Genomic DNA, 144179 nt, shown 5'->3' with positions numbered 1-144179 from the left:
ATCATCCCAGAACAAAAACTACAAAGCTAAAAACTTGCTGTCTAAGCATTCAGCAATGAATACCATCATGAAACATATTCACTTGAACACTTGTCAATAAGATGAATATATAGCGAAATCCACAAGTCTGAACGAAGAAGTGTTATCGAAGAAAGATAACCCAAAATCTCAAAATTGACCAGTACATGAGAAAACAATGTACTAGTCAATGTAATGGTTTTGAAATGGTTTTAAAAAAGGGTGAAAAACTTGGTTATCAGTTGTTACTTTTAATCATTAATATCGTCCCTTAGCAGTTGTAAAATAACAGAGCAGTTTTCCCACCACATTCAGGCCAGTACAGCATGACATACAGCTGAAGAATAGCTGAGATTATGAAATCAGGCCGGGTCAGGTAGACATAACATGCAGGCCTGTTTACATTCTTCCTGTGCAGGCAGGATGCTCTGGTGTCTCGGGGCCAATCTCGCCATCTATTCAGGGAGAGGAGGCAACAGAAACCTCCACCCGCCAAGGGAACCAGACAGGATGTGCCAAATACAGCCTGCATCACTTGGTTATTCAGCTGTCGCTAACAATAGGATCCTCGTTTAGGGATTTGATTCATAAAGAGAGAGTAGGGGATATTTTGGGCATTGTTCAAAGGCAGGGAATTCTGAATGCAGCCGGTCAATATTTCCTTCTCACCATAGCTATTATTGGGGTGGGCCTGGTAAACAACTTAGCATGAAGTTTCAAACTGACAGGGGGATGCAGACTCTATTCGACCATCATTTGACTGTTGTTGGGCAATCATCATCATTTCCAAAGACTTGATCGGAGCCCAGATGGATCGAAAGAGATTCCAGTTTGGGTTCACTTTGAGACACTTGAGGGAGCCTGCATGCTTGTATTGACTTGATTATTGAAGCTCACTTACAACATTTAATCTAAAATCAAAGGAAGGCGTACATTTGTTTTACTGAAGGGAGAAAATTAAAAGAATGAGTCTGTTCACTCCTCCTAAATATATTTATTTGGTCTCATTTATAAAGTATTAAACATTGTTCAGTTATTCGCGAGATCAGATTCATTGCACCGGCGTGACAGGTCGTGAAGACGAAAATTGTCGCGGGACGAACAGAGCGTTGGCCCACTCTCTCTGTCCACTGTGTGCGCGTCCGTGTGTGTGTCTGTGTGTGTGCTCACCTGTGTGCGCGTGTCCGTGTGTGTGCTCTGTGCGCGCCTGTGCTGGGGGCGGAACTCCGCTGCTTGCATACAGAGCAGAGTTTTAACATGACAATGGTCGGTTGATGATTTTTTTTGTTTTTGTTTTTTTGACGAATTTCTTTTTTTTACTTCTTTTTTTTTTAACACGTCTCGCGGGCGACCCACGTGGTCCCAGCCGGCGACAAGGTGCCCGTGGGCACCGTGTTGGCTACGTCTGGCGTAGAGTCTGTTGAATTTTTATTTTTAAAAAGAAGGTAGGGTTAGAGTTGAGTAAATATGAGTTTCATTTTTTAAATCTGGCTCACAACAATGGATATCGGAACTCAGAAAAAACATTTTCTTCTCTAATTGATGAACGCAAATGAGGAGAGAAATTCTGCACCTTTCAACTCACCCTCAGAAAAAAAGATTTTGGCCTTGCGTCCATACTAATGAGTACATGGCCTCCAAGGAAAGGAAACATCAAATGTGGACGAGACAATTTTGATGACGAACCTCACTCCCTTCTCTCACAGATATGTACTACCATATACATAACACACCTATGTGTGCTATTTCTGCCTTCTTATAGTTTCTTGTCTCACTGTCTGAAGGTTAACAATAGTGTGGCTAATGCTTGTGGTCCACGCTGCTACTCACCTGTTACAGTTTTGAACAACATGACGTCAGAATCAGAATCAGCTTTAATGGCCATGTAAATTTGCACATACATGGAATTTGACGCCGGTTTCACTTTGCTCTTCGTACTTTTATACAATAAGCAAGATGAATATAAAAAAGACATTAAAGAAAACAGAAAAACAGTAAACAGTAGTCCAGAAAGTGTAGATAGTGCAGATAGTCTAACTAACCCAGATCAACAGATTAGAGCTAATCTAGATTTAATAGTATACTTTTATTATGGATGATTCCATAACATGGTCAATAATTTACTATCTATTGACATTCAGAACATGAAGCAGTTGGTATAGACACAATAGATTGGAGATGGTGTCCTGTCATCTACAAACAGTCAACAATATTTTTCTCATCTTTGCTTTATTGTATTATCTATATTCTTAACCCCTGGACTTAAATAGCTTACATTGTTAACACTTCTGGAAAACAAAAACATTAGGCGTAACACCCACACACACCGCCCATTGCAGTGCACACAGAATGAGACGTGTCCTTTTACAATTTGATTTTTGGACTTGATGTCAAGGGCAAAATTCCAATTCTGAAAAGTGAAACCAATGCTTCAGTACCTTAATCCAGCATTCTCTTTAATGTCCACCAGGGTGCGACGCCTATGATTGTATAGACGTCTATGAGAAAAGGACTCTACTTCTCTCAGTATCGATTTATTCTCTCAGTAAACATTGTATACATGAGTTTATAGTCTCAATCTCTAATTTCAATTCTTCTTTAAAACAGCATGATGCTCATTTAGTAAATTATGGTCCATTACGAGTCAAACAGACCATAAAGCAGGGTACTCTTTAGGGCAAGGCTACCTTGTGATTGACAGGTCTTTAGAAAAGACTTGGACATCTAAAGGATTTTGGATAAGCCTTCATGGGCTTGTTTTACGATAATCAGACTATGCAAGGCTGCATATAAATTTAATTTAAGTAGAATATTCAGTTCACAGCTAAGTAGGAATGTTGTATTTTTCCGTAAAATAACAGAACATTCTGTGCATGTTGTTGTTAGTGTAGGTTGCTGCTTGTGGTTACGTTACTTACAGGCCTCTGCCTACAGACTCACTGATCTGAAATCAGTCGTCTTCTTTGTCCTGATACGCCTCTCACACAAATTGGTTCCCTCTGTGCTCATGAATCCGGCCACAGGACACAAATAACTAGATGTAGCTCCCCGTAATGATATATAGTGGACAAAAAAGGCTAGAATTATGGAGGGAGGACTGAAATCACTACTTTCATCTGGCCTGCTGGGGCTGTCATGCTCTTAAAAAGCTTCTGGTCGGGAATTTAAAAATGTCGCTATGCCTGTAGGAGTGGGAGTGGGGGGGGAGAAACTCACAAGTGCACAATAACATACATGCACATAGACATTAGGCCTCTTGTGCCCTGTAGGCATTCACAGGGGGTCGCTTTTCAAAGGCTGCAAAGGCTCGATGCCTTGCACCATTCCATGTCGCTAATGTTGGGTGACTCAAGGTCAGTCAATGAAGGGGAATGTTAAGTGAGATGCTGAACCCAGACCTCCTCCTCAAACCATCTGTGCTTCCTTTTATGTGTTATATGTGCTGCTTTGCACAGCAGGAGGACAATACTTTCAGCCTCAGAATCAGGTGATGGATCCTTGCGCTCGTTCAGTAATGAGGTGGAATTCATGTAAAATTACACACTTGAGTAAAGAGAGACTACTTTATTACTATGCAACCCTCTTAGTAACAGTTTTGCACGTGTGAGTTTATGTCATTACATGACTTTTCAAAATAAACCTATGTGTTTACACTTGGTAAGGTTTAGGGAGGAATCATGGTTTGGGTTAAAATGAGTCAGGTGTGATACGCAAGGGTTGTAAGTAAAGTTGCATAACATCACGTAAGCTAAATAAGTTGGTGATGACATTTGGATTTACATGGAACATGAATACTGGTCTCTTGAGTAAAAGTCATGTTTTTTTACTCATCTACTTAGATCTCCATCCTTACTTCTTTACCCTTAAGGAGGGCCATAGTTGGTATGATGGAGCTGGGTGAGTTTCCTACTAAAAGTACTCCGCCTTTTGACTAGGAGGTGGTTAGAAGGATGTGAGGTGTAGCCCCTGATGCAAAACAGGTTTGTAGAGCTTGCTCTTCTCTTTCACCACTTTTATGGCTCCAGGGCTCCAGAGCTGGCCTTTACGATCAATTTGTCTGTTTTGGTTACCGGCTGTCATGCCACTGACCCTGAACACTGCAAAAGAAGATTATTTTCAAAGTGACAGACAGGTTAATACTCCGTCCTTTGTCTGTAAACAGTCTCAGTGTTACAATCTAGTCACATTCTAGGTGGTTCTCTCTGCTTCACTCGGGAAACTGGAAAGACTCATTTGAGAAATTCTGAACTGTGCAACTGTGTACGACTGCTCTGTCTACCTGCAACCTGTGAATAATTAGTGTTCTGGGTCTTCTTTTCTAGGTAGTCATGTGTCTATCTGTTAAGAAAAAAAAACATGTTTTGTTGCTTTTTTGCTTATAAAAATCTGGAACGAGTAAAAATATGCTTGGTGGAATGATTGAAATAAGATGTATTACTTAATATAATTGACAGGATTGTACGTTTTTGCAGTGTGCTGCTTATATCTGGTTGAGAGAGGCAGTCTGACAATTATCCAGGTGTGGAGTTTTACGCTCCTCATTTTCTGGAAAAGATGTGGGCAGTAGGGGCATGCATGGCCCCAAAGCCAGGATGACTTTCCAGCAGAAACAGAGGCCCTCTCTGTCTCAGCTGCATCTGGACTGAAGCAGAACCAGCAAAACAAGGGCCTCCAGCTAGAGCAGGTAACATAGAGTTCAACAGGAAATGGAGTTTAGGAACGTGGAAGGGACTATTTGCTGTGTCTGTGGAGGTGTCCCACTTTTGGATCTGGATTTTATCGTGTTTAAAACCAGCTCATTTGTGTTTGAGCAGACAGTAATGTGCTGTGTTTGAACTGAGTAAGTATATCGTCATGTGAGTAGCTGTACTGTAGTCTGCAAAAAATAGTTCTTAAATAGAAGTAACACAAGCAAATAACTATAATAAATATTTTGTTTGACTAAATGACTAAAATGATGTATTTATTATTAAATTGCCAAATATACACCAGACATTATTCTGTATCTCTACAGTTATTAAATAGAATTGTATTGTATTGTAATATATTACATTATAATATGTCAATAAATTAGCTGATGAAAAGACTGTCAACATGGTACAGTATCTTTAAACTTTGAACTCATTACCCATAACACAACAGACCCACCCGGTTGTCTGATGTACTGACTTCAGATCAGTGTTCACAACCACAGCCTGCTGGCTTAATTTGGAAACCCTAAAGTTAAAGTACTAGATTCAGCCCCGCTGCTTTTAATCAGTCATGTGGAGGTGTGACTGTGGTAGAAAAACATGCCTCAGATCATGAATACATAAAACAAAATAAATAATAAAAGTAGCGAGAGGAATGTAACAGACTAAAAATCATGATTTTTGGAAAAAAATCTAAAGTAAAAAGTGACGAGTACAATTTACTCCAAAAAGTTATATACGTAACAGAGTAATTGCAACTATAAAGATGAACAGCAATCACCCTGTTACATTGTTACTCTGTTTGTAAGACATGTATGTGCAGTCCAGAGCTCATTGTTAAGTCCAGTCTGTAATATTTAAGCTGACGGAAAACATGCGAATGAAAATGCGAACAAAAAGCAGTAACCCTTATGCAGCAATAATAGCCCCACTCCCACAGTGGATTTATTAACTTGAACATCAATCTATCAGCCCCACTGTTTTCATCAAGAATCTATGAAAAGAACAGCTCATGTACACATTATCTCATCTTCCAGTCTCAACAGTAAGGTGCAGTGTTGGGAATATAGATTAAACAAAGGGGCCAGCGGCCTGGGAGGGAGACCGTATTTCCATCACCAACATCATCCGAGTGTGATGCCACTGTATTGTTCACAGCAGATCTGTTCACACTGACATGAGCGATAAAGGGATGCAGGGATGACATTGTCGTAAGCCAAGCAGGAAGTTAGCATCGCACTAGTTCCCTCCACAAAAAACGAATGGGATTCTTCAATTGACTTTTTGATTATTGCAGAAAGAAACTAAAATGTATGATACTTCTAATACTGCTAACCTTAACAAGTGACCACCGCTTTTATGACTTATGAAGTCTGAATGTAATTATGAAAAGTAAAAAGCTAACATTATGGCTATAAAGGAACTACACCAAAGTCACATTACTTCACGTCACCACCACTAAGCTAAAGGAGGACTAGTGTTATAGTGAAGACCTTTAGGTGTCTCATTTAGACTCTTCTTAGCAACCGACTTTTTGAGAACACAAAAACATTTTAGAATAGGGAAATTTAGGACTTAATCAGTTTTACTTGAAAAGTATATTCTGTGAAACAGACTTCAAAAGGACTCCATAACTAAGTGACCCTTTCCTGAAAGTCTAAGTGGCATTAGCATGATGCAGATTGTAAAATGTTTCTGTTTATCTCGGTGAAATCGTATTAAGTTTAAAGGTTAAGAATATAAATATTTCCAATGGCAAGTGCAAATATGGACAGCGATCCCGAGATGGGGATTCTAAATGCTTAAAGGCTACCTGACCTTTGTTTGGTGCCGCCATTAGGCCAGAGCTCTCACTTTACAGTTGTGAAATATCACACTCTAATGAGCAGACTACACAGAAAAGGTGTCTTTCTTTCAGTCATTTCTTAATTTCAGTTGCCTCTTGTCAGTCAAAGCCTCATATCTATGGAGGACAGAAAATGGCTTAAGTATAAATAAATAAATGCATGAATAAATACAGGAATAAATAAATAAATGCTGAAATAAATACAGGAATAAATAAATAAATGCTGAAATAAATGTATAAATAAATACAGGAATATAATATAATATATATATATATATATATATATATATATATATATATATATATATATATATATATATATATATATATATATACATATATGTGTTACCATATTACTAGGAGTTTGAATATGTGTATGGGCGGATCAGTATGTATGTATTATTCATAGTGAAAATAAATTGTGTGTGATTCTCTGTATTCTTCTTGTCATGAGTCCACCGTAATCATGTTCTATAATAATGATATGTATGGTGTACTTTCAACACATCCATAAGTTAGACACGAAATAAATGTTACGAGCAGCACGGCATGCATCGGCCTTCACAATGGTCTCTGCATCGCGGATACTGTATAAACATGTACCACTTGCAAAAAAACAAGCTGTGGTTCTGCGCTTTTCATGATGTCATGATGTAAGAACGAATCTTGGCGATCTGGAAAGAACTCTCTCCCTATAAAACTAATATAATTAATATCTCAATGAGGAAGGGAGCTGCTTTTTGTTCAGTGGGACAAAAAGCACTCAATCTGCTCGGTCGGCACCAGGTTATGGTGATTTTTCTAAACTTGCTTTGAAGAACCGAAAAACCTGATCTACGTCATTTTATTCTTTATTGTCCAGCTAACTCAGTAAACCAGGTACAAAAAACAGGAACCCGGTCTGCCAGTATCCGCAAAAATACAGAAATGTATAGAAATACATTTATTTAATGATGTCTTGTTTATGTACAAATTATATTGATTTATTCCTGTATTTATTTATACATTTATTTAAACATTTATTTATTTATTCCTGTATTTATTTCTACATTTATTTAAGCAATTATTTATGTATTACTGTATTTATTTATTTATTTCTGTATTTATTCATGCATTTATTTATACTTAAGTCAGTTTCTGTTCTCCATACGTAACAACATTTAACGGAGATGTCGAACAGTATTAACAAAAGACTTTAAACGTCCTGTGAACCCGCAGCTATGCTGAGTGTGCATCGCTCCCCTGTGGTGCAGTAGTGTGGAACTGTCAGCTCATGCATGACGCTATAACCTTTATCCTCCTCTCATCACCAATACTCATTCACTTTAATCTTCCTTGCCGAACACGCTGGGTCAGAATGCTCTATACCTGCGAGACCAGGTCTGGTTCCTTCCCAGGCAGCTGGGACAATATATAATATATAAAGAAAGTCCACTCCCAAGCATCCTCGTTCAGAGCTACATTATAAAGTTAATGAGAAAGGCAGGGGAGTACGGCACCTGCAATGCTCCATCCTCTCCACCCATGTCTTGACACAATCTGTGTCACAGCCTGAACTGATGCATCGCTTCGTTTTATGTTCCAGCGGAAAAAATGTGAGAAGTCCACTGAGTGTTGTTTTTGCCGGTGTCCAGATGCCGTTAATGAGGAGAGGTGTAGGGGCGAGACTGTCATAACATGCAGCGTCAGTTAGCAGTTTTGAAGGAACAGGTCGGAGACGGTAATGATGGGGTTCATGTATGTGTGTGTCTTCAGAGAGGACGGAGGGATTGGTGGCTGTATGGAGGTCCCAGTGGAGCTGATTATCCCCATTTTAACTTATGAGAGTGGGTGGGAGGAGGGCAGGAAGCAGGGGTGGAGGGATGCTGTGGCTGTGAACAGCAGGCTAATTAATTACACATTGGCTCGTGGGAATATTCTGCCTAAATGCCAGTCAGGTCCCTGTGAGGCGACACACTTAACGGCTCTAGTGCAGCACACACGTTTCGTTAATCACACATGCAGACAGTTAACAATTGGAGAAAAAAACTAACATTTTAATATAATTTGTGTTATGATTAAGTGTACATTCTGCCCTTTTGGAAATTATTTTTTTCAAGATATTAACCAATTGGATTTCATGAACATTTTCTTTTGCAAGCAGAGGACCACATTACATTTACTTGAAGCAAAATTCTCTGAGTGAATTTAAGTTATCACTGGGAAACATGTCTGTATGTCTGTATATGTCTAGGGCTTTTACTGTGAAAGGTAAAAATGACAAGGTGTGGATTTGGTATGCACAGCCTTTGTCAAGGTCGAAATGAGCAATACAGTTTGACATCTTGGTTCGGACTACAGCGCCTGCAATTTGTTGCACACAAAAAGTGCTCTGCCATCACTAAAATGTAAGTTATTTTTAAAACGACTTTAGCCTTGCTTGTCTGTTTCATTGTGGAATATTATATGTTCCGTTGAGGTATTATAAACAGCGGCTGTAATATGATTACCATTTCAGTTCCTAAGTATAGTAACGATTTTAAACAAGAAGGTAAAGAGATACTTATTCCAGATTATTCAACAGCCTTCTCAGATGATAGGTTTTGGTATAAGCCAAAACAGGGAAGAAGAAGGCTGCTTGCTTAACATGCATAATCAAGCATTTCACATGTTTGTTTGGCAGTTGCTGTGACTGACTGGGAGTCAACACTAAATGAAACGGTAAGGAGGAGGTGGGGTGCATTTTGCAGGTGAATATCTAAAACCTTTTTAGATATTGTTTTTTAGATAATGTAAATCAGTGGCTGCTGTCAGGGTCTGCTAAGTCTTCTCTGCTAACCGAAACACAATCACAAAGTTATAGCTATTATACACTGCCTGGCCAAAAAAAAAGTGTCCACCTGGATTTAACTACTACTGCCTAATGTACAAGCCTGTGGGGGCAGTGCTATGATCTGGGGTTGCTGCAGTTGTTCAGGTCTAGATTCAGCAACGACCAGGTTCAGAAATGACTAGATTATTCCATCAATGGATTTTTTCTTCCATGATGGCACGGGCATATTTCAAGATGACAATGCCAAGATTCATCAGGTTCAAATTGTGGAAGAGGGGTTCAGGGAGCAAACATGAAGTCCAGACCTTTACCCCATCGAGAATCGTTGGGATGTCCTGGAGAAGGCTTTGCACAGCGGTCAAACTCTACCATCATCATTACAAGATCTTGGTGAGAAATTAATGCACCACCAGATGGAAATAAATCTTGTGACATTGCAGAAGCTTATCGAAGCAATGCCACAGCGAATACGTGCTGTAATCAAAGCTAAAGGTGGTCCAACGAAATATTAGTGTGTGACCTTTTTTTTGATGGCAACTTTTTTTTGCCAGGCAGTGTATATAATTTCATTGTTTTTCGCAAATACACTTCATGTATTATAACGAGTGCTGTCATATTAGCGTGTTATTAGTTCATTAATAGTGCATTATTAGCACGTTATTAGCACATTGTTAGCGTGTTATTAGCACGTTATTAACAGCATTATTTTAGCTACATCCGGCAAAAAAAAAGTGTTAACGCTGTTAATGAAATTGACGGCGTTAACGCATTTTTAACTTTTTTTATTTTCGCGAGCAGGCCTGATGCAGCTCATCCGGATGTGGCTCAACCGAAAGCACAACAACAGGCACGCCGTTTGGGCTTGGAAGCTAGGCTAACATTACGGTTTGAAATAAATGAATGGTGTACGCGATACGGCAACATGAATGATAAGACGCTAATGAATGGAAAGTTGACTTTCAAAAAGTTGTCAGAGGGTTCCCTTGACAAGACCAAAGTGGTATGTGCCATTTGTCATTGTGAACTGAGCTATCATTGTCGCTATCGAGTCTGAAATTTATTGCAGCCATAGCTAACCAGGTGGCTACTGCGTGTAGGCCTGTTACCGTTGTGGAGGGCAAGGGTCTAGCTGATTTAATACGCATCGCATCCAGCGACTGCTATGTTCACCCCTCTTTCTCTCTCTCAATTCAATTAGCTTTATTGGCATTAACGTTGCAACAACAATATTGCCAGAGCATTGAAACACATCAGAAAAACATAGAAATTAGAGCTGCAACTAACGATTATTTTAATAATCGATTGTTCACATCAACGTGGGCTAGTTACGTAACAAAGTAACAGACTTTTGGTTGGGACACAAACAGTGGCCTCCTGAGTTAAAGTCCTGTGTTTGTTTGACATAACCATTCAATCCAGTCTTATTCTTGCTCTTTATACTTTGTCAGTTGCTTTGAGCATCTAATACTGATGAAGATGCGTTAATTGAAGGTCTGGTGTCTCTATTGCAAATGCAGAATGTATTCATTTTGGACAGAAACAAATTAATTAGAAATATAAAACTGTCCACAATTAGAATCCATTACTCTATGGAGCCGTGCAAGACACTATATTTTCCACATCACTGTCCTAAATAGGTAAATCAGGAGAGACTTCTAAAGACAATACAATAATTTATTACAATTCCATAACATTTGATAAGATAAGAGTAGTGCAAATAAGTCTTTGGCGATTGGACTCCTGAAGTAGGATAATCGAGTATAGTGACGCTAATGTCTGCTTAGGGAGAATCCCCCTCGAGTACAGACACTGGTGGTGGTAGTGAAAAAGGAAGTTGCAGTAATCCGATGATGAATGAGGAGCAGGACTGATGCTGACTGGAGGAGCCTGGGGTGGTGGAGGGTCAGCATCAGTTTGAGCTGAAATTACAACTGACAGCAGCAGAGAGGAGAACCTATTTAAAGGTCTGACAGCAACAATATGATTGGCTTTCAGAAACTTTGCAGACTCTGATTGGTTCATTTGAACTGCATACCCCCTAATCATGTGATGAAGTAATCGCTGGGAGACTTAGAGACTGAGATTATGAATGAACAGGAGTATAAAGAGTGTCTTCCTGACTGAACTTCCACTTGAGCTTCATTTCAAAATAAAAATCCTTGTGTTAAGAAATGAAGAGAATTTGTTCACAGAAAGAGCCTAGAGAGCTTCTATTTTGAAACAGAAACAGGAAGGGTTGAGTTGAAAATAAATATTATTTTTTATGTCTGACATGAAAAATAAACTGTAATGTTGCCAGTATAATTTCAATAAACTTTCACAAGATAATTTTCACTGTCTATTTATGTTGAGGAAGAGAGGGCACACCTCGAAAAATAGATGAGAACTTGTTTCTCAAGAAGAGATGCAGCACACAGCTGAGCTGCTCAGGCAGTGTGACTTCACTTGCCTGATGGCGGCGAAATAAAGGCATTAACAAAAACATTACCTTTTTTCAATTTGCTCATTGCTCCAATTTCTGCAGTTAGAAATTGCTCATGAAAACAGGCGGATGGAAATGTACACAATAAACCCAATTAACTCTTTGGAGCTATTGTATAGCATAGCAGTACTGCTATGTACATGTCAATCATTAATGATGAAATGGTTTGAGTTATTCCAGGAAGTTCCTTGTCTTGAGAGGACTCTCCCAAAAACTCCCCATCTAAGTTAAGTTAAGTTAAGTTAAGTTAAGTTAAGCAAGCATAATTCATTCAAGTGCTATGGGAGGCAAATGATTCAGATGTCAGTGTAGGAAAACCTCTCATCCTGCTCATGCTGTGAGGGGATTTTGGAAAGGATGTTGCTACTTAATCATTGTATGGAATTATGTATGAGGGCTGCGCTGTGAATTGCAGAGATATAATGCATGTCAGCTGCCTCACCGGTTGATACTGCCAGTGTTTCAAAGATCCATCCAGGAGCCAATGTAAATTTTGTTTTGATGAAATGAGTCATTTGCAATATGCAAAACTAATTATAACTATAGTTCTGGGATAAGTGTTGATTGCAACACCACACTTTTCTCTCCTCCGCCCACATCGAGGCCTACAACAAGCTGTCCTGCGGTATGAGACGTCCCATGTCTGTGGGCGTGCATTCTAAAGCCCACATGTCTGGAGGCTTTACATAAGTAGCCTCACCTCCTCCGGTGCCAGGTTCCCTTAGCATTAGCAGACTGATGACTGTTAGTTCAATACTGATGTCATTCATATTCTCCTACACCGCTCACGAAGAGGCCGCCTGCTGTGGTTCAGCACAGTGGGCTAAAGTGAATGGCTCTGTGTGTGCGCGTGTGTGTGTGTGTGTGTGTGTGTGTGTGTGTGTGTGTGTGTGTGTGTGTGTGTGTGTGTGTGTGTGTGTCTGTGTGTCTACACATGGTGAAAGACCAAGTATCTCTAGTGTGGTCGTATGTCTTGAGCAGCACATGGTAACTGTGTCCGTCTGTGTGTGTGTGTGTGTGTGTGTGTGTTTGCGCATATGTTGAACATTTCCTGTCTTGTGTGTGTGTGTGTGTGTGTGTGTGTGTGTGTGTGTGTGTGTGTGTGTGTGTGTCCTAATGCATACGGTCTGCTTCCCAGTCCACATCAGACAGAGGAAAAATTAGATGAAAGGGACAGCAGACTCAGCAAAATGACAGAGCTCCATAGAGAGAAGTCCGGAGTGGAACGCCACAGATTCTCCCCATATGCTACTTTGGCCCTCGTCTGGTTAGACTGTGGAGTACAGTCACATCCCCACATGGCTCCTAGCACGCCATTTTGTCATGCTACCTTCCCTCAATCCCATCATATTGTGCATTTGTGTGTGAGTGTGAATTAAAGATACTTTGTATGTATACATTTTCAGTTGGACGATCTGACAACATCCACTTTTTCTGCATTGAGGCCACACCTGAAAATTGTGAAAGGTAAAAAAGTCTTCCAAATATATACTTTAATCATTGGCATATTAATTGTAAATCTCTGTTCCAGACAAGAGGAAAGGCAGGAACAGTGATGGTTAACATGGTAATTTTTGCAGAGCTCTGTACAGATATGCTGAAACTTTAGGTGATGCCTTACAGCTTTAAGTGGAAAAAAATAACTTATAAGAATCTACCCTCTCAATCTATCTTCACCTTTCATTGGAAAAAGTGCTTCTTTTGCCAACAGTGTACCGTAGTATTCATCATCCACAGTGGCTGTGCCAAATAATGAAGGACTGAAGTAAGGTGAAGGTTCTTCATTTTCCATTTGATCTCTCTCTCTCTTCTATCTCCACCACAGAAGGTCTTTGATATCCTGCTAAAGGATGTCTCGGAGGAAGCCTTTTATGATAAGCCAAGTTGGGTCGACCCTGAGAGCGATGCATGTAACTCGTCGCTAAGCCGGCCAGCATTCTCATTTTCACGCCTCTTTTTCCAACTAGGCTGGGGTTTCCTTTTGTCTATCTGTGCTCAAGTCCGTCGGCCCCAGAGATCAGTGAGAACACTTTGTTCTCCGTGTAAAATAGGGCTCTGCGGTAGGAAATGTTCCTGCAGTTCAGGCCAAGAAATCCCAAGTCTTAAAAGTGTTCAGCTTGGTACAGAAACCTTTGCTGGAGCTTGTGTGTGTACTGTACAGGGGATTCATGGGAATTTTTCGGGTATCATGAAATCTAAAGTTAAATAAAGAAGAAAAAAAGGACATTATTTTCTGACAATTAGAGGGAAGCATTTGTTGCCAATGAAAATCTTAGATCATGCAAGGCACCAAATAATGTGGAAGTTAAAGTAAAGGGATGAAATACAACATTTAAAATATGACAATATCTAATTCTGGTAGACAGTTATAAAAAAACAAAAATAGACAAAATTCATCAAATTAATGTCAATGGTCCTGTACTTGTATAGCGCTTTCAGTCTTCTGACCACTCAAAGCGCTTTCACACTAACTGTCATCAGCCATTCACACATTGATGGGAGGGGCTAAGCACACGTTCATATTCATAGGCACAGCTACGGGAGCAATTTGGGGTTTAGTGTCTTGTACAAGGACACATCGACATGGCCAACCACTGATCCAATCTCTTACAGGGGTGTAAACAGGAATATAGCATACGCAAATATAAATACAAAGAGATGTAAGTAGTTTTTAAAGCACTAAACAAAACTGTATGACGGTAAGGTACCTGAGCGATGATCTGCATAGCTCAAGGGTTCAACAGTCATCCGGCCTGTGGGCTGAAGCTGTCCCTGAGCCTGGAAGCAGATGCCGCAGCAGGTAACAGCTGGCGAGTTAAAACGCCGCCTGTTGTTTATGTGTTGAAGTCCGAAAATTGCCCTTCCTTTCTTTTTTTACTCAGTAGTTCAGGCTGAATGAAACATAGAATAATAATGAACAATTTGCGAAAAATTGTCCCCGAAATTTTCCAACTCCATGGTTAGGGCCTTAATAACATCCAACATACCAATAACACACCTTTTTGCGAAGGGTAGAACCTAAGGAATCCAGATCCTTAAGAAAACACACTAAAAAACACAGCTTTGACATATTGGGAAGGTATTTTAGTAAAATAAAACGTATTGGTATGTTCAAAAATAGAAAAGTCACTTGTTTTATGGATTTTTGCATGCTACGGCTTTAAATCTTTCGGAGCATCTGCTGGTTCCCTATGACCCGAAAGCAGCATCACCTGCACGTCAGGGATGCCTCTGCCTCCAAAATAGTCCGCCGACGGAGAAAAAGAAGAAGTTGTGGCCGTTTTGTGACTTTACAGGTAGAAATAGGAGGTTTACAAAGACATCAATTGCTTTCTTAGATTCCCACAAGCCCTATGGTTACGTGGATATGTTTGTTATTGAAATCTGACTTTGTTAAGTGGTACTTATCACAAGTTTGGTGAAACGTTACGGTCGCTGCAGCAAGTTCATGGAGTTACGTAAGTATTTAAATTTACTTGAATTTTTTTAACCATGTATATTCTCGCAACAGTTACAGTATTGCAGCACTTTAACGGCTTTGAATCCTACTTAAAGGACCGACAATACATTGTGTCAGTAACTAATTACACATGAAAGCTGACTACGATGACATGTAGTGTTCCCCAATGTTCAATACTGTGGCCTCTTATGTTCAACATCTACATGCTTCCACTTGCTGAGATTATGGAAAAGAACAAAATGTGTTATCACAATTATGCAGACGACACACAAATCTACATTATTTTATTACTGTGGGACTATGATACTACATAAGGGCTGGCTAAATGCATAGAAGAAATTAACAAATGGATGTGCCAGAATTTTCTTCAACTAAATAAAGAAATTGTTTTTGGTTCCAAGGACGAACGATTTAAAGTGAGGGCTCAGCTTCAATTACTAATGTTAAAAACCACAAACTCAGACAGAAATCTAGCTGTAGTTATGGATTCAGACCTCAACCTAAACAACCATATCAAGACAATTTCCAAATCAGCCTAGTATCACCTGAAGAATATATCACCTGAAGAATATATCAAGGGTTAGAGGACTTATTTCTAACAGGATTTGGAAAAACTTGTCCACCCATTAATCTTCAGTGGACTTAACTACTGTAATGGTGTGTACAGGTCTCTGTAAAAAGTCAATCCGAAAGCTGCAGCTGATATAGAATGCTGCAGCCTGACTCCTTACGAGACCAGGAAAGTGGATCATGTTCTGAGGTCTTTGAACTGACTTCGTGTTCAACAAAAAAATGTACTCTAACATTCTGCTGCTGGTTTATAAAGCACTGAATGGTTTAGGGCCTAAATACGTTTGTGATCTGCTGCTACCTTATGAACCATTCCGACCCCTTACGTTATCTGAGACACGTCTACTTTATGTTCCAAGAGTCAAAACTAAGCATGAAGAAGCAACCTTCAACTTTTCTGCTGAAAGCTGCAGGTCTGCTAAGACCCACAGCTCCTTTAAATCCAGATTATATAGACTGTTTTGTTTGCTGCTACCTTTGATTGAACCAGATTCAAGGATATCAATTTCTGCATCTCACTACTGCGCTTTATTTCTTAAACTGCACTGCAACTTTAATTCAAATTTTTGCTTTTTGACTGTATTGTTTATGTTTTAAAATTAATGTTCTTAATTATTTTTAAATCCTGTTTTCTTCTGCATTATGTTTTGATGCTTTTAATGGTTTTATGTAAAGCACTTTGAATCACCTTGTTGTTTTAATATGCTATTCAAATAAACTTGCCTTGCCTATGCGTTCCTGCCTTGTGACTGACTGCATCTTTATATGAATTTTGTGGTGTAACAACACTTATATAACGTGTTTATTGTCCTTTTTATATCGGTACTCAGATGACATTTGATTTTAGTTCCTCAGTGTAAACTGTAAAAATAGCTAAATGTATTTCAACATTGTTGCAAAATACTATAGCGACTATTTGGGGGGCGAGTCCTTTCTCCCTGCTGCTGTCAGGCTGCACAATGAGCTGAGCCCCCAGTAGGCCACAAAACCACTCTGAGCACACTGAACATTTGTGAGCACAATGATCACTTAAATTCATGCACTGGTCACTTTAAGTATATTTAAGTGCTTTATACAAATTATGTATTGCATCTGTACATTTTTTTATTCCATCTGTATATTTTTATTCCATCTGTATATTTTATATATTTTATTTCATCTGTATATTTATTTTATTCCTTCTGTAAATGTAATATTGTTTGTTTTTTACTGCTATTTTTTTTCTTAAATCTTTAATCTGTTCATTACCGTTCTACTGTTTATTTGTATTACTTGTTTCTTTCATCTTATTACTTATTACTTTTGAGCAGTGCTTCTGTAATCCTGTAATTTCCCCATTGAGGGACTAATAAAAGCTTAGTCAGCAAGGTAATATGGCCAGCAAGCGCACCACTAACATGTTAGGTAACATGCAAGCTCTAGACCACCTCCTTAGCCAGTCAAAATAGCTGGCCTCCTTGCTGCTCAGTAGCAAGGTAGCTCGATTGTTTGTTGACAGCATCGGGCAATAACATGGTTAATTGAAGACATATTTGATCTTTCATGACTGAAAACCTTTCCTTGCCCAAGGAATGGCTTACACTTCCAACTTGAACATGGCTAATACGACAGCTTCCTCTACTTCTAATTCCTCCGAGTCTCCTTTCCTCTGAGGGTAAGCACCTTTAACTCAGTTTCTAAACAACAGCACAAAATCACGTAGGCACCAACCTATGTCTAAGTCTATGAGAATATGACTCTACTTCTCTATTGATTTATTCCCTCAGTAAACATTGTAAACATGACTGTATGGTCTCAATCTACAGTTTTAAGTCTTTTACAATACAGCATGATGTTCATTTAGTGCGGGCTTACTGTGATTGGCAAGTTGCTGCCACTACCAGAGTTGTATACGGCGTCACTATGTCACGCCTCCACATTCAAAATATAGTAACTTCTGTTCATCTGTTGCAAAAAAAAACATACCAATAGTCATAATCCAAGATTGCAACAGTAAAATCACTGAAGTGAATGCTTAAAAACAACAGCCTACAAACCAATGGGTGTAGTCACTATGACTGTGCCCACATACAGTTGAACTAAGAAAAGTTTCACCTTTTCTCTCTGTCAAAAACAAATTCACTAATTGCAGCAGATCCAGAGCAGAAAATATATTTGGTTATGATATTTTACTGTTTTAAAGGGGTTGTGAAAAAAATAACTTGACTCTTAAAACGTCCATAAATGTGTACTTTAACATAATGTGCAAATGGCTGTCGTTTGGCATGAATGGACCAAGACTGCTACAAACTGGCTTGTGTTATTTTGGTGTTGCCAGTTCTGGTTTTGATACTTCTTAGAGGAGTGTGACCCTGGGAGTGTATTTGTAAAGGGTACACACAGAGCGGCAGCAGTACAGCTCCATGTACAGACATGGGGACTGTGTGTATGTTGTGTGTGGTTTTGTTTCAGTGTTTGCAATCACCAGGATGCTATAAGAGCCTGTCTTTGTTTCATTTGTCTATGCAGTACGTAGGTGGAGCTTACCAGCAGAGACAGACTGGTGAATAAAACAAGAAAATGAGGGCAATGTGGCTCAGCCACGTTACCATCATGTTGATTCAATCTCCTTTTTAAGACCATGGAGATGTTCATGTTGTTGCCGCTCCTGTTTCTCAAACACCAACAGAAACACTGTAATTACATTTTGTTTTTGTCTTCTGTGGTGATGGCCCTTCAGAGATTTGTCTGCCTGCTAAAAGTTGATCCTCCTTGGATGAAACAATGGCGATACCTCAATGTGAAGTTGACTGAAAGGCGATGCATGACCATTTGTTTGAGACTTAAGAAAACAACATGTGAACACACCCGTAAGAAGATTTTCCAATAGCTGTACTGCACATTGTAAGCAGCGTAATAATGTTTCATCTCGTCCAGAGGATTCAAAGTGGCAGTTCACAAACCACTGGGTGACGTCACGACGATTACGTTCCACTGTTCATTTTCTCCCGGACCTGGACACTGTGTATGCTGGCCGCCTCCAGAAGAAAGCCAGCAACATATACAAAGACACCACACACCCTGGTCACTCTCTGTTTGTTCCACTGCCATTAAGAAGACGATTCAGGACCATTAAAACCTGGTCTAACAGGCTGAGGAACAGCTTTTTCCCAAGAGCGGTTTCCTTCATCACCTCCATCCCCACAACCTCACCCAGCTCACACCGGACAGTCACTTTTGCACTTTAACATTTGATGCCTGTGTTTTATGTCTTATCTATTTTTATTTTTTATTTTAAAAATGCCATTTTAAATTAGTTTATATGTCATACATGTTTGTATATGTTACTGCTGTCTTAACTTTCTGTTGCCAACGTAATTTCGTTGTATGTTTTTTTTTTACAATGATCAGTGGCGGGCTCTCAGCATGCCCTGAGAGCCCGCCACTGATCATAGTCTCTTTGTGTGTGTGTTTGCTGGATCCAGTTTTAGGTTTTGTTTTGTTTTATGACACTCTTTAAGATGTTTCTATATTTTAACCAGACAAAGGATTTTAGTCAATGGACAGCTGGATCATGATTAATCAGAGAAACAAGCTGAGCAAGTGTTAGTGGCATGGAGCTCAGCTTGCCTCCACTGCTACACTGAAATAGGTGAAATATTATGTGACCATCACATGACCATATGACGTCGCATCTTGTCGCTCCATGGATTCTGATGTTCGTCATTACCTTGCTTCGCCTGAAGTTCTGAAGTGAAAACCGCCAAGGCAACTCATTTAAACAAGGTAAGAATTTAATACTGCAATTCATGATGAATTCAGATAGTTACAAGTATTAGTATGTTCTGTGACCTCATCTAAAGTAAAGACTATCTGTGCTTTGCAAAGCATTTATAAATTACATAGATTATGCTAGCTATTGGGAGCTAGCTATAGCTAGCATAAACAATGCCATTAATAAATGCTTTTTAAAGCATAGATAACCTCACTTTCGATGAGGTCACAGAACATATTTAGCTAATACTTAACTAATGAGTAGCAACTACCTGAATTCATCATGAAGTGCAGTATTAAAACACGTTCATGTGCTTGAAGGAGCAAGTGAATGAAAACATTGCAGGACGAGTCCAGTGTGCCAAAGACACCTTTAAAGAAGGACGAGTCAGACGTCATGTGTACGACGTATGACATACGACCGCTAACTCAGGTCTTTACATGTGTGACGTGCTCACAAGTTATGGGACGAACTACGGGAAATGTTGGTTCAATGTCACTGGTACACTGAAAATGTAAAACATGTTAAATTCAGGACAATTCAGTATAGCACTGGTAATGTTTTTTTGTTAGTTGGTTATGCACAAACCCTCGTTCAAAGGGTTTAACCCTTGTTATGCAAATGATCAATTTATGACAATTCTGTATAGCACTGGTGATGTTTTTTTGTTTGGTTTTGCAAAAACCCTTGTTCAAATGGTTTAACCCTTGTTATGCAAATTATGAATTCACAACATTTCAGTGGTAATGTTTTTTTTTCCAAATTGCAAAACAAAGTTGTTTCAATGTAAAACAAACAAATATGGTTTATGTTCTTCTATAATTATTATGCTTGGTGTGAATGTAATTTTTGTCTTTTTCAAAAGTATCTTGATTTATATTTAATCAAATAGAGATTTTAATCACTTTACTGTAAAGTAAAATCTTTGCTTTTATGTAATAAAAATTATTAGGTTTTTCCAAATAAAAAGATTTACTGTAAGTTGTACCAATGTGAAAAAAAGGTATTTATAATAATTAATACTTTAACTTTGTATATATTTTTTTTCTTTTATGTTTAATGAAATGTTCTGGTTTCATTTAAATCAAAAATATAATTTGAGAAAAACTAATAAATTTACTTGTAACCAATTAGAGTGACTTTTTTAGGTTAGTCCATTTTTTTCAGTGTATTTTCAGTGTTTATGACGGTTTTAATCAGCGGGTCTGTTTAGAGGAGGTAAAAACCTCCTGAGCGATGAACACTGAAGGAAGTTTAACTGGGACAAGCTGACTGCAATGAAGACAACGACGCCCATGATCACCATTATTCACGACGTCGCCACATTCCGTCTTTCGTAATTATTTTCATTTAGAGACCCCTCGCGGAAAAAAAATACAAATTGTGCATTTAAAAAAAAAAACAACAACATTCAAACGTGAAAATGAGCATGTCATCGCCTGATTTCCTGCTGTCTGTACCAAAGTCGTGTCCATATCCAGTATTGACCGCCCTCCCCTGACTTTATATTCATTCACAGTGTCTGTCTCTCTTTGAACAAAGGGTTGGAAACAAACACAAATTCACTCCTCATCTAGTGCTAAAGTTTGGATCCAAGCCAAGCTATCCCCCCCCTCCCCTCTCCCTTTATCTATCTCTCATCACAGGCTCCTCGCCTGGAGGCTGGAAGCGCTCCAAGAAATAGCAGGAGGGGAGGGAGACAAGGGGTGGAAGACAGGGAAGGGGTGGACGCTGGTGAAAAAGAGGAGCAGAAGCTCTGAGCATTGCGGGGCAGAATGAATGACCCTCAGCCGCCCCAGAGCCTGAGGGACTGTTGGCTCACTGATGCCTCTGTTCATGTCGTCCAGACGCAGATGTTGCAATAGTTTGTAGGTAGAAGACACTGCTGCCAGGCCGGCCCCCAGTAAACCCCAGGGGAGGAGAGAGGATATGTGTAGGCCATCGCCTCACTGCAAGAAATGCAAATGACTTAACCTCTCTTCGAGATGTATTTACTTAGAGAATCCTGCAGCACTGGCAGATCATATTGTACATTTTTATAGATTTCTCTTGGTTTATGTTAGTGGTCCAATGGTGGGAAGCTGGTTAGGGATCACATCTGCACTAGAGACTTGGACGGATTGTAAATGTGTACAGTAGAGTGAGGTTGGAAATGATTAGTTGGTAACTGATGACTCAATCGCTAAAAAAGAGAACTGGCACTTTTTTCATTTTTTTACTTTTTTACATGAATCAGTAGATTGATAAAATAATCATGATCATGTCCTGTCAAAGCAAAGTGCTGTAATGTGTAAAGAAGCCACTGGTGATGAGCTGTGGCAGGAAAAAAAACAGCCGTACAAGTTGAAACTCCCTTCAACCTTAATTTTGCAACAGTTAGCACCACTTTGAAAACATTAAACATGCTAAAAGAAAATGAGTACTGATGCTCTTTCTTTCCTATGTTTTCAATACCTGCATGGGAGGTCACATGAATATTGTGGTCACAGCAAATTAGCTATGGTTAAGGTATGGTCAATGATAGGTAAATAAAAAAAGTTGGTTAAGTTAGAGAAATATACTGTATAATAATTAAAAAGAAACAAACAGCAATTGCAGGTCTGTGAAATGACACACGTGTGACATGTGCATCCAGCACTGGGTGCACTTTAAGTTGTAAGGTGTGGACCTACCAAGGTGTCTGTTCTCTCTATCACTGTTGTGTTTTAATTTGTTTTAAATTTGCCTAGTTTCTCTCATTAATTCAGCTTTTCTTTTTCCTGCCGATAACTGGTGGTAATTTAAGGCGGTGGTCAAAATCTTTAGTCATACCATCTGCAGTACGCAATCTCTAAAGCCAGTATTTAGTTTGTCCATTCTGGGCTGTAGAAAAATGGCAGTGCGATATGGTGAACTTAGTGAAGAGAGCCGCTCCCTATGATATAGGGGGTTATACGATCATGAAGACATAATAATGTATATTACAGTCCATTTCTGTAAAAAGACCCCCTTGAATCCCACACACCTGTCATGTAAATGAATCTGAGAACCAAATAAAATCACTTGCTAGGTTTGCAATCTTTTTGCAGCGGGTCCATCTGGCCCCACCGAGCACTGCATTGGAAGCTTACTACCGAGCTATCCGATGGAGCGGGGCTTTGCCCGGCGGGGCTTTGTGACAGAAGTGGCACAGTCCTGTTTTGTCTGACCCACAATTCACTGGGACGGCCTCAGAGATAGTGGATATCCCTGCCAGAGAGCATAAAAAAAACACCAAGCAAAAAAAAAACATAAAGAAGACACAGAACTGTATCAAAAGAAGAAACGGCCATGTAAGATAGACTGCGGTCCAAGAAAAAGCTGTTACCACACAAATGCATCTAGGAATAGATTTCTTGACATCAGAAACACTTTTACAGAAAAGGCACTAGTGACAACCTTAACTCACCCATCCTTAATACACTCCAAACTCTGCCACCTCTCATAGGAAATAACATGTTCATTCAGTTCATATCAATAATATGCAGGAAGATTGAGGCTTTGTTTGGCTGTGTGCCTGTTAGTAACCAAGATCCCCCAAAATCACATTGTCTTTTGGCTCATCAGTATTATACTGGTTCCAACCCTATGAATCACTGTACATTTCTCAGATTTTTCTTTTGTGTTGTGGCTACTAAAAGAGGTTTTGCCCAATTAGAAGAGAAGACGTGTCAATCAGAACTTTCTAGGCAGTATTAAGTATGGAGATATCATCTTCCTGTCCTGAAAACTGGAAACAAGAGACAGAAAATGTACACAAAAATGCCTAAAACCAAGAGTGTGAAGATCTTGTTCTCTACATTGTTGCCTTCTGGAAATAACAGTTCTTGAATTCAATCAACATATTTCTTCTATCGACATGCCGAATGTTAACTCTTACTAACAAATGCTACTTCCACATCTATGTTGATCTAAAATGGTAAACAGACTTTGTAGTTTTCTGACCACTCAAAGCGCTTTAAGACTGCATGTAATTCATATTATAAAATAAAAGTGGCAAGTGTATTTTAATAAGAAAAGAAAAGATGTGCAAGGGTGTTGAAGAAATTGCCCTGCGGATGTGAGATTCAGTCAGTGGGGGTCCCGGGCTTTGTTGATGAACCCGACTGCAGCTGAAGCTGTTCTTGTGGCGTAAGGTTTTGGTCCTGATGGATTACAGACTCCTGCCAGAGGGAAGGGACTGCAACAGTTTGTATCCAGGGTGAAAGCAGTCAGCTACAATCCTACTTGCCCGCACACAAATACAAATTTGCCTCGGAGGGCTTTACAATCTGTACACATAAGATATCCGTGTCCCGGGACCTCACATCGGATCAGAAAAAAAAGGGAAGAAACTTAAGAGAGAGCAATAGAGGAGTATCCCTCTCCCCAGATGGACAGGAGCATGGATTTTAGTCACATGACATATATGTCATGTGACTAAAATGAATAACGTAATAGAGTTACAGCACATTCAATAAATATGACAGAAATCATTCATATAATGAGGAGTAGGCACAGACCACTATCCAGATAACCACAGTCCATGTCAGCAAAAGGAGGTAGAAAGGACCGGCTCCAGTCAGTCGTGATCTATGACATGGGGCAGGACCGGCTCCAGACACAGCCACAGACCATCGCAGCAGGCAGGACCGGTTTCAGACAGCCACAATTCATGGAAACTTGAGGCAAGGAAGTACAGAGGCTCCTGGAAAGAAGTATAGTTAGAACTGTGCTTTAAAGAGACAATCATTTATCTAGAAGGAGAGAAAGAAGAGGCGAGAGGAGCTCAATGTAGTCTAGGCCTCGAGCAGCATATCTAGCGGCTGGACCAGGGCAAACCTGAGCCAGCCCTGGCTCTATCAAAGAGGAAAGTCTTAAGTCTACTCTTAAATGAGGTGGACGTGCCTGCCCACTGGACTGAAAATGAAAGCTTATTCCACAGAAGAGGAGCTTGATGAATGAAGGCTCTGTCCCCCATCCTACTTTTTATGACTCTGAGAACAACAAGTAACCTGCATTCAGTGAGCGCAGCTCTCTAGTAATATGACACTATAAGCTCTTTAAGATATGATGGTGCATCACCAACTAAAGCTTTGTAGGTAAGGAGAAAAAAATTTAATGTGATTCTTGATCTTACAGGAAGCCGGTAGAGAGCAGCTAATACAGGAGTGATGTGTCCTCTCTTCCTAGTCCTCGTTAGTACACAAGCTGCAGCATTCTGGATCAACTGAAGAAACCCAAGGGCCTTACCGAAGCAGCCTGATAATAAGGAGTCCTGGTTTCAGTCTAGTCCAGTCTAGAAGTAACAAATGCGTGGATCAATGTTTCTGCATCTTTTTGACATGATGTGCCGGATTTTTTTTAATTTTCCAAATAGGTGAAAAAAGGCAGTCCTTGAGATTTAGTTTGACATAGGATCCAAAGGACATTGTCCGATTTCGGCATGCTGGGTACTGAAATGTTCAGCAGCTTCCATGTGTGCTGAATGATGCGGTTTTAGAAATGTGGGCAGACCAGGAAGGCTTCAGGACACAGAAATGTGCAACGGAGAAGAAGAAAAAAAGTGACTGTACATGTACTAATACAGGCTTTATCATGATTTAAATTGCTTTTTTAGACTCACGCAAGCTTGTACGGTTATGGATATGTGTTTGTTAAAAAAATAGTATGAGGGGTACTTATTAAGGATTTAGTAAAAGGTGACAGAGTTTAACTCTGTTTAAGTGTTATGTACTTAAACTTAACGGTTACTTTATTTTTTTTTAAACGATAGGTCTCTTCTCACAATGGTTATGATAGTGTAGCAATTCAAATAAAGTTAAACAACTGTGTGGTTGCGGAGATATAAGGAAACATGTAAAAGAACTGTTTTGTTTTGGTCCAAGAATAGCTGCAGGGGGTTTGGTTTCCAAAAGGTCCAGCTGCTCTGGGCTCACGATGAGGAGCCACCATGGCTCATGGACAAGTCTACACACACATCCTATCGCAAACCCTTATACACACACACCAGGTATTGGAAAATGCCTGTCACTACGCGTCACTTGCTCACCATATTTGTTATTCTAGTATTTATTGAAAATATGTAAGTAAACAGCTCTTTTAACATAAAAACTGAACTAAATATCTATAAAGTGTTCTTGCAGACCATGTGATGGTCTCATGTTGGAAGGGTCAGGGTTCATTAGTTAATTAAAATGGAAATGCATTTAACCAGTATTTTGGTCGGTCAAATACTTGTCCAGCACTGCAGTTATGTTTGTATGACAATCAGCTTGTTTTAGAAAATAACTGAGATTTCTTTGTCTATTCTTATAAACAACAAGTACATATGAAACAATGATCTCACATGATGGAAGCAGCTAATACTGAGCTTGCATGTTTTATGTTCGTCACTGACGTTGAAACCAGTTGTTTGTTGTCTGAGTGTACAGATAAATCGCAACATTTCATCAACCCAGGCTGAAATAACAACTATGGCTGCTTTGTACATAGAGATACAATAATGGTATCGGAACATCTCTGTGCACCCCCAGTCAGTGGAATCCTACAGATGCACGTATCGAAAGGCTTTACCCTTTCTGTTTAAGTCTTCAATCCAAATCTGTCATGATTACTTTCTGTCAAACTCTACTGTTGGCCCTCAGTGCTGTCATATTTCAGTTCAGTATGCTGTGTTTCACATCCAGAGGCTGGAAACATTGGAGTCAGTCACCTCTGCATAAAGCCTCCCCTCCGAGGGAAGTCATAGCAAAGTCACATCAATTAGACAGCATCGGTTGTTAATTAGGCGGTTAATGTGTCAGAGCGAGGTGTGTAGGAGAGAACGTGGAAGAAACACATTCCCACTGGTTCGTGCTCTCCCTCTTGTTCATCTGAATGTGCTGTGGCTGGCTAGGGTTTTGGTTTGAACAGAAATTATTTTTAATTTCAGAGATTCCCAAATGGTAGACCAAAGAAAAGAGAGCAAGAGAGCCGAGATGGAAGCTAAGTGTTACGCAGCGGTTCCCTGTCCCCACTGCCGTCTCGCAGCTATTCCCTGTCCCCGCTGCCGTCTTGCAGCGGTTTCCTGTCCCCGCTGCCATCTCGCAGCCGTTCCCTGTCCCCGCTGCCATCTCGCAGCCGTTCTCTGTCCCCGCTGCCATCTCGCAGCCGTTCTCTGTCCCCGCTGCCATCTCGCAGCCGTTCCCTGTCCCCGCTGCCGTCTCGCAGCCGTTCCCTGTCCCCGCTGCCGTCTCGCAGCCGTTCCGTCCCCGCTGCTGTTCCCGGATTTTGGTGGGACGAGAGAAGGTGGATTCGGTTTACATCAATGATGCTTTGTGCTCAAACACAGTGAGAGTTAATGGACAATGTGTCCATGATGTCCAGGTTTAATGTTAATATACTATATTTAATATACTTTAGGATATTTAATTGTTGATGTTCAACCACTACAGGGGAAAGGTTGATTCTTTGCATGCCTTTGTAGAGATGCAATGGGGACCAAGTATGGAGATGTAGACTCCACTTACTCACATACTCTTGAGTCTTCAGCTGCACCTCTTGGTCTTTATTTAGGAGTTTAAGATTGTTTTTTTCTGCCTCCCACCAACCTGATACAAAATCTATATATTGGCAGATAATGGATGAAACACCTTTCAATCCACTATGTAGAAAAAGGAGAAGAAAACAAAATTGATAGAGAGAAGAGTTCAGTGTGTTATATTTTCTTTCAATGAGGAAATAGCTACAATTCTGATAGAGTTGATGCTATTGCAGCATTTATGCTAACCTCTTCAGGAGCCTGTCTGTGTCGTCACACATACATAAGCCACACCAGTAGCTCCTCACAGGGCTCTGATTGGTCCATGTCACAAACCAGTCACAAACGGATTGATGTCTGACAAGATAAATTATTCTGGAAGAGGTGATCCTGGGATTCTCAAGAGATCTTGAGACATCGGAACAACAAAGACAAATTAAGCAATAATGGCACTGGCAATACCAGTTGCAATGCAACTAACAACAACAGCAGTAGGTGGTCCAGCTACAGTCGGGTAGGCTCCAGATATAACCACGATCCATGGAAACCTGAGAGGCGAGAAAGCACAAATACCAGAATTGTGCATTGATGGGACATACATTCCTCCAGAAGATGCTTGAGAAAAGGAGAGAGGAACTCAGTGTATCCTAAAATGTCCCCCATTCAGTGAGCACAGCTCTCTAGTAGGGTAGTATGGTACTATAAACTCCTTTCAATTATATTTACAGAGCACTTCCTCGTTGGATGGACACTTACTTGTATTACTACTTATATTTATTACAAGCGAACGCTTCACTTGAAAAAGACTTGCAGGGATCATATGCTTTATTCAGTTTCTCTGGCTGTTACTGTTGCCTTACTTTGTCTAGGTGCAGCTAAAATTATATTTTTTTCATGTGCAGCCTGTTGTAGTTATCAAAGCGGAATCCTGGGTCACAACCCTTACAGAACTTTGCCTGTGTCTAGAGGCAGATCTATAATTCAGTGCTAACTCAACTACTAAAGGTTCATTGGTCTCCAGAGTTGCCCTAATGTGTGTCCTATTGGGAATTTGTGAAATTTCAGACACTCTAATATCGTCTGGTTTCCCTTTATTTATGTTACTTTCGCTCTAGATTACATGGAAAATGTCCTTTTCTCTATGAAGCACATTTCTCTAATTAGCCCATCTTTTCTGGCCTTGAGCTCTCTTCTCTCTTCTTCTTCTTCTTGTTCTGCTCCATACTTTCCCTATCAACCCTGTCTCAAGAGACTGTCAAACTCCATCTGTGGCTCAACCCAAATCCGTTGAGAAATGTCTTCGCTCAAAAAGAAAAAAAAACTGAGCTTATCCTCTAAAATTAGACCCGGGAATGATTACACCACCGTGGTTTGCGGGTTAACTGTTTTTGTTTTTGTAGTCTTTTTCATCAAAGAGAACAGCCGTAGTTGTTGTTAATGTGTCCAGACCTAAAGAAGCAATGTGTTTACATTAAACAGCCAAATCCATAATGATGATGTGAATATTTGACTAAGAGGAAATCTTTTCTTGCTGCAATAATCTAACTGCACAATTGGCTCCATATCACAGCGTCTTTCATTGCCAAAGGTAGGTTCGGCAGCACAAACAATACATGTCTGTGCTGCTGCCCAGTATCTGACAGCTGTGCAAACTCACGTGCATGAATACACAAACGCATGCCAGCATGCCAAACTCCACACACACACACACACACACACACACACACATGCAGGCAAATGCACGCAGATGTACACACACTATATTTTTTTCTCCCATACACACACACAATCTTTTTTACATCACAAAAGCATTTCATCCATGAGAACCTTCTATAAACAATTTCACTGCGCTTTTGTCAGGGCATGACTGCTGGTTTCTAAATATGCACAATGAGACATGCTCACTGCGCTGTTCTTTATCTGATGCAAACAATGATAGTGAGATGGTTTCCCAATTTAGTCCTCTAATGTCTCTGCCAATTGTCTTAGTTTAAGTTGAGGCAATGAAAGCTTGAGCACGTTAACTCGGAAGCTTGACCTAATTCATTATTTCTATTTCATTGTTAATTTTATTGGCACAAAAAGGAAGCAGTTATTTTATATTTGTAGTGTACAAGTGTTGTGCCCTATTGTTTTTATTAACAATATTAGACAGCAGAGAAGGCCTATGTAGATAATGCACGCCCCACCACTGAGTTTATTCTTTATATAGAGAACCAAGAGAGTTAGGTACAGGTTGTGCAAGAGAATAAGTTGTTTTTAACTTGTGAAGACTTGGAAGGAACACATGTTTGTGCCTCTTCCAAAATGGTAAAAAAGTTGGTCATCGTTAAGACAGACGAGATGTAATAATTGATTAACAGTCTCTTCTGGAAGGCCTAACTTACTTTGTTACCTCTGTACATATGGCAAATCACAGCATGAAGAGGGAGGGGGGGGGGGCTGTCTGGGTTTCTGGAGTTACAAATATTTTCTGACACACATTGGACATGTGTGGGAGGGGCTTTCTAAGGTGTTCGTCCAACAATCCCTTTTCATAAAGCATATGAGCTGTGTGAGTGTTGATTTTGCCATTGCAACAGTTAGCTTGTTGGAACTTTAAGGTTACACCTAGAATGGATTTTGATTGAGGAGGTTTGGTGGTGCAGCCCCGCAGGTTGCCACCATGAAGTGAATAAAGAGCTGCATTCTGCTGGCACAGCCTCAGTGGGTCAAAGGCAGGCAGCAACCTCCCGTTCTGCAGAGTGAAGCCACAGCAGGAAGGGTCTTAAAACTTACATTGTCTCTATTGACCATCAGTGAGCGACTTCTCTGTTTGCAAAAACAATTCTGATTGTGTAGAGAAAATTCTCTCTTGATTTTTTCCCTCAGTGTAAATCTCTAGTTTCAAGTATTCTTCAATACAAAATGATGTTCATTTACTAAATTATGCTCTATTTAGAGTCAAATAGACCATAAAGCAGAATATGCTTTAGGGCGGGCTTACTTTGATTGACAGGTCGCTGCCACTCTCAAAGCCGTATACGGCACCTCTATAATCCAAGATGGTGACGACAAAATTGTTGAACTCAAGGCTTCAAATTGGCAGTACACAAACCAAAGGGTGACGCCAAAATGACTGCATCCACTTCTTATATACAGTCTGGTTTACGGTCCGGACACCACCTGCGAGACCTTCTGGTCGGCGGAGCAGCTGATGTCTGGGAGGAGAAAGGATAATGTGTGTGGTGTTGTTCTCAGGTTATCCACATATGACAGCCACACTTTAATGCCATCTTTGGCTATTCAGATCCCTGCTGACTCCCCACTCAACACTCCTGTGGGCATTTGAAATGTTTTAAAGTCCCTCTTTTTATGTCTTCCTATCTTTAGAGTCCTTTTTTCTTTTCTTACATCAACCGTGACCTCCCAGCCCCCCACTCTCCATTTATGTTAGAGCCTGATAGATGCTCTCCAATATGCAGCACAGGTACATAAATCTTGCCACATGTTGGCCTCAAATATCTCAACTATGTTGATTTAAAAGAGACTGTCTCGAAGAGAGGCCGCCGTGCTGCTTGTAGGCTGCACGGAGATGGGATTAATGTCTTAATAGATAATAAAATAAGAAGCTTCACTTGGTTCTAGTAAAGAGATAGAGAGAAAGAGAGAGAGAAAGAGAGAGAGAGAGAGAGATAATTGAGTGTGTGACTGAGCAGCACTGAAGAGACTCACCTGTAAAAAAGGTCATTGAGGCAGTAAACTGGGAAATGGGATTGGGACGGGAGATTAGCAGGCTGTCAGATATGTGAACCACACACAACGTCAAGAATACTATCGCCTTCATTTTGATGCACCATGCAAAAATGGAGACTGAAAATTATTTTTATGCCTTGTGCTATTTCACCATGTCCAGAAGCCAACTTTTTTTTTTTTTTTAACTCCTGTCTTTAGACCAAACTGCTTAGGTTTAGGCAAAAAAATGTAGCTGGGTTTTGGAAAACGTTGTTGTTTGGGTTAAAATAACTGTAAAAGTGTTTTACTTAAAAAGATACGTAGCAAATCAATGAACGTTGACTTCTCGTGTCACAGGGGAACAAACTACCGTCTCCTGGGTAAAATACCTGTTTTGTTTGACATGTCGACCTCACCACAGTGAGGACCCCACCTGGACTCCCCACAGACTGCAACACAAAGACAGCAGGCGAGGAGGTTCAACATTGACTTCAGGATACTCTGTAACTTCTACAGGTGCACCATTGAGAGTATCCTGTATCCTCCTATTATTGGAGAACCCACACCCAGTGGTGCAGTTAGAAGGCCAACAGGATTATAAGAGACCCCCTTCACCCTAGCCACAAGCTGTTACCTGTTGCAGCATCTGCTCGCAAACCTTTAGGCTCAGGGACAGCTTTAGCCCACAGGTCGGATGACTGTTGAACCCTCAGAACTCAGTTACTTTACCGTAATACAGTTTTGTTTACTGCTTTAACTGCTTACATCTCTGTGTATTTATATTTCCATATACACTTACTATATATTCCCGTGTACACCCTCGTGAGGGACTGGCTCACTGGTTTTACTGAAACGATTTTACTGAAGTTTGATATTTCCCGGCATGACCTAACAGTCGGGGTTAGTTGTTTATTATGGGATTTTTCACGTGTAATATTTTTTGATTATATTTGGTTATCCAATATGGCGTTGTTTTGTCTTTTTGCCTGTAAATTTATTTATTCCATTTCATAATTTAAATTAGTTTGTCAACAAAAAAAATTAAGTTTAAAATATCCTACTGTGTTTTTTATTTATTATTATTATTTATAATTTCATAAAGAATTTTTGCGATCGGTGCCCTTTTTTTTGGTTTAGCACCTGCCCCCCAAAATGTCTGTGCACGTGCCTGGGATTACTTATCAGGCTGCGACGGTAAGGCCTTTGGGTATCTCCAGTTTATCCAAAATGCTGCTGTATTAGTTAGGACAAGGAAGAGAGATTATATTACAGATCACATTACTCCTATATTAGCTGCTCTCCACTAGCTTCCTGTAATTATGGAATTATATTTAAAATCCTTCTCCTCACCTACAAAGCCTTAACTGGTGATGCACCATCATATCTTATGAAGCTTATAGTGCCATATACCCTACTAGAGAGCTGAATGCGGGTTACTTGTGGTTCCTTAAGTTCCTTGGAGTCTTAAAAAGTAGGTTGGGGGCTAGAGCCTTTAGTTATCAAGCTTCTCTTCTGTGGAATAAGCTTCCACTTTCAGTCCGGGGGGCAGACAAAGTCACCTCATTTAAGAATAGACTTAAGACTTTCCTCTTTGATAGAGCATATAGTTGGAGCTGGCTCAGGTTTACCTTGGTTCAGCCCCGAGATATGCTGCTTTAGGCCTAGACTGCTGAGGGACATACACTGAGCTCTTCTCTCTCCTCTTCTTCTTTCTCTTCTCTCCTCTTCTCCTGTTCTTTCTGTCCTCCCGGATAAATTATTGTCTCTTTAAAGCACATTACTACCTCTACTTCTTTCCAGGAGTATCTGTGCTTTCTCGCCTCTAGTTTCCATGGATTGTGGCTGTCTGAAACCGTTCCTGCCTACTCCGATGGAGCTGGTCCTGCGCCATGTCATGGGCTGTGTCTATTCCCGGACATTTGAGCACTTTGAGCACTGACTTTCAGTGCTTAGGGCTGACAAAACCAGCAGAATTCAGTGCACTGAAAGTACCCGGATGGCACACTGCAAACAGTCAAAAAATGCAGTATAAAACGATAGACTCTACTTGCACTAAACGGGTGCCATCTTGGCTATGTAGCGGAAGAGGAGGAACCCTTTTTCCAGCTTTTCATTTATTTATATGCTCCTGCCACGATTGTTAAGGTGTCGCAATTTCCACATGAGGTGGAGAAAGGGGTAAACAAGGGACAAAAAGAGGGCAAGAAGTGTGTTCATTTTGTCAGTTTTAGTTTCGCGGGTATCATGAGCAGATTTGCGTACGTCACTTTCGGCTTAATTTCGCGGGTGCCGCGAACAGATTTGCGTCCGTCACTTTCGCCAATTGGTTAACGTAAGTGTTCTATTTGATACAGCGCTTATCAGCGATGAAGTGCACTACAGATGTTAGTACACTGATTTGCAGTGTACTGTACTGCAGTGTACTTCGTAAAGTGTTCGGTAATAGACACAGTCAAGGATCATGGCTGTCTGGAACCAGTCCTGCCCCCTGCCATGGCCCTGCAGTTGCTTGTCCTCTCTACTTCCTTCTGCTGACATAGATTGTGGTTATTTGGAGCATGGTCCATGCCTACTAATCATTTATGTCATATTCATTGAATGTGCTGTAACTCAGTTATGTTATTGATTCTGGTCACATGATTGCTATTACATATTGCTTCTGTCCATCCAGGGAGAGGGATCCTCGTCTGTTGTTCTCCCTCAGGTTTCTTCCTTTTTTTTCTATATTTGGGGGAGTTTTTCCTCATCCGACGTGAGGTCCCGGGACAGTGATGTTATGTGTACAGATTGCGAAGCCCTCTGAGGCAAATTTTGTATTTCTGATTTTGGGCTATATGAAAAATGAAAAAAATATGACTAAGGCTGGACCTGTGACAGCTCATGATGAGGTAGAAAAAGAAAAAATACAGACTGTAACCTGCATAAATGTTATTGTCCTGTTGTTGGTGATATATCAGCCAGAGGTTAGTCCTGCAGAATATTATTATTATATTTACTCTTTTGGCTCTCCCCAATATTATTCAGAGCATCCATTTCTCTTGACGGAGCAAGATGGGTGTCCTTCATATATACTGTGACGTCTCAGTGTGTCCTCACTTTTAGCTCCTCCTTTATGAACACACATACAGATAATAGGAGGGGCTTTCGACACAAAAGTTCTTATTCAAATGATTTGTAGAGCATGGTCAAAAGTGCATGGCGAATGTGTAAAAGGATGTGTACAACTCCACTTTTGTAGTAAACAGCGCACAATCGGTGTGAAATGGAGTTGTTAATACAAATTAAATCAGTGTGTTATCTCCCGTTCGCTTTAAAAGCCGGTGGCACACTGCTGTTTAAATAAGGTGACCAGATGTCCTCTTTTTCCCAGACATGTCCTCTTTTTGAAACCTAAAAAATGCGTCCGGCAGGGATTCCAAAAACATCCGTGATTTTGCCTTGTTGGATATTTGTGTCTGTCTGGGTCTTTCCCAAACTAGTTATTACGCCTTAACAAGTTTTGGAAACGGTATCTTACGTTTCACCTTCTTGCGCGAGCTCTGACTGTAGAGAAAACTGTCATTGGTCGACCGATATCAGGGTTGCCAGATGAACGATAATTATCCTCCAAATACGACCATTTTGATTCTGTTTAGGCCAGTAAAGAAGGCTTAGCTGGCCCTGGCGGCCCACAACTGGATAAACTCTATCCTGCCCTGGCATCGTACACTGATCCTGAATGTAAAACGTGGAGTGCAGCACAACTGAACTCTTTGTGGGACGGATAACACTTACTCATATTCCTTATTGCACGCTACTCCTCGTACAAATGAAGCCAGAAGACAGAAGTGTTTAAAAGCCAGTGACAGGCCATGAGCGTTACGCACCCATTTGCATGTAGCATACTGAGAAGCGGATACGGAAGCTGCAAACGTGGCATATATTGTAATTTTTAGATTTTTTGTTTGATTTAGTTTGGATTTGATTGTTGACTTATGTGTTTGCAGCATGGACATTGATTAAATTGATTACTTTGTATTTTAGCTCAGGCTTTGCTGTTTAACCTTCCTCATGAAGCCCTAGCGTAAGTTCAGACAGAAAGACAACCCTCAACCTCATCATCAGCACAGAGTCACGCCCTCCTTGTCAGCCTGCGGCCGTCTCCTATTAATATGCTGTCTTTCCGCTTCTAGCGTCTTGCTGCCCCGCCGCCTCCCCAGCACCTCATCAGATTCACCACTCCATCTGCGCCTCCAGCAACTCCAGCAGAACCTTCAGCCACCACCAGTGTCTGGACTCCTCGAGGGGGGGGGATCTATAGAATGTTGCCGCTCAGGGTAACACAGCGCGATCTCAATCTCCTCGTGGAGTTCAAGCGGCAAATAATTTCTGTGGAACCCATGACGCATCATCTGGCATAATAAACATTACCTACTAATCACTCACTTTCTCTCTGGATTAAACTGTGTTAGGGTCAGCACCGACCCGTTTTAGGTTTTTAATGCATAAAAGAACAACATACAATGTGTTTATTGCATTAAGGCCTTTTGACTTTATAATTTAATTGTTTTTCACAAATACACTATATGTATTATAATTATTTTTCCCTATTAGCTTATTTTCTCATTGCACAGACCCTTTCTTCCACTGTCGAGACTCAGGCCAACTTCCAAATGGCCATCATTCATGGTGGAATGGTGCAGGACAACAAAGAACAACAACAACAAAGCTGGACAAAAAAAGTTAGGGTACAGACGGACTCTTATGTACTCAAATATGTGGAAGAACATATTTTAGAAACCAGAGGATCACGCACGATTTTCAGGATGTGACGCTGAGCCAGTTAACCTGGAACAGATCTGTGGCAGAGAGCAAGACACAGAGACAGCCGCCGAGAAAAAGGAATAAATGAGAAATTGTCAGTGGTGGCTGGTGTAAGAGATGAACACAGAATGAAAGCAACAGAGAACAAATGGGACGATCGGTGAAAGATAAGGAGAGGTTGACAGGCAGAGAGAGGAGCTGTGGGAAAGAAAGAGGTGGAGTTGACAAGGAGGTCAAACTGCTTTTGAACCGTTCAAGGTCAATTCCTTTTATCTCGGCATGAAGCTGCAGCAGTCGGTCTGCACCGGGTTCCGATCTCTCAGGGGGCCGAGTCCCAGTTTTAGGAAGTGGGTCTGTGGATGCCTCTTGGCGTAGAGTCTCCTTCACCACCGCTTCTAGCAGACAAGGGCCCCACATTAATCATGTGCAATGTGACAGTGTCCCCAAGTAGACTATGGCCCCCAACAGACTGTGACAGGGGGACCTATCTCTGCAGTGGCTCAGCACACATGTGCTGCTATGGGTGGAGAGAAGGAGCTCAGATTTACTGTTTATGGTAAAATGCAAAAGATCGGAGCAAAGATGACGCTGACCAGCCAGTGTATAGTCCGCTAGTTATCTTAGCTGACCTTCCGAGTTCAAAACCGTCATTAAACCCTAACACTAACTAGCCCTTCCAAGATCATGAATGAACAAGGAAAAAGCATGTGTCATTCATGCACATGGCGCCTAACCCCTCCTGTTTGTGTTTCTTATCTGAGAATTAGAAGTCAATTTCTATCAATAAAAATAAAAAAGTTAGAATTAGATATTTTATATTTAATTGTATTTCTTAACTCCTTTGAAAAACTTCTGAAATTCTCCTTCTGCTTCTCCATGAACGACAGCGATGGTGACCGCTACTGCTTTAATTTTAAAGACAGGTTTTTGTGCTACTGAATGGAGCTTGAACGCATTATAACGCAACTCCAGTAAAAGTTAGCTGCTCGCCCTGTTATTTTGCCAAGCAAGACTCTGCTGCCCACTGGTTGCTAACAACAAACGACTAATGTTAACTAGCTCTCCTGCGGTTTTTAACACAGATTTGTTGTTTACAATGTTTCATTATAAGAGGAATAGACAAAATGTGCACACTTTTGCAGTGTAGCGATTTGGCAGGATGTGAGTAATATGTGTGACATATGTCATAGAGCAGCAGGGGTGTCCAAACTACGGCCCAACTGCAGCTCGCAGCCCTTTTTTTATTGGCACCGCAGCAAGTTACAAAAATATAATGGAGAGGAAGTCAAGCCAATGGCAGCAAGCCTGCAAGCTCAACGATCATATTTTTGCTGTCTGAACAAAACACAAGAAAATGCCACTTTGCAGCTACAAGGTCGCTCAACTCATAGTGCGAGAAACCTTCTCAGGGCGCAACTTCATAACGCAGTGCCTCATTAAAGTCGCAGGAATAATGTGCCTGGAAAAGATGCCGGAATTCAACATTGTGAGAAATTCCACAAACATGAAGATTAGGTGTCAGATCAAGCTTGTGCTTTTGATTTTTGATCGATTATGTGTAAGGAAAGCACAGACGCCGCTCAGCTGTTAATGCTTTGGCGGAAAATTGACGATAACTTTTGTATTACGGAGGAGCTGCTGGAACTCAGAATTCTCAAGGGCAGAACAACGTGGAAGGTTTGAAGCTTTGTCAGATCCACCACAGAAAAGTTTAAGCTTTCTAGTCTGATGTTAAAGCTAAATACGGGGACCTAGTTTCTCATTCCGAGTTGTACTGGCTCACTTTGTGCTACAGCGTTTTTATTTCCTGAGGTCAGAAATTTACCAGTTTTCGAAAGAGCACCGACCTCTTCATGAGCTGAGTGATCTTCTATGGTTGGCATGTCTGGCCTTTAGTTTATCTTATTTATCATCTCAACACACTGAACAAGAGCCTGCAAGGCAAAGACCAAGTTTAAACACATGAAAGCAGCTCCGTGAGACACAAAAACGCAACTTCACTGTTGCACCTTTCCCAACGCTGTCTGAATTCAGAACAGCTTTTCCAGAGCACTTCCAAAATGATCGGCAGCCATGTCTGTGATATCTTTCAATCTCAACCACCAAACTGACCCTAACCCTAACCTTTATTTTATCTTATTTGCCAGCATCTTTCAGTCCAAAATGCAGCATCACTGCTCCCACTTGGTGTAGTGCTGATCCCATTATAGGTGAGTTATAAATATGTTACACAGTATTCCTGTGTTAATAAGCCCAATTACGTAATAAATGTAATCAATTCAAGTTGATAACATTTTACAACAAATGTTAGTTGATTTGTTAACAACTGAAGAGATACAGAACTTTAACCATGTTCCATCACGAGGCCAAGAGTGCACAAGTTTAGACTGGAAAAGTTCATGCTTCTGCAAACTCATACTTCTGCAAACTGCTAATGCGCTGCGCTCAAGTGTTCGACACAGACATTTAAAGATAATGCATATTCCAGGAACTTAAGATGTAGACGTACCCGGTCATGCAGACGTGCTGGGTGAGATGTTTCCTGTTTTTGCTAAGACATGTCTTGCAATGAGAAGACTCGTATGTAAAGAGTCACAGCTCATTATTTAGTACCCCGGTCACGGAGTACACATTACCTTTTTAGGACATACCCACTGATGAAAATGCCTATGGACCCTTCACCCAAGAATGTGTATTAGAGAAGAGATGTCTGCACAAGAGAGGAAGTAGAAAGGGGCATTGAAGTCAGATAAATATGCCCGGCCCTCGACTATATGGGCACCATGCTGACTGAGAAGCAATCTCAGACTGCCGTTTTAAGAATGAGTTGGCAAATCGTTTTTGTAACAAAATGTTTGTATTAAGGTAGTTCATGGAAAGTTGTGATGTTGGATGTTTTTTTCTTCAAGCATTATAGGGCTGGGCAAAAACAGGTACCAAAAGAAGCATCTGTATTTTATCATCAGGGAACAACATAAACATAGGGTCCCTGTTAAGGGAAAGCCACTCCTTCTTTTGTCCATGTTCAGTCTTTTGCTTACCCTAAAGATTATGTTAAAGACCAGCAATTAACTTTATACAAAAGCAGTGAGTGCTTTTGATGTTTTCCAGTTCAGTTCAGTTTTTCTTACTCAGTGAGAAAAATCCAGCCTGTGTTGGCTTAAATAAGTGCACTGAACATTTCTGAGCATGCCTCCTCATGTGAGGAAAGTTCTCCTCTTTGAGAAAAGAGTAAAGATCCAGAAGTGATACTGAATTAAAGTGCTTTGTTAAAGTGTATCCGGAACTTTGCGCATGTGCGATTAATTTGCCTGTCAGCGCTTTGTAAGGCGGAGCAGCTCATGGCAGCTGCTCATTGAAAACAGAAACTACATAACAATTTGTGCTTTCACGTCAGGCTCAAGTCGGCAAGTCGTCAACACTGCCTGTCGGTGAGGCTACGGAAGCGCACGCTCACATACAGAAATCGCCTTTAAAGTAAAAGCAGTGTCGTTGCATTGCATTTACGGCGTGGATCTTATTTATTTATTTATATATATATATATATATATATATATATATATATATATATATATATATATATATATATATATATATATATATATATATAATTGACCTCATTCGATTCATTTTGCGATATACCTCACCTGAGTGACCCAGGCTTTTGTATATTTTACGGTTTTGCGGCCCTCAGATAGTAACACATGAGCTGATCCAGTATTATATATATATAATATTTAGACTGTATTAGAGACATTCACAATATAAGCTGCCTCCACGTGTTGTTGTTCCAACTTTTCTTTTGACTTCTGCCGAATCACTGGACATTATTGTCAAAGATACACTCACCTTAACTCATGCAGTGATACACCGATGGAGAGGGAAACGAGCCTGTGCGCTTGTGCTTCTCCGCCAACGTGGATTTTGCCAACCACTGCAGGGCATATTTCTTTCCAAGGTGTACGCACTGTGGACTGGACAAACTTCAGCTACTGCAGGGGAGAAACAGTGACTTTTCTTCATCCTTCGTTTTGTGCTTCACTGAGACCTGGCTCTGTGGAATGATCCAGCTGGCAGGCTTCCAGCTGTTCAGAGCGAATCATGAGGATCTGTTTTTACTCCAACAAAGGCTGCTGTAACAATGTGACATATATATTCTGCTGCACTGTTCTCCTGATCTGGAATCATAAACTGTAAACCTTTTTACTCCCCACATGAGTTTGCTTCATTCATACTCGTCGTTGTTTACATTCCTCCGCAGGCCAACATGCAGGAGGTGCACCATGGACTCACCGACCAGATAATGTGTGTCTTAGTTTTTTTCCTTTGTGACTTTACCAAAGGTAACCTCAGCCATGAATTCCCTAAATACAGACATTGTATTAAATGCTAAACAGAGAGAACTTTAGATCACTCTTTTACCACGATAAGCGGGGCCTATCATGCCACCCCCTCGTGCTGCATTGGGACACTCTGACCATGTCATGGTCCATCTGATTCATGCATACAGGCAGAAATTAAAGCTTTTGTAGCATGTTGTCAGGAAATCAAAGCAGTGGACCAATGAAGCCATGGAGGACCTTCGAGGCGTGCTTGGACTATACAGACTTGGATGTTTTCAGGACTCCTACCTACAGTCTGGATGAGTATACAAAGACTGTGATGTCATTTATCAGCTTCTGTGAAGACAGCTGTATACCATCATGCTCCAGGGTGAGATATAACGGCAAACCCTGTTCAACAGCTAAACTCAGACATTTAAGGTTGATACAGGAGTTGTTGTTTAGGAGTGGCACAGGTTTAGCAAGGTGGTGAGAGATGCTTAACAACTGTACTCTGAGAAACTGCAACACCAGCTCTCAGCAAGTGACTCTGCTTCTGTCTGGAGAGGTCTCAAACAGATCACCAACTACAAGCATAAAGGGGTCTTTATTCTCGGGTTTTAAGCAAAAACGCAAGCACGCAAGACCCACAAGGGCCACTTGCGTGCTTTCGTGCATCGCCCAAAATTTCTGACTATCCGACAAAGCTGTGCAAGCCATTCGCAGCCCGCAAGACTGTGATTGGTCTGCTAACCACATCCTTTCTGAGTCTCGCATTTCCGGTTTCATAGCAAAATACCATAGCAGAAACACAAACGATGGATCCCGTTGAAGAACGTTTGGCCGCAAATATGAGCATTTATATAACCCATCTTTGACGGAGTATGATGACACGCAGATGGCAGTAAATTCCTGGAGGAAGATATCAGTGAACGTTGCATGGGATAGTCAACTCCAAACGGTCATAGCGCCACGTACTGTCACGGGAACCATAAACCAAAACGAGTCTGTCGATGCAACTGCGTGGCCAGCCGCAGTTGTAGTTGTAAGAGTGTATATTGTCCTCCATGAACGACCTTTGCCTGGCAAACCAGATGAACAAGTTTTACTGTCGCTTTAAACAACAATGGGACAGTTCTGACCCCATCCCCCATAACCCCATCCATCAACTTCAGACCACCAACTTCCCCTCCCCAAGCTCAGCAGCGGGCCATGCCTCACATCCCCCACTACAATGGGGACTCTATTCTGGAGAGAGACGTCCACAGGCTTTTTAAAAAACAGAACCCCCGGAAAGCAGCTGGCCCAGACTCTGTCTCTCCCTCTACCATGATGCATTATGCTGACTGTCTCCTGTGTTAAAAGACATCTTCAACACCTCCCTGGAGACATGCCACGTTTCATACGGCTTTAAGGCCGTATGAAACGTTCCCCATCCCCAAAAAAACAAGGATCACAGGACTCAATGACTACAGGCCTATTGCCCTGACCTCTGTGGTCATGAAGTCTTTTAAATGCTGTATCCATTCCCAAAAAAAAACCTCATCGACCCACTCTCAGAACCCATGCAGTTCGCCGACAGAGCGAACAAGTCTGAAGACGACGCAGTCAACATGGCCTTCCACTTCATCCTTCAGCATCTGCACTCGTCAGGAACTTATGCCAGAATGCTGTTTGTAGACTTCAGCTCTTCCTTTAAAACAATCATCTCTTCTCTGCTGCAGGACAAGCTCTCCCAGCTTCACATACCCAACTCCACCTGCAAGTGGATCATAGACTTCCTATCTCATGTGAAGCTGCGAAATTATGTTATCAGCATCAGTTCTCTCCAATGCTGAACTCTTCTCCCTGTACACCAACCGCTGCACCTCCTGCTACCAGTCCGTCAAGCTCCTGAAGTTTGCGGATGACACTAACCCTTATTAGACTCATCTCTGGTGGGGATGAGTCCGCCTACAGGTGAAAGACAGGAGGAAGTCAGTCGCTTCGCTCACAATACACTTGGCACTTTTACCTGTACTTATTTTGAAGTTCTGTTTATTGTTGTATTTTATGTATTCTATGTTTATTAGTCTGCACCTTTCGCCTAGTCAAATGCCTTATATATGCCATGTACTTCGGACTCATGTCACACAGCATCTGCACTGTAAAAAGTAATAAGTTGACTTTACTTGAAAAAAGTCAGGAAACCGATTGCCTCAAAATTTCTAAGTAAAGTAAAGTAGCTCAATAAATTTAAGTTCTTAAAGCTTAAAATAACCAAGTTCAGGCAACTCATGTAATTGCAGTAAGTATTAGTATAGTTAACGCACAATTATTAATTAGGTTAACTATAAAATGTAAATTAAGACAACTTAAGGATCTGAGTGAAGTTAACTTAAAATCGTTAATTATGTTAACAATAAATAGTCAATTCAGACAACTTCAAGATTTGAGTTATATTAAGTAAGCAGTACTAATAAGTAAAAGTTATCTTTACTAGTACAAGCATTCATATTACTAGATAATAATCAGGAAACCGAAATCCTCTAGTAAGCTGAACTACAAACAGTAAGTTGTTGAAACAAAGATCGAGAACAGTTATAATGGAAGACAAAGAGTTTATTTGTAAGAAAAACAAATGTTTTGAGTTTTTGCCCTCACACATTTTCTTAAGGCCAAACAGATTTCTGGACATGTTGCCAAATTTAATTTTGGAACACAGACTGTACAATATGATAAACAAAGTTTTGGCATGTACAAGATTCCACCGAACTGAAAAACAACCAAGCCTATTCTGTTACTTTACTTATTTCTCACCTCAAATGTTTTCAGAAACATGTTAGCGTACCGTTAACCTGTGAGATTATGTTTGTTACCCAGCTGCTGTAAATTGGTTAACAGTTAGGTAAACAGAACAGAGCTAACTTTGGAATTTTCCAGTTGAACTGTGCACTAAGGTATGTGCACTGAGTAGCTGTATGTAATTTCCAGTAAATAACAGAATAAAATACGTTCTGTACACATAAAAAAATAAAGTACACTTGCTTTTGGTGCCACTCTCGCTGTGGCCGGGAGGTCTGCCATCATATGGTTAAATTATTTCGCGGTCAGTTTAACCTAACATTACATTTAATCTCCATTCAATGTTAGTAACGTTGCATGACTCCCGTAAGCCGCCTGACTCACGTGGACTAACAGCACCATTTAGTCCATGTGAGTCAAACGGTCACAGTTAATAAAAAACGTTCCCGTTCCGTCTGCTTCGTTTTCATCAAAAGTAATACGTGAAACGTGACGTTATGTTTTGTGCACTGTACGTTACTTTTAAATTGGTAAACGGATAAACTATTTTTAAAATTTTCACTCGTTTCCCAACAAGGTTCCTTCTGTGACGGCCCCATTTTACTGTTAGCTAGTACTAAATGTGCAGTCAAATTAAGCTATGGACATGAACATTAAAAAAAGAGACGCTCACCGAATTCATAAGTGGCTCTGAAAGATTGATGCAATTGTTATTGTACCCGCTAATATGCACGCTGCGTTTGCTGAGAGGCAAGTTGTCGTAAGCTATTCTAGAAGTATTACACATGTAGTTATATGCTACTTGACGGTCTAGCTAGCTTAAACGTTGGTTAACGTTAGCTTTCGAAATTGAAGACATACAGTTAACCTCTCATCACTCGCTAACAGCTGAACGATATGGCAAAGGGACGACTAAGTTCACTAAATAGATGAACGGTAACATGTTATTATGAAGCTGGACCTTGCCTTCAACTAACTTGAGTGGCGCTTTCTTCCCGCTGAGCCGCCATTACGAGTCATGAAAAGAACGTCTTCTTCGGTCAACTGCGCATGCGCCGCCAAGCCGTGTGCTTCCGAGTGCAGCCGATGTTTGCCGATGGTCATCCTCACTCATTCTTGTAAATAAAGGTTACTTGAGATGATAAGTCTAATAACTTTACTCACCAGAAAGTGTTCTTTACTAAATTTCATCAAGTATGGTCAAGAAATGAGTTACTCTCACTGTTTTTTTTAAGTAAGGTTAGCAATTACATTTTACAGTGTGTTAAGCAGCATCAGAAGAGCAGCGAGTGGGTGAGCCAACACGTGTCCACCACTGTGGGAGCCGGTCAACTCTCTACCGCCACTCTTCAAGCCTACTTGCTGCTCACTGTCTCCAACGCTGATACTGCATTAAATCGCCTACACATTGAACACCGACACACACAGGATAAGCCTGCTCCCTTGACAAACAACAAAAGGGTGCTTTATAATTACATAGGCATCGTGCATGGGGGAGAACACATTAATAATGAGTTAACGAGGAGAAAAGAGAAGAGGTCAGAGAGTTCTGCAGGTGTGTGTGTGTGTGTGTGTGGCGGGTGGGGGTAGGAGGGAGGAGGATGTGCATGCCTTTGCTGGCTCTGGTCCCTCTGTAAATCCATACAGGATCTGTATTTACAGCAGTCACACACACGCGCACACACGCACACACACACACACACACACACATACACACATAAGCAATTTGTCCAAGACACGTGAGCTACTTATCAACGACAAGTCAGGGTTGAAAGTTTGACTGTCCTTCTGAACCACATTATTGATCATGAAGTGAAGAAAACAAGTCATGGTGTAGTATTGCATGCAGTCATGTGTTTCACTGTGTGATATCGGGACTGAGCAGTCTAAAGATTGAATGGCTTATTATATAGCAATCTCCATACCCTGTGCAGAGAAACATTAGAACAATTGACCCCCTGTTATGTCCCTGCCCTCTTACACAGACAGGGCAATCGTACTGTAGCATCGGTCAGCTCTGACCAGTAACCAAAATCTCTCCAGCTGTGCTCCATAGACTCTCAAGGACCTGGTCATGGTTAAACATTGTGTGATAGAGATAATTGTTACCAGGAGAGGTTACGGTACGTTTCTACTTATAATCCTGAAAGGCTATCATTAGCTATCCTATGGTAGCTACTGAAGGTATACTGATTGTATCTTACTGCATTTGCATTTTAATGATTGTAAAAGGGATAAAGACCAGGCTTTACAGGGACAGTGTGGTTCCTGAATTTCATTGTCTTTTGTCTCGGTCAACAGGTGATGTGGTGGTTCACTTTCACTGTAACTTTAGCTTTATCTTTTTGACCTGTTTCTACTGCTAAATCAGTTTGATATAGTGATATCCATTCAGACACTTTGTAGACACTTTTGTCTGCTTCTCCCTGATATTGCTTTTTGTTTCCTCAAAACACATCATATTTAATCAGTGAGTGACAGTGCAGGCCTAAAGGTAGCGCCGACAGCTTGACAATGTCGCAGCGAGGTTGAGGCTTAGCCAAAGGTCAAATCTTTTTTTGTTCTGAAAATGTTCTTTCGAAGAGAAGTGCTATTAATTTCCATTGTCGTCTATTTAAAACGCAAAAAATATCATTAGCAGCCCTCCTCAATATTCTTTTCATAGATCCACTGACATTGTGTTCAATGTGAAAGAAGAAATTATCCTTTAATAATCCCCTTAGGGAAATTATTCTCTGCATTTAACCCAGCTGAAGCTGCCCCCAAAAGGGATCACTTGTCATGACAAATCCACAAAGATGACGCCAACTCTGCAGCTCGACAGAGTTGTTTGCCCGCAAACTCTTATAAACCTGTTTTTTAGTTAAAAATATTATATCTCTAGAGGTAACTAGGGCTGTCAACAAATATTCAAAATTCTAATATATATTCGAATAGTTGTTAAAAATCGAATTTCTAATGTGAAAAATAATATCCGAATGTGAAAAAAAAAAGAAGAAAGTATTTTGGAGGATAATTATCTTGAATCTGGCAATTCTCACCGCAGCCCCGAGAAAGTGTCCTCTTTTCCACAAACTCAAAATATGGTCACCATGACCTGCGTGGAAGATGGCGGAAAGTTCAGAACCCAGTCGTAAACAATGCAACTATAGGCCATAAGGTAAACCCTGTTATTGTTTCATCCCGCGCCACAGTCATGCATCTAGGCAATCTCTAGCTCATAAAAAGGACAATTCTTGCTAAGCTATCAAAAGAAAGTATGTCGCTGAAATTCCAGTCGATTATTGATGCGGCGATGTTTTATGCCGAACTAGTTTCTTCAGAGCATAACAGGATATTCGTCGCGAGTAGAGGTGACAAGGTGCTCAGTGTTGCCGGATTGGAAATGGCGAAGTATTGTACCAAAGGCTCAAAATGGTTGTATTTGGAGGATAATTATTCTGCATCTGGCAACACTGAGATCGGTCGACCAACGACAGTTGTCTCGACAGTCAGACCTCACCCAAGAAGATGAACGTAACAAGGATACCGTTTTCAAAACTTATAAGGGTGTAATAACTAGTTCATGAAAGACTCAGAGAAACACAAATAACCAACAAGGCAAAATCCCGGAAGTTTTTGGAATTTCTGCCGGACGCAATTTTTGGGTCTCGAAAAGAGGACATTACCGGGAAAAAGAGGACGTCTGGTCACTATGTAAGCTAGAGTGAGCTTACTATTCAACGACAAGCAACTTGAGGCTACATTTCCAGAATTTGCACCCAAGAGAACATGCCATAAAATGTGAAACTTCAGCGAAACAGCCACATATGCGCAACCAGAAAGTCAAATATATTCGGATATATGTGTTTTGCTAAAGGGAATAACAAACGTCTTTTTTGAGCCATTTTGACAGCCCTAGAGATGACGTAGACCAAACCAAAAAAAAAGATCCTAACAAAAACCACACTATAACCAATTTCGCCAGAAAAGGTCTGCTGCCCAATACTGCTGCTGTTTTCTTGAGTTGCCAATATATTGCATCTAGAACTAGTCATTTCAGAGGAAACATGGTTGCAGTTTGCGACGCAGGTGAATTATGGCTGTTGCGGTGCAAGAGGCACAAATCAATGCAGTCTTCAAATTAGCTTCTTCCTGTCTGCTCTAAAAGCACTCATGGATAGAATGAGAGTCCTCTGAGTGGAGCTAAAGTGAGCACACAATTCAAATCTATGAATTTAATTTAATCCCGGTCGCTTCCGTGTGAATCATCAGTGCAAACACACAGGAAGAAGAATGTGAAAACATGAGCCATCTTTCTCGTATTTAGGTCAGTTTAGCTTAAGGGACGGGGACCTGCGTGCCTGCCTCAGTCAATTGCATGAATTCCCATTATGAGATTGCCTGATCTCACATTTATCTCAGTTATCAATTAATCAGTGAGGTGTGTGACCTGTTACTACTCCTAAGAGGACTTATCTAATGGCTCGTAACACGTGTTTAGTATGTATAGTAATCATTCATGAAACAAGACCATGCAAGGCCTGTATATGCATGGTAAGTGTTTAACGCAGTGTATGACGGCCTTGAGCTGTTTCACTGTCTTTTTTTTGCAATTGCTATTTTACCTTCTGGTTAATTAACACAGCTATAATTGGGGATAAAAACCTATTGTTTTAAATGACAAATTGAAAACCAGGAATATTTGTTTCTATTCGGACACTAAAAAGGCATTTTTCAGACGGACAAGAAGTGTATACCATTTCAACCCATTGGCAGAGCTCATGTTCATTATAAAGCATCTGTGGTTATTATGAACTTAGGCTCTGCCAATCCTGCAGACAAACATGTACTTGTTCAATTTTGCCGCAACTCAAAGCAAAAGATGCCACAATGAGATAAGTAAATTGAGAAGTACAATGAGCACAGTATTTTATTAACTATAAAGACATTATAGTATCCAAGTTATATTAGTAGCAGTTTCTTTTCTTTTTTAAGATGGTGTGATGCAGCAGAAACAGAAATTTCATCCTGTATTCCTCACATTCGTCTTCTTTGAACTGTCTTTTACCCACAATGCAATATGACCACTTGCATAGGGATATTCCCTACTCTCAGACTCCGCGCCAACAACAAAACATTCTGTTGATGTCTGCAAGGTTGTTTTATGAATAGCAGCGCTACGGGTTGGTCATGATATTGTGTACTCCCCTCTTGGCCGGTGACTCCAGTCTTACTTGAGTAGAGTCATGTGTAAAGATTCTTTGTCTCGGCAGCAACAGCTAATGCATCTGGCTGCCAGAAACTTATTGATTTTTCTCCTGCACTAACCCAGGAGCTCCTGGTCCCTGTCCTTCAAATGCACCATGATAGGCCACGGCCACTCTGCAGCCACACTGTCACAGCCAATGCTCAGGGACTTTCTGACGAATTCGCCTGTCTCTTTAATTATGCAGCCATTCACTCAGCAATTCACTCAGTGTGTCCAGGGTTTACAGTTAGAGGACTACACTGAGAGAACAAAAACATGAGTGTAACAGGGCAACCCGATAGCTGAGTGGTTAGGGGGCATGCCACATGGGCGCTCATTCCCTGAGCGTCCCCAGTTAAATTCCCAACTGGCTTAACCGCTTGCTGCATGTCATTTTCCTATAGTTCTTTCCTCACTCTCTCCACTGTCACTATCAAATAAATGCCCCAATGTAATATTTAAAACATGAGCGTAAAACTACAAAAGAAATGTAATCATTCATGGATATGATTAGTTTAATATTAATACTTTTGGTTGTTTATTAGTAATAATAATCCCAATATATTCCATGTTGTGTGCATTTAACCTGACCAACACTGTAAAACAGCAGTGAAGCTGCAAATTACGGTTTCCCAGCTGTAAGTCTGGGTAGATCTTTATTTCGTATTACAATCATTAAACCACCTTGGTTGGCGCGAGATGATGCTAAGTTAAGATTGGCCACTCTTCATTCAAGGGGCAGGACTTAGGCTTTAGTCCATGTCGTTGTTTCCTTGAGCAAGACACTTAACCCCTAATTGCTCCCCGTTGCTTTGTCTATGGTGTATTGAGTAACAATGTAAATCGCTTTGGAAAAAAGCGTCAGCTAAATGTAATGTTCTCCAGGGTCAACAAGGGAGTGCAGTTTCTGCTTGTTTGGTGTTCTTCTTTTATCCTTGTTCTTCATCAGGGACCGATTTTTCGTAGCTGGCTTACTAAGTTAGCTGGATAATTCGTGAGGATAAGATGACGCATGTCATGCTTTTCGGTTGTTCGAAGCAAGTTTAGAAAAATGACCATATCAACACATTGAAATCCCTTAACCTGGTCCAGCGCAGGTTTAGTGAAATTCACTGAATAAGCTGGCCACTCACACCGGATATTAGTTTTGTAGGGAGAGAGTTTTTCCAGATCGCCAAAATCTGTTCTCACATCATGATGACTTCCTGTACGAGCACTATCGATTCTGCCGACAATTCGATTTGATTCAATTCATTTTTTGACGAAACCTTTTTTTTTTTAACACCACACAACATCTCACAATGTATGGAGAGTGGATCACAGAGTGTATGCACATACTGAAATCATAGACTATCTCATAGAGTGGATCACAGCCTTCCGTTTTTTTGCAAGTGGTACGTCGTGTTGGCGATGCGGAGAACATCGTGAAAGCCGCTGCATGCCGTGCTGTATGTAGTGTTTATTTAGCACTTAAGAAACTTATGGATGTGTTGAAAACACTCATAATAATATGACAGTGTTATTAGTACACCAGACATATCATTATTGTAGAACATAATTAAGGTGGACTAGTGATAAGAATACAGAGGATCTGCCCATAAACATATTCAAACTCCTAGTTATATGGTAATCTACACCTACATTAATATACACATATGTAGTGCATGACACTCTTTCTCTGAGTTTATTTACCATTGTCGCGTTCGAAGATCAGGAAATCTGTGCTCGACTCCTCCCCTTTTTGAAGAAGAGCGTGCATACGCAATTATCCAGATGACTGGCGTCTCGTTCGAATGAACGAGACCGTCTGAGTGCTGATCACCCTTTAAGAAACCCAGTTAGCCTGACGTCAATCATCTCGGTAATTTTGGCTAGATAATAGAACATTTTATCGACTTTGTTGAACCACGTACAAAAAATAGGGCCCTGGTCTGGGTGGTACCCAAAACCAATAAAACCTGCAGTGAGATTATACCCTCTAAGGAAGAATTTTGGAAGAAACTGAGAGGGTCTGTGTTTGCTTCTGGCCTCACCTGCCTGGAAACAGAATATAATGATATAATGAATTGAAAGGATGTCACCATTTTGTAGTTTACGTGTAATTAGATTAACATTTTCTGAAATATTAGAAAACAGCAATGTTTAATAGGTGCATGTTTGTCTTATCAGAATACTCAAAAACATTATATTACACATCGTACAAATATAATTTATCAAAATACTCGATTTTCATTAAACCTAACCCTAAGGCTACATTTCGAAGACTTGAATAATTTTGAATTCATCTATAGTCGTGTAAATACACCCACACTTCAGAGATTACATTCCTCTAACCCTTATTTTAAAAGTACTTCAATTACATGCCAGAAAAACTCCCACAGGGCATATTTCAAATGGTTGAGCTTTATTTTTTTTGAAGAATGTACATTTTTAATGACTGCTCAAACAAATTCCAACCCTATATGGACATATTTCACTTGCTATATTATTATGTAGTATTCCACCTGGCAAGACAAAGGCAAGAGCTGTGAAAGTTTCTGACTGCTAATGTTCCTGTGTGTATGTGTATGTGTGTATGTGTGTCTGTATGTTTGTGTGTGTGTGTGTGTGTGTGTGTGTGTGTGTGTGTGTGTGTGTGTGTGTGGGCAGAAGCCGATGGAAGCACTAAAAACTGGATGTTGGCAGCGCTCCAGGTGGATGGAGGCTGAGCGACGCCTCGGCACGCTGAAATATTGACTCAGAGAGCTGAATCACCCGCGGGCCATGGGCTGAGCCTGGACAATACATGTGTGTGAGTGTAATATCCCTGCATCTGTGCACAGTGTTACATAGCTGTAACGTCTGACCGCAAAAAGGATTGGTCGAGTGCCACTGCCAGTACATTGCCACCACACATTGACATAAGCATTTCACACATTATTCACTTTGAACGATATGACATTACACCTGGGTGATATGAAGAAATTATCATTCAAAACAATAGTGGTTTGCAACGATAATGGTCCTCACGTGCTCATAATAACAGAACAATATTCAATTATGTAAAATCTGTTGTGAATATATTTAGTCTCTTTCTCTTTTTTTCTAGTGTAGTTTTTGAAACAAAACCAATATGGCTCGAAGCTGATTATTTTGGTAAAATAAAAGATTGATTTGTGATTATACCTATCTTTTCGTAATTAATTTGAACTTTTGGACAGAGAAGTGAAACAATTAAGGAGACCAGTGCGATTCTTTGGTTTTAAAATCCATCCATCCATCCATTTTCCGCCGCTTATCCGGGGTCGGGTCGCGGTGGCAGCACACCCAGCAGACCGACCCAGGCTTTCCTCTCACCTGCAACATTTTCCAGCTCGTTCTGGGGGACCCCGAGACGTTCCCAGGCCAGCCGGGAGATATAATCCCTCCAGCGTGTCCTGGGTCTTCCCCGGGTCCTCTTCCTAGTTGGACGTGCCTGGAAAACCTCTAATGGGAGGCGTCCAGGAGGCATCCGGATTAGATGCCCGAACCACCTCAGCTGACTCCTTTCGATACGAAGGAGTAGCGGCTCGACTCCAAGCTCCCTCCTGATGTCCGAGCTTCTTACCCTATCTCTAAGGCTGAGCCCGGCCATTCAACCAAACGGGACTTCGTCGCGAATAGCTAGCCACACTGGTCATGTTAATCTGCATTTCCTTATTTGTGGATCGTAGTAGCTAGATCGTAGTAGTAGTAAAAGAGAAATATGGAGAAATTGGAAAAACGATCTGTTTGGATATCAGTGGATGAAACCTTTTAATTTCCAAAACAATGTTGCTGAGAGCTAATTCATTTATGTGAAACTTTTCCAATTTTTCACTGGCTCTGTGTCACTGCAGTGGCAGCTGAGGGTTAACCCAAATGCCGACTGCAAGTTTTCCTCTCGCTTCTCCTTCCCCCAACCCTATAAGAGATTTACATCTATCTTCCCATCTCACCTCACTTCACTTCACAAAAAAAAAATACTTTGCACAATATTAACTATTTTTTTAAAGTGCCGTTTACATAGTTAGTAAATAAATCATGTTCTTTCTTACATCTTGGGGAAGCGAGCAGCGCAGACAGCAGCAGAAGAGGAGCGGGGAGAGAGGTGGACTGGCTTTCACTGGCATTTCACTGGCCTTTTTCTTTGTAAATAATTAGTTGGTGTTGTAAACAATAGTATTTGTGTAGTTTCTGAGAGTTCTGCCACTTGCTGGCATAGCAGAAAACACACTGACCAATCACATCACGTGATGCTACTCGGACAATAAAATTTGTGTGTATTCGGGTCAGCTTTGCGGCTTGACTGATAGACGGGAGAGACAGGATGGGAGGCGGAATAGTCAGTAAAGTCAGCAATTGAGAGAAGGTACTTCACATGGTGTTCCCCAAAGAGAGAAACGTGTACTTCACATGGTGTTCTCCAAAGAGAAAAACGTGGACAGTGAGACCAGTCTTTAACCAGAGTCTTTAACTAGAGTATTCTATGTTTATTCTTCTTAAAAGCAGTTCAAAACTGACACCATCCAAACCCCGCCCAGACCTGGACCACAGCTTCTTCTTCTTCTTCTTCTTGATCGTGTTCTTCTTTTAAAAGCTAAAGTAGCGCAATCAACTTGACTAGGTGCATACACCACCACCTAAAGTACCGGAGTGTGTGTGCACTGTGCAGGGAACACACAGCGCAGGGATTAAACAGTGACGGCCAGGCCGCTGGCCTTCACTATTTAACCGGCGTAGAGAGAGAGAAGAGAGAATTGAGAGAGAGAGACATACAGAGAAACAGAGGTGAGATCTGATTGGATAAAGAGTGTTAAAGCAGCGTTCTTGGCCAGTGCCAGCTCGCTGGCCGGAGCAGCCAGCAGAAAGCAAGCCATGAGGAACAGACAGGAGACAGGAACTATGAGAAAATAACCGAATAGGGACAAATTATAATAATATATGTAGTATATTTGTGAATAACAATTACATTAAAAAATATATATAACTTTTAATTATTAAAAAATGGCCCGCCACTAAGGACTGGGCAAAGTAAAAAAAAATTAACTGATTAATCGCATGATTTTTCTGCGATTAATCATGATTAATCGTGTTATGCACCAAATTCAATAATTAAGTAAAAACAAGCATATTGCATGTATTTATTTGTATTCATTTCTAATTTAGGATTGACCTCACACGGACTTGAAGAGCCGTAAAACACCCAGGTCTGAACTACACAGTCTCGGATAGATTTAATTTTTTGAGCCCCAAAGTGCTCTGCACGGGGCATGAGTCTTCTAGGATTTAGCAGGTCTGTGTTGAAGTAGTGATACGAACCCCAAATGAGTTCTAATACTTGTGTTATTTTATATCATTTTTTTCAGAATTATTTTGTGAAAAAAAAAATTAAAAAATATATTTTTCCACATTTTAATCATTACTATAAACACCTTGCATGATCTAACAAAAACAATCACAATAAAACAAAGCCTTGGCCTGTTACCAAGGATTTTAGTCAAAAAAACTGTGTTGTTCGGTTCAAAAATTCCCTTTTAACTTTTTAAGTCGCCTTCAAGATAAAAGAAACAATTATAGACAAACAGTTTCTAAAGCCAGGGGACAAATTGGGTTACTTACATATTATATAATAACGACAGCATGCCTTCCAACAGATCGTTTTGTGCCGTCTTTGACGTGCCTTTAAAAATGCTGGCTGTCTTATGCTGTGTTCACACCAAACGCGGCGTGAATTTGACGCGCGACCAGATTACATGCAAAGTCAATGCAAAGACAAAGACAAAAAAGACACACAAAAAAAAAATTTTTGCTAGGCGGCGCTATAGACGCTTTTAAAGCGGCGCGAACGGCACGTTTGAAGAGGGACAAACAGAATGTTTGACGAGCGCAAATTCGCATGAGTTTAAATATGCCAACTCTGGTGAGAAAATCGTGTGACGCAAAGTTGTGCCAGCGTTGAGAAACTTTGCCCGTTGTCACTGCCGTCCTGCCGTTGCTGAATTGACAAACTTCTGCAAGTCCCCTTGAAGTAGCGCTGATAGCGGCCATCATTCAAACACTGTTGTGGGACTACGAATAATATTATGAACCCAGACACGATGGAGTTTGATGTTCCGACGTTTGTAAAATTTACACAACAAGTATAAAGCAGAACTAGTGGTTCTTTCCATAATGGATGGCGAAAACGGGAACGTAACACTAGACGCAATTTCTGAGGTGTCATGATGGTGTCATGAACACAAACATGAGCGTGTTTAATGTTCTGACGTTTTTATGACTTCCACAACAAGTGTAAAGCAGAACTAAAGGTTATTTCTTCCATAGTCAATAGCGGAAAAGATTGCTCTTTTCATTGTGAGAAGAGACGGCGATATTATACTCGGGCTGCGGTTGGCGTGAACACCTTTTTATTATCAAGCGAGTAAACTAACACGGTAGACGCGACACAAATTTGCGTTCAGTGTGAACGTAGCATTACGGCGCTTCGCCGGTACTCGTCATGTAAGGCCAATTCAAAAGCCCCACAAAACCTCAGACAAACAATTATTTTTAGGGCTGGGCAAGTTAACGCTACAGAAAATATGTTCAGTTTTGTATACAAATTAGAAACAGTAACATTATTAGCACTCCGAGGCACAAGGTTAGTCTCAGATTGGCCTCAGAGGGCTTTACAATCTGTACATATATTCAATCAGTGATTAGCTAAACTGCTTATGAGACCGTCTTTCTTGGGCCATATGGATCCAGCCCCAGCACATCACGGCGCAGCATGGGGCAGCTGGGAGGTGCACGGGCGTAGAGGACAAGAGAAGCTTATATTTTGCGGAGACATCATATTTTACAAATATTACTGGGTATATTCTATAACTTAAAAACACAAATATTGACAATAATTGTATGATTTATTAATATTAATATACTTTTTATAATTTTTATAATTTATATTGTATTTTTTTTTTTTAATCTTTTTTTGGTGACTAAATGTGCACCACAAGGTGTCAGTAAGGTAGAAAATTGTGATGTCTGATGAAGTAATGGTGATGTCTTCAAATAACAGTATTAATGGTTAAAAAAAAAAAAAGTATCATAAAGAAAGAAACAATCTGAATTGACAATCATATAATCAATTTCAGCCCTATTTCTTCCAGTGTTGAAGCCAGAGCTTTGTGCGTCCGACATGCCACCCCATTCTGTGACTTCTGGTCTGGAAAAAAGGCCAATGAACGTAATTCACATAGATGTAAAATTTGCACAAAATGAGGAATCTTAAAAAACAATACAAATAAAACCCAAATTGTCAGCATGTTTAGAAACAAGAGAAAATATGCTGCTGACCCACCTTGCAAATTAATTCAGTCTGCTGTTTCAGTTCACCCAAAAGATATTAATTTGGAAAACTGTTTTTGTGATTCAAATCAGAGAGCAGGGCTTGGAGATACAGTGAATGGAGGGTTGATTCGACAGTGTGTGTTCCCCTGAGTCTTCTTGTTGCTGCGTAGCGCCATGCGCATGTAAAATGTGTGCATACATGTGCGTGGGGGCCCTGTGATTGACGTGCTCGCACTAGGAGGGCTGTGAGCTGGGCTCTCTGTGTCTTTCAGTTGGAGAGTGTGCCTTTGATTTATTTTTTAATATGCCCCTGCAGCTCGAGCACCATGGTGCCTGTTTCTCTGTTTTTCTTTTCTTTTTCTCTCTCTAGTTTCTCTCATTGAAGTTTTTTTCTTCTCTTTTTTCAAAGTCAATACACTAACCACTACTTTCCTCCTCCTCTTCCTTGTTTCTGTTTCTAAACCGACATGTACTCTGTGCTAGCCAGGGAAGTGCTTTGTGCCCTGTGTGAGATGCGTTCATTTTGAACTGAATAGGAAGGTCCTCCAAGTCTTGCTCCTGTGTATTGGAGCTAGCATACACCCTCGTAGGAGACGTGGTATGTGAATGACAAAAGCTCAGTGTTGGCAGGAGTCGCTACAACGACGGCTTCATTTCTAGGCGAGACAAAGGTGCAGGGCCGCAGTGTTCGTATTCCTCCATCTCCTCTGAGACGAAGAAGGAGGAAGAGGGAGGCAGCCAGCCACGTCGTGCCTTTCTTCTCCACTCATCGCTCTTCCTCCAATCCTTCTGTTTTTCTTCTTCTCCCCATGTCTTACGCCTACGCCTGTAGAGCGCTGTCTCTTCCTGCACCAGCTCTCCGCTGTGTCTTCTGCATGTAAACAAATGCACACATTCAAAGTACATTAAAGGTGCTGCACTGTATCTGGATGCAGTGCAGCGTGCACATCACACCAGCTCTGCCTCATCACAGTGACACTGTGATGAGGCACAGTGTCACGCCGGTCTTATAATGTGGCTTATATTTTTCTCATTACTGCCTTTTTTTGCCTTAGTGAGGCCTGCATGAGTCACCAACAGGTGCCCACAGTCTTTATGACTATCATGCCCACATAGGCCTTGATGAAAGCTGCCCACTAGGCTTCCTATTCAGTTTGTCATGCTCTGTGAGGGCATGCCCCTGCCACCATCCACAAATCTTCAGCTGCAGAGCTCTTCAAACTCTTGTGTTCCCATCCTTGTCTGCTTTGAGCTGTTGTGGTAATGATTCATAAACCAGAGACTCAGGACACCTTTGCAGCAGGCACTTGCTAAGCGGTCCACACAAGCTATGGACTGTTTTTTGTTTGCGTCATAGTGGCCCAATAAGAACAATGTTTTGAACCACATGACACCAAGAAGAACTAAACATGTTACTCCCCAGCTTAATCTATATTTATTCACTCCACTTAATTATCGAAGTTAATACTTTTTTACTTCTTTTGACAATTTACAAATGGTAGTTTCACTGAAACAGAAATGACTTATGTGTTGTAGAAGGCAACTGTGCATCTAGTGATTATGACACTGCACTGATTAGCTTGTCTCAACAGAAACGGTCCTTGCTTTTAAATTAGAGACAACAAGAAGCTGCTTTTGCTTTTTAATGATTGTTACGGTGAGGAAATACCTACCTATGGCTCCACAAACTTGTTTCTTCATATCATTGTCTTCTGTCTCGATCGCAAATGACGTTCTTCCCTTTCACACTGTGGTCTGTAGTTTAGCTTCTATCTTTTTCTTTTAATTCTGTTTTTGCTACTGAATCAGTTTGACATCATGAATATATTCTTCAAACATAATGCAGACCCTTCTGTCTGCTTCTTTCTGCAATCACTATTTGTTTGTTTTTCTAAAATATCCTTTCACGATAAACCTACACTTCTCAGGCCAGAATTGACCTCCTGAACTCCACGGCAAATGATTAATTTTGACTGAGATTACTTTGCTTGAAATGGGTGTTGCTTTGTTTTAAGTCTATACTATATACCCACCCAAAGCTGCTTTTTGATAATGCAGTGCACACTGGAAGAGTGAAATTGCACGCTCGATGTGCAGCGTCCTGGCTCCATTCTATATCAGAGGAGTATTTATTCAAAACTCAAAGCGGTTTGGATACTAAAATTAATTTATCTGCATTCATATGCAAATCTCTTTTTATAGAGATTAATCGTAGACGTTGTATTTAAACTCCATTCTCTTGTCTGAAGTTGTTAATCCGACCATAAACATGGAAGCACGGAAGAGGAAGTCATGGATATCAGTTGGCTACACCGGAAGCCCCCGAAGTATTGTCCGTTGGCCCATGAGGCTACATTTTTATCCGACCATTACCTGAAGGGTGTCGATTTACAACATGGCTTTCTTCCTCTGTTCAATCTATTTAATCTACAAGATGAAATGTTGCACAGTAATACACAACAACCTTTTAGATGTTCTTAAGCTATATGCTGTAGATATAAAGCTGGAGCAATTGTGGTTCTGGATCAAAAGGGACATCTCCTTGGCCTGGGAAGCCCAACTCATTGGCCATTTCGAGGTGACATCCCGGCAGCTCATCACAGTGACATCCTCTAGGGCTGACTGCGATGGCAGCTGATGGGATGTGTGGAGCCGCTGGATTGACAAGCAGAGTGCCTGAGATGCTAATCATTTTTGTCAAGCTGAGACAGTAAAAAGCCGCAGCCACCCATAAATATTGAACTTGCCTAGGGGCCAGTGACCTGCACTGGCTGACTGTGGCCTTTCTGGCAAGGCAAGTGAATGTTTGTGAATGTTAGTGGGAGATGAGTCCATTAAGCTGCAGGGAAGTATCCATTTAGAGGAGAAAGGGGAGGGAAAGGTCAAGTCTGCTTTCTTTGGTAAGTTGTTTTCTAAGTGGAATAATGTAATGATGAACAGTATCAACACAGACTTCACGTTCACATTTGCCTCATATGAACAAAAAAGATGCAAAACTACTGACAGTTTAGAATTCTCAGGCAATGTAACCTAAAGGTTTTTATTATTATTGATTGCATCTTTAATTTAGGTGAGATTTTACCATGCATTCCATACCCTTTCACCGGCCCTGTTCGAAACTTTCATGGACAGGATATGTAGGCGCAGCCGGGGGTGCAAAACATCAGGTTAGAGGTCTCGGGACTGCTTCTTTGCTGTTTTCAGAAGATTCGGTCCTGTTAGCCTCCTCGGATCGTGCCCTCCAGAATTCACTGGGTTAATTTGCAGCTGAGTGTAAAGCGGTGCGGATGAGAGTTAGCGCTTCTAAGTCTTAGGCCATGGTGCTCAGCTAGAAACAGGTGGATTGCTCCCTCCAGGTGGGGACTGAGTGCCCACCGCAAGTGACGGAGTTCAAGTCTTGTTCACAAGTGAGGGTAAGATGGAATGGGAGAGCGACATGCGGATCGGTGCAGTTGCAGCGTTAAAACAGGCGCTGCACCACTTTTGGTGAAGGTCAGCAATTTACTGGACGGTCTACGTTCCCGACCGTCACCTATGGTCACGAACTGGTACGAGCGGCCAAAATGAGTTCCCTCCTTAGGGTGGGCGGGCTAAGCCTTTAGGGTAAGGAGATCGGACCTCAGGAAGGAACTTAAACTTGAGGCGCTTCTCTTTTGTGTTGAAAGGAGTCAGCAAATTAAAATCATCTTGTTATTTCATCCAGCCCGATTCCAATGCATGTAGGAGTAAAACTATGAAAATAGAAAATTATGAGGATGGTTGCATTAGATTACATTCACGTATTTAAACATGAATCTTTCTAGCTTCATAAAACATGCCAGTCTGAAAGAAATGCCAGCATATTTCAAAATACTCGTCCCACCCTTCATAAAAATAAAAAAAAATCCTCAAACTGCACTAAATGAATAAAACATGACTTAGTAATTGACTGTACATTATGAAACAGCAGGAGACGTGAAGGCAGAGCAAGAGCGAGCTGCAGAGAGACTCCAGAGACTAATGAGCTAACTGTGGGGTGTTCTTCCTCATGTGACTGCTGTAATTGGGTCAGTCAATAGCCCTGTGTGGTGCTGCTGGAGCCGAGAGACATCCGACGTCACAGCCCACACCGCACTGACGATGTGGGACGCTGCAGCCGAAGAGCTGTCTCCATCCAGCCAAGGGTCCGCTCACTTATTGCACTCACTTACTTACTGTTATGTGAAGAAAATCTCTATCACCACACATAATGATACAACACTTGAGTTTAAGTCTGAGTGTTTAGTTGTTAATTTTTCAGGGTCAATTATTTTTCTCTTTCCCATAGCCAATGCATTTTAAAAGACATCTGTTCTGAATAAGCGCTGCATCTGAGATTAGTATGAATGTACATAAACCAGTTGTAGAAACATAAATCTTAGACATTTAGTTGGCAGATGTCTCTATGGAGAGTTCATTTTATTGCTTTTCTATGTCAAAGTAAAAAGAACCACCTCTAATGTAATTATTCACTGGTATTAAAGTTACTCCAAGGAACTTTCATTTTGTGTTGATTCTGGCGGTCCCTTTGGACAAAAGTGGTAATGTCTCCAAACATCCCTTTGAAAACCTTTCATTTTACTGCAGCAGGGTCTGACAGTCTGCTCTGCTCCGTCTTGGTTGAGGTTCTCCAGTGCCTCCTTTCCCTCCAGTGGGCCCAGAATCATCATACATGGTGCTCAGGAGAACAACAGCCTTTCCCTTTTTTGGCACGTAACTGACCATGAGCATGTTGTTGTTGAAAATTGTCTGAATTTGGATTCAGAGCAATACACCTCCCTGGATTTGAATGGTTTCATTATGGCCAGAATGTCTGGATAAATCTGTCCCCACTATATAGTAAAGATTAAACAACAGTTTTCTATTTTGGTTATATTTTTTACAGGTTTGTTGCCAAGAGTGTTAAGATTAATTTATGCTTTCCTAATGCAAAACATGCAAAGACATTATTTTTTTAAATTACTTGCAAATAGATACAGTACATGTTCTTGCCAGTAGATACATGTTCAGAAGGTTCAGGGGGAAAAAGGGAAAGAAACCAAATGTGTCCAATGCGTTGTAGTAGCTGGCCAGCTAAAGGTCAGTGAGAGATAAGTCTGGCTTTCAGTCTCACCTTTGGCAGTACCAGTCAGGTTCAGTCTGAAAAAAGTGGATACTGGATAGTTTTCTGTCTTGGGCAGAAATCTAGTCCACAATCAATACATTGGGTGTTTGTGGTAAACATAAACATATTGCAAAACACTCCAGCAGACAAATTCATGTGAATAAATTTAAACAAATTATTGTTCATGTTCATTTTTAAAACAAAAAGGAAATGTTTAATGATGTTTTTTTACCATGACCTCTTGTGTCCTGGGTGAAAGTCCTGTGTTTAGTTAACCGAATTATCCTCCACTCGCCCCAATTTGGCCTTTCTCATTACTACGTCAGTTGCTCTAACCATTTACAACGGAGAGTGTTAAAAGTCTGTTGCACCTCAAATGTTTATGAGGGTTTAGTTATGCTGATAACCTTTCGTTTTAAGCATCCTCTATTTTTCATTCATAGTGTATAGTTTATTTTAAGGCAGCGTCTAAAGGTCTTTCATTTGTATTTCAGAGTTCTGCCGGTATGCTGCTCACCAAACCAAAATTCAACTTCACTTGCTGCTCCTCCCTGCACTGTACTGTGCACACAGTAACTCTTGCTGTGTGTGTGTGTACATGCTGAATGTTTTCAGGCTGTCAGGCTGAGTGGGCGTTAACATGAGAGTTAGTACACATTCCTTTCTAGAACAGTGTTTGCAGCTCATCTTTTCTCTTTTAAAGTTTCATTGTAATGATGGACCTTTTTTTCCAGCGCCTACCCTAAAACCATATCTGTGTACATAAACCGGATGAGAGGGTGGAACTCGAGGAATGTTTAGTGTTGTTTTGGTGTGCTGAAACATGGCCTCTGTACTGCGCTGAAGCAACTTGACTTTCTTTTTACTGAATGGGTTGTATTTGGTACATTTGCATCTGACACACACATTTAATGTATTTGTTCTTCTGTTTTGTCTTTGTCTTAGTGTGTTCAGCTAATTTTATTTGCTACTTTTTGTTCTCCAATTGCTGTAATTAGGGATTCAAGCCTGTAAAGCAGAAACCAACTTCTTTGAGAAGTCCTCATTGTCTTTTTTAGCCCACGAATATTCATATTTGTAAGTTTGTGTCCAATCTTTAATCCTTAATGTTGTTGAGCAAATGTAATTTATCGTGCTGAATCCCTACGTGCCTCTTTGTTTACCTTTTTTTTGTACGTCTCGAAGTTGCGTCATGTCCCTCCATTGGTAACTGCATGTTTAAAGTTACATTGCTGAGCCATTCTACCAAATTCTACCAGTGCTGTCCCACAACAAGAAAAACTATTTAACAAAACAATTAAGTATTCAGACATATATATTTAGTAAGAATATGTTATGCTCTATACCCAAGGCATTAAATTAGAAACTGATAAGCTAAATATATACAAAATCATCATTCATAGGGTACTTTCTATTGGGAAGTAGCTGTCCTCAACCCTGACATTTACATTTCGAAATGAAAGGAAGAAGGAAAGGTGAAATGTATCAGCAATTTATCCAACAGGGAACAAAGGAATGTCAGAAAATTATGAAGGAAAAGACAGCAAAAGCACAGGGCGTTGGTAAAAAGACAGAGCGAGATGGAGACATTTTGCAGGGCTTGCACACCACCTAGCACTTCTAGTGAGGCTGATCAGACACCAGAGCATAGGCCTGCAGACCAGAAAAGGAGAAAGGCCAAAATCTGCTACAGAATTTTACAGAAGCAAGAGCAGAAGGTCAAAGACATGCAGCGGAGGGATAGCTAAATTTAAAAAAATATGTCAGAGGTTAAGGGAGAGGTTGACATCAGAGCCGAGGTTCACCTAGCTATTGATATAATGTTTGTACATCGATGGTTCTGGATGAACAATTGTTATGTTTTCTAAAGTAAACATTCATGTATATAATATTCCCAACCCAGGGCTTGTTATAAATTAAGATTAAGCAATAAGGTATAGATCAAATAATGTGATCACAATCGAAACAGTGCCGTCACTAACGAAACACTGGATATTTTGTAAAAAATAAAGTATATTGAGTTATCAACTAAAATGATGTGATACTGATTGGTTTAGTGTATGTTCAATTTGATAAATCATCAACTCTGGAATCAATATGATCAGTATTATGAATTTTACAAAGAAATATTGTATTTCAAGTTTGATGAACTGTAAAAATTTAACTTAGAAATTTGGTAAAAATGTAATTTTTATTGGTTTGATTGTGAAAACCTTCAAGAAATAGTTTAAAAAATACTCTTAGGAAAACGGAAGGAAACACAATCGTAAAAGGTTAATAATAATACTTGTTTTACTATAGTTTATTACTATGTTTAGTAGTTTTCGTGTCAGAAACACAGTATTGTTACTCTTGAGATGCTTTGAAGAGTCCAGACCTTATAGTTAGAAGCCAATTGGGAGCCAATCTTGTTGAAGAAGTGAAGTGTGTCTCTATGATTCTGTAATCCTCCCATAAGATGTCCTCCTTCAACAACCAATATTTCAGTTGATTGAAATAACTTCATGAAAGCTGGACAAAAATTAAGAAACTGGGTCATTCAATCGGAACAAACAACTTTATTTCTGGTATGCATCTATACACTGTACATTCAGTCACTGTAGTATATAAGCATAACTATTTTCAAACATAATCTCATAAAGTCCTTTACTTTACAATATAGTCCGTGTCGTGAGAGAATAGGAAGGGTGTTGCCAAAGGAGGGATGAGGAAAAAGGTGTGAAAAGATGAGGGAAACAAGGAGGATAGATGAAGCCAAGTGTTTTTCATACTGTATATGTGGCATTAATGAATGGGAAAGCTTACATTTACCTCTTACATAAAAATAGTTCTAGAATTGTAAGGTTTATATTGTATTAGCAGCAGCACAGGGCTAAAAAGATACATAAGGATGAGGAGGAAACAATCTGAAGGTGGCGTAGTCGTGTGTGTGACCCATACGGCAGGCCTGCTATCTGTTACTGAACATACTGTTAAAAATATATATGAACTGGTGAAAAAAGTCATTCAATATAATGAAAAAAAAAAAGAAAAAAGAAAAGAAATGGATTAAAATGTTTATGTAGGGAATATTCTTTTATGCACTGCTGTTCAGTTAAAACACAAATTGAAAATAAAACAAAATAAAAGACAGCTATTGTAAGAAAAGATTTCTTTTTGAAAAAGGAAACACAATGTACATATATTATACAATATTGTAAATGAAAAAAATATTTACATTTGTAAATTCTTATTCAAATCTTCACACTGGCTAGTTATTTGTCTATTAGTATGGACTGTTATTGCTGCTTTACTGTCCATTATTTAGCAAAATGGTTCTCCTTTCGAGAACAAGACGCTGTTAAACACATTTTTTACGTTTTGTGTGGGAGAGTGAAGAGCCAATGTCGCTATTGTCTCCCTTCTTTTGTAGAAAACCATGAGTAAAGTAAACTACACACAAGCTATCAACTCTTTTGAGTGTAAAAACAACTACAAAATGTACCAATTTTAGGTCTGCCAAAGTCGCAGACGCAGTGTTGATCTCTGAGCAACACTAATGTTAGGTAAGAAAAGGGCTTTTAAAGTAATGCCCTCTTTATTATCCTTGACAGTCTTTATATACAACCCAAAGTAACAATTTGCCAAAGCAAGTGGCTTTTCAGGATCTTCTATAAAAATTGTTTGAACATGCATATCATTGATTTTAAATGAGGAAAATAAAGCACTCATTCAGGGAAAACAAGTCTCAAGCGTCTAGCATTTGTTCAAATGTTCTTTGCACTAGAAAAGAACACAAAGTTTGTAAACTGTTTGGTTTTAAGAATACTGATAAAAAAGAGTTGCTGAGCGAGGGAGGGGCTTTTAATTTGAAACCTGCAAACAGGAAATTGATGAGAGGCCCTGCCCCGACAGCTTTGTCATCAGTTTTCCTACTCTGGAAACCTTTCGCCCACATTCAGGCACTTGAGGTTGTCCAGCATTGCAATTGACTTTTTCTTCTTCTTCAGTTGTTTTTTTGCAAGTGTGAAGTTAGTTTTTCTTAAGAGCAATATAATGTGTATTGTTTGTTTTTTATTACATTTTTCCTCTTCTAAATAAGACAAATTGCTTTAACTTGCATAACACAATAAAACCTTTACATATACAGCATCAATGCCCAATAACTGACTCTATGTATGGCAAACTCAAATTTCATGCATAAAGAAAATGAGTTTTCAATTGGAAAAAAAAGTGAACATAACAGACAAGCAATAAAATATCTCGGTTAAAAACAACATCAACAACCAAAAAGGAAACGTAGCATTTAACACAATGTACATTCTGATTGCATTGTACCCACTGTGTGATGGCAGATTCGTGGCCTCTGCTTTTGGAATAAAATCTGATTTTATTCTTCCAACATGTGACTTTTTTTTGTTCAGGCTTCCCATAAACAGTAAACCTGACTGACGCATGCAGTTAATGAAGTTTTGTCAAATTGTTCGGGAGGCGTAACTGGGTGCTCGAGCGACATTTGTGTCAATTATATTACAAAAGCGGGAGAATCTTTCCAACAATCCCAGACCGCATCAGCAAGCAACAGGCAGAGCCTTTTTTTCTTTCTGTTTATTTACAAGACTTTGCCTTTAAGGAAACAGAACAACAGTATTTATTCGAGATGCATATAATCAACAAATGCTTACTGGATTTATATGGTAGCAGTCATGTATACGATGATGTTTTCAAAGTAAGATTGAAGACAATAGTGGGAGTACAATGCATTATAACAGTATCTCGTTATGACAAAGTGCGATTCATTATTGTAAAGTCAAAAGAAACAAAACAACATCATACATTTATATTTACATACCTTAATTTAATTAAAATGAACATTTTGTGGTTCTTGCCAAGGACGCCGCATCTAGCCCACTATGACATCATAGATGATGGCTTCAGATGTCAGTTGGAGTAAAAAAACATGCCGGCCTTCATCACTCGAGCGTTACAAGACCAGATTTGGAGTTTTTTTATCTTTACAAGATACACACTTTAGGGTTTGACCCAAATGCTTAAAATCAAACGGCAACCAGTGTGTGACTTAGTGGGAGCAACACTGAGACTGTTGGATATTGATATTGATCATCCAAAACAAGTGCTCTCTCGAAAGGTGCTTTAACACGGCATGTTTTTAGTTCCAATTCTCAACCCAAGGTTTTGTGCCAAGGAGAGAAAAATATTAGCGCAAATACAAGCCCGTCCACTGCTCGGAGAAATAAATGATTTTATAAAACAACAATGGGAGGAAAAGCTTGAACTTTGAACCTGGTGCTTTTCCCCTCAGTGGACTGCGATGGCTTCCTGAAAAAAAAACGACAAAACCACGGTGGCACTGTGGGAAGTTCATTTGCTTGTTTTGTTCATCTTCTGATATCTTTTTTTCAAACTTCAATAGCACAGAGCAATAAAGAAACTATCCGTTTTTTGTCTTTACACTTTTCGCTATGTAGTCTCTTAAATAGCTTAGAATGTCTTCAAAACTCTCCATCATCTTCGTCATGGCAAGGACGATGGCAGAGACCTTTTGGGGAACAATGAGTTGAGCGTGAGACCCCCACCCTCCTGGGCGCACCTCAAAAGCTGTAATATAATATGATCATCTCTCAGCATTTATTATCACAGACATCTGTCTTTTCGGATACAAGCACACGTTGTGCTGCTTTTCTTTCATTCGTGTAGTTCTGTGAGCTTGGAAGGTGCGAGTCAGTGCTTGATTTAGAAACACCTGTTTCCTTGATGCAGCATTGTACTTTGCTATTTCCAGTCCAAGAAAACCACTCACTTGACTTTTTATGGGCATGGATGAAGACACAGTTTCTTGTTTCTCCTCTCCGTCTCTGATCGAGAGTCTTTCATTGTTGCATTCTAGACGGCGAGTGAGATGGACAGTGGTGCGATGTGGCCGGTGGTTGGCTGGGTGTGTTTCTGGGCAGAGGATGTTGTGGCGTGGGGGGACGGAGGGGAGATTGGCTGCTGGATCAGTTGTTAGCTGGCATGTCCTTTGGCGTCCCCTCCTTGTCACTGTGGGATTTGGGCCAGAGTTGATGCTGTAGTTCCTTCACCACCCTCTCCAGGTGCTCCCTGGCCTCCCGCTCATGCAGCAGGTCGGCTCGGAGCTGCTCGCGGTCTGCCTCGGCGTGCTGCAGCTTCATCTGGAGGTCCTCGATCTGCAAAACACAAGAAGCAGATGTGACTACAGGGCAGTGTAGCAACCATGGCGACATGATTCCTATTCTTAACTGAGCTGTTTACACAGACTGCTTTTGGGGCTTTTTCAATCATATACATGTTTCCACGCTGGGGCTCTATCGTCCTATACTCCAACAAAATACTCCTGCAAAATCTGTTGCACAGAAAAGCAGTTGGAGGCGAGGAAAATCCTAGAAGGCTGTTTCAGCTTGGATTCGTAGCCTCCACCTGCATTACACGGGCGAGAGCATATATATCGTCGGGGCCCCTCCGGGCGTCAGAAACTTGTCAGATACCTTACTGTATAATGCGTGAAACAAGAGACTGGATACATTCCAATATGTCTGGAAAGTGAATTTCTGAATTACCAAATAAATGATCAAAGACTGAAACTGCTCTAGGAAGGAATTCCGTGGCAAGTATTTGAATGCAGTTGCAGAACATGATCACTTTATTCTTGTTTGAATTGAAACCTTGTACCACTTCCTTTTTAGAAACGTGGTGTTTGGGAGCATAAAGAGTATGATGAAAACTTTAGCTCTCTTTTCCTGTCCTGAGACCTGGGTGCACGTTGGAACTGAATACAGCGTCTTAATGACGGCTCTCTGCAGAGGAGGTACGTAGCGTAACCTCCCTCTTGTTTTGTCTAATCTGCATTTCCCATGGTGCCTGAGGGAAGCCAACGTCTCTTCCGGTTTCCTTTTAGAGGGGGGGGTGTATCCTTCGTCTGCGCACTTGAGGCTACACCCATTTATTTTTGAATGGGGAAGAGGAAACTTTTTTTCCTCTTTGCCTTCTCCTGTGCTGAACCTTGAGAGTATTTTAGACAGTAAAACTTTGAAACATTGCACATCTGTCTACATGCACGGTTTTGTTGAAATTCAGTTTAATCCATGTCTCTAAAACGAATCATCATGAGGTGATTTCCTCTGATCTTAGTTTATTATTGAATCAACAGATTCTTTGCGCAGCTAGGTGGACTAGCAAGCTGACTGACCTGTGCAGAGTACTTTGCCCGAAGACGCCCAGCCTCGCAACCTTTATCGCACACTCTCAGCTGCCGGGCCTGCTCAAGCTCCCGCTTCAGGCGGACCCGCGACTCGTTGGCTTCCTTCATCTTCTTCTCGCTCTCGACTCGCAAGCGCTCAATTTCCTTCCTCAGGTTTCGCTTTGCCTCGGTCGCCTCCCGCAGCTTCTCTTTCTTGGCTACCCGCAAGAACTCCAGCTCCTGGGAAAAAGAGAAAAGAGATTGCAGACTCTGGGATTCATACAATTATTATTAAATTAATCACTTAGGAAATAAGCTTTTTCCCCCTTTTTTTTTTGACATAATATGATTGAATTATTAAGAAGATTCAGTGTCCCGCAATGCTTACGCCACCAATGTGAATGCCGGTGTAAATGTAAATGTGAATGTGGTGGTTTTGCTTTGTTGACACCGAGAGCTTTGCCTTGTTACAGGAGGCTCAGGGTCCATGTCAGTGTTTACATTGAGCCATGTCAGGGGTCAGGACAACGTGTGGACTGACAAAAGAGAGGTTCCTTCCTCTGAATCACTGGAACAATGTGTATGATACATCCACAGCCTTCTTATGAGAACTTAGCAGTACAAACATGCTGTTATCAAGTCATCAAACTATCTGTTATCAAGCTTTGTTTGTCCTAGATAAAAGTGCAAATCCCCATCACACCCATTACACATCAGATGCTTTCCAGATGTACTCTTTCAATGCTGTCAGGGTTAGTTCAGCTAATCACAGCAGAGATTCTACGGGTGCTTTTGAAAGTTCATCCTGTAGGTTGGTTCTGTTGCTTCGCCTCTGAACACTGATGGAAAATGGAATGCCGTCCGTCTGGAATTGCTCTTTCTCTGCTCAGGATGTATTTTGTGCCGCTCACCCACACAGAATCCTTCGTCGGCATTTTCTTGTTCTCCCTCCAAGACCAAAAATAAAAATGGAAGTCTGGCCTTTCCCTTTGCAGCAACATCCGCTCTCATTGTTATCGCTTGCCAACTCATGCTAAGCTTTGCTGACAGTGATAATGACTTTTAAATCCACTTCTGCATTTTGATGCCTAAACTCAAGTAATTTCCTTTGTGTTCCAACTTTGAAAACTTTCTGTCTCGTCTGATTTCAAAAACGCAGGAAGAAGCTTAGCGTTGGCATGAGCTGCCAGCTAGGCTGGGAAATCCCTTTCTCTCAGCCAACAGTGACACAAAGCATAATGCCTTCACTACAATGAAGTCACATACTATGTATATATAGCAAAACTTTGTGAGAATAGAGACTCTTTCGACCAGGGTAGCCTTAAATGACACAGAGGTGGGTTTAGGTGAAGCACTTTGCTCCTATATGTGGTATGAACATTTAAAATGTATTTCAAATCTCTTAATAGTTTTCTTGGGAGAGCTGTTTTAAAAACTTCTGGGGCAAATGCAGTTCCAGTTTCAAGTCAAGTCTCAAAAGTTTCAAAAATAGTTATTTTTATTTGCAGAGATGTCTCAGAATCCATGACTTAATTTGAGCTAAACTGGACAAAACACCTAATTTCTCGCTGTTTATTTAACGCACAAATTTAAAACTCAATGTTGTCATTTGACAAGGGTAAAAATGAGGAACAAACATATTTTTGGTATATGAGCGGATCCCTACCTGCTGGAGGCTGCGTTTGGCCTGCAAAGCCGATCCCAACTTCTCCTCCTGCTTCACCCTCATCTTAACAATCTCGTGCAGAAACTTCTCCTTTGACTCTTTGGAGTCCAATCCACTGTCCAGCGCCTGCCTCAGGCTCTCCAGCTCCGACTCCAGCCCCTGCTCCGACAGGGTCACTGCGGCTGTGACAGGTGTGGCCGTCGTGGCTGTAGCAGCTGTAGTGGCTGTTGTGGCTGTTGTGGCAGTGCCCTCAACCGACGCGGCAGTGCAGATGGGCTGTTGGAGGCTGGGCGAGCTTAGATCCTTGGCCGAGCTGCTGGAGGAGGTGAAGGATGGTGACGACAGAGAGGACAGGGACGAAGTGACTGTTGGGAGAGACCAGAGAAAAAGAGAGAAATTAACTGATGTCTTTCCAGTGGTCAATACCCCATAACAAACAAGAGCTAGAGCCACAAGCATCTAGTTGATGGTATTTAGTTATTTGCTTACATTCGTCGCGGCTCTCCACTTCGATCTCCACCTCAGAGTCCCTGTCGTCCTGAGGCGCCGGCGGTTTGCTGGCAGCTGAAGACGGAGGGCAGGGGGCCTCTGGTGCCGGGGACTGGAGCTCCCCTGTGACTTTCCTTTTGCAAGGCCTGGAGTTGGCGCCCTCGCCCGGGGGTTCACCCCCACTTGGATGGGAGGTGCTGGGTACCGACGGGGACAAAGGACCCACCTTCCCCAGAGCCAGTGGTGCCAGGGCGACATTGGGGGCCAAAGCTTTCTCCAGGCTCTTGTAGTTGTAGAAGCTAAAAGGACACCAGACAATTGAATTTCATGTATCGTGATAGTTATGTACAAAATCATAAATCAAGGTTACTTCATTAGGAACAGCTGAGTTCTGCCACTACCAGATCGTTCTTTTGTTCTGATTCGAGCTGCCTGAGCCTACCAGGGAAGAGAAACATTCTAATAAAGTGCCTGCAGCTCTTTTTCCTCCCACTTCATGAGAAACTGGGCAGATCAAGAGTGAAATGATGCAGCCTGCACTGGCAGCGCCGTGCCAAGTGGGTGCCCACAGCATGAGCGTGTGTGAATGGTGGAGTGTGGGAGGCTGTGGCATAGTCAGACTTGACTCCTCTGACACCATCCCAACCAGAAAAGTGAGAAAGCATGCTGGGAGCTCATCAGATCCAGCTGAACAAAACGTCTGTCATCTCTTGTTTGTGATCTATGAGTCCATTATGGACCCGGTTGTCCGCAACGTTCTGGGCTCACCTGTCTCTCAGCAGGGCCAGTGGGTGACTGGACGATTCCTTGTCAGCAGATACGTGAGGGGACCACGGTCTGAAAGCTGACGGCCTCTGTCTGGGTTGAATGCAGTTGAGCCCCTAAAAAAGAAAACAATGATAACACTTTGAATCACAAGTAACAAAGAATTGAATTTAGTAATGATATAGCCGGAGCGCTCAATAACAGTTGTTCTCTCTACGATGACCTTTTCATTTTAATTTGGGGGAGCAAGCGTCTACATATTGATTACATTTAATATAATGTTGTTATAAACTTGAATTAGTTTTAAATTTTTGCAACAGAGCTTTGCTTAATCTAAAATCTAGATTTACTCATTTTAAGACCTAGTTCGTCTGATTATAACCAGTTTTAGACTAAATGAATCCTTGTTGGTGTAACCCAGCCTTCGAAATGTTTTGTTCACAGAACTGCTTTTCCATCTTGAGTACGGTGTAGAAAAGCAAAATTAGGCTGTAGAATGTGTCAGAGGATTATTTGTGATGAATAGTCACTTATTAGTGTCACAATGTGCTTTAGATCGCAGTTCTTTTCATGGAGACCAGTCCATTGATTGAAAGGGTATGAATATATCATGCTATTCGTGCTAAAGAAACTCATGTTGTGTGAATGAAGAGGGGTCAGTACAAAGATTAATCGTTGAAGACATTCTAAGTATACCTCTATTGTTACCATATCTTCAGAGTACATTTTTTGGGGCATATTGATCTTCACAGGGGACATCCATCATCTTGTGTTACTTTTATCTGTCTCAGTAAGTGAATCTGCGGGGCTCGTGCCATCTACAGTTACCCCCCTCTGCTGGCATGGCTTGCCAAATCTAAATTTAAGAGCTACCCTCATCCGAAAACTTCTGTATACTATTACATGACACCTCATCTTGTGCACCATGCATCATCATTATCTTCCTCATCATCACCATCTCCCCATCTGAACTTAGCAAGACAAACCTTATTGGAGGCGGAGAGGGACTGTAGCCAGTCGTGCTGCTTCTCTTTGTCCGCCAGCAGGGCTTGCGATGGAAAGTCGTCATATTTGGACTTTTTGATCGGGATGGGATCGGAGGCCTGGAAGAGAAGGAGATACACAAGATGATGAGATCTGGTCGTATTTCATTCTGACATTATGTACACATTATTAAACTCATTATGAGGATTACAGTCAGTGAACAGGTATATGTCCTAAAAAGATGTACTACTCCTCCTACAAGTGTGAATAGGCAAACACGTCCCAAATGGATTGTCCCCCCCCCCCATCCATTAGTGATGTGAAAGCACAGGTTGTCAACTTAACAGCTGGCTACGGGCTGTCACACTATGATCTCAGTGAGCTGAGAATGCACACAATAGTGTCAGCCTGGCTAATAACTTAAAGTGTGTGCGTGTGTGTGTGTGTGTGTGTGTGTGTGTGTGTGTGTGTGTGTCTGATACCTGGAATTGCGAGTGTGTGTTTAAATGTAGGTGTGTTTTTCGACTTTGACACACACAATCCAATACAGATGGGTGTGTTTGCTCAAGGGCAGCCAGGAGAGAAGGCTAGAGGTGACTGTGGCAATGTGTGTGTGTGTCTGTCTGTCTGTCTGTCTATGACACACAGATACATCCATACAGAGAAACAATTCAGGGTTTGTCTCTCTGGCCCTTTTAGCTTCGTAGCTATGACCTCATCCTCTCCAAGCTGTGGCTGTCACTGGCTGCCACACGCACACACTGACACACTGAAACAAAGAGCAATATAGTGCTGCAGGATGATTTATTTTTGTAGGCCAACCAGGAAGTTAGCGTGACACTGGTTCTCTCAACAAAAATTATTATTATATATTTATTTTTTTAGTTCATGATAATTACGAGTTTTGTTCGGCAAGATCTTTATAGATGAAGACTAGTTTTATGATATCTGAAGGGTGAATACAATCATTAGAAGTAAAAAGCTACCAGACTTGTTACCTTGGTCACATCACCACCATGAAGCTAAAGGAGGACTATCGTTCTAGGAAAGACGTTTAGTCATCTTATTTAGACACTTGTAGCAGCTGTAATGAATGGGCATGCAACAACTTTGGATCTATTAAAAAGCTACATGTTTTTGTTCTTCTACCAACAACAGTCAGTGTTTTGTTGTGGAATCATCCTGTGCATGTTCTTCACTCTTTCTTGGGTTATGTGTTGAAGTGGAGGTCATACATGTAATGCCAGTGTTGGCAGGCCATGTCAAACCAACAGTATTTCTATGGGGGATGGATCAACTCACTCATAACTCTTTCTCTGGTCCACTTTGTGGTGGTTTGTCTCTGAGGATCTCCCTCAACAACGTGCAGCCAGCAAAATGCTTCAGTTGACATGCACACACACGCACACACACACTCCTCCTCCTGCGCCGTGTCAACAGGTGGTCACTTGTAATGGGGTTAGATAATGTTGGCAGTGTGTCCTGCTATGCCACATGCGTAATCAGAGCTGCTCTCACAGGAAAGTAGCGTGGCTAGACGAACAAATACCGCTGAGGTCTGCCGATGTGGCAGCTGTCCCCATTCCAGCAACTGATGTACAACCCCACGACTTTCAATGCCTTTCCAGAACAACACCGGAGGGCTTCCATGACCAACAACGTTCTTTTCTGTCTGCTCTGGTAGATGACCTCTCAAAGTTTCATGGGAAGAACTAACTATTTGTTGAGGCCTGATCGCAGAGAAATAAATATGTCCATCAAAAATTACAAAGACTTGTCAACACACCATTGCAAAGGTATTCATTAAAATCAGTTGCTATCATTTGTGCAAGTAAAATGTCACAGTCGAGTAGCCGGGATGTGCCAATTCACTAAAGAGATATTAACTGAAATTGAAGTTGACAGCAGTTTAACCCTGACGAGTTAACTCAAAGCGTGTCAAGATACCACTCTTCATGGTGGCCCCAGATGAAGAGTCTAGGGATCACAAGGAGTCTCTGGGTAAGTGGAATACCAAAATTAATGCAGATCCGCCAGCTAGAATATTTTCAGTCTGGACCAAAGTGGTGGACCAACCAACTGACTGATACCGTCATCACTAGAGCAATACTGAGTGTAATAATGGTTCAAGAAATCTTAACACAGGACACCCCCAAATATCCCACATTACATATATCTCTATTTCACTGGTCACAATGCATATCCATTGTTTACATTTACACAGTGTGTACATAAGGAGTCACCGAAATGCACTTTAAGATAAATCTTTTTAGTAAGAAGATACATTTCAATTGTGTTATCCAGTAAAAAGACAGACGCTACAGTGGAACAGTCCTGACTGTGGCTGGTAGTTTGTGGGTTATCAAGAGATGAAGAGATATGTCCTACATATTGGTGCCAGAGGCAAGAGGCTAGTGCCTCTAGTTCTGTCCACACACACACACACACACACACACACACACACACACACACACACACACACACACACACACACACACACACACACACACACACACACAAACACACACACACACACACACAGTGTTGCCTCTGGGCAAAGTCTATGTGCCACGTGCCAGTCCTTGTCTCGTGGATTACTGGTTGCCAACACTGTGGCTTTTCCATCAGGGCAAGATCCGGCCCCAGTAATCTTGGCTGGAGGAGAGACTCAGAGGTCAACAATTGGCAGCTAAACTCATGTGGCTCTCCTGGGCCGGAGAGAGAAATCTGCAAGTCTCGATTACTGAACAGTGGGACTGTGAGACATGAGGCAAACAGGCGGCCACAGTGGAAATTCCTATCTTAAAAAGTGGCGATGATGTCTAACAGTGGCTGGCCTTAGAGATAGGATGAGAAGCTCATCATCCTCCTTGACGAATTACTTTTGGAGTATTTTTGGTCTTGTCTAACTGGTAGGATGCTCTGGGGTTTGAACTAGAACACAAAGGTGAGATAATATATCTCTTTTGGCCTGGGAAGAGCTTGATGGGGTTGCTGGGGAGAGGGACATTGCGATGGCTAGATGGTGTTGTTCGTGGCAAGTTAAAAAAATAATGTGCCTGCTCTCTCTCTGTCTGTCTGTCTGTCTCTCTCTCTCTCTCTCTCTCTGTCTCTCTTACACACTAACTCACTCACACAAAGACACACACTCGCTTTCATTAAGAATTTTACAATGCTCTCCTGATAAGCGTGGTTGCTGCAAATGATAGAGCTGGGCTGACTTCAAAAACACAATAAAAATATATGTGTGCATATATCCACGCACTTCGCAGCCCCACCCCCTTTATGATCCGGTGCTGATTACACAGCACAGCGTAGACAGGATGTCACACTTCTAAAATAAGGCTTACCGATTAGCCAAGGTGTGTGTTAGACGTGCCCAGTCTGCACCGTCTATATCCTCAGCCTTGACACCACGTGCTGAGAACATGACACCTCATAACATCTACACATTACACTAGTACCTGGACGAGATGACATTGGCCTTTTTTTGACATTCAGATATCAATTTCTTAAAGGTTGCCATGCGTCCAGTGTTGCAGTGCTCTGTGGTCTGAGAGCATGACATTACGAATGACATTAGCAAGGCCAAGCGATGGCACAAAGTATCAATAACGGCCCTTTTGAAGCTATCAAATAATAATTTACAGCCCCTTATTCACACATGGCAGCTAGGAATAGCCCCTGCATGAGAAAGACACAAAGCCTCAAGTCATGGGGAAACATATGTGGAAATAGTGAGAGTGGCAGGCCAATCTCAGCTGCCAATGGGGCCCCCAAGCAAGGGCTCATGTGTGAGCATGTGTCTTGGCGAGTGGATGTGGGTGTACATGTCTGTTAGTGTGTGTGTGTGTGTGTGTGTGTGTGTGTGTGTGTGTGTGTGTGTGTGTGTGTGTGTGTGTGTGTGTGTGTGTGTGTGTGTGTGTGTGACTGTGTGTGAGAGACAGGATGGGTGGAGTGATAACAGGCTTCTCGGTTGAAGTCTGTGAGTTTTGAAACCCTTGTTTTCAGAACACTTCCTCTGTCTGCGTGTCATAAATGTTAACCATAGTTAGAGCAAATACTATGAACAGTATACTTTTGAACAATATAAAGTGTAGCATTTCTTGAGGCTTGTGCCTTTAGCAAGATCTCAAGGAATATGTCACTTAATTCTGATGCTATGCTATCGTTACCACCGAACTCTACTTCCCTTCCATGGAGTTTTCTAGGTGCCCTGTACAGTGTGGATTAAAAACAGAATCATAAAACTGATGGAAAAAAATTGTATGTAACTCTCGTGTTATATAGCTGTCTAATGTTAGTTTACATGTTACTTAATTAATTAATAATTAATTAACTACCAAATGAAAAATATCATAAGCTCTGTGCTTTTAAAATACCTGATACAACATCATAAATAAGAACATTTGAATACCGCAAAAAACCATGATATCGGTATACTAACCCCAAAAATGTGCCCAACTGCACTAGTGACTGTTTAAAACTGACTTTGTTCCACTTGTACTGGTTGGCCTTCGGGCAGTTAAATAATACAATCCCTCACAAAGTTGTGGACGTTCTGAAATGCTCTCAAACGCCGCTGCATGAAATGATCCAAATCAGCTGTGCTCTTTGGCGTCACACTGGATTTTTTATCCTGTTAGACCTCTTTTTTGAGAAATCATAATGGATGTTTCTGTTAGCAAGTAAACTGAGGAAGCAAGGTCCCACTGGGCTGCAGATGAGACAGTCAGGAGAGAGTTCATGGAGAGGTCTATACAGCTGATCCAACTCCAGCCAAGTAGCTGGTGGAAGGAGAAAACATATTTGAGTCAAACGCCCCCAACGTAAGGACGTTTGACACGACGTCTGACCAATGGATCCATGTTGAATCTCTGTTTCAAGTTCAACTTAATTGGAGTTACAAGCAGTCAAGAAAGACAGATTTGGAGGAAGGGTTATTCTTGTTGGGCTCTGCTGGACCGATGCCAGAAGGGGCCTGTGAGGGAGCTTGTGGTTTCCGGAATGACTGCCTTCTGAAAACTTGATCTCAGGACAGGAGCTCTTGTCTGAGGTGAAACTCGCCAGCATTGTGGTGTTGAAAACAGTGTCATCACCCCCAGAAAAGGCTACTGAATCTTACAGCTTTAATAACGCCGCTCTTGTGAAAGAATCTTTTTCTCAACACAATCCGTTTTTTTCATCGAAGCCTGCCTCCAAGTTTCATTTTCTACCACTCCCTCCTATTGCCGTCTGTCGCCAACCCCCACCCCGTCCTATTCGTCTATCTGTCTGTGTGTGTTTCCTGTCTCATAGATTACAGGATGTCCTCTGCAAACAAGCAAGATTTCAGTCACAGAGAAAGACAACAAGCAAAATACATTTGACAGAAACTTGCAGAGAGCATGGACAAATAAAGTGCCTGGGGGCTAAAAGACCTTCCAGTACAATCTCATGGAACAAGATATGTCTTAAGCCAAAACCACAACTAGTGCCATAAGAAGAAAACACCAACAATCAAACCTGTCCATACAGCATTAAATATCATTCAGCAAACCAGTAATCCACTGAAAAGCAATTACTGTATCATCTGTAATCTGTAACATCTAATCGATCTACTCAAATAAAAGTACATTAGGCGAGACTTACAGTAGGATCAGCAATGTGTAATACATTTGACAACAAAATCCTAACTCAAGGTTTACCTTACTAGCCTTTTCTGTAGCTTTTAACTGTACATCATTGTCTGCCTCAATGGTTTCACTTCTAGAAGTATAGATAATTTCCATGACAACTGATCAAACTCCATCCGCTAAGAAAAGATTGGAAAATGCGGTTGACTAATTGAATGTTTTTTTAATGAAAATCAAGGCCCTGTTGCTAATTCACATCTGATGCTATTTCAGTGCTGTGTAAAACTTAGAACATGACTCTGGTCATTAATGTTTCCTATGCTGAGAAATCCATGCTTTGACTGGGGCTCAGTGGTGAGCAGGATCGTCTTTCAATCAGAGGATTGGCGGTTCAATCCCCTAGCCCATGTCGATGTGTCCTTGAGCAAGACACTTAACCCTAAAATTGCTTCCGTAGCTGCGCTTACGTTGTATGAATGGTTGACTATACTGATGTGGCTCCTCCCATCAGTGTGTGAATGGGTGTGAATAGGTGAATGATGTAGTGTTAAAACGCTTTGAGTGGTCGGAAGACTAGAAAAGTGCTATACAAGTACAGGTCCATTTACAATTATTCAGTGTCAAGACTGCATGCTGTCAGAGACAAACAACTTGTGGTGACATGTTGCTTAACAGGTCCCCCCCACCCCGCCTCCAGCCCTCGGCTAAGATAAAAGGGCAAACAACCGGTTGTCTTTGCTCTTTCTTTGCTCATAGGGGCAAGCAAAGCCGCACCCTGCCTGTGACCTGACTTTGGCCTCTCTGCATGTTCCACAGAGGGGCCCATGGTGGAGTGGCGGGAGGAGGCCCTCCTGGAGGCAAAATGAGAACTGAATTCATTAGCTGCCGGCCTCGAAGGAAGCAAACAAGCTGTACACAGCACTTTAGTTTCACCCCGTTAAGGCTTCTCAGGCGTCTGCTACAAGCGCAACTGTGAGCAGTGTAGGTACGATGAGCTGCTTTGTCTTTCTCACCACCTTGCAATGCTCATATCTCAGTCGGAACGCTACTGCAGCTTTGCGTGAGCGAATGTGTGTGTGCCGCTCCACGCCCAGACAAACCTACAGGATAAAAATACAGCAAGCACCGCGGCTCGAGTGAGATTCCTCGTCTGTGTTTGTGGGTTACACACACACACACTCGCAGAGCTGCAATTTTGGCAACTGGTTCATTTTCTTGGCTGAGGAGTCACAGAGAACAATAGGGCCTCTGTCTTCAATGATGTAAATAGCAAAAACACTTTACAGTCAAACTGTTGCAGCGCTGCTCTGCGAAGCATCGAATTCATCTTATTATTCAGGACTCTCTGGGTGTCGGTCCTACCGAGGCGCAGATCCGACTTCAAGATGAGCTGGTTTGCTGACTACATGGGAAATGACCTCATCGAATATTCACTTTGATACGGCAAGGAGTAATTTTTCCCGTGCTCAGCACATAAGTAACCGTGTCTGAACTTACAAAGAGAAAGTACAAACTTGTTGAGGTAGTTGGAAACAGTGCTGGGACTCCAAGTGTGTAAGTGTCGACAAATGGCAGCTGTTCGGACTTTTAGGTAGCTGTATACAGAGAGGAGGCCCCGGCGGTACCTGTCTGTACCACCGCTCCCCACATGAGCCATCATTTATCCTGCAAGGACCCTTCTCCTATGTTCCCCTGCTACTTGCAAGCACAACAGAAAGACACTTTGTTTCCACTGCCCTTTGCCAAAAACAGTTTGCACTGATACTTGCTGCTCCGTTAAAATATGCAAACTCCCCTGTCAACTCTGTTTGTTTTCCCTGGAGGGACAGTACAACACTAGAAATCTGACATTTCCAATTCCTTCTTATTCCAACACTGAGGCACAGAGAATATCATGGCGGGAATGTCTGCTGTTATTCCAGCTGCCTCCATTTCCCGGAAGAGTCCAATGAGGCTATTAGACAAAACGGAGGAGAGACCTCGCAAAGCTGCTGTTGCTCGCCTAAGGTTAAAAGCTTCTTCTTCTCAATGGATAATGAATATGTTCTGAAAATATATTTACTCTAACCTCTTTACATTCAGTACTAAATATTAAATGAATGAAGTGGCTCTTGTGAGCAACATGCTTATTAGCACTCAGGCTACACTACACAACGCAAACCTAGGCTACTGTTATGACAACTGAGGGGACCAGAGTAAATAAGTGCTCGAGTCCCAAAAGGAAAGAAGGGCCAACGTTCACAAACACAAAAAAAAACAGAGTGAAGGACAGTAAGAACGGGAGAAAAAAGGCACAAGGGCTTGTGGAAAAAAAAAAGAAAGAACAGAAAGCAAAGACTTGTAAACAGTTTGTGGCTAGGGATCAAGTGTGAGTAGAGAGCAGCCGCCGGACACACAAACAAAAGATTTCTCAGATAAAACACTGCTTATCCAAAAGGGCATGAGACGGACAGCCTTGTTTATAGATAGACCATCATCATACAGTATGTGATGGGTCTTAAAGGCCATGTTCACACTGCAAGCATTAGTACTCAATTGACCCTTGGCTAAGCCCGCCCCCGCTGCTCTCTCCGGCAAGCTACGTTACCATGGAGCCCACGCTGTCACCAACTGCACTTCCTGATTAAATATTATCAAATTACAATGTAATAGAACAGATTCCATGTGATGCCACGGGGTTCTGAAGAAAGTTATCGGCTTCCAAAAAAAACATTATTTGGGCCACAACGTCATTACTTTTGCAAAAGCTACCAATAACCACAGGGTCACAGGACTTTACACACCCCATGGAGGTCAATGTAGATGTTCTAACTGAAGTAAGAAAATGGAAAATATAGTTTCCCGAGTTTCAACATGACCACAGTGATATGTGAAGAAAAACAGAGTAAAAGAATGAGAGCGAAAGGCAACGAATGACTCCTCTTGTGCCGTGAGCCATCCCACTGCTTCCTGAAGGCTGTGCAGAACAGCTTTAAATGGCATGCACGCACACACACACACACACACACACACACACACACACGCACACACACACACACACACACACACACACACACACACACACACACACACAGAAAAAAGGGGAAGGAAAGGGAAGAGATTGGGAGTTTTGTGAAGGTAGAAGGGTCTCCGTTTCCTCTCGCCAAATTTGCTTTGGCAACTCCTTCCGTGGGAATGGTTAGAGACCAGCTCTTCTCAGCCACAGAAAGCCAGGAATCGGCCCACCGAGGAGACGGAAAGCTCAAAAGCGTAACATGGAGATGGGGGAGTTTGAGGGAGTAAATACAGCTGGACTTTTCCATGTCTTTTCCTGTTCCATCCATTCCTTGGCTTTTGCTGTTTCTAGAGGGATCAAATGCTAACATTAACTAACATGCTAGACAGATAGGTCGAGTGTGCACGATGTCATCACTGCCAGCTTGTAAAGTTAGTGTTCAAATGCAGCATTGAACCTCCACGTATGTGGCCTTAAAATGTGCAACAATTTTCAGTAAAACTCAACTGACACTTGGATTTTTAAATCCAATACCAACAGTTAGGGGTTCAAAATCTCAGCATCTCAATCACGCCATCCTGGGGTCCACTTAGTTAGCCTGCTGCTAGTGGAGGCAATAGATTTTGCAATGGATTTTGCGTACTGGAGACAGGTTTTTACACACAGGAAAGTTGCAAGGAGTACAAAAGTCTGCAGGCTTATGCCATATTCTCACAAAAAACGCAGCGCTTGATTGCCGCTGCCAGTGTTTTATTTTACCTTGAAATGAATCACAGAGTAAAGGCAGACATCGCCCGACGGAGTTGCCATGTTCATGGCTTCCTCCCAAGTTTCCATCCACAGTTTCTTTGGCGCAAGTGAAAGACATTGATTTTCGCTCGGCGAAAAAGCAAAAGGAGATTATTGACGACAGTGTGTCAATGGAAACGTGCCCACAACCCGATGTATCAACAGAAACACATGAGAACAGTCCTAACGCTCATACGCCGAGTGAAACCAAAGTAAGTTAGATGCATTATTTGAGAAGCTGGACAAGTTGAAGTACAAGCCTGTCTTGTTGAGCTGATAAACCCATATTCTGAATCATTAGTCCCACATCCAACCATAGGGCACAGTACAATAATCACAAGGCACACCGTTTTAAACTGAAATTGTGTCTCCTTCAGGATATAACGGTCATTTCTTAAGAAGAGCGGCATAAAACACAGGAAAATAATGCCGTGCATGGACCCCCAACATGGTCGCCAAAGCTTGTTGTGGTCACGTGGGTGAATACGCTCTATACAGATACTGACATGTGTGTTATGTGCACACGGCAAAACAAAGATATGATAAGCTAATATTGAATTATAATATTGGCAGGTCATTTTACATTTCATGGAAATTTGAATTGGTTCAATGATGTTTTTTCTGGAATTTCCACAAGCTTGCTTAATAGGCGAATCAATCAATCCTAATTATGTTCACCATTATGTAGGAGGTTGATTTAGTTTAAAGCCATTACCAACAAACCAAACATTGCTCATCATTATGTCGCCAGCTTTGCTTTTAGACGAGAACAGTTAAGAGATAGACAAATACAGCCAGAAATTGGATTTAACTTCCCTTTTATGATCTTCAGCAGCAAGTGTTTCAGAGACATCTAAAAGCAGAATAATTCAATTTACGCCTATTTTTTAAAAGATGTTCTAATCCCCTTTTATATGAACATATCCATTGATCTGGGTATGTGTGCAGGCACTTCTGGTTGTGTGTCACACAAAGATATCTTAATTATTGCTGGACAACCTCAACCTTAACAATATATACTCATGAACATCACTTCCTTCAGTCACAGTAACATGCAATTAAAGTATTAACTGTTTTTACAATTCAGATTGGAAGAAGGTTGCAGGCTCCAGTGCGGAGGAATCTGCTGATGGCTCTTTTCCTTGCATTGGTGCAAAGAGCTGGCCTGTTTTAAAAAGGGGCCAGATGTGAATTATGGGTAGAGAGGGGAGGAGCCTAGTGTGTGTACGTGTGCAGCATCGGGGAATGCGGGGCACAGGGCATATTTCTCTGCATGGCGTGTAACGTGCCCCGAGGTTGAGGTTGCTTGTGAAAGGGTTAAGTCGCATGGCTAAGCAAATACATAAATAGCACTGCAGGGGTGGGGTCGGAGTTGAGGGCATGGATGCTGCTGCCTGCTGTGGTGGTGGGAGACGGCGTACACGCAGACGCACGTGCACACACACACACACACACACACACACACACACACACACACACGTATGGTTGCACACTAGTTTCTTTGAGGGTGCCAAATTTAGACACACACGTACACACAAATGGCGAAACACTTTTGGTCTTTATGTTTCTAGTTAAGTGTTGAAAGACCCTAAAATAGAGTTTATCATCTAAAAACCTTCACCAATGATTTAAACATAGGGAAACATTAGCGTTAATTATGCGTTAATATGCTGTGACTTTTTTGGTCCGGCCCACTCGAGATCAAAATGGGCAACATGTGGCCCCTTCACTAAAACGAGTTTGACACCCCTACCCTAGACAAACTCTCAACCCATCTTTACTGCACTAAACTGGACACCCAAAACAATACCCTCCCCCATCTTTGGAATAGAAACAGGAAGTTTTCACTAATCTAAAAGGATTAGGACAGGTTTTCTGGAATTATTTCTGACTGCTATTTGAAATCTGATATGCAGAATTGGTTTGGTTGGTTCTCTAAACGATCTGGGCTGACGTTCTTAAATAGGAAGGTGGATGGTTTATAATGGTTTGCCATATTAGGGAGTGGCCTTTCACTTTCAGTTTGCTGTGCATGGCTCCTCCTGTCAGAGAGAAAGGTGACTTAAACCAGTGTGTGGGCCAGCAGTCAAATCCCCTCTCTTTTTACAGACATCATTAGGCCTGCTAAAGCCTCATCCCTGGAGCCCTCCGCTACCAGAGACAGGAACAAACCACCAATTACAGTCTTAACCTCAAATCTCGCCTTCTCTATCTCACTGTGACCTGGAGCTGGGGGAGGGGGTATAAAGATGCTGCCTCATGGGAGACATTGAAAGCCACCACCATTACAGACACAATCTGTTAGGATGGAGTAAGACGACATAGAGCCATCTGTGGTTCACCGCCAGTTTTATCATGGCTTCAATGCATCATGAATAATGAAAACTCCATTATGACATCTTAAACTTTGATCATAAATCTGTATTGAGTGGGGCATGAAAATAGAAGCAGCCATGTAGTCATAGATATAGTGGTTGGCTGTCTTCTATAGTTTCCAACATGTCTCGGTCCAGTACAGGTTCCTCTTCTTAATATTGTAATCCTGATCTATTTATAAAGATTGACAGTTTTTTCCAGCTCCTCAACTAAACAACAGTATGAAGTATATTTAATGAGTACTGTTTTCTTTTGTTTTTTTTCTATTCATGACTTGGTGTTGAGGCAGTTTGACAAGGCGTGTTTCCACTCACATATTTCCATCTGTATTTTGTACTGCAGATAGAAAAGCCTAATGGAAACAGCGCCACTCAATTAATATAATAAATCAATGAAGCACCATTTGATTAATAGAATAAATGAATAATCCACATTAAAACACAACCTGCTGCCTAGAAAGGCCCTTTATTATTGGAGGCCCACCCAAACGTGTGTTAAGACTGTAATTGACACATTATATTGGGTATATGAGAGATGGCAGCAGCTCATCAAATATCAGAGTGTTAAAAACACATTCACAAAGAAAACTGAATTATATGCCTTGGATTAACAAGGTCTATCTTGACACAGAATGGGGTGCAGTCTGAACTCGTCACACTTGACTTTCAGTTAAGGATTCCAGTGTACAGCTGCAGCATAAATAAAAAGGCTCATGGGGTGATCACTTGGCGGTCGGAGTGGTCTGTTGTGACTCAGCGGCTGTAACTGAATCGTTGATAACATAAACAAGCCTCCGGCACTCGAGACACCGAAGGTGATATTACGGTTTAGAGGATAATGGAAGGTGTGAATCTAACAATGAGTGAGTCTGTAAGGACCCTCTTTAAACCGCATCCACAGGAGTACCTGGAGGAGTAAACAAGCCAAAGTAAACAAGGCAGGTCATTGGCTCCAAATGCATAAATAAAAAAAACTATATGTGTGATAACCCGGTTCAAGCTGTGTGCATCTGTGTTTACAGCCTGTGTTAACTGTAAACAAAGTGAATGGGCGTAGCAGAAAATAGAGTGGAAAACACAAATCTCTAAGTTAGGTACTGTACAAACCACTGTATGCTACAGTGAAAGAAGAAGAAAAAAAGGATTTTCCCCCTCTACTACTTGCACTGGATGCATGAATTAACTTGAGCTTTGGACAAAGGTAATCCACAGGGTTATTTAGTAGGAAAACACTGGATGCTTGTGAGAGATGCTGTGAGGGCGATTGTTTCTGCGTTAGTTCGGTGGGTCCTTTTCTTTTCACGTTTCTACAAATTCTGATCCAGTTACAGATCGTAACTGGACATGTCGGTGAGCTTAGTCAATTATTCGAGAGTGTTTCTATATGTAAATGTAGCAGCTAAAACTGATCTTGTGAGATGTTGTCGGCACAGGTGTTGTTTAAAGCTGAGTTTAAATGTCCAAATCATGGTCTAGAGTCTGAATCTTGCGTTAAGTAAATACAATTCTGGATTTTCTTTTTCGTATATTTTAAATAAAATCGGATCACAGATATAATTTGTCAATGGCTTTTCTTCAGAATGATTAGAGCTGATAACATCAGTCATAGATGAACGTGAGAGAGGCAAACAAGCGGGCAGTTTGCCTGCAAATCTTCGCCTGCTTGTCCAATGGCCGACCCCTTGCTGGACACAAAACAAGCAGTCTTTGAGAGGCAGCAACTCAGATGGCCAGAGGCTACACTCCTTTTCCTTCCTGTTTGTGGGGTAGGATTAGGTCAGCCTGTCAGCTGTTTCAGACACAACGACTAGCCACCGCCACTCTCCTGACCAGGCACTCGCCTGACAGGCCCCAGCCGCCCGGGTCTGCCTGCTTTTTAGACAAACCACTGAACACACTACGTCCTTATACGCTGAATAAAGCAGCATCTATTGATGGCCGTGTTTGTTGGAGTTGGGCATTAAGTGGGCCGAGCATGGCTGCACTAATGCATTTGCAGACTAGGCGGGTCAATTAGAGCGCCACTCTGAGCCCATCATCCAACATGGAGAAACAACTGTACACATGAGGGCCGCTGTGATGAAAGCTGTGGTCTTCAAGTGATGGTATGAGTGGAGGTCCAGGGAAAACAAGAGGTAAGAGGGTGAATGAAGGAGGTGTACTGTTGTGTAAAACTTGATATGCTGCCTTTATAGCTTTACCTATATTAATCATATAGGGAAAGTCTGACAGGACCAATGGAGGTTATTTATTATGTTTAGTCTATTATCTATTTCTTGTTTTTATAAAACCCTGAACCAGACCCTTCCTGCCTGGTTGACATCACATTTGCACTGCCACCTGCTTGTATTGCAAAGTTTCTGGTAAAAAAAAAAATCAGGAAAGTCTCAAACCCAATCAACAAGAGAATGACAAGAGAGTGGAAAGTGAAGCATTTCTTAAATTCTTATAGTTTATGACTTCCTCAAATAATTCTATCTGCACTTCAACACTGTGACATGTATTGTAGGTTTAGGTGAAGACCACTGATGGGAGCAGTGCCACTCCAGCACTGACAGACCATTCATTTCCCTTCACATTTAGAACACAGCAAAGTGAAGCCGAGGTTCCAGCTGTCAATCTCAACTGTCTGTGTCAGCTATCCCACAGTAAACACCCAGCAGCAACCTCCAGGTCTGAAAAGTGAAGCCAATACTGAATCCTAAAACCAGTATTATCTTTACTGACCACCAGGGGGACGACTCCTCTGGTTGTATAGAAGTCTATGAGAAAATGACTTTACTTTCCTATTGATTTATTCCCTTAGTAAACATTGTAAAGATGAGTTCATAGTCTACAGCTCTAGTTTCAAGTCTTCAATACAGCATGATGTTTATTATGGTCCAGAGATATTTCTTTTTTTTTAGATACACATTAGATGCTAAATACTGTTACATCATCAGACCAGGACATTTGAATTAGCATTAGCACAGGTTCCATCTGTTAAATGTTCTCAAGTGAATACACCTGAGCTGGGGATTTCCTTGCCTTTACTCAGATAGTCTAATGGTATGGAGATTGGAAGGGTCATCTATGGTGTTTTTCACATTACTGCTGCTGATCCACTTGAAAATCAGAAATTTTTCAAGATTGCATTTGCATTTGAACTGTGGTGTTTTAACAGCATTTCACATCTCACGTCCAACCTATTAACAAAAATGAGAGGCTAAACTTGCCCAAAAAAAAAAATGTAAATGGTATGTTTTTTCATTTTGTACTTGAAACTGCAAGATGAATAAAGGAGAAGTGATTCAGCGAGAGACATTAGGTCATGTCCTCCTAAGGCTAAAGTGGTGTCTTTTAGGGACCTTTAAGAAAAGAGACACCAGCCATGCTCCTATAATGCTGCAGCAGGAAACTGGAACATTACAAGTCATTACCCAGGAGACTCCAGCTCCAACTTCCACACTTGAAATATTTATCCCACAAGTGACAGAGCAGAGAGCGCGATGAGCTCCACCCACCGCTGCATCCATAAAGGTATTTAAAGGGGGAAAGTGTCGAGGAAAATTCCCAAAACTGTCACATATGTTTTTCTGGTGTGAGAAGCTCTCCAATGAGAGACTCTTGACACATGCGAATAAGGTGAGAGAAAATGTCTGCCACTGCACATGTGCTGCATCCACAGTCGCATCTTAATGTCTGCAGGCTCTGTCTGCTGGCTTACTCGAGGAGTGGAGGCATAATGGTCTGGGTTGTTAGAGAGCACTCCAGTTGCACTGTGATGGGAATGTTTTTGACAGCTTTCAGACACTTGGCACTAATGATGTTCTGCGTGCCCTCTGGCCAGCTGGGATTTTTTTTCTTCTTCTTCTTCCTCCAATCAATGTGTTGAACAACTTTACCAGCAGCCACGCAACTCTGGGAAGCATGCCAGCTCAGCCGGATTGCCTCTACTTGGGCTTATGCACGTTAACATAGTAATATGCAAAAAAAAAAGTAGATGTTCTGTCTAAGTCCTTATTATATCCTGGGGCTTCTATCGCAAAATGTATAGGCATGTTGTAAGTCGCTTTGAAAAAAAGCGTCAGCTAAGTGAAATGTAATGTTCACATGTCATAGTCTGTTTGGCTAGTCTGGAGCGAAATTGATACTTTTGATTTGTTTTCCCTTTAGACCGTGTACAGTGCACAATTTAAAGCCGATAAATAAAAAATAAGAATTTAATGAGGGGCGTGAACTCAAGAGCAAATTTATATTTTTCGTCTCGAAAGCTGACACTCCTTTGCAGGGAGTCGCAGCCTTTAAAATATTGCTATTTTTTCACTTTCACATTTTCCTCTAGGTAATCTGGATTGACTTTATAAATATCTCTATTTTTGTGGACTGTTGGTTTAGGTACGCACTATATTGCGGTTACTGCGGTCACAACTGTGCAATAAAACCGCACCAGAGTTTGATTAAAATTGACGAGTTGGCTATAAGAAAGAGCTCTAAATCAAAGTTGGTGACATTTTAACTTGTGAAATACTGTAGATATGTAAATATTTTGTAAACAACATTTTATTTTGCACTAAAAGGTCCGCTAGGTTTCTGGTGACCCAAGACTGGACCTAGACCTGGATTCAACCCGGGTTGAAATTTCTTCTGGTCTGTGTGCAAAGTTTCATATAAATGAGAGTCCATTTTCTTGAAAATATATGGATGCTGGGTTTAGGTCGGTTTTCTATAGGACCTTTCAGATCTGAGTCTTTGACTTTTCTCTTGATGAAGTTTGGGATTGTGTTCATGGTGGCAATTGCTGGCCAACTACCCAGTTCTATCTTCAAAGGACCACAGGATCTGTCCTGGTAATGGCCTACGAGACAGAGATTTTCCATTTCTACGCGTCCAGGTGGCAGAGCTAAAGCAGATGAAATCCACCAGTATCTTCAATCCCTGTCACAATGAAGTGAGGAGCATATAATAGGTAAAAGCCTAGTTAGATCCATTTAGACAGAGCAGACAGAGAGAACGAATCAATGAGCACCAGCGGCTCCCCGAGGGCCAGTGCAGAGAAGGAAAGGGTTATTGTAAATCAATTGTCTGCCAATTCATTTCCATTGATAGCATCAGAATAATGACATGTCGTAATAAAATGATAATCAGGGTCTTTAGCTGCGGGCGGCGGAGAGTCGTTTGGCAATCAGAGATGCAGGGAAAGTGGCACTGGCCCACATTCTCCACTCTCGCATTGCTGAACATGTGTGCACTTATTCATGCGTGTGCATCAGCAGTGTTTTGCTCAATAGAACCCGTCCTTGGCGGCCCGGTTTTGTTGTGGCTGGATGCGTGCGTGTATCTCGCTGTGTGCACAGCAACATCTCACGTGCCGCACATCCTCTGATTTAATCCCCGAGCCCGACGACAGCGGCAGATGGCTCGGGGAGCAGATTAAAATCTCAACAGCTAACCTTGCGCCAACCCAAACTGACACACTTTAAGTAAGTGGAGCTGAGACACATACAGAAGGGGAAGACAGAGATGATGTTTAGATAATTTTGTTTGGCTCTTAAGAAACCACAGACACCCTAAACCCTCCACCAATCAATAGCAGAAAGAAGCGATATTAAAATCAACTGGTCACAGCTGAGGTCAAACCTCATGAATCAGCATAATTGGATGAGATATGGGTATTATGACGGAACGAGGGGCAGACAGTAATAAGCTAGAGATCTTGTTAGGTCAGAATGTGGGTTGTAAGGCAAACTGCTTTAGCTTGCTTAATCATTGTGGTGGTGCATAAAATGTGGCCTTAAAATGGCCCTTTTTTCACTGCAGGAACTTAGCAACCTGTAACCAAAACCTCACCTGAGATAATTGCCATAAAAAAGACCATAAGTTGTGTCGCTTACATCATTTTTACATCCCGTAATAAGGAAAGCCAATTTGGAGGCAAGCACATAATAAGTGGCAATGAATGATGTGTATTTCTTTCTTTTTTATTTTAACGGTGTCCAACTCATCACACCACTTCAATCTTTTAGAGACCACGAGCACACACATACACCGAACAGAATGAAAACAATCACTGTGGAGCAACAATTCCCTAGCATCTAGAAAAATAAATACAAAATAAATGTGATGTAAGGGGAAAAGAAAAAACAAATGACAGGATGTTGTGTGTGTGTGTGTGTGTGTGTGTGTGTGTGTGTGTGTGTGTGTGTGTGTGTGTGTGTGTGTGCATGTGTGTGTGTGTGTGTGTGTGTGTGTGTGTGTGTCGCTCTTCTTTTCCTCTCTGGAATCTGTCTTAATTAAAAGGATTGGTTTTACAGTAAGTGCGCGGCCTGAGGGTAGCAAACATGCTCTGAAGAAGGGCAGCCATGGAAGAAAAGAGGTGGGGTGGGTTGCTGTCGAGTACTCCTTTCCCTGCACACCCTGAACCAAAAGAGTTCTGTACAGTAAGAAGGTTGTTTATGGCAGGACCTTTGAATGTTGCACCAGCACCCCAACAAATCCACAACCGATCCAGAGCTGAGGATGTGATTTTCACTCAAGCACCATTGAGGCACTAAAAAAATCCAGTTTGGTCACAGGTGTGTGCATGTGTGTGAGTGCACGTGTGTGTGTGTGTGTGTGTGTGTGTGTGTGTGTGTGTGTGTGTGTGTGCGTGTGTGTGTCTGCTATCAGCTGCTATCTGGGCCAGGGGAAGCATCAGATGGAAGCATTAGAGCCGTCACCTCGACAACTGGTACATCCATGGCTTTTGTGGAGACGTGTAGACTAAACTGATGATACAGGGTCAAAGCAGACCCCTGTGTGACTGATCCTCTATAAAGTGAGTCATCTGAGACCCACACCCACACACACCCCCACACAGACACCAGGGTTCCCAGTGACCTGCCAGACACAGGCCGAATGCTTGTGTTGTTTTTTCAGTTAGAGTGACATCTGTTTGCTTGTGCATGTGGCTAGATTTTCAGTGTGTGCGTGTGAGTGCGTGTGCATTTGTGTGCGTGTGTGGCAACGTACATTTCTGTGCCCTAATGTACCAGTATATGCTGACAACATTACTTCTGGACTCAGTAGCTGTGTCTCAACTGTGCCAAGAAACATGCATAGCATGTGTGTGTGTGTCAAAGCATGTGTGTGTGTGTGTGTGTGTGTGTGTGTGTGTGTGTGTGTGTGTGTGTGTGTGTGTGCGTGTGTGTGCATGTGTTGGCACAGTTTGTGAGTGGGAGGGTTTCTGTTTTTTTCACTGCAGGTGAGCTGCATACCACAAGCTAAGCTTTAGATAGATGTATTGATAACAGACAAGCAGGTACGTGCATGACACACACACACACACACACACACACACACACACACACACACACACACACACACACACACACAGATGTGGAATGAACAAAGGCAGCTGCATATACAGCAAAAAAAACACACAAGAGTGCTTTGATTTGGCCTAGTCTAAACATTCGTTTTCCCACACCTGCAGACACGCAGACACGTTCTTTCTCTGTCTCTCTCTCTCTCATACACACACACACACACACACACACACACACACACACCAATCAAGGAAATGGCAGTCGAAGCAGCAGCCGAGCACTCACAGCTGACCTTTCACTCACTTCAATCTGTTAAATAAAATGCACCCCATCAATCCAGCTCTGACACCGCTAACATACCTCATCTCTCTCATTCACACACATACACACACACACACACACACACACACGCGCGTACACAGACAGACACACAGAGGAAACGGCAGTGGCGGCCGGCCCATAGAGGGCAACGGGGCTTAGCCCCACCTACCTTGAGCCACCAAAAAAAAAATTATATTAAAAAATATAATTATATTAATACATTGTACAAATTGTCACTATTTGTGTTGGAATATACCCAGTAATATTTGTAAAATATTATATCTGCGCCAGCTTTTCCTGCTTCTCTCCTCTGCTAGTGCACGTCTCAGCTGCTCGTGCACGCCTCTGCTGCTAGTGCACGTCGTGGGGCTTGATCGAGTCTGCCCAAAGAAGACGGGTCTAATACGCAGTTTAGCCAATCACCGATTAAAGAAATAAATGAGTGACGTACAATTCATCCAATCAGCGCCGTAAAAAAGACTTCCGGAGGGGCTATTCTCATCTTGCCCAAGAGCACGTTCCAATCGGAGCAGGTCAAAACCTAGAAGCTAAAATCTCAGGACTCACTGATGACAGCTTTCACACAAAGGTTTATGTGCGTCTGGTGAGTGACATGCTGATTATGTTGCTGTTTTTATCATTTGCAGTCGTATTTAATCATGAACAAGCCACAGTGCTGTTGTTGCTGCTGCACCTGAGGGTGCTGGTGCTTCTACCCGCGGCCTCTCCTTGGTGCAGAGAGAGGTTGCTCCCGGCGCAGCTATGCTGCAATGTTGTGTCTGTGCAGGGTCAGTGTGGCGGTTTTGTTGATAGATTTGGACAACATGTTTTTTTGTTGACACTATGGGTTGTGCTCTCCCCTTGCTGTGCTGCCCGGTGCATTTCCTCCACTGTAGTGCGCCGTGACGGCTCTCGGTCGGCTTGGAAAGGCTCGGGCCGAAGGTGGCACGCCGGTTCTGGTTGCGTGCTTAAGAGCGCCCGTGCCTGGACTTAGCCGCTTCCCGGGGCCGTGGATGATGTGTTTGCTGTACTTCTCTACCCGGCGGGGAGGGACGCGGTCACGGCACTGTTGACCGGCGCGCGCTGTCCCTAGTGCCGCGTTGCGTCGCCGGGGCGGGGATCGGCCCATGCAAAGGGCGTCAGGGGTCTGCGGCAAACCACCTGACCCGTCTTGAAATACGGACCAAGGAGTCGAATGCACGCGCGATTCAGAGGGATCTGAAACCCCGTTGCGCAATAAAAGTGAGACGCAGCATGTGACGCGCATCACGCACTTTGCTCAAAGGCCAACACCACGGACTGCCACTATATATATATATATATATATATATATATATATATATATATATATATATATATATATATATATTAATAAGTGTTGGAATAAATGTTATATATGTAACTGCAAAGTAATGCGTGACACCTCTTTTTGCATTGAATCATATGGGGATGTTTGCTGAAATTGATTGGCTGGCCCTACCCAAAAAACATCCACCAGTCGCCACTGGGAAACGGCATGAATAAGCAGCAGCTCTGTTCAAGCTGAAATGTTGGATAAGCTCTGGTAACTGAGCTGAACCTTTCACTAGTTCTAAGGACTTCACACTTAATACAGTACACGTTTCCGTTGAGGGGGGGTTGCTTTCCATCAAAGTGCATTAATGAGGTTTGAAACCAAGTCCTAACTTAGGTAGAGTTGTTGTGAGGAAAACAACCATTTTATCGATGGTTTCAGCTGACTGAGCTGTGAAACATCATTTATGTTTTATCACTGGTCAGAGAAGACGAGCAATTTTAAGATGCCACCTTGGGATGTGGGAACTTGTGATAGGTATTTTTCACTACAACAAAATACAGCTAGTAATTACTTACTATACAGTTAATCACTCTGATTCCTTTATTTTTATTTTTCCGAACAACCAGCGATGGCCTCGGTGTGAGTGCCAATGTCTGGACATTTTTCGTTAAACACAAGGAGCAAACAAATCAGTTTTAAAATATTGCCTAAACCAGGTGAGCTGTGGCCTTTTTTACCTCCATTATTTTTAGGACTGGTTATTGTGCACTCTCGCTATTTGTACACTTTACAAGCACCTACAATATTTAGGCCTTTAAAAACACTTGTGTTTCAAACACTCTTGCTTTTGTTGTTTCAGAACACGTGCAACTTGAGAGACAGGAATTGTCAGCTGACACTGAGTGACGAAAGAGTCTGTCGCTTCTTCGTCCTTGCTTGAGTGTTTCGGTCTACTGCACATATACTTCCTTCTGTCGTGTATTGCTGTCTGTGATTCCACACCCTCCAAATTCTTGGAATTGAGTTCCCCTTGTTCATTCCCCCCAACCCCCCTTCACCCTTCCTGCACATGTTTCTTTTCTCTTTTTTATTCCTTGTACTAGTCAAGTCTGGCATGGACTGTGTTTTTCACCATAGAAACTGACATAACAGACGAACACAGCCAAGCTCAGGCTCAGCAAACAGAGACCAAATAAAATCCATCATTGAGTCAGTGTGCTAAGGCCCTTTTTTCTTTCCCTCTGTTTCCTTGAGGCACTCGCACCTTCTTTTAGAGCAGTTCGAGCAGGATAAGATAAGAAGGGGTGGGGGGGCTTAAACAAAGTTTTTTTTCACCGTGCAAGAATGGCAATCCAGAAACCTTATAAATGTATCTAAAACATTACCAAACCCAAACATGTGATAATAAGCCAAAACAACACAATGACATCCCGGGAGATTTGTTTTATCTGATGATGATTGATGATTACGTCACCTGTGACACATATTTATGTTCTGCAATAATCATGACTCGTTGCCAACTTCATCCCACTGAGTGATTCTGTACAAATCTTTTGTTCTTTCTATAAAACTGCAGTGTTGTGCCTCCCCAGCGCACAACTAAAAACCTACCAATTTGATCCCATTCTTATGATGTAATCCCCTAAAATGTCAGATATTTGTTTTAGTTATGTAAGCCCTTGGCCCCTCTACCGGGTCTGCCAGATAGAACAAATGACGAATCTCAGGCGTTTGGCGTTTCCTGGCCAGAGAAACAGGGGAGGGCTGACTTCCAACTCATTTCCTAAGACGCAAACTGTTCAATGAAGCCCACACAAACCGGAGTTTCTGTGGAGAACAAACGCAGACAGAAGAGGTTCTGCCATTGTCTCCTTCTTGCTGCGAGTGGGGAAGCACCCGCAGTAATGCCAGTGTAACCATCAAGTTATTAAAGATTATTGTAAGCTGCCAAAGGCTTTGTAGCTGAAGGTTTCCCAAAGCCAACTGTAAGACTTTTAAAGACCTTATTAATGCAAGATGGGATTGAATTTAAGACCAATTTGAAACGAAATGGAAGAAACGAGGCTGACGAAATAAATATGACTTCTGCTTGGGGGTGTTCTTGAAAGCTCTGGCACTGGCAAGTTGTCACCAAACAACCAACAAACCAAAGTAGCTACTTGTCACTAGCAGGATGCATTCAAGTTGGTAAAGAAACATATTATCGCATGCAGACCTAGAAAGGAGCGATAGAAACTGAAGAACATTTACTGTATTCAACTTTCTGGGCATTGGGGATGTTCTTGCAACCGACACTTTGAATGCAGACTGTCGAAAATACTAATAATATTTTTTTTATGTTTTTCCCTTTAAGTACACATTCATTAGGGGAGGGGCATACATTATGTAAATACACTTACACACACATGGTCCCTGTGCTGTCCAGCGTCAGGGCAATAGACCAGTCGCCTATCCCTTTGGACAATCAGCCCTGTTTCCCTTGGTCCGACGGGATATCTGGGATGTGAGAGAGAGAGACTAGGGAAAGGGGATGGAGGGCCAAGCACCGATGGGGGCTCTAGGAAAAGTGTACGTGACACACAGACAAGAGCCAGAAAGACAGACTCCGGCAGAAGAAGACACAGACTTCTTCTATCAGCTGGCTCTGGACTCTGTCAGCTGTCTGTTACCATCTCTCTCTCTCTCTCTCTCTCTCTCTCTCTCTCTCTCTCTCTCTCTCTCTCTCTCTCTCTCTCTCTCTCTCTCTTTCCCTCTCTCGCTCTCTCTCTCTTATTTAAACTATGATGAAGACCCTGCAGCGACCACATTCATAATGAAACTTTTAGCTGATGCTTTCAATTTAAATGAATTTATTTTGGATATCCTAAAATCACAGATTACAAATTTGCCTTAGAGGCTCTACAGTCTGTACACACACGACATCCTCTGTCCCGGGACCTCACATGCATTTCGTTTTGATACACACATCAGACGTGGACTCACTCTGTATAACTCTGTCATACTAGACAGCCCACTCATCCAAGGTCTTTTCTCTGTCCAGATCTCTCTTCCACCCTCCTCTTCTTCCCATCCGCCGCAACCATGACACAGAGGTTACATAATTGCATTTGGTAAACTATGTGACGCCCCCCCCACCCCCCTTTCCTCCTCCACCACTCGACTCTCCAATCTCACATCGCGCTCATTGGTTATGTCTGAGGCCGAGGAGACGAGATTCCCAGACAGATTCATCACAGTCAGTCTTGTTTCTTCACTGTGGAACTTTCATCCGTTTCCTCACAAGAAAAAACTAAATTCCTCCCAATCAAAGATTGAATTTATATGCAGTTCCATGGCTTTATAATCTCAATTTCATCAGCGAAGCACAAGACAGCTTTCTGTGACATTTGTATGTCTGTGTGAGCAGTCTCTCTCAGTGAGGTTTTGTCGGGGCTGGGGACTTGGCTGGCCTTTCTTTCGCGGATGCAAATGCTAATGCCTAGGTTGCTGACCCAGTGAAAGACTTCACAGACAACACACGCTCCACCAGCGTCGTAAAGGATGGTACACTTGAAGACCCAATGCATTTAGATCTATCAAAAAGGCATAACTTAGCCGGACTGAATGAATCAGCAACAACTTGTAGAGTCAGTTAACATTTGCAGTAACCTTTTAGACAAAGCATGCAACAAATATTATGCTGGTTTTGTTCACTCTGATCTTAAGGTGAATGCCTTTTGGGTTTGTGATTTCTGATCAGATAAATCAAGCCCTTACATGTAGCCAGGATCTAGGCTATTGAAGGAGCTCCGAGCTCAAATCCTTATATTCCATGTTAGCATGGTTAGAGGGTCCATGTCACCATAGTAAGGGGCCCATGGTAGCAACCATCCATGCAAATTTATTTTAAAGTAGCCATTGATCATTGGCCTCTAGGTGGTGGATATGTCAGTGTTGATGGTTTGGTGGCAGACATGTCTGATGCAGCGACTTTTGGCTCTGGGTATTGCTCCCATCGTGCACTCACGCAAACTGTTCATTTTTTTGTCTTCTTGTGCACACTGTTCCTAACCTTTTTTGTTCAATTTGACATAAGGCCTGGAAGCTGCAGCAAAAATTCAAGCTGGAGGGCTGATCTGGCCACGGGGACACCTCAATAGATTGTGAACAGAGAGGAAAGTTGGAGAGCAGAAAGACGAGGGAATAAAAGTGTTTTGTGCAGAGTTCAGAATGTACCAGTTGGAACTGGCAGACCTGGAGATTTTCCACAAGTTGTACTTCCCAGAGAGGTCTTCCTATTTCCTCTCTGCCGCTCTCTCAAACTCTCTTTTTTTCTTCATTGTACAGTCTCATCATTTTCTCCTCATTGTGAAGATAATCCTTTATGTACGCACTGAACAAAACAAAGTACGGAGAGGGAGGGGTGGGAACAAAGGGACACATGTTTGGCCAATTTGGTAGCAAAAAGAGGAAATGGCCATTTCCTCCCCTTCTCCATTGCTTTTTATTTTGTTCTGTCATGTGGACAAGAGGCTGCAGTTCCATACCAGAAAGGAGAATGTAGGAAAACCAAAAATATCACAACAAAAGGAGAAAAGGAGTAGGAAAAAAAAGGCTCAAGAAAAATAAAAATTGCATTAAGAGCTGATTCAGGCAGGAAGCTGCCCGTGGGTTTAAGTGCGGTTAAATCAACATCAAACTGTCCTTAGCTCAGCTGCTTGCCACAAACAAGGGCCCTTGTCTCGTTGGCCAATACAAAATGCATTTAAAGGATAGCAATCACACGACTCACCGCTGCCGCCAAGGTGAGACATCGGACTGGTTTGAACTTCACAGAGAACGCCAAAGTTTACTGGTGTGGAGCAGGTAAATGTGACGGGTGAGCGTGCTACGAACAGCAGATAAGCACTACGGACTGCAAATAGATGGTGAATTCGAAGGAAGCTGAGGTGCTAATGGCCCAAGACTAATAAGGGCACTTAAGTCAATTAGGGAGAGCACAACTATCATCCTTCAACTGGCTTCAAGCCTCCATTTGTCTAGTTTTATGTTCACTTTCCTGTAAAGCTAATAGCTCTTAGTTATTTAACGGGATTAGTCATGAAAGATGCCGACACATGCAGTGTGTGGAATTGTGTTTCCGCGATAAAGTGCCTGTGATCATGATAGTATCAAAGAAGCTGCGTCAGAGGCCCATCAGCCAGTGCGACCCCACTGCAAACTCGCTCCATATTTGTCGCTTTTCTCGCAACCAACATGTGACCATATGCACTAAACCTAGGTTTGTGCAACTGCAGATATATGCAAAAGTGAGTTAGTGTGTGCGTGTGGGACGAAGTCCCCCAACATGATCCCTCCCAGGCACTGGGGGGCTTAAGTATGCAACCCAACACTGGCGAGTCTGCACTAGCCATAGTGAGCAGGGACTATTGATTTCATTGCGTGGATTAGATTCGGGGAGTGCACCAGGATGGAGCTGATGGTGCTTTGAGTGGAGGGGGTGGCATTCATCAGGCGCCTAGTTGGTCTTTTGGAGTCTGCTAGAGCAAACACACACACACACACAGAGGGCAGGGAGTGGGAAGGAGGGCGGGAGAGAGGTGGGGGTGGTGATATCAAGGCTGGCTGGTGGCGCAGTTAGGCAGCTGTTAGCGTTTCAGAAAAAATTAGCACCAGGTTCCACTGTAAACAATGAGCTCATTCTCTCTGCTAGAGCACCGCGAAACACACCACATCTGTTTTGGAACAAGCTGCCTTATTCAAGGCCCACACTGAGGTAATCCACCCCCCACTCTCCACCCTCTTGTAAAAGTCTAACTGGGGAAAGCACTTGAGAGGACATTAAAATCATGTAATGCCCTGCAACCAAAGCTATGAATGATATTTCTAATATTCGTGACTAGCATGCGCACTTTACATCCACTACGAATCAGTAAAGAGTTTAGGATTAATATTAATGAGCATAAATGGAAATACTCCCTGTTTTCCTGGAGGGGGGAGTACAATTGGCCTTGCAGGCTCACCCAACTTCGGTTTAAACAAGCTCCCAAGCTGATAATACAATATAATCACCTTTCTCTGTTTCCTCCTACTTCCTAAAATCACCAAGGAGGTCTTATCTGCAGTTCCACAAAATGTCTTCAACTATGTCCCCTTAAATGCTTCCTTTGAGTCTGAACCTTTGGAGTCATGGTTTTAATTGTTAAAGTTGCTGGCATTTCTTTATCATGAAAACAATTGTGAGGTACATTTGATGGCCAAAGGGCCGTGATTTAAAATGGATTTCAATGTGATAAAATCTGCTAACCCTAACTAATAATTAAATGACGAAATACAATGCATCCTAAAATGACCCATAATAGTGTTGGATGGCCTGCTTCTGCGAGAGTCAAGGTTTGGCTAGGTTTAGGCACTGGAAGGATTTGTTTTTAGTTAAAGAGAGATCCTTGTTTTGCTTTTAAAAAAACTACTTCATAGAGGTCAGGAAAACTTCTCGGTTAACTGATGACTACTCTGTCAGGCTAATGGAACGGTTGTGGTCATCGTGAACAGAGACTGTAAAAAAAAAAAAGAAGGAAAATGGGATGCAAAGTCACATGATTCCACCTATCTGACCCATCCATCCACACAACCTCTTCCCAAAATCACATGGCTGTGATAAATTTCTCATTTGTCTATTGTAAGGGTTTGAACAAGGGGCTGTGATGCCATTTTCTCTGAGGAGGGTGGTAAAGCATCACTGCAATGCGTCAACTGTGTTGTTTGCCACGTTTTAGCAGAAATGTAAAGTTGATTTGTAATTTAAGGGCTAAGACAAACAACATTGCCGCCAAACCCACTCGGCAAGTCTTCTATGGTGTGAATACACCTTTAAGCACAAACCCTATATCCTGGAGACACTCTGTGTGTAATGCTGATATCATGTTTAGTTTATGTCGGACGAGATAAAAGAGCCCAGCTACCACTATAGGGCTGAGGGTGGATGACAAAGCCTTGGAGGGAGACAGTGGGTGACTCAGAGACAACGGCACATCTATAGCTAGTGTACTGTATATAGGTCACCCCCTAACTCTCCTATTGCTGCATAGTGCATGCATGGAACGAAAACAGCTGCAGCAACCACTGGACATGTTCAGGGGGCTGATCCAGACTGTGAATGTGTTTTTTAGCCTTCACAGTGTGCATGATTTTGTTTTATTTTTTCAGACTTACTTTACAAGACTATTAATGTTTTTGTCTTGGGGGTTCTCTAATGTTCCTTATTCTTCAATTCGAACACACTAAGAGAGGAGTGGGCATAATGGTGCTTGTGGAGCCCAACAATAGAAAACAAGTGTAAGATCTACTTCTTTCTCTTCACAGTTGTTTTTAAAGTCATGTGGTCCTTGGTGTGTGCGTGACTGGCAAGAGGGTCAAACAGACAAGAGGAGCAGGTGTCACCCAGGTGGGTGCTGCGGCGTTGGTGGGCAAAGATTGGTGGGTGCTGCCCTTTTCACAGTCCACACGCCATCTGCCTCGGCCCAGCAGTGACGACGTCCCAGTGACAGAGGGAACAGGAACAGAGAGGTGGAAGAAGAAAACCAGAAAAACCTACAGCTTGTTTCATCATTTTCACCACCTTCCTCCACTTTGTTCTCGCTGCAGAATCAACTCCGACAGACTTGGCTCCGGTTCCTGGAGTAAGTTAACTATATTTGTGTGTTAGTATGCCAGCAGCAGTGCCTGTATTAATTGTGGCAATACTTTTTGTGAGCAGAAATGGAACTCTTTCGTTTCAACCTACACAAAACATCTACATCTGTTTGTCCTACATCCATGTTGCAGCATGGAGTCAAGTGGAGGGATCGGTCCCGTCTCCGTAGAGACTTGATGTCACACACTGGCAATTTAATTTGGCAAACCAATTTATGGAATAGTTAATTGCAACACTGCTCTATTTAACAGTCAAATGAGCTCTGGAAGATGTCCTCGGTCTTGTGACCTTAGAAATGTCATATATTTTAATCAGTGCTTGAGCAAAAGTTCACCGTGTGCGCTGTTCTTTGTGAGAAAAATTCTGTCTTGTGTCGTTTTTGTGTCATTTACGTAAAGTTAGATTTTTTTTCCTTGTGGCCACTTCTGCATCTTTTTAACTCCAACATGAAAACAGGGTCAATGGGAGGGTCGGGATGTCTGCGCAATCTGTTGGCGGCTCATGTTTATGAGGGCTTGCTACACCTGGCTTTCTTGTTATAAAAAAGCGAGACTGGCAGAAATAAAATGGGGGCTTGTTACGGTGCTTAAATCCATCTCAGCTTTCTCTATCTTCCTTCCATCGGAACGAGAGGAGAGTGGGGGGTGGGGAGGGAGTCGTATGAGCTATTTACGAGGAAGGTCATACTGAGAGGGCATGGCAAGGAGCCAGCAGTCTCTCTCCTTCCCCCACTCCCATGTCTTTCTTTTATCCTCTCCTCCACTCTACTTCTCATCTTGTGACTCTCAGAATGCTAAAATCAACACTTTTATTCTGGGATTGAACCTGTAGGTAGTAGATATTTTGCTGTAGTATTCAGTATCTTCCAACGTGGCAGTCATCATGAGAAAATTAGGAAAAATGTATAATCTAGTCATTTTCCATCTTTATGGGAAAAAAAATCCTTCTCATTTGGACCACAGACATTGACATTCTTCACTTTGAACTCTGCAATGTTTACTTAAAGTTTAAGCACATTGGACCCCCAAGACTCTTTTCAGTCATTTGCGTTAAAAACACCACAATTAGGCGATCTTACTGAGAGCAAGTGGAGTGGGAACACAAGCAGGATATGATGACCTGACAGCAAAGTTTGTAACCATCACGAGTAGAGGTAGGACTGGAGCAGCAAAAGTTTTACGTTCTTCTGAACTCAAAATAATAATAATAATAATAATAATAATACATATAATAATAATATATTTTATTCATTTGACACTATTCTTAACAATGTAACAAAGTTACATTGAGAGAAAAAATATAAACAACAAAGGGATCATAACAGCATGAAAACACCAGGGGATGAAATTAAGTTTAAAAAAAAAAGCTATAAAATAGCAATAGAAGGATGCTAAAACCCGGCAACATATTAAATATTCATGAATGCCTTCGTATAAGAGAGTGTTTAAATAAGGGATTCAAAAGACGATAATGGTATAGACCAGCAATTCCCAAAGTTTGGTCCGCAAGAGGTAATTTATAAATAAATAAAAGGTTTTTAATTTTCAATTTTGAAAAGTTTGAAATCAATTTAAAAACATTTATGATTTAAATTACGTGTTATTCTTTTACTGGTGTAAGAGAGTGTTCTTTTTGCGCCTATCCTGTGTGGTACCAATAAAATAATAACACGATCGTTCGTCAGCCATCCGGCAACTTCTTTATTAACGTCTTCTCTTTTTCACCACCAACATTTCTTCGCACCTCTATTTCCGTTTTCCTCCTTCAAAATAAAAGCCCCGGTAACACAATACAATAGCTTACACTGGCAACAAAGACGATGCCTGCAGAATTAAAGGCGGTTTGGATGAAACAGTGGGAACAGTAAATTTCATCAAAAGTCGTCCACCGCAGTTACGCCTGCGGAAATGGGAAGCTACCACCGGCAGCTTCTCCTGTACACTGAAGTACAGTGGCTTTCACGTGGCTTTCTACAAACAATAGCTTACACTGGCAACAAAGACGATGCCCTGCGGAATTAAAGGCGGTTTTGGATTAAAGGCGGTTTTGGATGAAACAGTGAGAACAGTAAATTTCATCAAAAGTCGTCCACCGCAGTTACGCCTGCGGAAATGGGAAGCTACCACCGGCAGCTTCTCCTGTACACTGAAGTTCAGTGGCTTTCACGTGGCTTTCTACGCTCACCCGACTTTTTGAGTTGCGTGAAGAAGTCATTTTGGGAACTCTCTGTTTGAACTGTCAGACCAATTCTTTCACTTCAAGAGGCTTTGTAAGTTTGTGTATTTGGCCGACATTTTCGGGTTCTTAAATGGACTCAATCTATCCTTTCAAGGAAAAGCAGTGACCATGTTTCATGTCCACAGTAAGATAGAAGCCACAATAGGGAAGCTCGAAGTGTGGAACAGAAGACAAGCTCAGAACAACTACGAGTCCTTTGACAATCTTTGTGAATTCCTCCTTTGAATTTCTAAATTCTGCTGAGGAAAAGAAAAGAAAAGGGGCGGTGTGAGGCCGGTAACGGGGCCGGTCTGAAGACCGCTTGGCCACCGGTGTGAGGTTGATGTTCTGGTAACGCCCCGGGGCCGGTCTGAAGACCGCTTGCCCGAAGGTGCTGGTGACGGGGCAGTAACAGCTCCTGTTAGAGTTGTGATTAAAGGTTTGGGTGGGCCGCAGAAGATTTTCAGATTTCAAATTGGGCCGTGGCATTCTTGAGTTTGGGAACCGCTGGTGTAAACTGTTTGATCTTGACAAGTGGCCGTTTTTGGGTGTTCTAACAAATAAGCCCCTAAACGAGCAGAGCCACATCCACCAGTCCACCAAGGATTTTGTGACGCCATTTATGTAAACCTGGCTGAGAGGAAGCCTAGCTAAGAAAACCACAGTGTTCCAATAATCGATTCTTGAGAAACCCCACAGTTACAATGAGCAGCAGAGGAACCGGCTTTTTCTGTAACAAGAAAACACAAAAATAAAGGGAGGCACCATTAAACATAATGTCTTCACACCCAGCATCAGATTCAACACAATGCAAGTTAAAACAGAGTGGATCAACTTTACTACAAGTTTAATGATCGACCAAAAAAAATTATCTTGCAAGTCAAAAATGTTAACTGTGATCCGAAACTGAGGTGCATGGATCATTTAAAGCTTCATTAAAACATTGAATCTCTGAACCAAATATCAATCATCAGTTTCGCCCTAATATGTTCTTTTTCTCTACTTTCATGCCTCAGCAGCCGCTATCCCCACCTTCCCGAACTCACACACTCAGAAACTCAAGAGAGCACTCCAGCAGGAGTAGGGGGCAGCAGGAGTAGAGGAGGGTGAGATTAGGTGTGAAATACGTTCTACGACTTTCAAACAAGGAGAATGCACCATGGCATCGCTGTTGGAGTGGGCGGGCAAGAGCACCTAGTGGAGGGCTGTCCCTTTGATGTTTAATTTAGAAAGAGAGGGGGGCTGAAAGGTTGGGGTAGAGATGGTGGAAGTGTTGAGTGTGCTGAAACTACACTGTTTTCCATCAAAGGCTCTGGGCGTCCTCTCCTTTTCATTTATTCACCAACGATGATAAAGCACAGTACGGGCTGAAAAACAGCGGTTGAGAGAAAAGGTTTATGGACGGGGAATATGGAAAGAAGAGAGAAGGATGGAAGGGATGAAGGCGAGAGGGCAGGAGAAAACGGGGAAGGGGAAAAGGGGGTGGTTTAGCAGGTTCTGTTGGAAGCCCAACCAGGCTTATGGAAGCACTTTTTTCCCCAATTACCTTTCTTGTCCTCTCTTACTTTTTATTTCCCCTCTCTATCTTTAACTCCCCCCCCCCCCCATCTCTCCTTCCCCTCTCTGCTAGGGAGTCCTTCCTTCTCGTTTCTGCTCACTGAGTGAAAAGTGGAGCTGTGTGCCAGGCGAAGGAAGCAATTAAAAATTAATGGAAGCTGAGTGATAGAGAAACCTGCAAGGGCGTGCCGCCCGCCACACACACATACCAGCACACACACACACACACACAGTTTATTTTCCTGTGCTCTCTGTCTTCATTTTCTTAGTTTCTCTTCACCTCTTTCTGCTTCAGTGTGTCTTAGTTGGATTGTCAGACATGACGTGTAATGAAAACAGGACACACAAGAAGCCGAAACTGGACACCTGCCATCTGATGGAGGTCCAGTGGTTTTTCAGAATTCAATGAAGTGTGACATTAGGTCACATGTATGTTGTTGCGATGAATATGAAGTTTCTTATCATGTCTAGGCTGTAGGCCCATTAACAGGCCTGCAAGTGTGGACTAGCAGTGACTTTTTTCTATCTAGCATGAAATGGTAGACAAAACAAGATGCACTATTGCCCATGTGAACACAAACAAGATGGTGGGTTTGCGGTCAAAACAAAGCCATGCATCTGGTTTGGGTTGTCGCTCGTCAACTTGAACTTTGAACAACATTTTCAAACAGGCTTGTTGCTCCTCAAAACACAGTGCTGTCCAGTTTGCTTGCAGCTAGTCACCAATTGTCACGTGATTGGCTACCTATTTGTATGTCAATGGGCTGGTTTTATTACAATGAGTTTGTTGACAATTGCACACTGCACAGAATTTCAAACCAAATTAAGATTTTTTTTTTAATTCTGGGGGATTATTGCAAAGAACTTTATTGATCATTCCAACCTCAACAAAGACAACGCTGACCAGATCCACTCTTACATTTTTACCTTTCGCAATAAAAGGACTGGACATGTAATACACATGCAAGTTTTCTGCATGTTCGTGTTTTGTATTCATCATTACCTACTGTGTAAAGATGATTTGGCTAGTTTAATGGGCATTACAGCTCTTTAGTTTGCATTGTTATATATACACGGTTACTTTTCAATGCACTGTAGTTGGGACGCTCACAGACAAACACAATAGAGCTGAGCTGGTTGTCACTTATTCCTCAACAGAGCCTCATCCCTCTCTTTCTCTCTCGCTTGCTCCTTAGCGGAGGACATGACCTCTAACCCTGTCCCTCCCCCCAACACTCACTCCTGGACATTTGCATACCGAGGAGAAAGCTGTAGACCGTGCTACGCCATACACACATGAGCCACCCTGCCCCTTGACCTCCCCCAAAAGCTTCCCCCATCCCACAGATGAGCTAATGTAATATTTCTCACAGGTGGACAACTATGCCTTTGTTCTGACAGAAGGCAGCCGGCCACAACAGAAAAGAACATCCACCTCTTGTTTGGTGCAGAAACAGCATTTCAACCTTTAGGAAGTCTGTTTAACAGTGAAAATAAGTGCTCCAGTGCAAAAGAGGTGACTTCAGCAACCTCCTCCCACAGACTAACTTATTGAAAGTTCACTAAAGCAGGAGAAAAACAGATGGATTTGTCCTTTTAGGTACAAGTATCTGAACTTGTAACTTGACTGCTAAACTGTATCAACTCCACGATGACAATCCCCATGTCCTTATGTGTGTTATGTTAGGAGAACCAATACTTCAGTACAAAGTTGCTCACAAAATTCTGAAAACCCGGCAGTAGTTTGAGATGCAGTAAACTCACTGTCGACGCCCTATTTCTTCCTGATAATGCCATATTGTGAACAGCAAACCCATGTTTAAATCGGCAGGAGAGTTAGTTAGCTACCTTTAAAGGGTCATTTATACTCGGGTTTTACGCAACCACGCAAGACACGCAAGGGTGCCCTTGCGTAGTCTCATCAGCCATCTTGCGTGCTTGCGTGTCACCCAAAATTTCTGACTATCCCACAAAGCTACGCAAGCCATTCAAAGCCCGCAAGGCTGTGATTGGTCTGCTAACCACATCCTTTCTGAGTCTTGCTCTTTCGGCTTTATAGCATAATACCGCTGTTTTTAAAAGCCGTAGCAGAAACATGAATAATGGATCCTATTGAAGAACGTTTGGCTGAAGAGGTCAACAAATATGAGCATTTATATAAACCATCTTTGACAGAGGTATAAAGACACGCAGATGGCGGTAAATTCCAGGAGGGAGATATCGGTGAACGTCGGTGTACAGGTCGACTCTAAACGGTGGTTGCGCCACCTACTGTTCTGGCGTATGGAAAAGGCACGGGAACTATAAACCAAAACGAGTCCGTCAATGCAACTGCGTCGGCAGCCGCAGTTGTAGTAGCAAGAGTGTACATCGCCCTTAACAGCAAACGCTAATGGGAGGTGCAATTGACGAATGGGTAAATTCTAACATTTCCATGACGTGTTGAAATGTAAAAGGTATTAATATATTTTTTTTTGAAGGACAAGTTAATATAAAATGCTAATGTATATGTTGACAGACGTGGTATTTCTCGTTTTATTCTAGTCTTTACCGTTGCTTTAAGAATCGTAAAATGTCACCACTATCACTATCGGCTACTGAATTTCTGATATCGTGACATCCATAGGATCTACTTTTTCGGACCCATACAGAAGACTGGAGTGGATGGAATTGACCAACCGAGCAAAGAGTTATTTTTCAAACTACTGTTTCCAACGTCAAGAAGGAACTTGACAGAGTTGATAGAACTTGCTCTTTGCAAATCTCTGTGGCTTTGAGGCACCCGAAGGAGCAGGTTGATACAAACTGAAAGCTATGACAAACAGTTGTAAGACATGGGGTTGAACAAAGCAAAGCCTGGCCGTGCACACCAACGCTTGACAATTTGTAGGTCGCAGCGTGCACCGCTGCTACGTGGAAGATATCCGAAGCATGTGGTTACACCCTGCTCCATCTCACCGAGGCTTGTGGTGGGCGGCCATTTTGGTTAAAACCATGTCGGTCTGCGCTGGGGGTTTCACTACCGCACCCTTCCCTTCCCCTTCCCTCCTACGCTGCAGATCCTCCCCTTGCAACTACCAGGCAGTTTACAATGTTTTAAAACTGGTTCACATGTGAGATCAACCGCATGCTGCTGCATGTAACATGACCAAACTTTTTTTATTTTTTTTATTTTCTTACTGCAGCTCCAGTGAAAAGTATTGTTGTGTGAAAGACAGCAGTGTTTCTGGAAGTATGTGGAGTGTGTGATCAAGGTGAAAATGGTCAACCCCTGCTACATCTAACAAGATATTGTGACTGAAGCTATGGAACCAAAAGAGAAGAGGGCCCTGAGATAGAAAGTATGAAGAACTACAGATAATGACACTCACCTATAGATGAAACACAGTAGCAGGAACACACCACAGAGCCATGGAAAAGAAGAAGAAAAAAGTTAGTCAAATCATCATCATAGCAGACAAACTGCACAAGAAACCCTCCCTTCACAAAGTGGTCATTTAAGAGGTTGGAGCAAAAACAGGAATTGCCTAATTTCACTTAAATTGAAATGATCCCCGTTAGAGCATGTGGAAGAGTTACTGCTATAATCAGTAGTTTCACTCTCGTTATTTGTGTTTCCCGACATAGTCAATGTGAGACCACATGGTATTCAGGACATGAAGACATTTAAGAGATTCTGGTATTAGCAATTAAAATACTATGTTTTACTACGTTGTGAGTTCTGAGTTCTCTCTGTTAACCCGTGAATTCAGTGTAGGAGGTGGTTTATTTGCGTTTCAGTGCACACAATGCACAAGTGAACGGATTTTCTTTTTTTCCCTTCTGCATTCTACCGTCTCAAGATGTGCGGCTGCCTCTCTCAGTAGTGGTTTTATATTTTTCCTGCACTTGGCTTAAGTGACACGGCAGAGGGGGCCTGTGAAATTCCAGACAGCCTCATTAAAGCGCAGTAATTGCTTTGCGAGCAGCAGCTCATAAAAAGGCCCTGCTGCCCCATCTCTTCCTATAAAAGTTAAGGAAATAGCGAGGTAAGGGGGGTTGTTACAGGACCAGGGGGGGTACAAGGTACAGGTTGCAGGGCTACAGGACCCGGGGGGTACCCCAACTGTGGAAGTGTTGGAGGAAGAGGTGAAGGAGAAGTAGGGGATGGTGGCTTTGAAACCAAGTTCACATAGTGGCTAAACTGTGTAAAATACAACTTCTTCGTCCGTCACTTGATGCCACAGACTCAAATTGGGAAAGAGACACCTCTAACAGATACAGCTTTTAGAAGTAACACACTTGATACTATTCATTTAAATCATTAATGTCTACCAGTTTTGACATGCACAGCTGAATCACGTATATGAGCCTGAGGCCGAACGGCTAGAAGGCAGGGTTAGAGGAATCGCTCAAGCGCTTGCTCCATGGGCCCATGGATGCTGAGGATCTCTGAATGATCTGGATAATTTTACACCAGGGGAAGTCCAACTTTTTCTTGCATCATGCACCACTGAGCAGGAATAGACGTGGCCTCGCATCCAATGCTGTATCCAGTTCTCTTTATACATCCATGGATGTGAGCCATTCATCAGTTTATCAGTATGGCCCGATTGTTTAATATCACATAAATTCTAACATTCAGCTATGGGTAGTTTTAATCCAGAAATATCAGTGCTGGTTGTGTCATCAGTCCTGTAAACACCCTGCCACGAACATACAAACAGTTGCCCATACACAACAATCCTGTGAGCACGACTGATTAATCATGCACACATATTGCAAGCACCCACACAATTTAGCTACTAATATAGGAAACACAACTGAGTCTGACATGACTCTGTCCTCTCTGGAGAGGCGGTGATCCCCAGCGCAATATGCCCCACTTCTTTCTTTCTTTTTTTTCTAGATTCCTGTCTGACAGAGCTCCGCTGACATCGCTCTCTCTAGCCTAAGGCCTGTAGGCGGGGAAAATAAGTGCCTTCTCCTTCATTGCACCACCTAATGAGGTAATTATGGGTGAAGCTTCACCAAATGTGTTTGCTTTTCACACCCGGGCCAGCTGAATGGCGTCTTCTGCAACCCCACAGTTTGCATAATGATGCCAGTTGACAAACCACTCTTCCCATGCTAATGATGAGGTTGTGTCAACGCGAAATCGGCTGAAGTTAAAAATGCAATGCTTTTAAAAAAGGCTCTCTGGAAAGAAACTTACTTTAAAAGTTCTAATTAAATGATTCCAGAGAAAAGCGGGTTTTCGCTCGAGTCTGGACACCTTTCTATGGTTAATGTGAAATAAACAATAGCTCAATGAGGGTAGCTGAAATGTTAAGGTGGAAAATAAAATCCCTCAGTAGGTTTCACTTTCACATGGTGATTAATCACTTAAGAAGCTTGAGCTTGTGTGTGTGAGCCCCCCGAAACCCCTTCCCCCTGCTTTCCGTTGGGCTGAAGCTCATAACAGGATTGGTCTGGCTAATGTTTCTCCACTTAACATATTTCAAGATTTGGCTGAAAAGTGGCACGTTTTCATCTGAAAAGGCAGATGAATTGCAAAGACAAAAGACAGATCATAGTTCTTGACTTTTTCTCTCTCTCAGGAAAGGGGGTGGAGGGGGGGTAAAGTTTTACCTCCCCCCATTTGCTTAGCTTTCCTCTCCACATAGCTTTCTCTTGGTTTTTAGAGTAAGCTAGCAGGGGGTCTCCACTTTTTCTGCAACTAAAGGGATTAGCTGTAATTGGGACAAAAGTACTGTCATGAAGCTTTCTTTCCCCCTGGACCTCCCTCTTTAACGGGCCGCTAGCTGCTGTCAGCTCCTCTGCAGGCACCTTATCAATTCTGACATGTCAAATGTGTTCTGTTTGGAGTACTTTTAAATTTTGGCTGCATGAGACAGATGCTCTAAGAAGCATTTAGACTCTTCCGTGTTTTTTTGCTGGAGGTTACATGTCCGACTGGGGAACCATTTTATTTATCTATGACCTTTCCAGTGGCCTGGCTGTTTTTTTCTGTCCCGTCTGGTTCTGGTGGCGCTGAGAATGCTCACATGTTTCCTTTCTCACTCTCTTATCTGACATTTCTGCAAGGCCTCGTCGCCTTTGAAAGTGATGTCACTCAGAAGTCGCCAGCCGTTTTTTGCATGTTATCTATTTGAAGTCTCACGAAGCAGATCTTCACTGTCGTCAGCTGTTTTGAAACTGGATGCGTATTGAATACTGCAGCAACATCCTTCATGTAACCTTCACCAAGCCTTCTGTTGCAAGGAATCAATTAGTGATGAAGAGAAGCCGGCCGTTTGGCAGGTTACTACATTTGTCAAGATGCGGGGTCAGTTGCAGCTCGCAATGACAACCTCATGACAGTTGATGTGCTTTTTGCTTCAGTACCGTACCCTCCATAATCAAGTACAAAATAGAAAAAAAGAAGTTCAGAAACCCTAAGACGAAACACATCAAAAGGATGCCACAGGCCAACTTTTGACCTTATCATGTTCTCAAGAGGTATCAAACTCCAGACCTGAAGTGAGGGGCAAGAGGCGAAACAGAAGCCCTACATCTTTTCCCACCTAAATTCACCCCCAGAGAGCCTCATTAAACAGTACAAAAGTCAGGCTTACTGGGCTGACTTTATGGCTAGCAGATGGCATGAGAGGGGCCTGGGCTGCCTGTGAACTAGCTTCCACCCCTGTAAAACACTGACCAGTTGACCCTGGAGCCATATAAACCTGGCATCTAAAGACAACAAGGCTCCAACCAAGATCACTCCGGTCAAGTCACCTGAGGAGGTCAGATCGTCGGCATTTGACTTCCAGTCCTCTGCCCAAAGTTCACAAGATAAGGGTAAAATGGTGACGCTGTGCTAAGATCTTGGTGGCTGCTCTTCCATTAAGAGAAACTGTTCTCACTGTTTACCCTTTGTGGACAGTTGTTCTGCAGTGTCAAGTATCTCATTTAGCCCTGTAGTTATGTAATAATAGAGAACTGTATACCCTATTGGGAGCCCTAACGATCCCAACTGATAAAAATGTGTATTTGACACAGACTTGGTCAAAAAAGCTTATCTCTGGGTGTCACAGAAGGTTCATGACACTTCGTGACCTCATCGCAAAACACCCAAAGCCACTTCTTGACTGATTTTATGGTCTGGACCACTGTAAAAATAGAACAAAAAGAAAAGGGGGAGGTGCTGGGCAGCAATTGCGTCTGGCCTTTAGAAACGCAGACTCACTCTACAAACACTATCTTGAGAAGTAATCAAGGGAGGGACACTTAAAGGCTTAATTGCGCCAAATGTCCTTTAATGACCAGAAGTCACAGCCCTTCTTTACGTCCGTAGTTATAACGGCCCGAGAGCCCGGGTCGGGTCAGAGAGGGGTCAGGTGGAATTACAGGCCAACAGAAAGTGTGGGATGCATCCAGAGCAGCTAAGACCAATGTAGCCCAATTGGGTAGGGCTGAGAGGTTATAACTGAGGACCTCAGAAAGAAGCTGTTGTGGCTTCTGAGAAGAGGAGGTGTGGAGGCCTGAATTTTCAAGGCCAAGGGTAAATCGAGGAGAAAACCAAAACAACTAATAGCTGTGTTTACTAAATGGATTCCTCTCCAGAGTGAGCAAATGAGGAAACTGTAGGTTGAAGGCGGTTTCAGGCCCAGCTGTTGGATAAATGCGATCTGGGTGCAAAGGTGTTAATAAAGGTTACAGGGGATCTACCTCCGACGTGGCAAATACTACTGACCACGCGATGTATTCTGGAACAAGGAAGATTCTTTCGAGTCGATGAGTCTGTTTGTGTTGACACACTCGCTTTTGTCCCCCCGGTTTCCCTCATTTCCCTCCTTTCCTCTAACATCTGGAAAGAAGACTGGCTCCTCTGCCCCCCCAACACACATACATATTGACGTCATGTAGATCACTCTGCCTGATGGAAAGCATATGAGCTAAGAAAGAAACATTGGAGGAAGGGGGTGTTGTCACCAGAACACACAAGTTTTTCTGCCAGAACTCACTTTTTCCAAGAGTTTTTTTCTTTTTTTTAAATCACACAAGGCTGCTGCTTTAAGAGTGCCGAACATTAGATTCTTCCCTTGATGATTGCAATGTAATCCAAATCTCTAAACCAGGTAAAGCAAGGAAGCTTCTTTCCTTCAAGCAACTGTAGCGCAAAAGGAAAAGCTGCCATTAAACGAGGAATCAAACGTCTTTAAAATCTGATGCTTCTACCAATCAGTGCATCCTATCAATGGGAATTGACAAAGATTGTAGTTAATTATTTTTGCACTCCTTACAAAAAATACTAGGCTAATTGTCTTAAATGTCTATTTCACTCAAAATGGACCATACTTTCCTAATCAATGCTGTATTAAATAAAAGACTTTAAACTAGAGATTGATCCATAAACTCATGTTTAAAATGTTTACTGAGGGAATAAATCAAGAGATAAATAATTTTCTCATACAATCAGAGGCGTTGCCTTGTTGAAAAGAATGCAGGTTTAAGGCACCTGAGCTTCACTTACAGAACTTTGGCAGGACAATTTGTTGACAAGTTGGCTGCCTCCCCAACATTTGTTGGCTAACTCTTTCCATGGCTGCATCAATATCTGAGTCAAAACCAACCCCCTGATGCAGCTCTGCTCCACCACCACCCCCATCATCACCACCACTTCCGACTGGACGTGATCTATGTGGAGGATGTGGATAGAGGTTTTATTGGTAAAAAGAAGAAAAAAGACTTCTTTGATATTATATTTTATTCATAATTTCTGATCACTATCAGAGAAAAAAAAATCACAATATATTTATATATTTTTTAAATGACACCATGACAAAACTGAATGTGATCTCCTTTGTTGCACTTTCTTTGCACTGCACTCTGCATGTTGATCTTCCCCTCTCCCTTCCTTGTATATATGTTTGGTTTTAGTGCTGTAACACCATATTGGTGCCACCTGCCACCAGGAAAAAAAGCTGAAAAGGCTTGAAATGATCAGTCACGCAAACACACACACACACTCACACTCTCATATTCAACAACCATAAGCATAAGTGCTGTGCATCCAAACAAGAGCGAGTGGTAAACAACAGCACCCACTCGCATAACAGTGAGAACCAAAACAGCAAAAACAAGAATCCGATTAAAGTAGCGAGCAGGGTGAGGTGGTGTTGGAAATGAATTGTGCATACTTTGCAGTTGGTATATAAGCCATTTCGTGCTGAGGGACGATTACCTAGTTTGTAGCGCTGGTAAGCTGAAAAGCAGCTTGGAGAGAGTTTTTAAAGACGCAGCAGTGGTGGCAGCCTGTCCTCTCTCCCCGTGACCAGTATGGGCAGGCCCTGCGAGGCCGCTTAAAAGAAACACACAGAGGTGCAACACACCAAATTTACAGTAGATTTACAGTAGTCTGTGAAGTAGGTCATCCCATACAAGTAGGTCCCTCATATGCATGATGGGCCTTCCACAAAAGAGCATCGGTTTTCATTCTGTAGATGCTGAGGTAGAAGATAGATGGTGTTGTTTCCAACCCTGCATACAGCACTACTCCAGTAGGTCATGCGCATCGAGGAGGGGAGGGGGGGGGGGGGTGATGCTGCTGCCCTTTGTCTCTTTTCTTGTCCGGAAAAAAAAGGCGAGTCCGGCCTGAAAATGTTAAAGCTGTCACCAACTCCAAGGACACAAACGAGGTGGTACAGCGTAATTTGAATTAAAAGATTAGAACTTCATGGAAAAGTTCAGACACCTCCACATAGCTGACCAGTCACCCTGACGTGTCTATAAATGTTTTTGAAGCTGCCAATCGATTGCAGTTTTAAAACATCTTTATTGCTGATCTTTAAACCATTCCAGGGAAGTTGGATCTCTATGAAGTAACATAGTCTTGTCCCATGTTTTCTTTGTTTTCTATATTTTATTTGTCTTTAATTGAATTTTTGGCCCTATGGTGTTTATAATGAGGCACAGTTTAGTGGCAGCTTGGTACAATAACTGTTAGAGGATCACACAGATGTTTTTACCAGCCTCAAATCAACCTGCAACCACTTATGTGAATATGTATTTGTTATCATTGTGTGTGTGTGTGTGTGTGTGTGTGTGTGTGTGTGTGTGTGTGTGTGTGTGTGTTTGTGTGTGTGTGTGCGTGCGGTGCTGGTATACGCCCAGCCGCAGGTGTTTGCAGGTTAATCTGGACGTTCAAAACTCCTCACTGAGGATGGTTTTGCAGCCAACAGGAAAAGTTTTTTCGAGAATTAGCATTTCTCAGGTAGCAGGAGTTTGTTATCTAAAAAAAATATGTTTTCCTGTTCATTCCTACATTTTAACCCAGATATGTAGATTTGCACTCCTGTCCCATTGAACAGCACGAAGGTGTGCAACTGTCTGCCATAAAGCCGCTGTAAAATTGTTCAGTTCAGCTCCACTGAGGTAGGCATGCTGGGACCCTGTGTGTGTGTGTGTGTGTGTGTGTGTGTGTGTGTGTGTGTGTGTGTGTGCATGTGTATGTGCATGTGCATGAAAGAGTGTGTTCAAGGGAACTGTGCAGCATGGGCGATGAGGCACACTGTAATGCCGGGAGGGGGAGGAGAGAGGAAAAAGAGAGAGACAGAGAGAGATGGGTGGATGGATGGATGGATGGATGGGAAAGAGGAAGAGAACAGAGAGAAGCCCTGGTCAGGCACGCGATGCTTGGCTGGAATCAGGTCAGGCCCACATGAGGCCTTCCTTGCTAACACACTCTGAACAGAAAGGGTTCCACGCAGCAGCAGAGGACTCTTCTGCAGGGCTGCACTACATTACATGGTGCTGTAAAGAACTATTTAAAGGAACAGTCAAACAATTCAGATGAGAGTCAGATAACATTAGACTGGATGTCACACCTCAACTAAAAGTACAAAATACATATCAAAATGTAACCATTAAATATTAAAAAGTAATTGTGCCGTTAGCTTTGTGTTAAGCTAAACTAAACTAATCTAATCCTCTTCCTCAAGGTAAGACAACAAATAAGAGGATTTCCCAAATTCTTAGAACATAGTTTATAATGTAAGTGGCAGCTCTAATATATATGTAATGTATTAATTCAATGGTCAATATGTCGTTAAAATAGTTTCCATTAAAAACAGGAAAAACAGCCAGGATGTACATTTATGAAAGTAGAACCAACAAATATTTTTCTTTTCTTAGTCTTTAAATTAATTGGATTTGATTATTATAACTGCTATAACTGCAACAAGTTTTTCAGCACTGCTAAAGGTATACCTTGTAAAAATGGTGTGGTACAGGGTTTTTATAAGATGTGTCTATGATGTTCCTTTTTTAATCCACGTGTCTAGCCAATGCTTGATTCAGTGTTGTACAAGAACCTCAAGATTTGCATAACAGCTATCATGCATCACAAAGACACAAACACGTAGAAACACACACAGTTCAGCCACATCCACCCTGGGTGTCTAAAGAGCGGTGTCAGTGTGGAGCTCCACAATTCACTTGCCTCAAAATTTGCATATTAGCTATCATACAGTACACACACCACTACTGATTTGTGTTTTCTTGAATGTCTCTGTTGTGTCTAAACTGAATAAGCAAATTAAATGTAAACAACCTCATTGGTAGTAAAACGTTATCCCCAAAGGACAGTGTTTTGGGATGTCTGCTCCGTCTGGACTTGGAGTGAGACGTAAGCAGCTCTGACGCAAGCTGAGGAAATGTGACACTCCCAGTGAGAAGCTAAAAGCAGATGACATCCTGCTCTCACACATATAGACAGTACTACTACTCCAAACATGTTTGAAAGTGGATCCTTTCATGCACCTGGAGGCCCTCCACAAGACCACCTCTTGAATTCTGTCTGGATGGGCTGATTGCTGGCCCCATCGCTCTATGGTCTGTCTAAACTGTGTCATGCTGACCACTAACTGGCTACTGCTTTAATTAAAGCCACCTTCAAGAACTGACCCTTCACCCTCCCCCCACCACACACACACACACACACACACACACACACACACACCTTCGCCCCTCCATCTCGCACTTTGACGGACAGTTGACCCCAGCTACCATCTCGCCTTACTGGAAACACGAGCCAGCAGCTGGCGTGCTGATCGGCAACCAGAGAGCAGAGAGTGACTTGGACTAGACTTCTCAACATGACACTTTGCCTTTGTACTATGTCGAGCATTTTTTCTGAATCTTCAAATGCTGCATAAACAATTGTCACTTACACTCACAATGATGTGAAGCAACGAGCAGTGTTACTATTTTGACGACAGTAATAACTAGTTGCTTACGGTCGCTTTCGTTGATCCATGAGAAACCTTTTTCTTTGGCCCAGCTCCATGCTTGTCACCCTGAGCTGGAAATGTGACAAATAGTTGAAAAAGTACTATCAGTTTTGGATTTCACAATGACTCAATTTATGAGGTCTGAGAAATATAATCGCAGCTGGAAGAAAATGTTGCGTATACCAGCCACATGATGGACAGACGACTGTGTTTTTGTTTTGTTTTGCCCAGTGGACAAATGTACACGCAGGTCATCAAATAATCCTTCCTGGGATTTGTCTGGTGCTGCAGAGAAACAACTCCGCCATGTGCGTGTGCATTCATCTCTGTGTGTAAGTCATGTCAGCGCGCAGCACGCAGCAGTGGCGGCGGCGCCCAAGCCCGGCCCCCCAGCCAGCCAGCCAGGAAGCAGTCTTGCCCATTTTGATTTAGTCCAAGAAAACTGCATTTGCTTAGCAACCACATTACGGCTCCAATCACAACAGCAGCATTTGGGATAATGCAGGGCCAGAGCGCTCTGTGGAGGCGGTGCATTAGACTCACAATCTCTCTCACACACACAAACACACTAGTCAGATGCCTCTCTCACTTGCTGCAGCTCTCTCCAAGCATGAAAATGAGAGTAGTTTTTATTTTTTTTAAATTCACAGAAGCCTGCCTTGGCTTAATGCTCAAACCGCAGCGTAGCCCACTTTGAGAGAGAGAGAGAGAGACACTGTCTGGCACCTTGAAACACACACTAAAGTAAATCCATTATCGCTTTTCCCCTTCCTCCCTCCCTCTCTGCCACAGAGGTGTCTGACTGACTGCGGCCTCATCGAGCTAACAGACTGAAATAGACATTTCCGTGGTGGCTGGTGTGGGTGGAGGGTTCGAGGCTACAGGCCTCGAACCCCCCCACACACACACACACACAGACAGACAAACACCACGCAACCCATTTTAAGCCGTCCTCCCCTGGACTTTGGTGCTATTCCTCTAATGAACCACCGGTCCTTGAACTTCAGGTTTACCTAATTAACACCATGAATGGGACTTTGTACGACGCACCCTGCACAAGGCCAGCGGTCAACACTTAAATGGGCCGTGCAGTGCGTGCGTGCTGTGCGTGCTGTGCGTGCGTGCGTGCGTGCAGCAGGTCCTGTAGTGTGTCGCTGATGCTGTAAAGCTGATACTCAGGTCCTCGTAGTGGCCGGCCTAAATTATCACTGTGGGGTCTGTGACTCAGTGGTTAGTATGCCCGCCCTACAACCTGAGGATTGGTGGTTCGTGTGCTTCCTCCGCTAGTCCTAGTTGTTGCGTCGTTGAGCAAGACACTTGACCCTAAATTGCTCCCTGTTGCTGTTTCCACGGTGTATAGAGCAAAAATGTAAGTCGCGTGCATAAAAGCGTCAGTGAAAAGTAATCTTAAATCAAGGGCAGAAAGCAATGATCATGTGGCTGCCGACTGTGTTTTTACTATCACAGACAGGGCTCAAAGTTCATTAACACTACTGTATGGAAACATACACGCAGCGCAAATAAAGCCCATTCTAAGTAGGGATAGTGGAGACGTAGCTTGTAGATTGTGTCTGGCTATCTGTTTATGACTGCCAGAGGCGCTGATAGTCATGAGTTTGCTTTATTTCTTTTCAAAATAGTATCTCTGTTTGTCACCGTCTGTGATTTCAAGCTTGTTTGCTCTGGAGTACACTTACTTCATGTGATAGAGAAATTTTACGAGAGAAAACAGTAATTGCTGGATTTTGCAGCTTGCAAAGATGAACATGAACATTTGCACAGCTATCATGGTTTAGTTCATGAGGAAGAGGATTATGGGGTAGGGATAGGGGGCATTTCAGCTCCAATGGAAAACTTCCTTCCTCTGTTTCTCTGGCTTATTCACCGGGTCTTATTTGTAACCTCCAATTGGCGGCTCTTCCACTTAGCGTCGGACTGCACATCCAACACCACCCCCCTCTTACCCTCGAGCCAGGACACTGCTGTTGGTTTTGTTTTTGGCTGTGTTTAGTTTTTTGCTGCTCGGGGTGCATCTTTGTGAGGGCAGAGCACAAAGAGGCCCTTTGGTTCACTGCAGGGTGCTGGGCAGCCTCAAAATCGAGCTGGCTGGCCAGCACACACTGGCGCTTTCCACTCCGGAGCCGGACATTTTGTTCCACTGATGAATTCTGGGAGAGGCTGAGCAAGTGAGAGGCTTGACTCTGGAGCCAAATCACATGCTTTCCAGTGGTGAGGGGGAGGGTCTGAAGTTTGGTTTGACACATGCAGGTTTTGGAATGCTGATACTGGAGGCAGAAGCTTCCTTCCGACAGTATTTTATGATATTCAATATCATCCAACAACTTTGATCAATTTTTTTTTTGTTTCTTCCAAATAAGTTTTGACTGACCTGTGGGTTTGTTTAAAACCTTTCTGCCAATGATTCTTGGGCCACCTGAATAATTCTAAGTAGTCCAGTGACTTCACATTAGGAAGGATTTATACATTAATGTCAAATGTTTGTAGACTAACATTGGACAAAAAAAACTATTTTGACAATTGGCATTTTTGCGACTGGGGTTCTGAAGACGCCTCCGACGGCAGTGCGGAGACATCACAGGAAGTGGGTGTGGTGTAGAAACAAGAAGTATAAGTCGCTGCTTGCTACCGCTGCGACAAAAGTTCAACTCGAGTCTGCAGGTTTGTTGTGGCCGACACGTTGCTGTACTAAGAAAAAGGGAAGTAGGATGCACCACAGTTCAGTAGGTGAACATGTGACACCGCATGGGTTTGCTTGTGTATATATGTGCTGTGTTTTCATTTTGAACAAAAAGGCCTGTCTAGGCTTCTGGCTGTTGTCCACTGTCAGTCACCCCACACAGGGGGAGGGGCCTTGCTTTGGAGTGAACTCTGGTATCAACAACCTCACTGAACCCCAGTGATGATCTGTGGGACAGACAAGGAACAACAAGATCCTCCAGCAGAAAACATAGTCCCTTGAAGAGGGACCATTTTTTTCAAAAGCTAGACAAATCCATGGAATCAACAATGGTTTGATTCAGAGTTGTGACAAAGCTTTTTGCATCCTCGCAAGAATATTTTAAAACTAATTTTGAATTATTGTTTTAGCACAAAAAAGACGAAATTGAGATTAAAAGAACATCAAATCAAAACATTAACTTTCAAAAACTGAGTTTATAATTCTCTTACTCAAACGAAACCCCAAAAAGAAGGTGATCTGTGACAAAATGCCACAAAAGCAGTTCAAATAAGGATTTAATGTGAGCAGCGGATGAAGCGGATAGAGTAGAACTTCTGTCATTTCCTGTCCTTCTCTCCTCGCCAGGTTGGTTTCTCCTCTGGCAAAAGGAAGACTAATGGACACATTATCCGCCAGCTTGTCCCTCCGCGGCGATCATGTGGCTGTGAGGTCATCCCTCCACTTCTGCTCCCATCCACATCAGGGATCTATCATTTCATTACTGCCGCTGGGGAGGAGGAGGAATGACTGAGGCATCGGTCCATCCATCCATCTTCTCATTCACTAAAATCTGCGAAAATAAATGACGACTTGCTGTCACTGTGAGGCCAGAAATCTCGATTCCAACTCTTCTCTTGTGTGCTCCACAGCTGGTAAACCTGCCTTTTCTGAAACTACATATTAACCTATTATGTTCTTTCACTCTCTTGATTTTTCTCTAGCTCCTTAGCAAAAAATATATTGTTCAAGGCCCAAGACTTTATGCCCATAAAGTATGTGGAATACTGTAAATACAGATACAGTGGTCCCTTGTATATTGCGGGGGATACGTTCGAAAAAAATAACCCACGAAAGACGAAATCCGCGAAGTAGTCAGCTTTATTTTTTTACCATTATTATACATGTTTTAAGACCGTAAAACCCCTAACCACACACTTTTATACACTTTTCTCACATTTCTCGCTTATTTAAACACTCTCTAAGTTCAAACTTTCGCGGATATAAAAAAATAAGCCCAAACATGTTTCACAAATTTCATTTTAATGATCAATCTACGAGGTCCTCTGACCACGCCTCTTTGTCCTGGCACCGCTCCGCAGACTTTTTATCCAGACGTATTAGACACTGCACGGAGGAGATTGATTGACAAGGGTGTACAGTACAGTCCCTTAGCTTAATGAGGGTGCAGAACACAATGCGCGTTCATACTGTACGCTGTAAAAAAATAAATAAAAATAATAAAATCCGCGAGTCCGCGAAAGGTGAACCGCGTTATAGCGAGGGAAGACTGTATTCTTGAAGGCTCCTCCTTAATCCTCTGTGGCTTGTATGTCACTTTGGTCAAAAACATCTGCCAAATTAATTAATCCCCTGCAAGAGTAAAAAGGACCCCACTGAGGTACCTGGAACTCCCTTATGAAGCCAGGGAAGAACCTGAAGGACCACTATCCACCATTCACCTATTGAGAACTGCACTGTGGGTGACTGCATACACCCCAGCTCGTTCACTCCACTCAGCTTCTGTTCATCAGCTTGTAGCTCCGTCACTGCGAGCTAAACACTCAACAAAGTCACGACTGTTTGCTGTCCTGGTTCCTCAATGGTGAAATGAGCTCCCTATTGACATCAGGACAGCAGAAAGTGTCTACATTTTCCGGCGCAAATTAAAAACACATCTTTTTCGACTACACCTTGAATAAGGAAGGTAGCGCAGTAATAGCACGCTAGTAGCACTTAAATGGCACTTTGTTACTGATAGCACTTCGTAGTTTGACTTTATTGAATAAATTGTACTTTCCTGATTCTTGTTGTTTGTACTCACGATTGAATGCACTTATTGACTCAACACCATTTTATTAATAATAAGGGTGACAATCTCCTCAATGGATATTGTGAAGAACATTCAGGTCTACGTGACTTTCCACCTATATTTTGATGGTTTAGAAAAATAATTGAATCTCACTGTTGTAAGTAGTTCTGAGTGGTCCTTCTTAAATGTGTGTGAGCAAGTGAGAGAAAGCACATTTTCTGCCATAGGTGAGTGTCTGCAGGACCAGAGATGTATTGATTGCTGCAGGAAGTGGAATCTGATGTTTCACAGCACTTAACGGTGACCGACGGCAGAAGCAGTTGATGGCGGGGGTCTGGCAAAATGGAGGAATGGGTATGACAAAAGCAAAGTAACCAGTACAAGGACACATGGAGGAGTAAGAGAGAAAAAACACCTCTGGTTCTGTCCTTGGGCTGAGACTAAACACTGCCTCCTGTCTTGGCTTCTACTCAACAAGCACTGACTCTTCTCTTTGAGCAAAAGCCTCAACGCTCTGCTCTGTCTGAGGCACAGTGTCGTGTGTGATGATTTATCAACATAGTGTCCAAATCTCGATCAGAGGGACCGCAGTACACACCTCAACCTGGCTTTAAAACGAGAAATGCATCAGCGCCAACTACTTGTGATCGGATCTTACATCCTTGCTCATATGTGATTATATCTTTGGGAATTGAAAACACATCGAGGGGAAAAATAAAAATATGTACGCCACGCTGCACGAAAGAATGTGACATGTGATTTTTACCTCAAGTAGATCATGATCTTTATAACTGTGTCTCAGATGTGTGCACAATGCCATATACTCTCATCAAATGTGCTTTGGAGATAAATATTCTTTAACCCCCAAATTTGGTCGTATGTGGGTTTTTTAACTTGAAAAGAAAACATTTGGAAACATAGGCGATAACCTTTTTAACATTTGGCAGAAGATGAGAAGGACATTCTCTTGTCAGTGCGTGTCATGTTCCATGGCACGCGCTGGAATGCCTGGTTGGTTGATATCCAGGGTTTCAAACTGAAGTAACACTGGTCTCCATTCTACTTTCTAATAACAGTAGAAAGCAAAATGGAGACCAGTGTTACTTCTTTTTGTTTCTTTTGACGATTTTCTAGCGCTGCTCGAACAACGACAGACAGAATTTGTGGCTAAAAAGGCCACAGAGGCAGTGACATGACAGGGGGAAAAGGGGATAAAATGAGTGTGTTCACCTGGGTGTCTTGTTTCTATCACTGCCAATCAAAGTTGGAGACAATAAATACCTGAGCTTTAGCGTCATTTTAAATGTAACCATTATTGGGATTGTATCTCAAGTGGGGAATGGTTTTTGTCCTATTGGGGCTGGGCGACAAAATTACACTGATCCAAATTATTTAGACTTTTGTTTTAGCATGATGTTCATGATCTAGAAAATGTGCCATTAAAATGTGCACAACATTTTTTTGTTTCAGTAATATTCAATTATCCAATGTAATGCAGCTGATAGCTGGCTATAGTAGCTGTCTGAGTTAGGACGAGCTGTAAAGTGAAATTAGAAAATCATGAATTAGTGGACAAACTTTCACTTTCTGACATGTCAGCATGTGTTTTCATTCTACTTAGAAACCTATGATCTTGACAGTGCATAGATGTATGAAATAACCTGCATTGTATGGATATGCAAGGACTAGTATATCATTGGTTTTACTCAACAGCTTTTTCTTTGCCATATTGTCGATGCTTAAGATGTCCTATATGCACCAATACAAAGCTATACAGTAGGGTTTCACACAAACTCAAAGAAAGAAAGGAAAACAACCAAAGAAAGACATACTACATTAAGCAATGTAACCAGGTGTAACACTCAGCGAAAACAACTATATGGGTATTAAACATAGATATTAGTAGAGATATCTGATGGTGATCACACCGTAGAGAGAAACTTGGAGGCAGCCTCAGTCCAAGAATGTGGCAGACATGATAACACTGTTGAGAAAAGTTAGACAGCTCAGCAAACCACAAGTGCTGACACACATACACAAACACAAAGAGGCACACCCAGGACAGACATAAATAAATGGCAGTGGGCTTTGTATAAACAGATGTCTTACTGCTCAAGATAGCCTTGGCAGTGTTCCTCTGAAGGAAGACAATGAGAATAATGTATTTCAGCTCGCTGTGGGTCAGAGGCGGTTACACACACCGCACATTACTTTGTCTTAGAGATCTACAATTACATTAATTATAAGCCACGGACTTCAAGAGGTCTATTGTCTGCTCTGTAGGAGTGTAATGATGTGCGTGTAGACAGAAGATGCCCGGAAAGCTGTGTGTGTGTGTGTGTGTGTGTGTGTGTGTGTGTGCGTCCGTGCATGTGAAGAAATTAGTTTTGCTCGCCTCTTCGTCTGCATGCATGTGTGTGCTTTGCAATAAGAAATGAATAGTGTGGGGGGGAGGAGGAGGTCTGGGCCTGGTGGAGGCTTCCTGAACCTGAGAAGCAGGCATCCATGCCAGGTGGATGGATCTCCTTTCAGCATATTGTTTTATTTAGCATCTGCATGACCACTTCATTTGCCGGAGTGCAGGGTGAATTAATTCAAGAGATTGGTGACTTGCAACGGGAGGAATGAAAGGCTCGATCTGTTTTTGCAACACTTTGTTCCAGAGGACTAAACTGAGTCTCCTGAGACCCCTTCACTGCATCACCCAACACGCACCTTTCATCTTGACTTCCTGACAGGCCACAAGCTCACAAACTTTGTTTCTGTGTCTGCCCAGGGAGCCTGAATGAGACCTAGTTCTGCTTTCCACCCAGCTGGGTTCAACCCTGCTCTCCAGTCTGCCCTCACCAACTGCACTGTAAAAAAGGATTTGAACAATAAGTCATGGTAGCGTCTTTATGTCATTTACTTCAACTTATCATGATGATTTATACAATTACAACTTAATTGTAAAGGTTGTTGGTACTCCAACTGAGGTTTTTAAGCCAGTTCAATGAATTGTAAATTTCAACAAGTCAAATGAACTAAATACTGTGAGTTATAATTATGGTTATGTCCCTCATGTTAAATTGTCATATTCTATGCAGACAATGTCTACCGCTCACTGTCTATGCATACAGCTTGTTACTAAAAAACAGTTTTAGTTTATTGAGTTAATTAACTTTATACACAAGCAATAAGCACTTTTGATGTTTTCCAGGCTTTGTACATTGCGCAATTATTTTCAATCTGGCAAGTGAACTGCAAATTTAACAATTCTTTTATTTGTTTTACAAACAACACTTAAAATGATGCAGGCACTTGCAAAGGACAGGTGAGGTTCCTGTGAGAGCCTGTGCAACAGTTTGACAGGATGACCCAGCATGCAGTTCGGTGGTGTAATTTTATGAATGTGAAACCATGACTGAAGTTCTTACCCCTGACACTCAAGTAGCTCCACCCGCTGCTACATGAGCCAGAACTGTCTAAGTTAAATGTTCCTATGTGTTGGAGTGAATTGGCAAAGCTAAACTTAAGTTAACTTAAAATCATGAGTTGTAGCAAATTGTAATTCTAATTTGACTATAATAAGGCAGCAACTGAACTTACATTTTTAAGTTTAACCATATGGTTTTTTATTACAGTGTGAAACCCACCTAAACCAGTCTTTTACTGACTGGTTTCACTTCAAACCCTCCAAACCTCTCAACTGTTACACTGCTCCAACATGCTCTCTCTTGCGGCAACACCTGGCTTCACAGCACTTTTTATGAAAAACTGTGATAAACAGAGAAGGGTGGCCAGTCAAAGTTCAGGAGAAAGTTGCTTTGCTGGAACAATGGGACAACTTGGTCCACTCCCTGATTAATCCAGTTTAAGATTAACCCATGTTGCCTCAACAGAGAGCGGCTAGACTATGAGTCAGAGCAGACAAAACAAAAAGTAAAGACCAAAAGCAGGAAGATACACCTTTTCTGAGAAAAGACGTGCATTCCTCAGCACTGAATCTAAAGCATATATAACTGTTAAACTTAAAAAATCCCTCCTTCACGATTGAATGCAATCGTGAGTACACGAATGTGTGTGGAGTCACAGTCCTCTGTAGCTCCGTATTGAGCTACATTCTAAGCCCATCCACTTTTTTAACGGTCCAATCAAATATGAAGGATTTGATTTAATAAATCTCCCTTGTCACTGTCTACCGCTCAAATATTCTCTTTCACTGTAGAAAACTCAGTGCAGAAGCTAAAGATGCTCGAACATGTGTTTCACTGGGACTTTAAGGCTTACAAAAGGCACATTCTCGTTCTTTGACCCAATAATTTATATTTATTTTGGACCAAAACAGACACATTTTCAGCGTAGGACTGAACAATACATTGTTTGAAAAGTCAAACTTTTGACTGTCAATATTATAATCTCCTATTTAAATGTTAAAGACCACCATATTGTTCAAAATTACAGTACTGGTCGGTAAAATCCAGAGTAAGCATTCTAATTCTTTGGCCCACCACAGACGGCGGATCATGTCGAGGAGCAAAAGTATCATGTATTTATGTTAGTGACAGTTATTATCAATTGAGTTATTGTTGATAACCTTTATTAAAAAATAGACGTGTGACCTCACCTCTTTGTGTGTGCCGGACAGCGGCACTGGTGTCACTTCCAGGAGAGATGAGCAAACAGACGCAAGAGGGAGGATGGAGGAGGGGGAGGCAAACAATGAGCACTGGTCCATGACTCAGGCGCTTTGGGAGCACTGATCATCCAACAGCGGAGGGGTTGGGGGTTATCACCTTTATCCATCCCACAATCACAGATCCACAGCTGATACCCGACACAAAAGATGTGACAATGGCTAGCCAGCATACATTGACCACCCCCACCCCCATACTCTTACAATTATACCTCACAGAGCTCCTGGGAACTGCCCTTCCACATGGCTGAGGCCAAACCAGTGTGAGCCCCTCACCCCTCCTTGCAGAGTCAATGCAAAAAAACCACAACAAAGAGGTTGCCCAGGACCCGGCCTGCCTCCACAACAACAGAAAATACACCTCAAGCCCTTTCAGACTCTTCTCAATGTCTCCCTTTGGACTGGCCGCCACATGCTTGTTTCGAGAGCTGACACACCATTATTTCAAAAGGGGTAGTGGAGCATTCAATGCCCTCTCGCCACAACATTTGAGCTCAGAAGAAAATGCTGAAAGGTCTGTGGACTTGGGTTTGTGCAAAAGGAATTTCAGTGGCACGGAACAGACACAATAAAACAAACCTGCATTGTCTAAGTGAGGAAAAATAGATATGAAGGCTGCACTAGATATTGTGGTGGGAGACAATTAAAGTTAAAGCAGATGTGCAGTGTACTAGAAACACTGCGTTTCCTTGATTTTTGCCTGGTACCACGACGATAAAGATGAGCCAGATGGTAAAAAGACTGAAGGCCAATATTGGTCGAAGGTTAATTCTCTTTATTTTTAGTCTTGTGCGTTAGGCACTACATAGCTGTGATGTGAATTCTAGAACAATAATAATTCAACTTAATAGTTTGAGCTACAGATTTGTGACAAACATTAACTCCAATGTTTCTCCCATGAGTTTCCGGAGCAGAATTCTAATGGGTTTTAGGATGAGCAACAAAAGGTATATAAGAAAAAAGCTCTGTCAATTGAATCACTCTGCAGCGACAAATCAGTGTTCAGTTTGTCTGAACAAACTGAACACTGATTTACATAACAGCAAAGCTGACTTTTCTGCTATGCTTTTTTCAATATAAAAACCCTTATTGCTCACTACCATCAGCGACCCGGCCCCTTGACAGGGATTTTGTGAACCTGCTGAGTTGACTTGGCAGCACCCTCCTTTGAAGACTCGTGCCAGTTCAATCAGAAATCAGATTAGCACAGTGTATTATTAGCTTGAAAATCTCCCTGTATCACCTCCTTTGTCTCTACCTGTCGGAGCAAACAGGCCAGCCATCACTTGTTGTCCCAACAGCATGAGATGGACCACTGGCTTCTGACATGACACTATTGGAGGATATTCTAGGCCCTGTGCAGCTGACAAGTCTGTGTGTGCGTGTGTGTGTGTGCGTGTGCATGTGATTCTGTCTTCTTCTGTATTCATTATAAGACTAAGCAGGCATCGCGGGGGTGAAATCTGGGTGCTGTGTGGAAGTCTGTGCTCATGTGTATGTAGTTTGCAGTGTTCGGTGTCTGTGTGTGGTTGGGGTGAGGGGAAGCATCACTGTGGGAGACAGGCAGATGGGGATGGAAATGAGTAGGCAGTGAGCTCATGCTAATCTTCTCCAACAGCTCCTACAGCTGATCTAGGCACAGAACAAGCACACGCACACTGTTAAACTCAACCAGCCCCACCGCAATCATACACTAAATGAGGCAGAGGATGCCTTTGCTATTCAAATGTTCCCATGTGTCGCGCATATTTTCATATTTTGTGTAAGCCTAAAATCTTTCAACAAAAACTGAAACGCATCTGTGTGCAACTCTATTCACGCAAACACACGTGTGTGTGTGTGTGTGTGTATGTGTGTGTGTGTGTGTGTGTGTGTGTGTGTGTGCGTGAGTAGCTGCCTCCGTCAGACAGCCATCTGTCCCGTAGGAGTTGCTCAGCGGCACGCAATTGGCCGACTGTGCTTCAAGCGAGGCGAGGGGTGAGGTGGGTCATCTCTTTATTTGGGAAGGGAAAGGTCGCGTGGTGCTTGCTGCTCCTCAAAACATATGGGTGCACAGGGGGGGTGTGGATGGGGGTGTGGGGCCAACACTGCTGTCATATACAAAGGACGCTCCTTTGCTGACGCAGCACAAAGTAAAACCCCCACCCTGCAATTCCATCTCAAAATGAAAGCTGTCCCTGCAGTGTTTTTCAGATTGAAACCCACAATCCACCGGTCCTGCTGCTCAAACACTTACATGTCCTTAATGATGACATTTTAGGGGTTGAAAGCATTAATGGAAGAGTGAGAAAAAAACACAGCAAGGATGACTGGTACTTTCTGTCCTACATGGATATCAGATGGGATGCCTCTCAAGTGTTACCACAGTCAGACATATCTTTTCAAAACACATCATAGACGATGAGGGGGGATTGCAGATCCTTGCTCTAAACTCAACAACAGTTAAGATCTTGCGGGTAATGTCTTGCTTAGGGTTAGGATTTCACTTCTAACCTCGTATTCAGCAGCATTACAATTATATTATTGTAATGTGTAGATGGTGTCGAAACCTTGCTGTCTAAACTGCACTTAACAAGCTCATCTGAACATTTCAAATTTTGCAACCTTTTCACCTGCAAATTGCTATCTGGTAAAACTTCCAGGTTTGTTCTTACTGGTAAAGTCTGCGTGTAGCTTGAAGCTTTCTGCCACTTGGCAGATGCTAAAATGCAAATTCAGTGTAATGCTGGCCTTACATTGGAGCCCTGCCGCTGCATCCCCGGTACAGAAGCTTTGGGAGGCGAGAAAAAGATGTGGATGGAGGATGGTGCTTGGGGATGTTTAGTAGGACAATAACTTGGCTTACAGTGCCATGTGTTTCGATGAATATTTCAAAGACCCTCTTATTAAATAAACATGCGGGACCTCACTGCCTACAGTAACCCTACCATCAATATTAAATGTCCACCAAAAACTTGACACAGTGTCATTCACAAGCCAACAGTCGGGTCAGACAGCGATTTGCAGCATCTGAGTAAGAGCTTCTTTTCCACGCAACACCTGAAGGAGGTTATCAGGTTCCTTTTTTTGTGCCATTCTCACAATATCTCCAGTAAGACACGCTCAAGGTTCTTTGGAGACTCAAGAATAGCCACCACAGGCTTATTAGTTTCCCGCTTTATCAAAAGGCTATTAATATTCTGAGGGGGTTTCACCGAGTGGGAGGAAGTACACTTTCATTTCCACGCATGCTCTTGGCTCCTTAAACACGTTTGCTCTGAGCTTTGCATGCTTAACTTTCCCAGACAGCTTGCATGCATGGTTCTCCACAACTGCTACATGGATTACTTGGAACCTCCCCCATCCCTCTGTCTTCTTTGAATGAACAGGCGGATAGGTGGGAGGTAGCCCAATAGCTCAAGAGTCTTGCTCTCCCCTGCCGCTGGTCTCCTCCTACGCAAAAAGACCAACCAGCCAGTTCTTCATGAAGTACTTGGCCGGTCGCTTCCTCCATCTGTCACGTGAAGACACTGCTGATGGATATAGAAGCCAGTGGGTCGGGGATGGCAGCGCAGCAGAGATGGTGGGAGGTCAGACAACGGCTTGGACTTCTTTTATTCCTCCTGAATGATAATTCTGCTATTCGCCACAGATAACTGTAATGTTGAAGTTTTTTAAACTCAAACTAATGTAATCCTCTAAGACACTGAATGACAGATTTGTACATCTTTAATAATAGAATCAGGGGGTCAGACTTTGGGTGGGGCTAGGTTTGAAACATATTGCAAATGATGCAAATGTGATGCCTAGATTAGGTAACGATATAAATTATTCCTTTCTTTGAGAAATAGAATATTTTTTCTGGAAGAAACATCAACAGTAACAAAAGAAGTTAAAACATATACAGTCTAAACACACGCAGCTGAATGAGAAGTTTGTCTGACAAGTCTAAAACCTGGAACATGTATAATATAATTCTGAAGTAAAGAATAAGCACACAAAAAAACTAATTGTATGTTGTATTCAATGCCAGTCTTTGGTTGTTGACAGTTGTCAATAGCCCATGCTGCAGGTACATTTTGTTCAGTAACAAAGGTTCAGCACCAAGCCCTAATTACGGGTCCTATTAGAAAGCCATGAAGCTTTTTACTAGGTTTAGAAAGCCTTGCCTGGTTTTAATAAGGGATGTTTGAATGCTAAACTAAATCTAACCTTCTGCTAAGCTAAGCTGTATCAATGTATGCTTAAGTTTATGGACAATCATTTTGCATATTGTTTCTTAAAGCAATATCGTCAGTAGGGGAATTAAATATCTCCCAACCTTATTTCTAACGCTGTTTCTGGTGCCGGCTGGCGTGTCAATGACGTATAGGACAGTGCAATGGCTTTCCCTGTGTTTAAAAAACTGCATATATGCACTAGTTTTAGTTGGAAAACGGGTGGTTTTTTGCTCCCCTGTTTATGGTTGTGGTGGAAATACAGGCTGATCATCAGAATCATCGCTCAGACTTTTCACCGTTCCACACAATTGTTTCTTAAAGTTTTTATTGAGGAGACACAGAGCAGAACATATCAATCTTCACTGAGGATTTAAGACAAACCAGTGTAGTTCTAGCACTTTCCTGCGTAGGGCAAGAAAAATCCAAAAATCCCTTTGAAAAGCCCCAGCATGTGTGGAGGCAATAAACAATAGTTTCAGCTTAAAAATTAAAGACAAATTAAACACCCTCTTTTTAATTGACCTGCATTTGCATAGCATTCTGGCAATTACAGTCCAAATCCTTAAAAACAGGTTTTTCTTTTTTTTTAAAGGAGCCTCCTTTTTCTCTGTGTCAGTTTTGGTCTATCAGTCCGCTTTAATTGAGCCCGACAAGTGATGGAGTTTTTCACTCACACTTGACGTTAAGACACTTTACCATTGATCTCTCTGACCCTCAGTCATGCCCCAGCATGGACTGATTGTCCTCCATTAAACCCAGACTGGCAGCCTGGCCATGCAAGATATCTCATTATTCAGGCCTAATTTAATTGGTGGCTTCCTCCTTTTCAAAGCAGAGGAGATTCTAAATTATACTATTTGTTAGGCAAAACAGAGACACCAAACAGAAAATCCAGCATTGAATTTCTTGAAAACACTTTTCCTCACTTGTGCATGCAGTCAGGACAAAATTGCAGCAGACTTTGGAAAATGTTGCATTTTTCCAAACCCATGAAGAGAGAATATAAATATTCCCCCAGCTGCCATTGAAATGCACAACTACCAGCTGTTGTCCTGTCCACCCTGTGGACATGGCTGGCTGTCCGCAGGCTTAGCCAACACTGCGCCTTGCATATGAAACAGGACATAGGCCTATATCCCTCTGGGGAGTTCACTTCCTCTGGGCCCCCACCACCACTCCCTCCTGAAACAAGCGGCCCCTTCAGCTGGAGGCCAGATATCCCAAGCAGCAGTGTGGGCTTCACAGGGGTTGGGTTGATGGGTTAGGTAAGCAAAAGGGGAAGTTTTAGCTCCTGCGCATTAGAGAATGGCAGACGGATATTGAAGTGCAATGTTTTAGAGACAAATATTAAAACTACACAAATGACAAAAGTTATCACTTTTTGCCATTTTCAGGGCTAAATAGCTGCGTGCAGTATGGGTTTACATGCCAGACTATTTGTGATAATTCGCTTCATTGGCGCTAAATGCGCCAGAGAGTCCACCATGGAAGAAATAACCACTATTTCGGCTTTGTACATGTTATTGAAGTCCCAAAAAATGTCAGAACATCAAACAGCCTTGTGTCTGGGTTCATAATATTATCGGTGAATGTAGCAAACCATTTCACATGGCGCCATTTGATGGAAATGCTCGTTACACGCATCCATACACGTCTGTGCATTGACTTTGCATGTACTCCACTCGTGCAAAAAATTTGCAAAATTTGCAACACTTTTGGTGTGAACGCACCATACCTCCAGACTTTGAGACTCTTGACAGGTGCAAAAAACATCCCATTATAAATTACTCCAGGTTCCAAGTCGATGTTACACCTCAGGTTGAAGTGAGTGCTGTTTCATTTTCTTTAAAGCACAATGTTTTTCGGTATTTAACTACTGATAAGGTAATCAGAGGAAAAGTTAATTTTGTAAACTTAAATCTTTTTTAATTGGACTTTCCAATTAATTTATTTTGAGTCTGCTTCTCAGGACATAGAATGTGTTCCACAGTGCACCGTTGGTTGTCACAGGTTCAGTGATTATTCTCAGCAAAAGTAATTTGAGTCTTTTTGAAACTGCTTCTCAGTCGTTGGACTTTTTTATTTCTTGTTGTGCATTAAAGCTGTTGAGTCTGTTAAAAAGGCTGAAGTTACTGAATTGTTATGTATATTGTATTACCTTGTGGTCTTAAGATGCACCTTTTGGTTTTTAATTGACTGTAAAGGGAATATTTCTAACTTTTTTTTGTCTTGGCAGACTATGCTTTTTTCTACTATCTCAGGTTCAAACTTCACCATCTTTTCATGAAATCAATTTTAGAAGTTGACATTTTTCTTGATTTGGGTCACAGCTAGTCATTTAGGGTGATGGTGGATCCCGCACCCAGATCAGTTGAGAACCACTAAGCAAAAACATTCTCACCTCTGAAGGAGTGGCATGTCTGGAATGTATTTATAGAATGATTGCCTGTCTGTGTGAAATGAATGAGCCTTTACCTATAAACGACATGTTGTGTCCATGACTTCAACAAAGAATAATACGCTTTATTTCGAAAAGTGACGGAACAGGATCAACACCAGAAAGTTGGACATAAACCGACTGGGTTTGAAGTGAGCACAAGCTCACTCGACCGCAAGACCCCTCCCCCTCCACTTCTGGTATTCATATCATATCTGTTATAAACAGACAGATCATGTAGAACTCACATCATCTTGAGGGCAAATTATAAAGTTAGCAGCACACTCAATCTGTAGCCGCAGCCTTTACTTAAACATCCTGATGGGGAAAGCCACTGATTATGTGTGCCACTGACATGTGGACCAGCCAGAAACCAAGAGAATTGTAGCCAAGGGCTGGCAGGAGCGACTGGTAGAAGTGTTCCCCACCCAGCACATTACCAACTTTAAAGTGAAACAATTCAACAGTTTGCTGCATTGTCTCGCTGCTGTTTACAATCCTGCTCTGTGGCTCATATCCTCTCAGATAAAAACAGAGAGTGATCTTTAGCTGTAATGCGCGCCTTTCACAAAATTCAGGCATGCGGAAAAAGCGAAAAAGACTCTTTTGGTCTGTGATTCAGCGCCTCTCAGAAGGAAGTTCTCCGAAGAGCATTTGCAAGGAGGGAAGTGTGACAATATCGCTTCCTGTGTCTGTCTGCATGCGAGACTGCTGCGAGCACTTTTGAAACACCCTCATTAATATTCACAGAGCTGCCCGGTTACTCCGCTGACAGCACGCAGATGATGGCAATTTCTTGTGTGCTGAACGGTAGAAGGCGGCACGACACAGTCTAGCACTCTGCCTCACATCCTCCAAGAATCTTTTCAAAGTGCCTCAGCTGTGCTGCAATGTGCTGACAAAGGGGAGCTCTGTTGCCATAAGTTGGGCAATATTCCTCAACTCCCACCCAGCATGTATTCCCTCATTAGCGTACATGGTATTTGTAGCGGCGGGGGGGGGGAGTCAAATTAAAAAGCCGGGTAGAGGCTCAAATGAGCCTTGGGCTTAACACTTGGGTGCCCCGTCGGCACTTATAAAAATAGAAGAGGCCCCTGGAAGTGGGGGTGCTTGAGGTGTACCCACTTGAGTCTGAATGGAAGTGTGTGCCAAGAGTGGGTATTCACCATGCATGGCAGGACTTTGGCTCTCCTCAGGACTTCAATGGTCACCCAGATTTTGCTTTCTTTGGGAGATTCCTCTGAGAGAAGCCTCAGCTGAGAGCCGGATGGCAACTGCTTGTAAACACTTTTGCTTCTGCTCGTGGATGCGTGTATGTCAGAGGTGGGTGGCTGGCCTCGGGTAGGTGGCTATTTGAAGGGGGGGATCCGATGTTTGCTGAATGCTCTCCTTTGTTGCGATCATATTATGTTTCCACCACAATACTTCTAAACCCTGCTCCATCAACTCCATTCATGTGTAACAGCTCATGCAAATGTCTGCACTGGCCTTTTTTCTAGGGGAGGGGTATGAGGAGGAGCCCTTTTATCAGTCTACCACCCAACTGCTTTCTCTGCAACCTCTTGCCTGGTCCGCACCCCAAAGCACAGATTATAAACCACTCATACAGTGTGACAAAACTGGCAGACGCGTGGAGAACCAGATTCAGACGTCTAAAAGTGCTTCCTTTGGTTGTAGGTTTTGAATCTGATCACAAAAACTGCAGAAAACATGAAGGAAGCTGGCAAAATAGACGCTCAATTTCCGATCCTCCCCACATGCTGAAGCTGTCTCACGCAAGAAGAGAATAGGAGAATGTTAGAATGTGGACACAACCTGGGAAAGAAACAGAAAAGCCTTCAACACTGATGGCAGTGTTGATTAAACCCACAGGAAGCCAGGCACATGACAGACAGACAAACATGTAATGTGACACACAACGCTTCAACAAACACATGCGCACACACGTCCAAAATTGGAAGATGTTGTCTTTAAACAATAATCCTGCTGCTGTGGGAGTGTATCTCTTCTCACGGGAACACACACGCGGAATGAAAGAAAGAGAGTGCGGAATAGAAGAGCAAGCAGAAATATAGGCTAAGGAAGAGATGCCCCTTCCTCAGGCAGGGTGTGTGTTTGTGTGTGTGTGTGTGTGTGTGTGTGTGTGTGTGTGTGTGTGTGTGTGTGTGTGAGTGTGTGTGTGTGTTTAACAGTAGAATAAAATGTCATTTAATCTGGAGAAAGGAAGAAGAATTAGTTACTCACATATGAATTCATGTTTAAGTTACACACACACACACACACACACACACACACACACACACACACACACACACACACACACACACACACACACACAAACACACACACACCCTAACTGTGGTTGACTGTTTCCCATTAAGCCATGTGTTGGTAAATGAGATTGAATTTACAGTACAGGCCAATGAAAGTGAGCCTGAGAGGTGTTTCACAGGCAAATAATGGCTTTATTGCCACCAAAGGCGTTTTGTTGTCATTGCTGAATACAGCCCAATTAGTAATGATATGTCAAAGATGACCAAATACTGGATAGTCTAGAATGCAGGAGGTTTTACACATATAAGGTTTAGACCCAGATTAAGTTACTTATTTGTTTTTTTACCTAGGGACAATCTTAAATTTGGGGAGGTAGAAAACCCCCCAAAAATCAGAGCTTCATGGTAAGCAGGACCAACTCACCTTGGACGATGCTTTCCTCTTGTACTTGTTGGCGAAGTCGAATTTCTCCTTGATCTCGTCCAGGAGCCGCTCCAGTCGAGCCTTCTCCTCTTTCCCCGAGTAATCCTGGCCCAAGAGGATGTACGCCCTCCAGTTGGCCGAGTCGAAGCCCCAGTGGCAAGTCCTGTTCTCCTGTGCCTTGTGACTGTGCACCACGAACTTGTGCGTTGGGTACATGAGTCTGCAGTCCATGCACTGGATGCACGCTGCATTGGGGCTGCTGTACAGCTCCGGCACGAACAAGCCCTTGCACTTGCCGAAACACTCGTGGTAGACTTTGAAGCTCCTCTCGGTGAGCTCCAGCTCCAGAGAGCCGCCGCTTAGCTCCTTCTTGCAGCGCGGCGGGTAGGCGCCTCCGTAGATCAGGGCGTTGCAGAGCCGCTCCGCGTCCGTCTTGGTGATGAGGCCGCAGGACGGCGCCGAGAAGGGCAGGATCCCCATGACTTTGAGGATCTCCAGCTGGTCCGCCGTGCACCGCGAGCAGTAGATGTGCAGGTCGTCGCACACCGAGTTGATCTGCTGCAGGGAGAAGTCCCGCAGCACCGTGTTGAGGATCTGCGGCAGGCAGAGTCGCTTCTCCCCGCCAACCACGAAGCACGAGATGGTCTCGCCCTCCAGCACCGTCTCGCACCTCTCCGTGGAGCGGTCCGACGGGATGAACAACGGGCCCGGCATCACCGGTGGCGGCAGATGCTGCAGGACCGGCTCGGGTTCCTTACCCTCCTTCTTGAAGAGGAGCTCATGTTGCCACCGGGCAGAGAAAGCCGCCGGTCCGCCAAGAGAGCTCATAGAGCTGAGGTGAAACTGCTTGAGAGTTTGTTGCAGTCCCGGATGAGGCTGGAAGCCCTGCCGACTTACAGTCTCCATGTTTTTCCTGCAACTTTAGAAGCGTAAATCCTTCTTATCGTCGACTGGGAATCGCGAGTATTTATCCGTTCCTGAACCTGGTAAATCCACGGTGTCCGAAAACTGACCAAGATTGCGATTCGCTTCATCAAATATCCAGTAAAAAGTCCCAGAAGGCGAGTTTTCAGTTTTATTCCCGTGACTACACAGTGTACACCGGCCAGTCGCTCCCAGCAGTGGGTCGCCGACTGTCCATATCTGAAAAGAAGAAAAAAAAATCGTCTCTCCAAACTCCAGAGAAGCGAAAAGTTCCGGTTGTTCGAATTCCAAAGCGAAGTGGGCGAAATTAAAACAAAAGGGGGTGTTGTGAGTCGATACAGGTCGATAAAACAATCCTTATTTGAGGCTCTTTCCGCTGTCGAGGACTGTGGCAACCTACTCCGTCTGCCCCCGCAGTTCACTCTGACTGTATGGAGAGAGAAGTCTGAGAGCCTGCCTACTCTCTCTCTCTCTGTCTCTCCCTCTCTCTCTCTCTCTCTCTCCCTCTCTCTCTCTCTCTCTCTCTCTCTCTCTCTCTCTCTCCCTCTCTCTCTCTCTCTCTGTCTCTCCCTCTCTCTCTCTCTCTCTCTCTCTCTCTCTCTCTCTCTCTCTGTCTCTCTCTCTCTCTTTACCCCAGTCTACGGCTCCTTCTCTCGCCCTCGCGCTCCCTCGAGGTCTCTCTCACTCACTCTCTCTCTCTCACGCCCCCTCCTCCCTATGTGTTTGTATGTCTGGCTCAGTCATTGAATCCCAGCCAGGAATGTGAGTGACTCTGCAGGCAGGCTGGGCTCTTCCAGGAACAAGCCGGCACCCCCCTGCCGCTGCCCGGCAGCGAGGAGAGAAGAAGAGATAGAAGTGGAGGGAGATAGTTGAATACGCATAGTGCGTTTATGTCATATGGGAAAAAGTACAAAGCAACATTCTTTTACGCTCGACTACTACATTTATTTGACTGCTATGGTCGATTAAAAGTTAACATACAGCCAGGCTGTTACATCTGACTTACGCTTGACGGCATCAGTGATAAAAAAAAAAAGAAAAAAAAAAAAACATATTACGTATACATTACATATATATATTACATATAATAGCTAATTTAAAAAAAAAATCCATTCTGCCAAATTAGTATCGTTGGTCTACTTTTGATAGGCTACTTAATAATTATTATATGGTATTCCTAGTCAAATGGTTACAGTGATTTAATTAGCTGAAAGGGAGAAGACGTGTTATTTTACTAATAGAGCAACTTCCGAAATACTTATCTTCCTAGTACTCTTGCTAGTATCTTGCTAATAGGCCTCTTTTAAATTTTAGATATGTGATTTATTTTTACATTTCAGTACTATAGATCTATACCTTTGCTTCATTAAATTATCTAAGTTGTTCTTCCATCACTGCCGTAGAAAGTAAGTGTTTGGTGAAGCTTTGAGTAATTCGAGATTGTCCAAAAAATTAAAAAACAAACAACACAAAATCAACAACAGCAACAAAAATATGTGTATTTGTGCATAAGAGATGGAGCAATGATAATATCAATAATAACAATAATACAAATAAATAAATAATACAAACAAAAGTTATTGTTATTGACTGTATTTGTAATCAACATGTAGTTTGTGACGTGATAAAAACGGCCCATTCAATAAGCTGGATTTCGACATAGGCACTGTGTTCAGGTTCCCGCAGAGAGTGAGAGAGAGAGGAAGAGAGAGAGAGAGAGAGAGAGAGAGAGAGAGAGAGAGAGAGAGAGAGAGAGAGAGAGAGAGAGAGAGAGAAAGGGAGGGAGGGGGGTGTTTCTCTAGACAAGACACATTTAGCTTTGGAAGGGTAAACGCAAATTGCACAACTTCTGTTTGTTAAAATGTGTTAAAAGGGTTTAGCAAGTATATATGTAGGCTATATGTTTGTTTTTTTGGGGGGGGCAGAAGTGATAAATAATTATTGGTGGTAATCAAAATCTACTTAACTTTAGGAGGTCATGCATCACTCCACTTGTTCTCCTGCAATATCCATAAATAAGCACTTGGCTGCTCCTTTGGCATCCCCTAGCCAAACATTGCTGAAACTGCAACATGGTGATGGCAGCCTCGGGGAGAGATCTGGAAGGGTCCTCCACTGTAGGCCAGCAGACAGAGGGGCGATTCCGAGAGTCAATTTGGGAATGTGGACATGAAACATTCTGTGTGCTCCTTTTAGAGAGGAATCCATGAGATAACAGTCGTGAAAAGTCACTTTCACATTGATCCATGTGTACCATGTACCATGTTCCCTTGTGCATTTTGAGAGGGGGCAGGAGTGTGGTTTCTTGTCGTTGACAGTAAAAAAAATTGGTGTGGGGTCAAGATTCAAGATATTGTGATTGTCATATGCACAGATAACAGACAGTTACTCTGTTCAATGAAAATCTTATTTCGCTGGGTCCTTCTAACATACAGAATTAAAATAAATAGTAAGCTCTTGAATGTTTTTTGCCGTTGTTTTTGCAAGTGTTTTATACTATTGTACCATTATAGGTTTAGGAATGTGCAGCAACAATGTTATGGAGATAATTCTTTAAATGCTTTTTTGATTGTTTTTTTTGCTCTTGGAACTTCAAAATCATATCCCTGAGGCTTCGAATCTAAGTCAGTTCTGCTGGAACTCAGACCAAAGACCTGCCCCAATGGTAAATGGTCTTACACGACCCAAGGAGGCGTGAGGGGGTCGGGCCGGTGAGTTCCTGACAAACGTCTTTCCTGAATATTGTTGCTCTTAGGACCTCACATTAGAACCTACAAAAAATTGATCTGATCCTGATTTTGAGATGGTAAATTTGAGCTTGTTGTTGAGCAAGTGTCAGGTAAGGAATTGAGAGTGTGGAGTTTTGTGTGTGCTTGATGATAAATGTCATACCCAATAATGATATATTCAATAAAAACTTCCTGAAAATGTAACACGATTTGCACTTAACCTCAAAAAATGTAATCAAACCCAATAATGTAATAAACTGTACAGACTGATATTGTAATAACATTTGTTCAAATAATGTAATATCTTTCAGCTGGATCTTTTTTTCAAAACAGTTTTATAGATAATGTCATAATGTAAAAAAGCATATTTATTTCTCAGTAATAAAAAGTATGCAAGTACAGTATAAGATATAATACTGTTAGTGTCATGTTTGTCTCCAGAACTAACATTTGACGCCATGTTTGGAAATGTAAATTTCCAAACAAGGCTTTTACTCTTAGAACAGTTGGCAGCAAATGGTTCAATCTAATTCAATTTTTTTGTATAGCACAAATTACATGTTTTTCTCAGAAGGCTTACAATCTGTACACATACGACATCCTTTGTCCTGGGACCTCACATTGGTGAGTTGTTGTCAGGGAAAAGATGCATTAAACAAATCCCTACCACAGGTAAATAGACCGGCTCATAACCCATGCTGATTGGTCGATTAGACCAGAGTGGATCTTAGATTAGACCCTATTAGAATATGACAACAGATAGTGTAACACATGTGTGCAGCAAAGACAAACCAGCCAATTAAGTTTCCATCTTCATCAGGGTCAAAGGTGATCTTATTGCATGAAGTGTTACCTTTTTCTGCATTCAAATACAGGTTTTGAATTGATTTGAAAATTAGAAAAAAGTTGACCCCACTCAAGATTTGGTGATAATTACAGATTATCTCGAATTTAAACAAAATTATTGGATAGAGCCAAGCTCAGAAATATTTAACTGCCCTCAACACCAAAGCCCCTCAGCCCTTTTGTTTATTCTTTGTTCACCCTCATGGACACATCCAGATGAAACACCATCAAAAACGACGTCCTTACCCTGACATCTTGTTGCCAGGACAACTACTTGCATCTCTTCAAAACTAAGGACCTGATTGTGGACTACAGGAAGTGGCAGGGATAAGGACACGCCCCCCTCTCTATCAATGGGACGAGCCAGGTTTGTCTGAGTTCACATAAGTTAGGACCCGACCTGGTCTCACCACACAGACTCCAACACAAAGACAGCGGCAGAAAAGGTTCACCATGGACTCCAGGATACTCAGCTATTTCTCCAGGTGCACCGTATCCTGACTAGTTGCATATTGCAGGATCCCTCATAACCCCATCCACAAACTGTTTTCCCTGCTCCCTTCCAGTAGAGTACAACAACTGGTTCTGAACCACCAGGCTGAGGGACAGCATCATCCGACAGGCCATAATTATTTATTTTTTGATACTTTTGAGCCCATCACTTTACTTACTCCACACTTCATAATAATATTTGACATCATTTTCATTTTCATTCTTATTTTAATTTCTGTACTAAATTAGGTTTTATCTCTTGGCTTTTATCTTTTGCGGCCTGTTTTCTCTTTTATACATATGTGTTTCTATAAATATACAAACATATCTTAAGAGAGCCTGAGAATAAAAAGTTCACTTCCAATTACTGCTCTACTGCTTACAGTAGAGCAGTAATTGTATGTTGTGCATACAATTAAAGACTTACTTGTTACTGAAATTCAAATGTACTAAATCAGCTGCCTTTCAGAGGCTAAAGACTCTAAATATACATCAGATTTGTTATTTAAATATAATCTAATTTCTGCCTAGTACAACATTGACAGTAGAAAGCATTGACACAACCACTGTCAACCCCACAGTGCACAGATTAGTGACCCACTAAGCAGTATCTTCCATTGGTCAGTTATGGGTCCAGTGTTGGAGCCACAGGGCTGGGTTCTATCACATTCAGCTGGCAGATACTGCAAGTGGCCTTTCCTGAGGGGGGACAAGAGCCTCTGCTGATCTTATCAGTGCATGGCATGAAGCCATTCTTTCAACCAGCACTGATTTGTGGCAGCTACAGGCTGGATGTCAGCCTACAATACTCCATTGGCATAGTGTATGGCATAGTGTATTCCTTTCTGTGTGTTTACATTAACTGGTAATGGATACAGAGCTTGTGCTTCTATCAGGTTTCTCATCCTATCAAGGCCAAAGCTGCTAGACAGTACGGAGTGAATGCCAAGCCTCGTTTTCAATGATTCATATTGTTGCCAGCATGGAGCGCTTATCCTCTTGCTCTCCTTTTTTTCCATAAGATCATCCATGCTCATCTTTTACTTGTATACTTTGATTTTGTTGTCCTTCCCCGACCTTGCACATTATCTGGTGAACATGATGGGCTGGCTGTATGTGGTGGCCATGACTCTAAGTCTTCCCCAGCCCTTTTTCATCACAGCGAACATTGCATGTGCAAATTTACTTTATCATTGCATGGGATTTGCAAGTGTGACCTGTGAGAACTTTTCCCTATTGATGTGTTCAATTAAATTAAATTCATTTTGAATAGTCCATAATTACAAATTTGCCTCAGAGGGCTTTAAAATCTGTCCAGGGACCTCACATCGGTTCAGGAAAAACACCTCCCAAAAAAAACCTTGTAATAACATTAACTAATCCAGAAAGAGATAGAGAAGGGGAGAGAGGAGCTCAGTGTATCCTAAGATGTTCCCCAGCAGTCTGTCCCACTTAGCAGAACTTCTGAAAATTGAAGGGAAAATCTCTCTGACGTCAAATGACTAGTGATTCACGCAGGAGTTGACCTTGTGAATTGTGAGGGGAGTTGTCTGACTCTGCCTCTGAAAAAAGATTCCCAAATCCCAGGTCGGAGCCAGCCCTAACTAGAAGCGCTATTGAAGAGAAAAGTCTTAAGTCTACTCTTAAATGAAGTGACTGTGTCTGCCCCACAGACTGAAATTGGAAGCTGGTTCCACAGAAGAGGAGCTTGATAACTGAAAGCCGTGACATTCTATCCAATCCCCTCCCTGCATGTAGTTAACGCAGCTGTCTAGTGGGGTACTATAAGCTCCTTAAGATATGATGGTGCATCACCAATTAAGGTTTTGTCGGTGAGGAGAAGGATTTTAAATGTGATTATTGATTTTACAGGAAGCCAATGCAGAGCAATACAGAACTAATGTGATTTAGTTTTTTAGTTTTCGCTAGTACACAAGCTGCAGCATTCTGGATCAACTAGACAAATTTAAGAAACTTATTAGAGCAGCCTGGTAATAAGGAGTTACAGTAGTCTAGTCTAGAAGTAACAAATGTGTGAACCAATTTTTCCTGCATCGCTTAGAGACAAGATGTGTTGGATTTTTTAACTGTTACGTAGGTGAAAAAAGGCAGTCCTTGAGATTTGTTCGAGGTGAGAATTAAAGGAAACTCCTCTTTACTCCTGATCAAAGATAAAGTCAAAGATTCTTTACGGTGGTGCTGGATGTCATGGCAATGCCATCAAGAGAAATGCTATCATTTGATAATAGATTTTCGGGCCGAGTGAAATAACTTCAGTTTTGTCCGAGTTTAACATCAGAAAGTTGCAGGTCATCCAGCTGTTGATATCTTTAACACATGCTTGAAGTTTGGCAGTTTGGTTTTGTCTGGCTTAATCAATAGATCATCTGCATAACAATACATTTTAATGGAGTGTTTCGCTTTGCTAAACTCTTGAATCTTTAGTTAGTACTCAGTACACAGACATAAATTATTCTATTCTCACTCTTGGAAAGTAAAGGAACGAGAAACTCCCAAAATGTCAATCCTTTATTTTATTACCTCAATTCGAATGTACAGTAATAATTAAACTGTTCTATTAACAAATCACATTTGAAAATATCCAAATGCACCTCACCCGATGTCAGCTGGGATCCGGCCATTCCGAAACACTCTCACGGATAGAGCTAATGGATGGAATGTGAAAATGTCCAGAATCCTAGTCGCAGAACTTGGGGCTAAACTGTCCCGGTATGGCTCAGCAAGGACAGCGGGACATGAAGTTACGTTTGAAGAAAAACCTGGGTGTATTTTCCGAACTCTTCCAAGTCAGCGAGTCCAAGCAACCACTCCAAGAACCAAATTAAGAAAAGTCTATAATAAAGCTTCTGGCAGGTATCCAAAGTTGATATGAAAAGGACAGAGTTGTTCCATAATAGTACGTTCTCACTCCCAACTCGTCAAATACCACCACTTGGTCTATGCTTCTATGACACTCGAGGTTCGACAGTTTCCGGTCATTTTAATCCGTGTTCATGGGAAATGTAACCATCCACCCAGACCTCCTCTCTGAGCGGACTTTCTTGCTACCTTACGTCAGTTGCTCTAACCGTCTAATGATGATGTGCGTGGGTTTATGTTGGAGACTGGCGTCTCAAGGAGATGCTAAACCATGCCGAGATTTCAGGTGACCAGGACCAGCGACAAAGCGTCACTATTTGACAAATTGGTGTGAGAGCGCGTTATGCACAAAGGTTGTGTGACATCCTCTGGCCTTACAAAATCACATCCTTGGATTTTTATATAGAAAAAAACAAAAGCAAGAATGTCATCACTGAAATAAGGAGTGGTGACTGCAATGGCCAGGCCACACTCTTTGGATGAAGGCAGATACCAGATGGACTCCTCCAGGCAAAATAAAACCTGGAAGACCAAAAACCAGTCTTCTAACAGACTTCAGCCTACTGGGAATACCTGAATGGCTTTGTGTTTATATTGTCATTATTCCATGGAGAAGTTGACCGGCAGTATAGGTCCCGAACACTCTTTAACTTCAACAGTTAACACTGCTGCTCCCTCACATTTATTGTCCTCGTCATCCTTGCCGTCGCCATGGCAGTGGAGCACAACAAAGCTTCACGTGAGGCCGGTGACATAACGTTTCTTTCCAGGCGCCTGGTTGCTTTTTCCCAGAGTAGCACGATGTACCACAGGCCTGGCCCACTGCTCTGCTTTTGTGTTTCCTCCCCTTTGTGGTCGAGGTAAAAAAAAACTGATTGGCCAATGTCAGCAATCCAGCAGCGGTCCTTCTGGAATACTCATCTCATGTGGCGCTGTGTCCAAAATAATGCTCTCACCTTATTTCAAAGTGGCAGGTTTTCCCAGTGCTGTTTTCCAGCATTTTCTTTGAAAAAGGCTTTTCCTTTCCTTCTATTTAGTCCAGCTTTCCCTTGTCCTTTTTCCATTGCATAAGTGTAGCCACTCTCCGTTGGTCCCTCTCTTCTGGCCGAAAGCTTAAAAGGCTCCGAAAATCCCGCCGTTATTATGACTTAAACTTTCCACTTTTTTTGTGTGTCCTTGTGTAACAGAGTTAAAAATACACTCTGTATAATACACTCCTTTCTTATTTTCAATGTATTATATCTTATTTTTGTTTATTATCCAACGATTCTGTTGTGTGTGTGAATTTTTTTTTGAAGAGTCAAATGTGTTTCCTGTGGAAATTGTGTTTCATCTCTTCAGTGCCTCTTAGGCTTTTCCTTCATATAAGTTTTATACAATTGAAGGTAAGTTGTGGGGAAAAGGAGGTCACACTATTTTTGTTGTATTCTTTAAAAATTTAACCGATTGTTTCACACGGTCCAGCTGTTATGTGTCAATATTTTAGACGATAAAAGTATAGGTTTTGCGGCTGTTCCTTTCAGCCTATTTGACGGCGTTTGTATTGGCTACATCCGGTCGCCCTGCAGTGTACGTTCCCTTTTATAAATTCTGTTGTTTTG

At 42.1% G+C, this 144179-nt stretch overlaps 1 protein-coding gene across 1 annotated transcript; it reads right to left on the bottom strand.

The window, feature by feature from the left end:
• Window positions 1-63004: 63004 nt before the first annotated feature.
• skia (v-ski avian sarcoma viral oncogene homolog a) lies at window positions 63005-136053 on the bottom strand. The gene is made up of 7 exons (XM_068598507.1): window positions 134708-136053; window positions 71558-71674; window positions 70575-70687; window positions 69807-70105; window positions 69318-69682; window positions 67661-67891; window positions 63005-66641 (listed from the first exon to the last, which is right to left on the bottom strand). The coding sequence occupies exons 1-7, from the start codon at window positions 135611-135613 to the stop codon at window positions 66453-66455; spliced, it is 2220 nt and encodes a 739-aa protein (XP_068454608.1). The 5' UTR covers window positions 135614-136053; the 3' UTR covers window positions 63005-66452.
• Window positions 136054-144179: the final 8126 nt, after the last annotated feature.

This window comes from Clinocottus analis, unplaced genomic scaffold (assembly GCF_023055335.1).
Source record: "Clinocottus analis isolate CAN_PGR_092001 unplaced genomic scaffold, fCliAna1.0.p SCAF_4, whole genome shotgun sequence".
Taxonomy (NCBI): Eukaryota; Metazoa; Chordata; class Actinopteri; order Perciformes; family Cottidae; genus Clinocottus; species Clinocottus analis.
Note: the sequence above shows the minus strand (reverse complement) of the source record. Positions and strands in the feature narration are given on the sequence as shown.

What these genes read in the sequence shown, in the direction of transcription:
- skia (XM_068598507.1), bottom strand. Translation starts at nt 135,613, where the DNA reads ATGGAGACTGTAAGTCGGCAGGGCTTCCAGCCTCATCCGGGACTGCAA. An exon ending in CCCTCTCCGCCTCCAATAAG is followed by an intron (nt 70,688 to 71,557) that starts GTTTGTCTTGCT and finishes TTTCTTTTTTAG; the next exon opens with GGGCTCAACTGCATTCAACC. An exon ending in GGGCAAAGTACTCTGCACAG is followed by an intron (nt 66,642 to 67,660) that starts GTCAGTCAGCTT and finishes TGTGTTTTGCAG; the next exon opens with ATCGAGGACCTCCAGATGAA.